Genomic DNA, 144,179 nt, shown 5'->3' with positions numbered 1-144,179 from the left:
TTAAGAAACAGGAAGGATCTCGAATAAAAAACCTAACATTGCACCTGAAGCAATTAGAGAAAGAAGAACAAAATACCCCAAAGTTAGCAGAAGGAAAGAAATCATAAAAATCAGGTCAGAAATAATTGAAAAAGAAATGAATGAAATGATAGCAAAGATCAATAAAACTAAAAGCTGGTTCTTAGAGAAGATAAACAAAATTGAGAAACTATTAGCCAGACTCATCAAGAAAAAAAAAGGGAGAGGACTCAAATCAATAGAATTAGAAATGAAAAAGGAGAAGTAATAACTGACACTGCTGAAATACAGAAGATCATGAGAGATTACCGCAAGCAACTCTATGCCAATAAAATGGACACCCTGGAAGAAATGGACAAATTCTTAGAAATGCACAACCTGCCAAGACTGAATCAGGAAGAAATAGAAAATATGAACAGACCAATCACAAGCACTGAAATTGAAACTGCAATTAAAAATCTTTGAACAAACAAAAACCCAGGACCAGAGGGCTTCACAGGCGAATTCTATCAAACATTTAGAGAAGAGCTAACACCTATCCTTCTCAAACGCTACTGATATATAGCAGAGGGAGGAACACTCCCAAACTCATTCTACAAGGCCACCATCACCTTGATACAAAAACCAAACAAGGATGTCACAATGAAAGGAAACTACAGGCCAATATCACTGATGAACATAGGTGCAAAAATCCTCAACAAAATACTAGCAAACAGAATCCAACAGCACATTAAAGGATCATACACCATCATCAAGTCGGTTTTATTCAAGGAAGGCAAGGATTCTTCAATATACGCAAATCAATGAATATGATAAACCATATTAATAAATTGAAGGACAAACACCATATCATCACCTCAATAAATGTAGAGAAAGCGTTTGAAAAATTCAAAACCCATTTTTGATAAAAAACCTGCAGAATGTAGGCATAGTGGGAACTTTCCTCAATATAATACAGGCCACATATGACAAACCCACAGCCAACATCGTCTTCAATGCTGAAAACTGAAAGCATTTCCACTAAGATCAGGAAGAAGACAAGGTTGCCCACTCTCACCACTCTTATTCAACATAGTTTTGGAAGTTTTAGCCACAGCAATCAGAGAAGAAAAGGAAATAAAAGGAATCCAAATCGGAAAAGAGGTAAAGTTGTCACTGTTTGCAGATGACATGATACTATACATAGAGGATCCTAAAGATGCTACCAGAAAACTACTAGAGCTAATCAATGAATGTGGTAAAGTAGTAGGATACAAAATTAATGCACAGAAATCTCTTGCATTCCTATACACTAATGATGAAAAATCTGAAAGTGAAATCAGGAAAACACTCCCATTTACCATTGCAACAATAATAGTAAAATGTCTATGAATAAACCTACCTAAGGAGACAAAAGACCTGTATGCAGAAAATTATAAGACACTGATTAAAGAAATTAAAGATGATACAAATAGATGGAGAGATATACCATGTTCTTGGATTGGAAAAGTCTACAATGTGAAAATTATTCTACTACCCAAAGCAATCTATAGATTCAATGCAATCCTTATCAAACTACCACTGGCATTTTTCACAGAACTAGAACAAAAAATTTCACAATTTGTATGGAAACACAAAATACCCCGACTAACCAAAACAATCTTGAGAACGAAAAACGGAGCTGGAGGAATCAGCTCCCTGACTTCAGACTATACTACAAAGCTACAGTAATCAAGACAGTATGGTACTGGCACAAAAACAGAAAAATAGATCAATGGAACAGGATAGAAAGCCCAGAGATAAACCCACGCACATATGGTCACCTTATCTTTGATAAAGGAGGCAGGAATGTACAGTGGAGAATGGACAGCCTCTTCAATAAGTGGTGCTTGGAAAACTGGACAGGTACATGTAAAAGTATGAGATTAGATCACTCCTTATATCCTACACAAAAATAAGCTCAAAATGTATTAAAGACCTAAATGTAAGGCCAGAAACTATCAAACTCTTAGAGGAAAACACAGGTGGAACACTCTATTACATAAGTCACAGCAAGATCCATTTTGACCCACCTCCTAGAGAAATGGAAATAAAAACAAAAATAAACAAATGCGACGTAATGAAACTTCAAAGCTTTTGCACAGCAAAGGAAACCATAAACAAGACCAAAAGACAACCCTCAGAATGGGAGAAAATATTTGCAAATGGAGCAACTGACAAAGATTAATCTCCAAAATTTACAAGCAGATCATGCAGCTCAATAACAAAGAAACAAACAACCCAATCCAAAAATGGGCAGAAAACCTAAATAAACATTTCTCCAAAGAAGGTATAAAGACTGCCAACAAACACATGAAAGAATGCTCAACATCATTAATCATTAGAGAAATGCAAATCAAAACTGCAATGAGATATCATCTCACACCAGTTAGAATGGCCATCAACAAAAAATCTAGAAACAATAAATGCTGGAGAGGGTGTGGAGAAAAGGGAACACTCTTGCACTGCTGGTGGGAATGTGAATTGGTACAGCTACTATGGAGAACAGTATGGAGGTTCCTTAAAAAGCTACAAATAGAACTACCATATGACCCAGCAATCCCACTACTAAGCCTATACCCTGGGAAAACCATAATTCAAAAAGATTCATGTACCAAAATGTTCATTGCAGCTCTATTTACAATAGCTAGGAGATGGAAACAACATAAGTGTCCATCATCAGATGAATGGATAAAGAAGATGTGGCACATATATACAATGGAATATTACTCAGCCATAAGAAGAAATGAAAGTGAGCTATTTGTAATGAGGTGGATAGTCCTAAGTCTGTCATGCAGAGTGAAGTAAATCAGAAAGAGAAAGACAAATACCATATGCTAACACATATATATGGAATTTAAGAAAAAAAATGTCATGCAAAACCTAGGGGTAAGACAGGAATAAAGACACAGACCCACTAGAGAATGGACTTGAGGATATGGGGAGGGGAAGAGTAAGCTGTGACAAAGCGAGAGAGAGGCATGGACATATATACACTACCAAATGTAAGGTAGATAGCTAGTGGGAAGCAGCCCCATAGCACAGGGAGATCAGCTCGGTGCTTTGTGGCTGCCTGGAGGGGTGGGATAGGGAGGTTGGGAAGGAGGGAGACATAAGAGGGAAGAGATATGGGAACATATGTACATGTATGACTGATTCACTTTGTTATAAAGCAGAAACTAACAACAACAACAACAAAAAAGACTTTGTAGCAACAGAGTTTTTGTAAGAAAAAACGAGTTTTGTTGATCATAAAAAAAAGTAATCCATTTGTGTGTGTGTGTCTGTGATATATGTGTGTGTGTGTGTATATATATATATATATATATACACACACACACACATATATCACATTTTATTTATCCATGCATCCACTGATGGACACTTTGGTTGCTTCCACCTTTTGTCTATTGTAAATAATACTGCCATGAACACAGGTATACAAAATATATCTTTGAGACCGTGCTTTGAATATATTCATATATATACCCAGAAGTGGCCTTGCTGGATCATAGGTAATTGTATTTTAAAATTTTAGTGAGATCACCATACTATTTTCCCTAGCATAGTGAAATTCCCTTCAACATTGCACAAGTCTTCCAAATTCTCCACTTCCCTCCCATCACTTATTTTGTGTTTGTTTGGGTTTTGTGACAGCAGCCTTCCTGATGGGTGTGATGTGATATCTAATTGCAGTTTTGATTTGCGTTTCTCTTATGATTAGTCATGTTGAGTATCTTTTCAAATGATTGCTGGTCTTTCATATTAATTTATATTCTCTTTCTATATTTTCTGTTTTGTTTTTAAATTTCTTCCAGATATAGTCTCCAACTGTTGATTATATTAATTAAGATTTTGTTTTTACATTTACAACTAGTTTATTTTTGAGGACACAAAATTTACATGGTTCAAAGTGAAATATTCTATAGGTGGTTCACTGAATTACTTTATGAATAAATTAGGCATCTAGTTAAACAAGTTTTAAAACTTTTTACATCTTAGAGTATTGAGACCATGTTCTATATAAGATTCCTAACTTTTCCAGTATGAATATACCTATTATTTTATTTTTCTTAGTGTGGAATTATTTTTGAAAAATACAAATACTTTCAAGAATAAGATAAAACACCAATACTTCCAGAGAATAACAAATTTCACATAGTCCATGAAGGAAAAATGTTAACATTTTCTCAAATTTGTATTATTTTAAAGCAACATAAATATGACATTATTATGCACATATAATTGACAATTGCTTGGCACCTTCCTCCAGCCTTATTTTCTTCCTCCACAAATGTAAATGTTAGGCTGAAAGTTTTAGCTTTTGATTCACATTTTTATATTTTAACTATATAAGTTAACATTCACACACAAAATATTCCTTTATGTTTTAAAAATCATTTTTACTACACAAACATTTTACATTATGATATTCTGTGGAATATATCATTCTGTGGCCTTTTATTCTTTTGTTTTGTTTTTAATGTTGAGTGACATATTTTTAATATTTTTTTAATTTTTTATTTTATATTGGCAATAGTTGATTAACAGTGTTGTGTTAGTTTCAGGTGTACAGAGTGATTCAGTTATACATATAAATGTTTCTATTCTTTTTCAAATCCTTTTACCAATTAGGTTGTTACATAATACTGAGAAGTGTTCCCTGTGCTATACAGTAAGCCCTTTTTGGTTATCCATTTTAAATATAGCAGTGTGTACATGTCAATCATAAATTCCCTAACTCTCCCTCCTCCCCATCCTTATACTGTGGTACATGGAAATCTAATTCAATCATGTAAACTGCTATCAATTTTTCCATTATGTGAATATATTATAATTTACTTGTTTATTTGCCTGCTGAAACATAAATGATATGCAACAAACCTTCTTTTTTTATGATTTTAAAGAAACTTTATTTTAAGAAGGCATACAAATCTCTAGTGATGTGAAAAATATAGTTAAATTACTGGTAACATCCAATACAAATGTTATTTTTTTAAAAAAGATAAGAAAAACACATTATAGTGTCACCTTAGAAAGCCTCCTTAATATACTGGAACTCTAAAAAACTTGGGTTATCATATCTTCTGGTTCTTGCTTCTTCCTGAAATAATGCCATTTTCAGTAACATGGATGGACCTAGAAATTGTCATACTGAGTGAAGTCAGACAGGGAAAGACAAATATAATACGATATCGCTTATATATCGAATCTTAAAAAAGGCTACACATGAACTTATCTACAAAACAGAAATAGAGTTACAGATGTAGAAAACAAACTTATGGTTACTGGGAGGTAAGCGGGGGGGTGATAAGTTGGAAGATTGGGATTGACACATACACACTACCATATATAAAGTAGATAAGTAATAAGGAAGTACTGTACATCACAGGGAACTCTACTTGATACTCTGTAATGGCCTGTATGGGAAAGGAAGGTAAAAAAGAGTGGATATATGTATACGTATATCAGATTCATTTTGCTGTACACCTGAAACTAACACAACATTGTAAATCAACTATACCCCAATGAAAATTTAAATTTTTTTTAATATAAAAAAAGAAAAATTCCCTTTGGAAGATAATTTCTTCATTATCTTCAGAGGCTCTGGAATCTGTTAGATTCAGAACTCAAATTTGAGTGACTTAAGGGAATAAAACCTTTACAACTTTTCTTTCTAAATTGTGTAATATTGAAGGCTGAATGCCCCCTTTGAAGTAATTTATTATTATAGCATCTCTCACTCTATATAACACATTCAGAAATTAATGATTTTTCAACAAATTTAACTTATTACATTAAAAAAAATCCAGTCTCCCTATGTTTCTTAGTGCATTTAAAAATATTTTTATTGTAATAAAATGCATATAATATAAAATTTATCATGCTAACCGTTTTTAAGTGTACAGTTCAGTGGTATTTAGTACATTCACATTGTTGTGCAAACATCACCATTATTGATCTCTAAAAAATTTTCTTCCTCACAAACTGAAATTCCATACAAATTGAGCAATAACTCTCCACTACCCCTTGCTGAAACTCCTGGCAACCAGTCTTTTGCTTTAGGTCTTTATGACTTTGACTATCCTAGGTAACTCATATAAGGGGAACCATCCAATATTTCCTCTTTTGTCACTGTTTTCTGTCAAAAAAGCTTACATTGTTGCCAACATGTGTTATATTCTTCCTTTTATTTCTTTTATTTTTAGTAAGAGCTATCCCAGTGAATGTGAGATGGTATATCATTGTGGTTTTGATTTGCATTTCCTTAATAATTAGTGACACTGAGTATCTTTGTATTTGCTTATTGACCATTTGTATATCTTTGGAAAAATGTCTATCCATGTCCTTTCCTTATTTCTTACTCAGGTTTTTTTGGTTTTCATTGTTGAGTTGTAGGAGTTCTTTACACATTCTGGATATTAACTCTTTATTATATATATGATATGCAATTATTTTGACTCACTCTGTGGGATGATTATTCACTCTGCTGATAGTGTCCTTTGATATACAGATGTTTTAAAATTTGATTAAGTTCAATCTATTTTTTCTTTTGGCATCACTGCTTTTGATTTCGTATCTGAGAAATAATTTCTAAGTCCAATGTCCTGAAGCTTTTTCTGCCATGTTTTCTTCAAAGAGTTCCATAGTTTTATCACTTAGGTTTAAGTCTTTGATGCATTTTGAATTAATTTTGTGTATGGTGTGAGGTAAGGATCCAATTTCATTTTTGCATGTCAATATAGAGTTTTCCAAACACCATTTGTTCAAGACTGCTCTTTCCCCATTGTGTAATCTTGGCACTCTTGTCAAAAATCATTTGACCATATATGTGAGGTTTATTTCTAGGCTCTCAATTCTATTCCATTGGTCTATATGTCTTTTGCCAGTGCCACCTGTTTTGTTTACTGCAGTTTTGTAGTAAGTTTGATATCAGGAAGACTTAGACTTCTTTGCTCTTCTTTATCAAGATCGTTTTGGTGACTAGCTCTCCTTTATGATTCTGTATGAATTTTATGATGGATTTTTCCCTTTCTGAAAAGACCGTCACTAAGATTTTGATAAAAGATTGCACTGAATCTGTAGCTTGCTTTGAGTCATATTGCCATCTTAACAATATTAAGTTTTCCAATCCATGAACACAGGATGCTTTTCCATTTATTGGTGTCTTTACTTTTTTTTCAGCAGTGTTTTTTTTTTAGTTTTGAGTCTACAACTCTTTCAGCACCATGATTAAATTTATCCCTAAATAGTTTATTCTTTTTGATGCTATCACAAATAGAATTATTTTAATTTTCTTTTCAGATTGTTCATTATCACTGTATGGAAATGCAACTGATTTTTGTTTGTTGATTTTGTATCACATGTCTTTGCTGAATTTATTTGTTCTAACAGGTTTTGTTGTGTGGAATCTTTAGTACTTTCTACACATAAGTTCATTTCAAATGCAGAGATAATTTTACTTCTTGCTTTCCAATTTAGATGCCTTTTACTTATGTTCTTACCTAAAGGCTCTAGTATGACTCCCAATGCTATGTTGAAAAGAAGTGGTTAAAGTGGGTATCCTTGCCTTGTTCCTTATCTTAGACAAAAGATTTGAGCCTCTGCTCATTTAATATAAGCTCTGGGGTTTTCATATATTTCCTTTATTATGTTAAATTATTTCTTTGTATCCTTAGATGACTGTTTTTATCATGAAAAGGTGTTGAATTTTGTCAAATACCTTTTCTGCATCAATTGAAGAAATCATATATATATTTTTTTCTGTTAATGTGATATATTGTATTGATTGACTTTTGCATGTCAAACCATGCTTGAACTCCAGGAAGAAACATCACTTGGTTATGGTGAATAATCCTTTTAATATGTTGTTGAATTTGGTTTGCTTGTATTTTGTTGAAGATTTTTCTTCAATACTGATATTGAATTTTCATCTGTAATTTCTTTTCTTGTACTATTTTTGAATAGCTTTGGTATCAGGGTAATGCAGGGCTCATAGGATTAGTTAAGAAGTCTCTGCCTCTTCAATTGTTTGGGAATAGTTTGAGAAAGATTGGTGTCAGTTCTTTAAATGTTTTGTACAATTTACCAATTAAGTCATCTAGTCCTAGAATTTTCATTGTTGGGATATTTTCAATCACTGCCTCCATCTCATTACTAGTTATAGATACATTCAGATTTTCTCTTCATGATTCAGTCCTGGTAGATTGTGGGTTTCCAATAATCTGTACGTATTATCTAGGTTATGCAATTTTTCACATACAATTGTTCATAGTACTCTCATATAACCATTTTTATTTCCATAAGCCTTTTTGTTTCTATAAATTTCATAGTAATGTCACCTCTTTCATTTCTGATTTTGTTTATTTGAGTTTTCTCTCTTTTACTGTTACGTTATCTAGATAAAGTTTTGTCAATTTTATATTTTCTTTTGAAGAACAAATTTTAGGGTTTGTTGATATTTTCTGTTCTTTTTCTATTGTCTACTTTATTTCTGCTCTAATCTTTGTTATTTCCTCTCTTTGCCACCTTTGGATTAAGTTATTTTTCTGGTTCCATAAAGTTGTTGATTTGACATGTTTCTCCTTTTTTAGTGTATTTACATATACATTTTCATTTTTATAAGGATATTTTCCTTGTCTTTACCATGAGGATTACATATAATACCCTAAAGTTATAGCCATCTATATTAAATTGTATTCATTTTAACTTCAATGTAACATAAAAACTCTACTCCTTTACCACTATGCTACCCTCACTTTATGCCATCAATATGATAAATTATGTATTTGTTTATTTTGTACCCATTAACATAGATTTATATTTTTATAAATTTGCCTTATATATTTTACAGAAAATAAATGTGGAGTTATGAACCAAAAGTACAAAATTACTGATTTTTATATTTGCCCATGTTATTAATTTTAGTGGAGATATTTATATCTTAATATGTTTTCAAGTTACTGTTTAGCATCTTTTCATTCATCCGGAAGGACTCCTTTTTGTATTTTTTGTATGGGTCATCTAGTGGTAATGAACTCCTTCAGCTTTTGCTTATATGGAAATGTCATACTTTCTTCCCCTTTTTTTTTTTTTTTTGCGGTACATGGGCCTCTCACTGCTGTGGCCTCTCCCGCTGCAGAGCAGAGGCTCCAGATGCGCATGCCCAGTGACCATGGTTCACGGGCCCAGCCTCTCCATGGCATGTAGGATCTTCCTGGACCGAGGCACGAACCCGTGTCCCCTGCATCGGCAGGTGGACTCCCAACCACTGCACCACCAGGGAAGCCCATCCCTCCCATTTTTGAATGACAATTTTTCCAGATGACAAATTCCCAGTTCACAGATTATTTTCTTCACTTAAAAATATTATCTCACTGCTCTTTGGCCTCCAGGCTTCTCCTGGGAAATATGCTGATAATCTTATTGAGGATTCTTCATATAGGTCAAGCCACATTTCCTTGCTGCTTTTAAGATTCTCTATGTTTGACTTTTGACATTTGATTATAATGCATGTTAATGTGGGTCTCTTTCTATGTATCCTACTCGGTCTTCTTGGATTTGTAGATCCATGTATTTCTTCAAATTTGAGAAGTTTTCAGCCATTGTTTCTTTAAATAATCTCTCAGGCCTTTTCTTCTCTTCTTCTGAGACACTCATATTGTGTGCCTGCTTAATGGTATCCCTTATGTTCCTGACGCTTTCTTCACTTTCCTAACTCATTTTTTTTTTCCCCTCAAACATGATAAATTCTTATGCTCTGTCTTCAGGTTCACAGATGCCTTTATCTGTCTATATAGTTCGCTTGTTGGACTCTCTAAATAATTTTTTGATTCAGTTATTATAGCTTTCAGTTTCAGAATTGTTTTTGCTTCCTTTTTATAAATCTATCTCTGTTGATATTCTCAGCTTATTCATAGATAATTTTCCTGATTTTTCCTTATGCCTTTGTCCGTGTTTTCCTTTAACTCTTTGAGAATATTTAAAATAGCTATTTTAAAATATTTGTCTAGTAATACTGATGCCAGCAATTCTTCAGGGGTGGTTTCTGGAGGTTTATTTTGCTCCTTTGAATGGGCCATGTTTTTCTATTGGTTTTATAAAATGGTAGGAAGACATATATCACTTTTTAGCCCAAACTGCCAATTTTTTCACCACAAATTTGTAAAGTATATCTTCCCTGCAGATATATATATATATATATATATATATATATATATATATATATATATCTTCCATTACTGTCTCTATTGGGGAGGGTGGCACAATTTAATTTTTCTTTTCTTTTTTTTCCAAAAGTTTTCCTGACAATACTAGTAGTCTTGAATTTCTGTAGTTTTGATATGAATATGGTAAAGCATGTGATGGTTGTTAGTTAAACTGATTAAGGAGAATAAAAGAGGGTTTAAACCCTGTCTGTGCTTCTTTGACTGCTTTAAAAAAAACAAAGCCATCAGAAACTATAGAAATATGCAAGAAGTCAGCGCTTAGAGGAAATTAAATTCTCATCTAAAACACCTTCTAAGGTATACTACTGTTGAATCAACATGACCACATAATTTTATCCTTTCCCTTTAAAAGGGAAACAAATCAACTTATACATACGACAAATTTTGTCACTAAATTTGATTCCTTTCTTCTTTAACATGTCAGTTAAGATTAATAGACACAATGCAGTTTAAGTAGATGGTTAAACATGACAATTAGTGAAATTCCCACTGGGACAAATGCTGAGGCCATTCCCAAGAAGATTGGGACCCAGTGAATTACTGTTATAATAAAATATTTATTATTATTCTCATTGTTAAATTTTTTATCTGGTGAGTATATATCACTTTTTGATATTATATTTTTCTTATTTGAAAATTAGTACATGATTATGGATGAAAATTTTGAAACTAAAAAATGCCAAACATAAAAATGAAAACGAATCAATGTTAGCTTTTGATTTATATTTTTCAGAATTTTCATGTGCATAAAGTTCTTATTAGTATTTTATATCAAAAATCTAAAAATGATTGTCATTTTTGTCACCAAATATCTGATCCATATCCTCACTGCACATATCATATAAATGGAATTGTATATGTGGCCTTTGTGACCACTGGCTTCTTTTACTTAATATTTTCAAAGTCTATCGTGTTGTAGCATTCCATTTTTTATGGCCAACTGATATAACACATTTTGTTCCTTCAACCATCTGTTGATGGACAGTGGGCTATTTACACTTTTTTTGGATATTATGAATAACATTGAGGTGAAAATTCATGTACAACATTTTGAGTGGACACAGGTTTTAATTACTCTTGGTTATATACCTAGAGTAGAATATGGAATTGCTGGGTCATATGGAAACTTTATATTTAACAATTAGAAGAACTGTGAAAGTGTTTTACAAAGTAGCTGCAACATTTTACATTTCCACAAGCAATGTGTAAATGTTTGCATTTATACACATTCTTGGCAATACTTGTTATTATCTGTATTTTTGATTACAATCATCCTTGTGGGTATGCAGTGGTATCTCATATTCATTTTGTTTTACATTTCCAAAATGACTAATGATGTTGAATATCTTTTCATGTGCTTATTGGTAATTTTTATATCTATTTTGGAGAAATCTCTATTGATGTTTTTGCCTGTTTATAATTAAGTTGTCTTTTTATTATTGAGTTGTAAGAGTCCTTCATAGCAGCTAGACACAGTTCTCTTATCAGACTTATGATTTAAAAATATTTCTTCCATGCTCTGTAAGGAACTTCATGATCTGAGCTTTATTCTAAAATGGCTGTCAAAGAACGAGATAAGCATCTTTACACAAATTGATGTAGATCTATGTGAGTGGGACAGGCAAAAACAATTTACCATGAACTAGTTTCCAATGGATTACTGGGGGAAATTAGTCCTTTAGAGAAACTGAAATAACACATATAGATATAGATACAGATATATATATATATATATATATATATAATATATATAGTAACATATACATTAGAACGTTACATAATATATATATTAATATAACATACATATTAGCATTTTACTTACACACAAAGAATAGATGTTATTAGGGTTCATGTGGAGTCATAGGTCAAGAAAACAGCTAGTTAAGGTTAAGTCAGAAGGAGCAGGATAAGACAACATACTTACCTTGTGATGGCACCCTAACTGCATTAACTTTCATTACAAATAAAACTTGAAATTTGGTAAAAGCACCACCATTTCAAAAGTGAAATATGCAGCTTCCCTGGTGGCACAGTGGTTGAGGGTCCACCTGCCGGTGCAGGGGACACGGGTTCATGCCCTGGTCTGGGAAGATCCCACATGCCGTGGAGCAGCTAGGCCCATGAGCCATGGTCGCTGAGCCTGCACGTCCAGAGCCTGTGCTCCACAACAGGAGAGGCCACAGCAGTGAGAGGTCTGCATACCAAAAAAAAAAAAAAGTGAAATATGCTAATGTGCCTGAAACACTAATACCTCAAGATATTTCTCACTGGAAAAACTTACTGGTCACAATACAATGACAGTGCTTTAATTCTATCATCTCAGATCCAGAAAGCTATTACACATCATTTCAGGGAGGTGATGAGCTAAGGGTTTTGAAAATAAGCAGATTTCATTTCACAATGTAGCTGAAACTTTGAGTCAGCACAACCCTACAATATCTGGATGCCCTTTTCATTCTTGGTGGCCCTTTAACATGTCTTAACCTTAATTCCTTAACTGTTGGTAAAACTGGATATGGAAAAGGTAAAGCCAATGAGAGAAAGTTGACTGCTCTATATTAAGTTATTTTGATTGTAAAAGAAACTAACATTTTCTATACTATTTTAACTGATTTATTAGCAAATATATTATCAAGTAAACATTAGTAAATGGTACTTTAATGGATGTAATTATAATGCAAATTACACAAACACAATGCATACCTTCAAGGAGTTTACTTACTAAAAGAGACATTGACATAGAAATACATATAAATGTATAAAGTGCATATAATTGTCTTTATATATTTTTAAGTATTAAGGTTAATGGTAATATAACAAAAGCACTAGTCAAGCTTTCTTTCTACAATATACAAGTTCATAATTTTTTACTAACACAGTATCCATTATTTTATTTTGAGAGAGAGTCATTATATATTGCTCAAGTATGACAATGTTAACTGAGGAAACAACTATTTCTACAATACTTTATACTCATAACTTAAATGTAGCTGCTTCTTGAGTTGTTTATATTTATTTCAGAATTTATCTCTTTGTTCCAAGAAACTATTTTTTAACTCAAGCTTATCTCTTAAAATGCATGCAAGAGATATAGTTCAGTTCTTATGCACTTTAAAGCTTTAATTATGTAATTATATGACAGATTAACTTTAAACTAAATATAAAGGCAATATTATACATAGATTAGGGCAATCATAATATATATATTTTAGAATTTAAAAATTTTTTTATAATATTCTTCTAGCAGATCTAACTTGAATAAACCCTAATTTGTGATCTTTGCAAAATGATGTTAATGATATATCACCAACATCCAAATACAGTATATCAACTATTAGTAGAAAATTTAATATAATTTGAAATGCCAATTACAGATTATGTCTATTAGACTCATACATTTCAGTCTGAATATTTAATTGCCGGATTATGAAGACATCTTAAAGAAGGAATGATAATAAATGCATATTAACAAGAAAAGGATGCCCAATTTTGCCATATCTATTCAACAAAGGACTGGAAGTCAACCAGAGCAATTAGGCAAGAAAAATTTTAAAAAGCTTCCAAATTAGAAAGCAAGAAATAAAATTATCTGTTTGTTGAAAACATGGTCATATAAGTAGAAAATGCTAAAGATTCCACAAAAAATGTTAGAACTAATAAATCACCCAAAGTTGCAAGCTAGAAAATCAATCCACAAAATTAGTTTCTATTCTATGAACTAACAATGATAAATATGGAAAGGAAATTAAAACAACAATTGCATTTACAATAACATCTAAAAGAATAAACTGCTTAGGAATAAAACTTAATCAAGGAAGTGAAAAACTTGCACAATCAAAAGTAAAAAATCATTGCTGAAAGAAATGAAAAAAAAACACTAATAAATAGAAGGACATCCTGTGTTCATGAACTGGAAGGCAATGTTGTTAAGATGTCAATACAACCCAAAGCAATCTACAGACTCAATGCAGTTCTTATCAAATCCTAAAAACATTTTTACTGAAATAGAAAAATATATCCTAAAATTCACATGGAATTTCAAGAGACCCCAAATGGAAAAAAAAAAAAAAACATGAAAAAGAAAAGAATTGGAGGGCTTACACTGCCGCGCGTCAAAACTTACTACAAAGCTATAGAAATCACAACAGTGTGATACTGGCTTAAAGGCAGACATGGAATAGAACAATGGAATGGAACTGAGAACCCATAACTATGCCCTTGCATATACATTCAAATCATTCTTATAACTATAAATGGGGTATAATCTTTAATCTTTAAAAATTGTGAATCACTATGTAATCCTAATTAATAATTAAAATTGGGCTAAATATTATTATTTCTGGTTTACAAATGAAGAAAGTCAGGCACAGAGAAAAGTAAGCAAACTGCTGATTTAAACACCAAAAACAGTGTGACGAACTGTAGCCCTTTCATTAACCATAAGATAGCTGCTGTTTTACTTCTTTTCCGAATAGAAAAATTGAGGTATTGAGAGTTTAAGTAACTTGCCCTAAATTATATGTGTTCAGAAACTATTCACATACATATTTGATTCTGAACCTGAATCTCAAATTCTCAGCAATTCTTTAACTCTCCAACTTACAATTTACTCCTCATATGTCCAGAAAATAAACTCAGGAATCATAGATTCAGTTTTAGTCAGAACACTGATCCCTCCCAATGAAAAACACAGAAGAAAATTAAAAAAAAAATAAATGTGGAACTGACAAATAAATAAAAGAACTTATACTTTTAAACTGTACAATAAAATAGATCTTTCACAAAGTAGCTTAAAAAACTGAAAAAAGAGAAATGCATAAATACACAACATTAAAATCATGAATGGAGATAAACATAGATAAAAAGGACATAAAAATACTGAGAGAATAATTTATTCAAGTCCATAAAAATAAAATCAAAGATCTAGATAAAATACCTGGTTTTGGGGGCTTCCCTGGTGGCGCAGTGGTTGAGAGTCCGCCTGCCGATGCAGGGGACACGGGTTCGTGCCCCGGCCTGGGAAGATCCCACATGCCGCGGAGCGGCTGGGCCCGTGAGCCATGGCCGCTGGGCCTGCGCGTCCGGAGCCTGTGCTCTGCAACGGGAGAGGCCGCAACGGTGAGAGGCCTGCGTACCGCAAAAAAAAAAAAAAAAAAAAAAAAAAAAAACCTGGTTTTGTAGGAAATATAAAATAACAAAGTTCCTTTAAGAGCTAGAAAATCTAAACAGACAAGCTACCTTTGGATAAAGAATATTAGAGAACATCATCCAATAACTGCTACTAAAAACCACCAGTCACAAAATGTTTTCTTAGGTGAATTATTATTTTAAATCTGGAGAGAGCAGATAAGTGCAATACTTTTTAAATGATTCTTTTTACCGGTCGAATTATTACCCCATCATGACAAATTTATATGTTGAAACCCTAACACTCAGGACCTCAGAATGTGACTGTGTTTTGAGATAGGGCCATTAAAGATATGATTAAAATAATGCCCTTATGGTGGTCCTAATACAATCTGACTGATGTGCTTATAAGAAGAAATTTGGACACACAGAGAGACACCAAGAGTGACGTGTATACACTAATATGTATAAAATAGATAACTAATAAGAACATGCTGTATAAAAAATATAAATTAATTAAGTTAAATTTTAAAAAATGAGTGCATGTGCACAGAGGGAAGACCACGTGAGGACACAGCAAGAAGGTGGACACCTGCAAGCCAAGCAAAGAGATCTCACAAGAAATCTGACTGTAGATACCTTCATCTTGGACATATAACCTCTAGAACTGTAAGAAATACATTTCTCTATCTTAAGTCACCCAGACTGTCCTGTTTTGTTATGGCAACCCTATTAAACTAATACAGTTCCAGAACACAGGGTAAAATTTCCAAATTCCTGTTTATAGGCCCACGTAACAGTGATACCAATTCTGACAAAGTACACAGATAAAAAGAAAATCAGAGAACAATTTCAGGCAGAAACGTTGATGCAAAACCTTAAATAAAATATTAGGTAGGAAAAGTTTAATCTTAGGTAGATATTTGACATAATTAATCATACTATTAAAATGTCAGTGGAATTAAAAACATACAATGATTTTAATAAATGCCTGATGATATTTGACAAAAGTCAACATTACAACATAAATTCTTGATTAAAAAATTATTAATAAAATATCGGTAGCTGGATATTCCTTTAGGAGCTCTAGCTATAATTATAGATATATAGATATACATATATCAAAACAAAAAACAGCATCATTTTTATTGAAATATCATTGATGTATAACATTGCATAAGTTTGAGGTATACAATGTGTTGATTTGATATATTTACATATTGAAATATGATTACCCCATGAGTTAACACTTCTATCAGGTCACATAATTATCATTTCTGTGGTGGGGAAAATTAAGATGTACTCTCTTAGCAACTTTGAAGTTTACAATACAGTATTATTGACTATAATCACTATGCTGTGCATTAGGCTACTTGGACTTATCTACTACTTGCCAGTTTGTACCCTTAAAAACATATCCCCAGTTCCCGCACCTGATAGTCCTTAGTAATCATCATTCTACTCTGTTTTTACAAGTTTAACTTTTTTAGATTCTCCATTGAAGTGATATCCTACAGTACTTGTCTTTCTCCAACTTATCTCACTCAGCATAAGGCACTCAAGGTCCATCCATGTTGTTGCAAATGGCAGGATTTCCTTCTTTCTCATGGCTGAATAATATTCCATTGCACATATATAACACATACATAGCATCTTCTTTACCCAGTTATCCATTGATGGGCACTTAGATTGTTTCCATATCTTGGCTATTGTGAATAATGCTTCAATAAACATGGGAGTGCGTATCTCTGAGAACTCTTGTTTCTTTCTCCTTTCAATATATACCCAGAAGTGAAATTGCTGGATCATACGTTAGTTCTATATTTAAGTTTTTGAGGAAACTCCATAGTGTTTTCCACAGTGGGTGAGACAATTTACATACCTATCAACAGTGTACAAGGGTTCCCTTATCACCATATCGTAGCCAGCATTTGTTATCTCTTGTTTTCCGGATGATAGCCATTCCAACCGGTGTGAGGTGATATCTCATTGTGATTTTGATTTGCATTTCCTTGACAGATCAGTTTTATTAGCAAAACTTTAGCTATAAAGTAAGAAAGGATGCACATCACCACTACTACCACTATGCTCTTCTGGCTACACTAGATAATAAAATTGGATAAAGAAAAGAAATAAGGGGTCTTCCCTGGTGGTGAAGTGGTTGAGAGTCCACCTGCCGATGCAGGGGACACAGGTTCGTGCCCCGGTCCAGGAAGATCCCACATGCCGTGGAGTGGCTGGGCCTGTGAACCATGGCCACTGAGCCTGCACGTCCGGAGCCTGTGCTCCGCAACGGGAGAGGCCACAGCAGTGAGAGGCCTGCATACCACAAAAAAAAAAAAAAAAAAAAAAAAAGAAATAAGGTATAAACACATACAAATAATAATGTTTTATGTAGATTATATGATTATATTTTTAAAAATAATCTCTGCACACAGCAATTAAAATCAATAGTAGAATTCAGTAAGGTAGCTGGTTACAACACTCATATACAAAGCTTAATAGATTTTCAATACATACAAAATAATTAATTAGAATATAATGGGAGAAAATACATCATTTGCATCAGCAAGAGAAATGAAACACTTAGAAACAAATTTAACAAATTGAATGTGTGACTTTTAAAACTATCCTAGAACTTCCCTGGTGGCACAGCAGTTGAGAGTCTGCCTGCCAATGCAGGGGACACAGGTTTGTGCCCCTGTCTGGGAGGATCCCACATGCTGCGGAGCGGCTGGGCCCGTGAGCCATGGCTGCTGAGCCTGCGCGTCCGGAGGCTGTGCTCCGCAATAGGAGAGGCCACAACAATGAGAGGCCCGCATACCGCAAAAAAACAAAACAAAACAACTATCCTAAAAAACTTGGGTAGAGTCAATGAGCAAATATTCTTTGTGTTTTTAGATAGAAATGACCCAATGTCATAATGATAATCACGGTTCCCTAAACTAATATCAAGATTCAATATGATTTAAATTAAAATAATAATATATTACAGATCTTGACAATTTTATATTAATATATACCTGGTAACTATCCAGAAGGTCTCTGGTAAAAGGAGAATAAGTAGTCATTAATCTTTCTTTCAGGTTTTAAAACAAGGTAGTAATTAACGAGATTGATATTCTTCCTTGAGTGCACTAACAAATAAAGAGCACATATATTTCAAACATACACTCAAAAATATATCAGGTTTTAAATATGATTCATGCCTAATTGAACAAGCTTTCTCCCTACAATTTCCAGGTTATTAGTTATTTTAAGGAAGGCACAAGACTCCCAAAACTATAAAAATCATCCTTCCATGTTTACATATTTGTTCAATCTGCAATTTATTTTAGTATCAAAAGGGTTATGTGAAATATAGAACCATTTAAATAGCACCAGTGAGGTAACATACTTCATCTGTCAAAGCAGTAAAGATTTAAAAATTTTATAATGCCTGCTCTTGAATAGAGTGTGGAAACTAATACCTTGACATTTGTAGGTGGGAATGTAACTTGATGACTTGGGGGAGGGGGTGGCGACTTGACAATATCTATCAGAATTTAAAGTACAAGTATTATTTGAAGTATTATATCATATCTAGGAATTTATTTTCAGATGTAATCATATAAGTTCCCAGAGCTTAATACACTATCTGTTATAGTGTGTGTTTGTGCATACATGTCTATCTATCTATCTATCTATCTATCTGTATAGCTTGTACATTCCTAATCCATTTCCTGATGGATGCATATACACAAAATCTGTTAACAGTATGTTTGTGGAGTGGAATTATTGTAGTCAGGGGATAAAAGCTTTTTCAGTATGTATGATTCCATATTTTTTTCATTTTTACCATGAGTATGTACTTTTAATCAGAAAAACTTTAACTAAAAATTAGTAGTTTATGTAAGTACCAATATGATATGCAATTAAACAATTTTAATTAAGATGTATTTTATTTATGTTATTATTTAAAAATACACATAAACATATGACTAATAGGATCATAAAATTGTATAAAAGTCAATTGCACCAGAAAAATAATGGATTTCAGTATCTTCCATTGTGGGAATATACCAAATATTGTGTACATTTTCCAAATATTTCTGGAGTATAACTCACACACACAGAGTGTGGGAAAAGCCTTTAGTTTCAGGCATCTAGAAATGAAATATATGTTCTATACTTCAACACATGAATATTCAAGATAAGCATGTGAAAACCTGGGGAAAATTAAATATAGATGTAGATACAGTAATATACCTTTATGTGTATCTATCTATATCTGTCTAATATTTTATATATATATATATATTCACCACTTTTAAACATTTTTTTCTCTCAAAACCATAAAAATACATCCGACTTAGGCTTCTTTGGAAATAATAAATCATTTAGTCAACATGATCCTCGTGATATGATTTTTATATTCTACTACAAAAGTTCATATAGCATTGGTCTAAAAATATGCTATCCAAACAGCATATACAAGGGTACATTATTTGACACATGAATTGACTCTTTCTTTAGAAAAGTGAATGCAAACCATAAGTGTTCACTCATTGTTTACCAAACTTCTCCAAACTGGAAAATGCTGTTGGGAATGTTACATGATTCAGTGCTTTATAGTTCTTGATTTAAGGCCCAGAAAATAACATGGAAATATGATTATATAAATATTGAACTTTTGTTTCCTTTTAACGATTTTTAAAGTTTTTAGTTTGTACCAAGAAATACTTTAGAAATATATAAGTGCTTTCAGGGAACAATACTTACCTTTTCCATGAATTCTATAAATCTTCTTAACAAATTTATTTGGAAAGACAGCATGTCTCCAGTGCTTTTCAGACTACTCCAGTTCATGTTGGTTACCATGCAACAGAAGAGCTTTTTAGATAGACCAGAGTTGTCATGAATATATATTGTCTCAGAATAGTATTCTAATCACTGGCACTAAAGATATTTTTAACAAATGTTATTTAAATATTTTCCTAGATATGTAACTACCATTTGGAAGATGAGGAGTTTAGTTCAAAGTGCGTCCTTATGGTATCTGTGTGGGTATTTTACAGCCAAATTTTGAAATGAGCTATTTTTTTTATATTGGTGTTCCATACAAAGTTCCAAAAAAGAAATAAAGGACCATTTTCAATCCATTAAAATATCAACAACACACATTTTAAAAAGTGATAGTGGTACCTGAAAAAAGAAGAGAATAATAAAATGAAATCAGTTAGAAGTAATTCATGACACATAGGTATTATAAAATTGATTTTTCTTTTTTTTAATTGAAGTATAGTTAATTTACAATATTATCAGGTGTACAGCATAGTGATTCAGTTTTTTTCTGATTTCACCTGATTTTTATAAATTATATATATATAGCATAATGAGTCACCATTACATAAATATTCTGTTTCCCTTGAACTTCTGAAGTCAGAACTAACAATCAGACTAGTTCAGAAGGCAAATGAATCTTCCTGATAGGTAGATAGTTGCACAAATTTGCAAACTGGACAGCTGGCAAACCAATTAAAAGAAACATTTTATGAAATAAGCACATGCAGAAACCATTAGAATTTGTATACACGTTATGAAATCAGAACAAATAACTTTACAAAAATTCACCAGCTTGAAGCAGTTATGAAATTAGTCAGTTAGATATTGGAGGAGGAGGACAGAGTCAATGTTAACTTGCTTGTGTGCATTCTTTTTTTTTTTGAGGCACGCGGGCCTCTCACTGTTGTGGCCTCTCCCGTTGTGGAGCACAGTCTCCGGACATGCAGGCTCAGCGGCCATGGCTCACGGGCCCAGCCACTCCATGGCATGTGGGATCTTCTGGGACCGGGGCATGAACCCGTGTCCCCTGCATCAGCAGGCGGACTCTCAACCAGTGCACCACCAGGGAAGCCCGTGCATTCATTTTTAAACTAATGTCAGAAGAGAGTAGAGAAAATAGAAGTCATAAGATGAAGTAAATGCTTTAGTAACAATGAGAAAACATTGCAGTTACAACGGAAAAACATTGTAGTTCCAGAAAAATGAAACCAATCCAGTAAGTGCCTTAAGCTAGTCAGACAGAGGTCTTGTTAGACACAGTTTTCATATTTTAACAAATGGGAAAAGATGCTTCAAAGTAATCAAATGAGTAGGCAGTGAATATATTTTAAAGTATACATGAACCTATATTTCTCAAGATATAAGAATGTTGCCGTTCATATAATGAAAAGCACAGCAGATTAGAGCTGCAAGATAAAATGAGGGCTGCCCAATTAAGTTTGAATCTCAAATTAACAATGAGAAATTTTCTAAGTTTCTTTTCTACTAAAAATTATTCATATTTTATATAACATTCAAATTTAGCTGAGTATCATGTATTTTTATTTGCTATTTCTGGCAACCGTGCAGCTGCAAGGATTCACAAATCCTTTCATTCTCCTTCAACTGTACTAATACTTTCCTCTGTTATATATACTCTACTATGTACATCTTAATACTTACTACTTAATATCAATTATTATACTTTTTAGTTTTAGAATTTCCATTTGATTTTTGTTATAGATTTCATATCTCTAATATAATTGTCTTTTAATCCATTTCCTTGAAAAATATTAGTTATAACTTTTTAAGTTTGTGTCTGATAACTTCAACATTCTATTTCTCTTTTTATTTCTATTGGTTTTCAGTCATCTGTCCTTACTTTCTGACATTTGTTAATGCTGGATACAGTGTTATGTGTGTGTATGTAATTTCGTATGTGTATGAAAACTCATTAAGGCTTTGGTTGATTTTGGTTGGTGATGTTATTTCACTCCACAAAGATTTGTATTTCTCCTAACTGGCACATAAAGTCAGAACAGATAGCTTTGATTCATAGAATGCTGGTCTTTATATGGTTTGACTCTATATTTAGGATAAAGCTCTTCCTGGACTTAAAAAGGAATAAGGCCCTTAATTCCAATTCTGCTTTTCCCAGATCACACAGTTGCTGAATTCTTCCTAAACATTTTGAGTCTTAAAAGCTAATTTCTTCATTTCTTATCTGCTTCTAACCTAGGTATGTGTACAACACCAACATAGGAGCTGTGAAATGTCTCAAGAAATTCTATGCACGAAATCAGGCTCAGTTTTCTGAAATTCTCTATTATCTGGGATTTTGGCCCTCTATGTCCACACTATGTGGTAGCCCTGAACTCCAATCTTATCTCTTTAACCCAGTGAGACTTCTGTAACATATAGGCTGCCACATCTGTTCAGTTTCTATACATTTAATGGGGAATTGATAAATGTACCAAAGGTAAATCAACAATGCAGACCTTGCCTTAGTGTGTTTCCACATGTGTCTGTGATCTCTGGCTCCTCAACTCCTGGCTGCCTTGATTGTTCCCTGATGCTTTTAATCAGTCAACTTTTAAAAGTGTATCCATTCTGACAAAGGTGTGGGTAATAACTAAGGGTGTGGAATTGTAACTAGAACATATAAAGAATACTCACAACTGAACAGTAAAAATACCAGTGACCCAATTTAAAAATGGGCAACAGATCTAAATAGATAATTCTCCAAGAAGATATAAAAATGACCAATAAGCACATGTCCAACACCATTAATAATCAGGTAAATGCAAATCAAAACCATAATGAGGAACAACTTCAGATCCATTAGAATGGCTATAATCAAAAAGTCATATAATAACAAATATTGTTGAGGATGTGGATAAATTGAAACCCTTATACATGGCTGGTAGGATTGAAAAATAGTGCAGCCAACCTTGGAAAACACTCTGGCAGTTCCTCAAATGGTTAAAGTTACCATATTTTCCAGCAATTATTCCTCTCCTATGTAACTACCCAATAGAGGTGAAAACTTATGTCTAGACACAAACTTGCACAGGAATACTTACAGCAACGTTATTCATAATAGACAAAATGAGGTGGAAACAATGCAAATGTCCATCAACTGATAAGTGGAAAAATTGTGGTATATTATTCAGCAGTAAAAAGTAATGAAGTACTGTTACATGATTAAAAATAATGGATGAATCTTGAAAACATGCTAAGTGAAAGGAGTCAGTCACAAAACCCACATATTATATGATTCCATTTATATGAAATGTCAAGAATAGGTGATTCTATGGAGAAGAAAGTATATTAGTGTTTGCCTAGGGTTGGAGGAAATGGGGAAGATAGAGGGTAATAGCTAAATAGTGCAGGATTTATTTTTGAGGTAATGAAAATATTCTAAAATTGACTATACTCAAGGTTGCACACATCGGTAAGTATATATACTAAACATATATTTACTTATACACATTAAAAGGCTGAATTGTATTATATGTGAACTATATCTCAATAAATCTCTTATAAAAACAAAAAGTAAATCCAGGTTTTATCACTGTTCTTAGCAGAAGGATTAGGCTGATGCCAGCTACTCTGCCATAGTCTAAAGCAGAAGTCAGCCTCTACTGTGTTTGCTGGAGATAACAATGTAAAGGAGTTATTTCAGATGAGCATGCTGAAGAACTAGAGACTTAAGAAGCCATTTTCTTTATTAAGGAACTTTGTTTCTTTAGCTTTTTCACTGGATTTTGGACCATTGGTCAACTGAAAGAGGAAAGGGTCTTCCAGGAGTTACAGGATCTAGGCAACAAATACAAGAACTAGGAGGGTACATGAGGTTGCTGGATCAAGAGGCACATAACTTGAGGTTGGACAAGGTAAAGTCATTCCATATAAGAGACCTCTACTTTGATATAGGATTTAACACTGTTGTAAGAACCTCAAGAGACAGTGTTAAACCCACTGCTCAGGTGACTCTTGCAAGCCTGGAGAAAGAAATGGCCCACAGTAGGTGAAGTTGAAATGCTAGAACTGTAATGGCAAATAGTGGGAAAAGAGATCAAATGGTTAAGCGAAGTGGGCTTACTAGAGTGGATATATTTTACAAGACTGGTAATTCCACAATATAATTGTGTTCTTTAGGACAACCTAGAGAACTCCTACATCTATCAGTGCAATAAGGATGCACTGCTGAAGGGGGCCTTAGCATCACTGAGAAACTAAAATATGGCCATTCTCAGTAGGGCAAAGCTGATTGTAGGCGATGCTATTACAGAACTGAGCTCACTGACAGCAATAGAGATGACCCTATCCTCAAATAACAGAAAACAGGTAATAGTGCTTAAGTGCCAGAAGCAAGATAGGAAAAATTATAATGAGATGCAAGGTCAAAATGGCAGCCAGAGGGTCGTGATCCTTAGAGAGAGATGGAGATGGTTAAGATAATATGGTGTCATCAATGGCAAGATGGATGGGAAGCCAACAAGTACATCAACCTGTACAAATAAAAGAAATCAAGGATATACATGGTCAGGAGGCTAAAGACAGCTGCTTCAAAGTCACAGTTCCTCACCCAGTTTCTGAACCTAAGTGAATGTTCAGACCTGGACTGGAACCCAGTGACTAAAGGAAAGGCCAGGCCCCAGGAGGATGAAAACTACAACATAATGACAGGTGTATACGTTAGTAATTTCCCCAGTCCTTTCTTAAGGGACCAAGGGCCCAAACATTTCAGGGACTATCTGATTCAGGATTCAAATTGATATCCAGACATTTAAAACATAGTAATGGCCCTGATGTTACAGTTGTAGTGTATAGCAAACAAAAAGTAAATAGAGTACCATCCCGGGTAAGGCTTACAGTGGGTCCACTGGGTCCATCGATCCACTCAGTGGTCATTTCTTCAGTCCCCAAATATATCATTGGAAATCTCATACTTAGTAAGGGACACATTCCAAATATTGGTTCTTTGCTCTGTGAGATAAGAACTATCATCCTTAGTTAGGAAGATCAATGAGAAGTATCTGAAACTTACCTGCCTACACACTACAAACAAGACAGTAAATCAAAAACAGTATTGTATCATGGTGAAATGACCAGCATTAGTGCCACTCTTAAGGACCTAAAGCATGCAGGGTCACTGGTCCTGGCCTCTAAGAAAATAGGCATGTTTTGGAGGATGACAGCAGAATACCACAAACTCAATCCATTAGTAGTCCCACTTCCAGCTGCAATACATGTGGTATCTTTGATAAAGTAAATTAAAACGTCTCAGGTACATATTAAGCGACCATTGATCTGTAAAATGTTGCTTTGCATTCTGTTCAGAAAGGTTGATTTAAAATAGTTTACATTTGCCAGGAATATAAAATAGTATACATTTATGGTACAGTTAACTCTCCTACTCTTTATCATAGTATATTTTGAAAAGACCTTGACGTTCTGAATATTCAGCAGAACATCACACTGACTTACTATACCAATGGCTTCTTATTAATTAGCCTAGATAAGTGAGAAAGAGCAAGCATGTCACAATCCTCTCTAAAATACAGATATACAACTGTGCTGTGCCAAGATTTATTACAGCCTAAGGCAAAGGAAAAAATAAATAATATTGATCCTATCTTTATTTAAACACTTGATCATTTGTTCATCATGGAATTTTTGGATAATTTCACTTTTTACAACATTGCATTAAATATTATTTATCTTGATTGCTGTGTTTTTTGCTGCCCTCTTAATTCCTGTGGTGGGTCCCTCATTTGCTTCACCCTAATCCCAACTCTGCAGAGGCTCAAGAAATTAGTGAAGATGTTGAGGGTCCAGTGACCTGCAACAGATTGGGACATTTTATCCAAAGTAAAGAAAAGTTATTGCATCTCTCACCACCTCTAAGGGGAAGCACAACATCTAGGAGGCCTTTATGGAAATTGGAGGTTGCACATTCCATACTTAGGAATACTGCTCCCTCCTCTATACCAGATGATATGAAAGGCTGTTATCTTTCAGTGAAACTCAGAGCAAGAAAGGGCTCTGCAGCATGTCTGGGCTGCAATGCTTGGGTCCTGTGATACAGCAGACCCTATTGTATTGGAGTATCACTGGTGGGAACAGACATCATGAAAAATTGATGATAACCCTAATAGGAAAACCACAACATGAACCCCAGTGTTCTAGAAAGGGTCATGCTGTCTGTAATATATAATAACTTGAAAAATAGCTCCAGAAATGCTGCTGGGTCCCAATAAAGACCTAGTAACTGATAATGTATATCAATTGCCCATAATAACATGAGTTCTGTCAGACTCACAAAGATATGGTCAGGCAGGTCCAGCAGCAATCCATCATAATGCAATTGATACAACAGGGATCAAGTCTTACCTAAGTAAGATTAGATGCCATATGTAAGCTGCCTGAGCATGTATCCAAGATTCTATTTTTTTTTTTTTTTTTTGCAGTACACGGGCCTCTCACTGTTGTGGCCTCTCCCATTGTGGAGCACAGGCTCCGGACGCACAGGCTCAGCAGCCATGGCTCACGGGCCTAGCCACTCCGCGGCATGTGGGATCTTCCCGCACCAGGGCACGAACCCGTGTCCCCTGCATCGGCAGGCGGACTCTCAACCACTGCGCCACCAGGGAAGTCCCCAAGATTCTTATATCATCTACTATGGTTGCATCTATACCTCTCTCTCATTCCATAACTTGACTTTCTCCAACTTGACTTTAACCTCAGCCATGTGCCTGGTTTTAGTCAATGAGATGTTAACAGAGGTGCAAGAAGCAGAGGCTTTAAATTTATTTGTGTGGTTGGGCAGGTTGTTTGTACATCTGCCATTGCTGTGAGTAGACTATGTGGCTAAGCTGCTGATCTCAAGAGGGGAGTGAGCGACATGGAAAACAAAACTATGCAGTCATCATAGCCTAAACCAAATTCACCTCAGTGGACCTGTAAAATTGTGAGTAAAAATAAATGCCTATTACAACATGCCACTGAGATTTCCTGGTTGTTTTGCACACAGCAGTACTGCACTAATATATAAAACAATAATTGCAAGACTAAATTAAAACTTCAGAAATAAAAGTAGAACTCAACTAAACATTTTCTTCAAAGAAAAGGAAAAACAATAAAAGGATAAGATTGTATCTACCAGGGAAATACTAACCAAAAATGAAAAAAAGTGGTATAGTTACATTAATACCCAGCAAATAAGACAAGAAGTATTATTAGAGGTAGAATCATTTTATATTGATAAAAGACTCAGTTCAATAAGAATATATACAGTTCTAAATTTTTATCTAATAACATAGCTTCAAAACATACAAAACAAAATTAGCAATACTCAAAATAAAACCAGACAAATGCACAATTATAGTTGGAGATTTTTACAAAACTTAATAGCTGAGTGAACAATGAAATCAGTAAGGATATTTGAGATTTGAACAATGAGGTTTACAAAGTTGACCTAATTGTCATATATACAATATAACATCCAACAAATACAAAATAGAGATTCTTTCAAGTGCACACAGAAACTTTACACAAAATTGACTGTATTAGTCCACAAAGTAATTCTCAACAAATGTTGAAGGGATACAATCATGTAGAGCATACTGTCTGTCTGACTAAAACTAAGCTAAAAATGAATAAGAAGAGGCTTTGAAGAAATACAAATATTTAGAAATTGAGCAATACAATTTTCATAACTCATGGGTCAGAAAAGAAATCCAAAAGGAAATTAAAAATACTTTGAACCAGAAGGTAATGAAATACAACATATCAAAACTTGCAGGACATAGCTAATCAAGACATAGATTTTAATAGTTTTAAATGAAATTTTTGGAAAATAAAAAAGCTAAAGATTCATAATCTAAACAAACACCTCAACTGGCTAGAAATTACAGCAAGTTAGACCAAAAGAAAATGTAAGCAAGGAAATAATGAAGATAAGAACAGAGATCAATAAAAAATAATACAATACCACCATAACAAAATCAATAAAATTTATAAAACAGTACTGTTTTTTTTTCCTTTGGAAGAACAAATAATATTGAATAACATTAAAAATAAGAGAGGTGGTCCTAATTACCTATATCAAGACATCATTACATATTAGATAGATAACATAGGTTATTACGAATTATTTTATACCCACACATTTAAAACTTTGGATTAAATGGACAAATTTATTTTAAAAAGCCAACTATGAACAATGACAGAAAAGATAGAGCAATCTTAGTTTTTCTCTAGTTATTAAACAAATTGAATCCATAAGTGAAAACCCTTCTCATAAAGAAATTTCCAGATCCAGATATCTTGACCAGTGAACACTTCTTAATATATATGGAGGAAATAACATCAGTGTTTCACAAACTTTTCCACTGAATAATAAAAGAGAGAGTCAACTTTTTCATTTGTTTTATGAAACCAGTATAACCTTGGTAAGAAACAAAAATAACATTTCTTTACCATTACAAATAGAAGTGCAAAAGTTCGAAACAAAATATTACCAACTCATATACTGTGATATACGAAATCTATAGAAAATGCATTATTCCATCATTAGATTTATTTCAGGCAGGCAGGGTTAGTTTAACATTTGCATATTAATCAGGATAATTCATCAAATTAATGGAGTAAAGGAGAAAAATTATATGATCATGTCAAGAGACACAGGAAAAAAATCAATAAAATTCAATGAGTCATTCATGTTAAAAGCTTTTAGTCCATCAAAAATATCAACAAAAACCCTATAGTAAATATGATGCTTAATGGTAAAATAGTGAAAACTTTCCTGTTGAAATTAGGAATGAGACAAATATATTATTATAACATTTATTCAATGCTATACTGGAGTTTCTTGCTACTGCAAGAAGGCAAAAAAATAAATAAAAGGTATAAAGCTTAGGAAAAAGGAAATAAAACTGTCATTATTCACATTGACATCAATGACATGTACTGTCATTGATGAGTACAGAGCATGTCCAAAAACTCTACACATAAACTAGTAGAGATAATAAAGTGAATTTAGTAAAGTCACAGGATATAGTCAGTATACAAAATCAAATGTTTTACTATATGCTAGCAATACGCAATTAGAGAATGAGGTTGTTAAAAATAAATCATTTACACTAGCATAAAAGAACCTCCCAAACATCTGGAAACAAATCTAGCAAAAATAGCCAACATTGCCACATAAAATACTGAATAAACCTTGCTGTAAGGAATTAAAGAAGTGTCAAGTAAACAGATACGTGGATTGGAAGATTTAATTATATTATAAAGCTGTCATTTCTTCCTAAATTGAGATGTATAATCAGTGCAATCTCAATCAAAACCCAGTAGGATTTTCTTTGCTTTTCTTCTTCTGAAGAAGAAATTATCATTATGATTCCAAAAATATATGGAAATGAAAAGGCCCAAGAAGAGCCATAAAAATCATGAATAAGAATAACCATATTGGAGGATTTAAACTACCAGATATTGAGTTATAAAAGTACATTATTTAGAGCACCATATCAATCTATATTGTATCAATAGTTATTTGGGTATTTATTTTTTGTAAAAGATAGATTACATAAATTATGATACATTTATAGGATGTAAAGCTCTGCAGCTATTAAAATGTATGAAGTTCCATTTTACTGATTTTGATATTGAATTTATAAAAGTCTATTTTATTTATTTTACTGATACTACTAATTTAAACATGGTTTATGAGATTCCACTTATTTAAAATGGCATTTTGTACACATAATAGAATATCAGGAAGGATGTTTACAAATGTGAGTAGTGATTATCTCTGGATAGTGTGATTTGAATGGTGAAGTTTATTTTTCTGTAAACTTTTGGTGAAGTTATCATCATATAAATATTTATGTTTGAAAAAACACACACACTAGAATGCCTCATTGGGATGAGAGAAGAAAGAGAAAATCTCTCCTACTCGACCCATTTGTTATTGAAGCAACCACTTTAGACTTAATCTCGGAGCCTGAGCCAACAACTTTTCCCAGGTACATGTCTGAATATTTTCTTGCATGTCAAAAACTCACATGGCAATAGTAAAAGGAAATATTTACAGCCATGACTTCACTAGCTAAAAAATACCTCTTATTAATATTTAACAGGAAGAGGGAAAAGAAAAGAGAAGTAGAGTTGGGAAAGAATATATGTACGTTATATATTTAAAAACTTCCTATTCCATGTTTATGATTACCCATTGCACATCAAAGTAGAAAATTGATAAGTGTGTTAAGTTTTTATGATTAGTATCTGGGTGAAACCAAAGTTAACTTTAGTTGAGATAAGCACCCACATGTTCATATATTTAACTGAGAATGATTAACTCTTCTGTCACTCTGTCTCTGTCTCTCTGTCTTTGTCCCTTTCTCCCTCCTCCTCTCTCTCTTTCCTCTCCCTTCTGAAATTTAGGTGAGAGGTTTTAGCTATGAAAGTCTGTCAAAAGTGATTGCTGTTAAGTTTTTCTATGTATGCCTGGAAATCCTATAAAAGTTACTCATTTTCTGACGTGTTTTAACAATCTCTGCTTTTCACCTAATGTGAGAAAAATGATGTCCAAAGATAAATCAAACATAGAATACAGAATACTTACTCAAAATTTTTTTCATGAAAAAGAGAAGCATTATAGAATTAAATATTTTACTTTTTCAGTTAGCGAGGTAGTGTATTTATAGAAACAGTGCTTAAAAATATAATGCATTAATTTTTATTCTTTAGGTACAATTGACTGATTTCTGAATGAAAAATGTAGAATCTTATAACTAATATTTTCATATAATAAAATGTATAACTTAATTTTAATTATTATTCAACATTCAAAAAGGAAATGAGAATTTTACATTGGTCTAAAAATGCTTTGTTTTAAGCTCAGAATATATGAGTTTAACAGCATAAGGTTAAACATCATTAATGTAATTTAGGATTTAAATAAAATAAAATAATATTTCAAGCAAATCTACAGCTTTAGAAAGAAAAGAAATGCAAGTCTTTCTTAAGCTGAAAACAGTAGTATTGAATCAAATCTGAGATATCCCCTTTTGAAGAATGATGAAATGTTTTTCTTTGACAATGGCTCAAAACACTGTAGGATTGCAATATTGATAGAAAAAGTTCATTGTCATGCTGTTTTTAGAACTTTTAGTTTCTAAGTATAAAATTCAAAGAGACAAACCATTTGTAAGCTGTAGTCTTGATTAAAATTTCAAGGTCTAGGACTTAGGAACAAGTTCTGAATGGCTTTCTGGGCTCTGACAAGAAACTAAGATCTGCACATCACCCGGTTCTACCTTCTGCTCATTTCTGAATAGTGAGTAATGCTACTCAGACTTCTCAGGAAACTGAAGAAAAAATAATAAATTGTTATTATTGTAATGAATTTTGATTATTGTAAATATAGAAAAATGTTCCAAAGAATATTTATATCCTTGCATGAACCCCATATCTTTCCCTAATTTTTGAATAATTACCTTAAAATAAAATCAACATGCACTGAAACTCTTAGAAAAAATATCACAAGAAAGAAAAAAAAATCCAATGTAAAGATTTCCCCAAGAGTCTGATATTGAATGAATATTTTAAACAATATATGTTTAACTTCACTGTCTTTTGGTTAATTGAATATGATTAATCACCACCCAAACTCCTCCCATACATTCACACAAACACACCCCACTACCTGGTTCTTTGCCTCTGGAAAGAAATATCAGTAATTAATTGAGACAAGATCTAATACACAAATGCAAACTTGAATGCAAATAAAATAATGTCAATTTTCATTGATAGTTATTGCTTTGTCAATAAAGGCAAATGCTTAAAAAAATTCAAAATGCAACACAAACTTTATATTGAGGCTATTCCTTTTATTATTCCAAGGGACTCAGGAGATTTTTCCTTTCTGGCCCTTTGGGATAGGAGCCTTTGACTTTCAGGAGAGGAAGGAACAATATTAAATTAAGCAGTAGGTAAGTTTTGTCTTCAGAGCTGCTCATTTTCCCTTTCGATGTCATTTTTACCCTTTTTGGCCCCATCCACTGCTACCTCTCATCAATGTACTTTCTCCCTCCCAGATTCCTTAGCTTCTTATCTGCCCAGGATTCTGCTGTCAGGACAAAAGAGGATTTCATTATCACTGACAACTTGGTTTGAATATGTTTAACGGACTATTCTTCCCTGATGGGAAATTAACCTAAAGAAAGAATACCTAGAACTGGAATTTCAGAAAATGTAAAACAGAGGGAACTCTGAAACTCCTACAGGTTCTAGCACATGTGCAACTGTGCAAGTCATGTGCCTTTCAGGCTCCTGTTTTCTAAAACAAGGGAATCAGGGAGGCGCTGAATTGGAGAACAGGGTAACAATTTTAGCTGCTGCTACTTCAGTTCATACTCAGAGGACAAGGAAAAGCAGCATAGAAGCAGCACTAGATAGCCTAGTCTCATAGTCTCTGTCTCTGTCTCTTTCTCTCTCAAGGAATCAAATCTTGTCACCCGTTTTAGCAGCCATTGGCCCAGAACTATCCAAAGACTTTCAGCTCGGGGGTTTTTACCTTGGTGCTAAAGGCAAAGAACTGACAGACTGCTTCTTATTTTCTCCTGAAAGCCAGCAAATGTTTCAGCTGGAAACCTTCCCTGAATGACAGAATACCAGGTTTGAAAGAAACATTTTCATGAATTATGTCTCCCCTTGGGATGGATCTGGTTTGCACATTAAGACATGGCTGCCTGCACCCATAAGCACTAGCTCATTTCCTCCCTTAACTCACTTTCCATCATATAGATGTGTGGTCTTAATATTGGGGAACATAAATGTGTTTTCCATACTCGTGAGTTATTATATCCTTTTTAGCTCCTTTCCACTTTTCGGTATGGTACAGGCTAAGAAAATAGAAACCAAATACAAATTAACACAGAAAAATAGTGAAATTAAGTGGAAAGGCCACTTATTGCCTTATATTTCGTACATAAAGTCATGTATCTTTTCTGTTTTATGATTCAGTTTGTCTTCATACTATAACACGATCTACAACACCCAACATAATTTTATATTAAATAAGATGTAGTAGAGATTTGAGTTTAGTGTTATGACTTAGAACAGCTACAGTTCAAGTGGTATAATTTAGTTTAAAGCAATATAGTTGTTTCTGTTGATACTCTAGGTACTCAAACTGACTTAGTTCAAATTATGGGCTATTTGATCTCTTTGCTTCAGCTGCCTAATTTGTCAAGTTACCAAAATTTTTTTTTCTCAGTGAGATAGTGTAGGCTATCTACTGTCTATCTAAAGTTTCTCTATAGCCCATTGTATCAAACACAAACTACTAATATTCTCATAATCTTGTTGGGAAGTCTGACATTTGATATAGTATGAGATGCAGCTACTATTTCATCTTAATCAACTCCTAGTAGCAATTTGGAACAGCATTGCATTTTATTTTTGATGTTGAATTTCCCACAAACTGAAGTAGAATAGTCTTGAGAGGAGGTTGGCTTAGAAAGCCCTGTCATCAAAGCATATCTGTTTCAGTTCCAAGAAAGAGAGGTAAAATGGTTCTGTGAAGAGGCAGATAAACTGCTTTGCTTTTGAAACGTATAATCTAACTCTTCCATATGCAAATTATAACTTTTATTTTTTCCCTTTCTTCAAAAGAGGGTTTCTTCTGCATACATAAAAATGTCCAAACATCCTAGGTATTCTTATGCCTGATTCAAACATTTGAGGAAAGAAAAATGATAATGTGGTACCGTAACTGTCCTTTGTATGGAACCTTAAAGTTTGAAGTTTGAAAACCTGCTCCTATACATTGTGTATTTAATCATTTCAACAAATATATGAGTGATATCATTATTTCCATTTGTATATATGAAGAAAGTGATGCTCAGAGAATCTAAGTAATTGTTCAAGGCTACCTATTAAATAAATGGATAGTCTATAAACACAACATCTGTGTCTCTAGCCAACCACGTTGTATCAATATATCACACTGCATCTTTCCAAATCAAATCAGTCAGTGCAGCACTTGATTTCATTTATTCTATTTTCCTTAATCATTAGGGTCATTATTAGAAACAAAATGATAGTCTGGTTGGACCATGGGTCTAAAGCTGCATGGTGAGTTGTCTATTTTTTTCTCTTTATGTATGAGGACAAGGGACACTGGTAACTAGGAAAATAAATGACAAGAAAACAAAAGTACAATGTTAAATTAAGAACTCTCTGTACTATGGTATTACTTTTCCCTTTGCATATGTAATCATATATTTTATTCTTTCTTCTCAACTAAATTAATATATAACTTCAGAAGTATATAACTCTAATCCTGGCCTGGTCTCAAGAATGCCAGTTATAGTAGGGTGGCCATGTTTCTCAGGCTTCCTCAAACCTTAAAGCATAGATCCATATCCATGATGGGTTGCTAATAAACTAAAAATGTCCTAATGTTATGATGAGTAATATAAAGCAGGCATTATAATTTTATCTGGAAAAGGGAATTTTAGATGCACCTACCTCTTTCTTGAGAGAGAAATTATACTCTTCTACCTTCAAATTATATATTTTAGATAAACTTTCTCCTCCATGTTAAGGATTATATGAACTATGAGATTAGTGAAGAGCTTTGAATCTAAACAAATTTAATGCTAATAGCTTTCAAAAATAATATTATTGAATTTATTGTGTATTATTAGCATACTATGAATTTTACTCTCATACTAAACTCAACTTTGGAGGATTACACTGTTGTTTAAAATACACAAAATACGGGAGTTCCCTGGTGGCCTAGTGGTTAGCATTCTGGGCTTTCACTGCTGCGGTCCAGGTTTAATCCCTAGTTGGGAAACTTAGATCCTGCAAGCCACACGGCACAGCAAAAAAAAAAAAAAACACACACACACACAAAGATAACTCACCTTTTAAGTTTTAACTTTGTACCACATAACAAAAGTCTACTCTTATTTATTAAATTGAATACATTGTTTTTTTATACTTAAAAGTACCAGAAAGAGTATTAACATTCATTGTGGCAGGATTTCAAGTACCACATGTTAGTAACATGACAGTTGCAGCATTAATTAATGCCACTTAATAAGAATTAGAATTAGTTTCCTTAAGTAATATACTTCAAAAACATACGAATTTTGCACTCATTGATATTCAGCTCTTTGCTTCCTCATCCAGCAGAGTTAAAATTAGACTTTTTTGACTAAGCATAATCCTAGCTAAAATAATTATTTGATTGCCTTATTCCATGCTTCAGAAAGAATTAGGTTTACATAGCAAATCAGTTATATGAATATAACTCAATATGGCATAATTTCTCATTAAATTAATGAAGAGAAGATATTTTAAAAGGTGTCTTCACCACATACTTAGCTAGGAAAATTTTCTCATATCAAAAGTTGCAATAGTAGAGTGAAAGAATTATGAATCAAAATTTCATAGCCCATGGGCTTCCCTGGTGGCACAGTGGTTAAGAATCCGCCTGCCAATGCAGGGGACACGGGTTTGACCCCTGGTCCAGGAAGATCCCACATGCTGTGGAGTAACTAAGCTCATGCACTACAACTAATGAGCTTGTGCTCTAGAGCCCATGAGCCACAAATACTGAGCCCTTGTGCCACAACTACTGAAGCCTGCACACCTAGAGCCTGTGCTCTGCAACAAGAGAAGCCACCACAATGAGAAGCCTGCACACTGCAACAAAGAGTAGCCCCCGCTCGCTGCAACTAGAGAAAGCCCTCTGGCAGCAACGAAGACTCAAGCAGCCATAAATAAATAAATAAATTTAAAAAACAACAACAAAATTTCATTGCCCAGAAATATTAATATCTGACTAAAATATGAGTAGGAAAGCTCATGATTTTACTGTAATTTTCTAAAAATCAGATTTTCCAACACATCATATCACTAAAACACTTCTGTTCAATATTTTTGGTAGGAAAACAAAGATGGTGGCTCCCTTTCTTTTCATATGAAGTAAATAGCTAGTATCCTTGTTGATATATTTATTACACCTTGGAGCAGAGGTCATAAATACAAATGTCTATAGAACTCAGCCCACGAATAAAAAAAAAAATGAGTACATCAAGGCAGTGTAAAATAGTGGGTAATGGCAAGGATTCTGAACAATCCCAGCTCTAACACATATTATTTTCGAGAGGATAAGTAAATTACAATATAGTCCTGAACCTCCGTTTTTTAATTTGTTAAAATGTTAATAATAATAACCCCCTTGTATAGTTACTGTAAGGATTAAGATACATAATGTGTTTAGTGATCCTAGCACCAGTGAATGACCTGTAAAAAGAGTCTAATATATAGTGAGAACATATGTCCTAGTTTTCCTGGGATAGTCTCAGTTTTTAATTCTCAAAAGTGTTCAGATTTTTAGATATACAAATATAACATATTATTATTCCATTTTAATACTAATAGTGAAATGGAAGGGGAAAAAGATACCTGTTGAGCGTTTTCCACTAATGCTACCAGGCACGTATTTTCCCAATTTTCTTCTATCTTCATGTTCCATAAGATTTTAGGGTAATATTTTCTAACTAATGGAGTGTTTGAGTCTTTATACAAAAATACTGTTCTGACCTAAAGTTTCCCCCAAATTTCTGCTTAGATGGGTTGCAGAGAACCTTGCCTCTCTACCCACCTGCTTCATGCATCTCTTTCTTTTAGTGATACTGGAAAATCTAAATCAAACTAGGATTTGAATGAACAAACTAGAAACTTGTGTTACCTTGAGCCAGAATTTGTCTCAAGGTTTTTTGGACCAGGAGTCTAAGATCAAAGGAATCAAAGGAATATACTTCTGGAAGTTCTCTGATTTCCTTAGAAATAGCCCTATTCTGGTTAATACCCAAAATATATAAATGGCTCATACAACTCAAATAAAAAATAAAACAACCTGACTAAAAAATGGGCAGAAGACCTGAATAGACATTTTTCCAAAGAGGAAAAGCAGATGGCCAACAGGCACATGAAAGATGCTCAACATTGCTAATCATCAGGGAAATGCAAATCAAAACCACAATGAGATATTACCTCACACCTGTCAGAAGGGCTATCACCAAAAAGGACACAAATAACACATGTTGCCAAAGATGTGGAGTAAAGGGAACCATCTACACTGTTGGTGGGAATGTAAATAGGTGCAGACACTGTGGAAAAGAGTATGGAGGTTTCTCAAAAAACTAAAAATAGGATTTACACATGACCCAGCAATTCCACTCCTGGGTATATATCCAAAAACAACAAAAACACTAATTTGAAAAGATACATGCACCCCAATGTTCATAGCAGCATTATTTATAATTACCAAGATATGGAAGCAACCTAAGTGTACACCAACAGAAGAATGGTTAAAGAAGAGGTGCCATACACACACACACACATATGCTACAGAATATTACTCAGCCATCAAAAATAATGAAATTTTGCCATTTGCAACAACATAGATGGACTTGGAGGGTATTATGCTAAGTGAAATAAGTCAGACAAAGACAAATACTGTATGATATCACTTACATGAGGAATCTAAAAAATACAAAACACTAGCAAATATAACAAAAAAGAAGCAGATTCACAGAAATTGAGAACAGATTAGTGGTTTCCAGTGGAGGGGAGAGGCAATATGGGGTGGGGAATTAAGAAATACACACTATTATGTATAAAATAAGCTACAAGGATATATTGTACAACACAGGAAATACAGCCAATATTTTATAATTACTATAAATGGAGTATAACCTTTAAAATTGTGAATCACTATATTGTACACCTGAAACATATAATATTGTACATCAACTATACTTAAATAAAACAAAATATAAGAGAATACAAAAAAGAAAAGAAATACCCCTATTTCAACTACATGACAAGGTAAACAGCAAGTCAATGGATAGTTCTATTTCAGATAGTTTAAATAAATCTGTACAAAAATAAGATACAACTTTGTGAAACTATTCACATCTCTATGTAGATGTGAATCATCACCTTTATGTATATGTCAGCTTAAGTTTGGTATGTGTACAAAGTCAACATTCAAAACAGAAATTGTATATAATATTCTAGTTCCAACTACTAATCTAGTTTTAACAGAAATGTTGTTGATATTGATTACTATTAAATATTAAACAATAAACATTATTCAGTCTGTCAACTAATTTCTCTCTAACTTAGGCTTCTGATATGTAGAGCTATCATAATACTCTTGAAGCAATAGGAATGTAGACCAGGTTACCAAATACCAGAATCTATGCTCATTGATAGTTCTCTTCATTAATGTGGTGAATTATTTTATAAAATTATATGTTTCTGAGAGAATATAGCATGCACTATTCTAAATTCAAAGAACACTATGATGATTTAATTTATAATAGTTTCCTAAGTCTTTTTCACAGGCCATTGTATTTCAGTTCTCATCTTATTACTGTCAGGTAGATTGATGACATGCTGAAATATAGTTTGCTAAAATAAATCTCCAGAAAAAAAACTGTGCTCATGAAATCTCTAAATTATTAGTTAAAGTTACATGTTTAAAACAATGCATTCATGGACTTCCCTAGTGGCATGGTGGTTAAGGATCCACCTGCCAATGCAGGGGACACTAGTTTGGTCCCTGGTCCGGGAGGATCCCACATGCTGTAGAGCAACTAAGCCCATGCACTGCAACTACTGAGCCTGAGCTCTAGAGCCTGCAAGCCACAACTATTGAGCTCACGTGCTGCAACTACTGAAGCCCGTGCACCTGGAATCCCATGCTCCACAACAAGAGAAGCCACCACAATGAGAAACCCGTGCACACCCCATTCGCTACAACTAGAGAAAGCCCACACGCAGCAATGAAGACCCAACACAGCTAAAAGAATAAATAAACATATTTTTTAAAATGCATGCAGTTTTGTTTCTCTATCTTTCTACTTGTATAAAACTCAGTTTAGTATTATTAGAGAAGGAAAGTCCTTGAAAATTTACAATCATTAATGCAGTAATATACATATCATATATGGTATAATCTATTAGAGTCAAAATTTTTCAGGTCCACTTCACTACTAATGAAATGAAATTACACTACTACTACAATTATGCACTACTACTAATGTAGCAAAATTACTAATGTAATTTCATCTCCATGATTTTCTTCAAATAGAATAGTAATGATTTTCAATTTTTTAAGATTTGGTTTAAAGTTTTTAATAAACAAAAATCTTAAAACATCATTTTAAAGAGCAAGGCTTCAATTAATATATGTTCAAAGGAATTGGAGATGTACTAAAGAATATGGCCACTAAATGATTAAGTTCTTTCCCTGCCTACAGATTCCTGACATCTCTGGCCAGTCTTTTGAGCATCACCCACTCTGTGAGTGATATTTAATATGGTGGGAACCCTTTGATCATTGTGACTCCCCTAAAATAACACAAGCATAGAAAAAAAGAGAGCGCTCTAGGAGCTGAAACTTGTTCATAAAGTAATGCTTAAACTTTAAGAAATAATTATCTTCTTGTTTGTTTGAAGCCAGGTTAGAGGTATGCATGGGGAGGCTCTTGTCAAACATTTGGATATGTTTATCTTTGGTAAAAAGCCTGCAGGAAATGTATAAATCCCCTTCCCTGAGGCAGTCCTACCTCCTTTTTATAGTCACCAACATCAGATACTGGCCTATAGGTTGGAAGAGTCTCTGATATATACTGACTCAGAATAACAGAGTGTTCTTCATGATCTGCTGTGCTGTAAATACTGCACTACCTTTTAGTTTTCCACAATTCTAAGATTTTTTTAACCTGTTATACATAGAGGGTTTAATGCACTATTCTTTCTCTTTGTAGTGTTCTTCCTGATATAATGATTCATAAGAATATATTTTATAATTTAATTTTTATTTTCTTTTCCATGTATAGTCTTCCATGACCTCCCGTATTGTCATGAAAAGCTGAGACAACAGCAGTAATTGCAAGTAGACAGGTTCTTCTTCTTTATCTGTTTATTTTCCTTGCTAACTGAAATTTAGGAAAGCTAGTGGAAGAAGGCATAGACTTCAATTTTTAGGTAATTCTACATCTGAAACATTTTTTAAGATTATAAGCACAATATTCTCTGGTGGAGATTTCCAATAGAGAAACTACATTATTTGTCACAAGGTTTTATTTATTTATTTATTTTTGGCTGTGTTGGGTCTTCGTTTCTGTGAGAGGGCTTTCTCTAGTTGCAGCAAGCGGGGACCACTCTTCATCGCAGTGCACGGGCCTTTCACTATCGCGGCCTCTCGTTGCATAGCACAGGCTCCAGACGTGCAGGCTCAGTAGTTGTGGCTCATGGGCCCAGTTGCTCCGTGGCACATGGGATCTTCCCAGACCAGGGCTTGAACCCGTGTCCCCTGCATTAGCAGGCAGACTCTCAACCACTGTGCCACCAGGGAAGCCCTGTCACAACGTTTTGTAAACTTTTATTTTCAAATAAATTAAAACTTAACAAAAACGCTGCAAAAATTCCCAGGGATGCAAGGATTCTTCAATATACACAAATCAATCAATGTGATACACCATATTAACAAACTGAAGAATAAAAAGCATCATTTTAATAGATGCTTTGAAAAAAGCATAGAAAAAGCTTTGGACAAAATTCAACACCCATTTATGATAAAAACTCTCCAGAAAGTGGGCATAGAGGGAACCTACCTCAACATAATAAAAGGCATAGATGAAAAGCCCACAGCTAACATCATACTCAGTGGTGAAAAACTAAAAGCATTTCCTCTAAGATCAGGGACAAGACACGGATGTCCACTTGCACCACTATTATTCAACATAGTTTTGGAAGTCCTAGCCATGGCAATCAGAGAAGAAAAAGAAATAAAAGGAATTCAAATTGGAAAAGAAGAAGTTAAACTGTCACTGTATGCAGATGACAAGATACTATACATAGAAAATCCTAAAGATATCACCAGCAAACTTCTAGAACTAATCAATGACTTTAGTAAATTCACAGGATACAAAATTAATACACAGAAATCCCTTGCATTCCTATATATTAAGAATGAAAGATCAGAAGGAGAAATTAAAGAAACATTCCCATTTACTATCACGTCAAAAAGAATAAAATGCTTATGAATAAACCTACCTAAGGAGGTAAAAGACCTGTACTGCAAAAACTGTAAGACACTGCTGAAAGAAATTGAAGATGACAAAAATGGAGATGACACACAGATGGAGAGATATACCATGATCTTGGATTGGAAGAATCAATATTGTCAAAATGACTATACTACCCAAGGGAATCTACAGATTCAATGCAATCCCTATCAAATTATAAATGGCATTTTTAACAGAACTAGAACAAAAAATCTTAAAATTTGTATGGAGACAAAAAAGTCCCTGAATAGTGAAAGCAATCTTGAGAAAGAAAAATGGAGCTGGAGGAATCAGGCTTCCTGACTTCAGATTATACTACAAAGCTACAATCATCAAAACAGTATGGTACTGGCACAAAAACAGATATAGATCAATGGAACAGGATAGGAAGCCCAGAAATAAACCCACATACCTATGGTCACCTAATCTATAAAAAAGGAGGCAAGAATATACAATGGAGAAAAGACAGTCTCTTCAATAAGTGGTGCTGGGAAAGCTGTACAACTACATGTAAAAGAATGAAATTAGAACATAGAACATACTATAACACCATACACAAAAATAAACTCAAAATGGATTAAAGACCTAAACATAAGACCAGATACTATAATTCTTAGAGTAAAATGTAGGCAGAACACTCTAACATAAACTGTACCAAGATCTTTTTTGATGCACGTCCTAGAATAATGGAAATTAAAAAATAATAATAAACAAATGGGACCTAATTAAATTCAAAGCTTTTGCACAGCAAAGGAAACCATAAACGAAACAAAAAGACAATCCACAGAATGGAAGAAAATAGTTGCAAATGAAGCAACTGACAAAGGATTAATCTCCAAAATTTACAAACAGCTCATGCAGCTCAATATCAAAAATACAAACAACTCAATAAAAAATGGACAGAAGACCTAAATAGACATTTCCCCAAAGAAGACATACAGATGGCAAAGAGGTATGTGTAAAGATGCTTAACGTCACTAATTATTGGAAAAATGCAAATCAAAACTACAATGAGATATCACCTCACACCAGTCAGAATGGCCATCATCAAAATATATACAAACAGTAAATTCTTGAGAGGGTGTGGAGAAAAGGGAACCTTCCTACACTGTTGGTGGAAATGTAAGTTGGTACAGCCACTATGGAGAACAATATGCAGGTTCCTTAAAAATATTAGAAATAAAGTTCACCATATGATCCAGCAATCCCACTCCTAGGCATATATCCAGAGAAAATCATAATTTAAAAAGATGCATTCACCCCAATGTTCCTTGCAGCACTATTTACAATAGCCAAGACATGGAAGCAACCTAAATGTCCCTCAACAGAGGAGTGGATAAAGATTGGTAAACATATACAATGGAATATTACTCATCCATATAAAAGAATGAAATAATGTCATTGCAGCAACATGGATGGACCTGGAGATTATCACACCAAATGATGTAAGTCAGACAGAGAAAAACAAATGTCACGTGATATCACTTTTATTTGGTAACTAAACAAAATGCTATAAATGAACTTATTTACAAAGCAGGAACAAACTCATAGATTTAGAGAACGAACTTATGGTTGCCAGGGTGAAAGGGGGAGGAGGGACAGATTGGGAGTTTTGGATTGACATGTACACACTGCTGTATTTCAAAGAGATAACCAACAGAGACCTATTGCATAGCACAGGGAACTCTACTCAGTGTTCTATAATAACCTAAATGGGAAAAGAATTTGAAAAAGAATAGATACATATATACGTATAACTGAATCAACTTTGCTGTACACCTGAAATCAACACATCATTATTAATCAACTATACTCAAATATAAAATAAAAATTAAAACAAAAACAAGCAAATGAAAACAAACAAACAAAAAGTCTTACTGTATGTTTGGAAAATTTCCAGAGACAAAATCTGTATAATTTGATTTCTTCAAAAATAAACAGATATAAAACCTGGTATATTAAGAATGTAGTGGATAGGGCACTTTGACAAGAAATATGAACTCCAAATCTGATTTGGTCCAAGGCATCATCATCTCACACCTTCCAGACTGGTCTCCTCTTTCCAGACTCTACCACTTCCAACAAGTCCTTGGCATGGCTTCAAGTGATTCTTTTAGAATACAGAACTCACTGTTTACATTGCTATCACATTTGATACTTCTCTTTTTTCTTCACTGATCACAGAAGAAAAAATATTTTACTGTGGCATTTTAAGAAATGTATGATATGCTAACCCTCCAACATTCTTTTCCAGACCTCACCTTGAACAATCCACCCTTTCCACTCAATGCCCAGTATTCTTCTGGCACACTATAATTTGTCCTATTCCCTGAACATTCCATGCATATACTTTTATACCTCTGTACTTTCCTTAATAAAGTACCTCAGCCAAGAATAGCCTTCTCATTTACACTTCTTAAAATTTAACTCATTACTAAAAACCCAACTTAACTGATACCTTTAATGATTTTTTTCATTATCTTCACAATTAGTATGAATCTATACTCTGTTCTCAGTGTTTTATGAACTGCACACTGATGCTTCTTTTTCAAGAGAATTTCAGAATTTATCAGTGAATTTTACCAGCTTTAAGGAAGAATTCTCTATGACTGAATACCTCCAAAGTCATAACTTAAATTAATAGAAAAATTATTCATAACTGTATTTTCATTAACTGCCATTTCTCAGAGATTCAGAGAATAGAGAATATTATAAAGATTTCCCCCAAAGTTCTAATAATTAAATGTTACATTTGTTTCATCAGAGGATAGTTGCTACTTGAAAATTTGCTCTCAGAACAGCTGTAAGACCATTGTACACTTCAGTGAAAAGAGCTCTTGATCAAGAATCAATGTCCACAATACCATCAGTTTGGGAAGGTAAGAGTACTTCATACTTATAAACACTGGACCTATTTACCAACATATTTCCTCTAATTTTCAAACTGTTGAAATTCTAATACAAATGAAAAATACATTATTTTTAAGTTCACTATGATGATATCCAGCTCTCATTCAGGATAGGCTTGATATAAGATCCAAGATCAACATTGTTTAAAGATAGACAAGAAGTAATGAGCTGTGTGCTGTGGAAGTTAGAAGCTATATCCTACTCATCTTTGTATGTACCACATACTAACACAGTGCTATGCATCGAGCAGGTAGCTAATAATCATTCATATGAAGGAAAAGAGAGGAGTAGGGGAGGGAAACTATAATAATAGTGCCTACCATTTATTAATAGATTATTCTGTACCAGGAAGTATGCTATTTACTTCACTTTCATTTCTTATGTATTGCTCACAATAATCCTGAGAAAGACAAAAGGAAGAATAGAAGAATAGAGAATAAAAAACATTTGTTTATGAGATGAAATAATATTTTATCAGCTAGAACCATGCTACTAGCCTGCATCAGACATTAAATAAGGGTAAGGGATTAAGAGACACAAACTACTATGGATAAAATAAATAAGAAACAAGGGTATATTGTACAGCACAGGGAAATACAGCCATTATTTATACTCCATAACTTCATACTCCATAACTTTAAATGGAGTATAATCTATAATAATATTGAATCATTATGTATTATACCTGAAAATAATATATTATAAATCAAAAATATATCAATTTTTTTAAATTTATAAATAAAAATAAATACAATTTATACATTTAACTTGATTTTAAAAAAAGCAATAATGAGAAAAAAATCAGAAAGCTGAGTGAAAGACAGTTTAGTGGAATATTCTTTTCAATCTAGATAATCTTAAATATTCTTACAATTTTGGGGTAGTTTATTAATGAGTTAATATTTGTGCATAGGAGACCAAATTTATACCAACAATAATAAGCTAAAAAGTACAAAATATAATTATTCTGCTTATCTTTCCTCAAATCTTGTTTTTCAGAAGAATATATTATTGATCACAATATAATCCATGGAAAATCTTTCTATGAGGTAACGTCGTTCTAATAAAATAGAACTCTAGTAGCACCAAAGCCAGGGTGGTATAATGTTCCCACTATATACATACCCCCTTCAAATATAGACACTCAACTTATTCAAATAGAGTAACAATGATAGCTGATGCCAAATGGGGTTTCCTTTCTAAAGAAGTTTGGATAGCCTATCTTAAAGTCCTCTGAAGCTACTAGTGAAACTTTAGCTTTCATAAAATATATGCTGGTACATATTAAAATGCACTAGCACTGAGTTTCAGAGAACAGGCCATATTTTCCAAAGAACATCAAGGTTTTCTTTAAAAAAAAAAAAAAAGAGTTCAATAACCTCCTGAGGTTTGGCCATCATATCTCAATGCAAGGCACACCTATTTAAATTAGTATCTATTTGATTAACATGTTTGAATCATCTAGTTAAGTCATTGGAATGCATTAGATGAAAACTTAGTTTTATGGTATATGCAAACGAATGTCTGTATTGATTTCATTTTCTAATTGTATGAGCATTTCCACTTGCAACTTTTAATCAATTTACCGATTAACATAAATCTTTGATTTAATATCATTTGCACCCTAGCAATACAATTGTATTAGCAAATATCAGTTATCTAAGTTAAATTCTTGGGTTAGAAAAGTGGAATATAAAAATAATTCACTTTAGCTTACTCATATGTAGCTGTGATGTTCAATAATTAGACATTTTATGCTTTCATGATTCAAAAGAATAAAAATATTTTGCCAGACAAATCCTTTAAATTCTTTAAATTTAATAGTAATTTTTCATAAACACGTTTGATAGGACAAACTAATGTAAGTTGATGATTTTGCCTTTTTTTTAACATCTTTATTGGAATATAATTGCTTTATAATGGTGTGTTAGTTTCTGCTGTATAACAAAGTAAATCAGCTATACATATACATATATCCCCATATCTCCTCCCTCTTGCATCTCCCTCCCACCCTCCCAATCCCACCCCTCTAGGTGGTCACAAAGCACCTAGCTGATCTCCCTGTGCTATGTGGCTGCTTCCCACTATCTATTTTACATTTGGTAGTGTATATATGTCCATGCCACTCTCTCATTTCATCCCAGCTTACCCTTGTGCCTCCCTGTGTCCTCAACTCCATTTTCTACACCTGCATCTTAATTTCTGTCTTGCCCCTAGGTTCTTTTATTTTATTATTTTTTTTTGTTGTATGTTGGCCTCTCACTGTTCTGGCCTCCCCCATTGCGGAGCACAGGCTCCGGACGTGCAGACTCAGTGGCCATGGCTCACGGGCCCAGCCACTCCACGGCATGTGGGATCTTCCCGGACTGGGGCATGAACCCATGTCCTCTGCATTGGCAGGCGGACTCTCAACCACTGCGCCACCAGGGAAGCCCGCCCCTAGGTTCTTGAGAGGCTTTTTTTTTTTTTTTAAGATTCCACATATATTTGTTAGCATATGGTATTTGTTTTTCTCTTTCTGACTTAATTCACTATGAATGACAGACTCCAGGTCAATCCACCTCACTACAAATAACTCAGTTTCGTTTCTTTTTATGCCTGAATAATATCCCATTGTATATATGTGCCACATCTTCTTTATCCATTCATCTGTTGATGGACACTTAGGTTGCTTCCATGCCCTGGGTATTATAAACAGAGCTGCAATGAATATTGTGGTACATGATACTTTTTGAATTATGGTTTTCTCAGGGTATATGCCCAGTAGTGGGATTTCAGGGTCGTATGGTAGTTCTATTTGTATTTGTGTGTGTGTGTGTGTGTGTGTGTGTGTGTACCATTTTTAAAGACTTTATTGAATTTGTTAAAATATTGCTTCTGTTTTTTTTTTTTAACACCTTTATTGGGGTATAATTGCTTTACAATGGTGTGTTAGTTTCTGCTTTATAACAAAGTGAACTATTTGTAGTTTATTAAGGAACCTCCATACTGTTCTCCATAGTGGCTATATCAATTTTACATTCCCACCAACAGTGCAAGAGGGTTCCCTTTTCTCTGTACCCTCTCCAGCATTTATTGTTTGCAGATATTTTGATGATGGCCATTCTGACTGGTGTGAGGTGATACCTCACTGTAGTTTTGATTTGCATTTCTCTAGTGATTAGTGATGTTGAGCATCCTTTCATGTTTTTGTTGACAATCTGTAGATCTTTGGAGAAATGTCTATTTAGGTCTTCTACCCATTTATGGATTGGATTGTTTGTTGTTTTGATATTGAGCTGCATGAGCTGCTTGTAAATTTTGGTGATTAATACTTTGTCAGTTGCTTCAGTGGGATGTTAAAGTCCTCTACTATGATTGTATTACTGTCATTTTCCCCTTTTATGGCTGTTAGCATTTGCCTTATGTATTGAGGTGATCCTATATTGGGTGCATAAATATTTACAATTGTTATATCTTCTTCTTGGATTGATCCCTTGGTCATTATGGAGTGTCATTCTTTGTCTCCTATAGCAGTCTTTATTTTAAAGTCTATTTTGTCTGATATTAGTATTCTTACTCCAGCTTTCTTTTGATTTCCATTTGTATGGGATATATTTTTCCATCCCCTCACTTTCAGTCTGTATGTGTCCCTAGGTCTGAAGTGAGTCTCTTATAGACAGCATATATATGGGTCTTGTTTTTGTATCCATTCAGCCAGTCTATGTCTTTTGGTTGGGGCATTTAATCCATTTATATTTAAGGTAATTATTGATATGTATGTTCCTATTACCATTTTCTTAATTGTTTTGGGTTTGTTATTGTAGGCCTTTTCCTTTTCTTGTGTTTCCTGCCTAGAGAAGTTCCTTTAGCATTTGTTGTAAAGCTGGTTTGGTGGTGCTGAAGTCTCTTAGCTTTTACTTGTCTATAAACGTTTTGATATTTCCGTCAAATCTGAATGATATCCTTGTTGGATAGTGTAATATTGGTTGTAGGTTTTTCCCTTTCCTCACTTTAAATATGTCCTGCCACTCCCTTCTGGCTTGCAGAGTTTCTGCTGAAAGATCAGCTGCTTACCTTATGGGTATTCCCTTGTATGTTATTTTTTGCTTTTCCCTTGCTGCTTTTAATATTTTTTCTTTGTATTTAACTTTTGATAGTTTGATTAATATGTCTCTTGGCATGTTTCTCCTTGGATTTATCCTGATGGGACCATCTGAGCTTCCTGAACTTGACTGACTATTTTGTTTCCCATATTAGGGTAGTTTTCAACTATAATCTCTTCAATTATTTTGTCAGTCCCTTTCTTTTTCTCTTTTTCACCTGGGACGCATATAATTCGAATGTTGGTGCATATAATGTTGTTCCAGAGGTCTCTGAGCCTGTTCTTAATTCTTTTCATTCTTTATTCTTTATTCTGCTCTGTGGTAGTTATTTCCACTCTTTTATCTTCCAGGTCACTTATCCATTATTCAGCCACAGTTATTCTGCTTTTGATTCCTTCTAGAGAATTTTAAATTTCATTTATTGTGTTGTTCATCATTGCTTGTTTGCTCTTTAGTTTTTCTAGGTCCTTGTTAAACGTTTCTTGTTTTTGTCTATTCTATTTCCTAGATTTTGTATCATCTTTACTATCATTACTCTGAATTCATTTTCAGATAGACTGCCTATTTCCTCTTCATTTGTTTGGTCTGGTGGCTTTCTACCTTGCTTCTTCATCTGCTGTATATTTCTCTGTCTTCTCATTTTGCTTAACTTACTATGTTTGGGGTCTACTTTTCGCAGGCTGCAGGTTCGGAGATCCCATTGTTTTTGGTGTCTGCCCTCAGCGCCTAAGGTTGGATCAGTGGGTTATAATCACTCTTTCTTTCAGATAGCTCAAAGCTTTGTAATGCTCTGGTTGCTGGCTGACAGCATAGTGGCAGTGCCTCATCTGCTTCTCCTCCTCAGCTACTACACTGTTTGGTGCTCCATCTTCTGGGTCTCCCCGTGAACACACTGGGCAACTGCTACAAGCAGGGTAGGGGCAAGGGGTGCGGGGGCCAGCAGGAGAGAGTGGGAGGCTAATCCAAAGCTTTCCACTCTTCACACAAGCCCTCCACAGCTACTGAGCATGCCCAGCAGCCCAGCTTCACCCTAGGAGGACTTTCCAAGTGTGCACGCAGCAGTTCTGGGTTTTCATGGCCAATGTTTTTGCCTTTTAACACAATTTTGAGAATCCAAAAAGGCATTTCTCCCATTATTTTAAAACTCAATTCTTCAAACAACTGAGTGCAAATTTAAAACTGATAAAATTTGAATGATCTTGAAATTGTTTAGTATGGATATTTAACAGTGAGAATAGAGAATATTGTCTTTTTTAAACATAGGAGATCACTAAATTTTCTCCTCCTCTCCAAACTCATAGTCTACAAAATATTTCCAAACATGTGGCCCACAAAGTCTCTGTACATCTAAATATATTTATGTATGGGGAGCTGAAGATGTTTACAATAAGGTAGTATATGAACCTGACACATTAGCAATCAAACAGGAAAATTCTGCTTGGTAAAAATAAAAAATATATATCTGACTCCAGAGGCCAGAATTAAATTGTGAGTTCATGTACATCATTAAATGTACTCATATTGTTTTTTGTTTTTTTACATCTTTATTGGAGTAAAATTGCTTTACAATGGTGTGTTAGTTTCTGCTTCATAACAGAGTGAATCAGTTATACATATATATTTTCCCATAACTCTTCCCTCTTGCGTCCCCCTCCCTCCCACTCTCCCTATCTCACCCCTCTAGGTGGTCACAAAGCACCGAGCTGGTCTCCCTATGCTATGTGGCTGCTTCCCACTAGCTATCTATTTTATATTTGGTAGTGTATATATGTCCATGCCACTCTCTCGCTTTGTCACAGCTTACCCCTCCCCCTCCCCATATCCTCAAGTCCATTCTCTGGTAGGTCTGTATCTTTATTCCTGTCTTACCCCTAGGTTCTGCATGACAGTTTTTTTTTTTAATTCCATATATATGTGTTAGCGTATGGTATTTGTCTTTCACTTTCTGACTTACTTCACTGTGTATAACACACTCTAGGTCCATCCACCTCATTACAAATAGGTCAAATTGGTTTCTTTTTATGGCTGAGTAATATTCCATTGTATATATGTGCCACATCTTCTTTATCCATTCATCTGATGATGGACACTTAGGTTGTTTCCATCTCCTGGCTATTGTAAATAGGCCTGCAATGAACATTTTGGTATATGACTCTTTTTGAATTGTGGTTTTCTCAGGGTATATGCCCCGTAGTGGGATTGCTGGGTCATATGGTAGTTCTACTTGTAGATTTTTAAGGAACCTCCATACTGTTCTCCATAGTGGCTGTGCAAATTCACATTCCCACCAGCAGTGCAAGAGTGTTCCCTTTTCTCCACACCCTCTCCAGCATTTATTGTTTCTAGATTTTTTGATGATGGCCATTCTGACTGGTGTGAGATGATATCTCATTGTAGTTTTGATTTGCATTTCTCTAATGATTAATGATGTCGAGCATTCTTTCATGTGTTTGTTGGCAGTCTGTATATCTTCTTTGGAGAAATGTCTATTTAGGTCTTCTGCCCATTTTTGGATTGGGTTGTTTGTTTTTTTGTTATTGAGCTGCATGAGCTGGTTATAAATGTTGGAGATTAATCCTTTCTCAGTTGCTTCATTTGCAAATATTTTCTCGCATTCTGAGAGTTGTCTTTTGGTCTTGTCATGGTATCCTTTGTTGTGCAAAAGCTTTGAAGTTTAATTAGGTCCCTTTTGTTTATATTTGTTTTTATTTCCATTTCTCTAGGAGGTGGGTCAAAAAGGATCTTGCTGTGATTTATGTCATAAAGTGTTCTGCCTATGTTTTCCTCTAAGAGTTTGATAGTTTCTGGCCTTACATTTAGGTCTTTAATCCATTTTGAGCTTATTTTTGTGAATGGTGTTAGGGAGTGATTCAATTTCATACTTTTACATATACCTGTGCAGTTTTCCCAGCACCACTTATTGAAGAGGCTGTCCTTTCTCCACTGTACATTCCTGCCTCCTTTATCAAAGATAAGGTGACCACATGTGTGTGGTTTTATCTCTGGGCTTTCTATCCTGTTTCATTGTTCTATCTTTCTGTTTTTGTACCAGTACCATACTGTCTTGATTACTGTAGTTTTGTAGTATAGTCTGAAGTCAGGGAGCCTGATTCCTCCAGCTCTGTTTTTCACTCTCAAGATTGCTTTGGCTATTCAGGGTCTTTTGTGTTTCCATACAAATTGTGAAATTTTTTGTTCTAGGTCTGTGAAAAATGCCAGTGGTAGTTTGATACGGATTGCATTGAATCTGTAGATTGCTTTGGGTAGTAGAGTCATTACACAATGTTGATTCTTCCAATCCAAAAACATGGTATATCTCTCCATCAACTTGTATCATCTTTAATTTCTTTCATCAGTTTCTTATAATTTTCTACATACAGCTCTTTTGTCTCCTTAGGTAGGTTTATTCCTCGATATTGTATTCTTTTTGTTGCAGTGGGAAATGGGAGAGTTTTCTTGATTTCACTTTCAGATTTTTCATCATTAGTGTATAGGAATGTCAGAGATTTCTGTGCCTGAATTTTGTAACCTGTTAACTTACCAAATTCATTGATTAGCTCTAGTAGTTTGCTGGTAGCATTTTCAGGATTCTCTATGTATAGTATCACGTCATCTGCAAACAGTGACAGCTTTACTTCTTCTTTTCCGATTTGGATTCCTTTCATTTCCTTTTCTTCACTGATTGCTGTGGCTAAAACTACCAAAGCTATGTTGAATAAGAATGGTGAGAGTGGGAAACCTTGTCGTGCTCCTTACCTTAGTGGAAATGCTTTCTGTTTTTCACCATTGAGGACGATGTTGGCGGTGGGTTTGTCATATATGGCCTTTATTGTGTTGAGGAAAGTTCCCTCTATGCCTCCTTTCTGCAGGGTTTTTATCATAATCGGGTGTTGAATTTTGTCAAAAGCATTCTCTGCATCTATTGAGATGAGCATATGGTTTTTCTTCTTCAGTTTGTTAATATGGTGTATCACGTTGACTGATTTGCATATACTGAAGAATCCTTGCATTCCTGGAATAAACCCCATTGATCATGGTGTATGATCCTTTTAATGTGCTGTTGGATTCTGTGTGCTAGTATTTTGTTGAGGAATTTTGCATCTATGTTCATCAGTGATATTTGCCTGTAGTTTTCTTTCTTTGTGACATCCTTGTCTGACTTTGGTGTCAAGGTGATGGGGCCCCGTAGAATGAGTTTGCGAGTGTTCCTCCCTCTGTTGTATTTTGGAAGAGTTTGAGAAGGATAGGTGTTAGCTCTTCTGTAAATGTTTCAAAAATTTGCCTGTGATGCCATCTCATCCCGAGCTTTGGTTTTTTGGAGAATTTTAAATTGCAGTTTCAATTTCAGTGCTTGTGATTGGTCTGTTCATATTTTTATTTCTTCCTGCTTCAGTCTTGGCATGTTGTGCATTTCGAAGTATTTTCCCAATTCTCCCAGGTTGTCCATTTTATTGGCATGGATTTGCTTGTAGTAATCCCTCATGATCTCTTGTATTTCTGCAGCCACAGTTGTTACTTCTCCTTTTTCATTTCTAATTCTATTGATTTGAGTCTTCTCCCTTTTTTTCTTGATGAGTCTGGCTAATAGTTTACCAATTTTGTTTATCTTCTCAAAGAACCAGCTTTTAGTTTTATTAATCTTTGCTATCATTTCCTTCATTTCTTTTTCATTTATTTCTGATCTTATATTTATGATTTCTTTCCTTCTGATAACTTTGGGGTTCTTTTGTTCTTCTTTCTTTAATTGCTTTAGGTGCAACATTAGATTGTTTATTCGAGATGTTTCCTGTTTCTTAAGGTAGGATTGTATTGCTATAAAATTCTCTCTTAGAACTACTTTTGCGGCATCCATAGGTTTTGGGTCGTCTTGTCTCCATTGTCACTTGTTTCTAGGTATTTTTTGATTTTCTCTTTGATTTCTTCAGTGATCACTTCGTTATTAAGTAGTGCATTATTTTGCCTCCATGTTTTTGTATTTTTTACACATCTTTACCTGTAATTGATAACTAGTCTCATACCATTGTTGTTGGAAAAGTTACTTGATACAATTTCAATTTTCTTCAATTTACCAAGGCTTGATTTGTGACCCAAGGTATGATCTATCATGGAGAATGTTCCATGAGCACTTGAGAAAAATGTGTATTCTCTTGTTTTTGGATGGAATGTCCTATAAATATCAATTAAGTCCAGCTTTTTAAATGTATTATTTAAAGTTTGTGTTTCCTTATTTATTTTCATTTTGGATGATCTGTCCCTTGGTGAAAGTGGATGGTTAAAGTCCCCTACTATGAATGTGTTACTGTCGATTTCCCCTTTTATGGCTGTTAGTATTTTCCTTATGTATTGAGGCGCTCCTATGTTGGGTGCATAAATATTTACAATTGTTATATCTTCTTCTTGAATCGATCCCTTGATCATTATGTAGTGTCCTTCTTTGTGTCTTCTAATAGTCTTTATTTTAATGTCTATTTTGTCTGATATGAGAATTGCTACTCCAGCATTCTTTTGGTTTCTATTTGCATGGACTATCTTTTTCCATTCCCTTACTTTCAGTCTGTATGTGTCTCTAGGTCTGAAGTGGGTCTCTCGTAGCCAACATATATATTGGTCTTGTTTTTTATCCATTCAGCCAATCTGTGTCTTTTGGTGGGAGCATTTAGTCGATTAAATTTAAGTTAATTATCAATATGTATATTCCTTTTCCAATTTTCTCAATTGTTTTGGGTTTGTTATTGTAGGTCTTTTCCTTCTCTTGTGTTTCTTGCCTAGAGAAGTCCCTTTAGCATTTGTTGTAAAGCTGGTTTGGTGGTGCTGAAATCTCTCAGCTTTTGCTTGTCTCTAAAGATTTTAATTTCTCCATCAAATCTGAATGAAATCTTTGCTGGGTAGAGTAATTTTGGTTGCTGGTTTTTCTCCTTCATCACTTTAAATATGTCCTGCCAGTCCCTTCTGGCTTGTAGAATTTGTGCTGAAAGATAAGCTGTTAACCTTATGGGGATTCCCTTGTGTGTTATTTGTTGTTTTTCCCTTGCTGCTTTTAATATGTTTTCTTTGTATTATTTTTTGACAGTTTGATTAATATGTGTCATGGCATATTTCTCTTTGGATTTATCCTGTATGGGAGTCCCTGTGCCTCCTGGACTTGATTGACTACATCATTTCCCATATTAGGGAAGTTTTCAACTAAAATCTCTTCAAATATTTCCTCAGTCCCTTTATTTTTCTCTTTTTCTGGAACCCCTATAATTCAAATGTTGGTGTGTTTAATGTTGTCCCAGATGTCTTTGAGACTGTCCTCAGTTCTTTTCATTCTTTTTTTCTTTATTCTGCTCTGCAGTCGTTATTTCCACTATTTTATCTTCCAGGTCACTTATCCCTTCTTCTGCCTCAGTTATTCTGCTATTGATCCCATCTAGTGTATTTTTAATGTCATTTATTGTGTTGTTCATCGTTGCTTGTTTCTTCTTTAGTTCTTCTAGATCCTTGTTAAATGTTTATTGCATTTTGTCTATTTTGTTTCCAAGATTTTGGATCATTTTACTATCATTATTCTGAATTCTTTTTCATGTAGACTTCCTATTTCCTCTTCATGTGTTAGGTCTGCTGGGTTTTTATCTTGCTCCTTCATCTGTGGTGTGTTTTTCTGTCTTCTCATTTTGCTTATGTTACTGTGTTTGGGGTCTCCTTTTTGCAGGCTTCAGGTTCATAGTTCCCGTTGTTTTTGGTATCTGTCCCCAGTGGCTAAATTTGGTTCAGTGGGTTGTGTAGGCTTCCTGGTGGATGGGACAAGTGCCTGCATTCTGGTGGATGAGGCGGTATCTTGTCTGTCTTTTGGGCATGTCCACGTCCAGTGGTGTGTTTTGAGGTGTATGTGGACTTATTATGATTTTACACAGCCTCTCTTCTAATGGGTGGGGTTGTGTTCCTGTCTTGCTGTTGTTTGGCATAGGTTGTCCAGCACTGTAGCTTGCTGGTCGTTGAGTGAAGCTGTGTTCTGGTGTTGAGATGGAGCTCTCTGGGAGATTCCTGCCATTTGATGATATGTGGAGCTGGGAGGTCTCTTGTTGACCAGTGTCCTGAAGTTGGCTCTCCCACCTCAGATGCACAGCACTGACTCCTGGCTGCAGAACCAATAGCCTTTCATCCACACAACTCAGAATAAAAGGGAGAAAAATTATTAAGAAAGAAAGAAAGAAAGAAAGACAGAAAGAAAGAAAGAAAGAAAGAATGAAAGAAAGAAAGAAAGAAAGAAGGAAGGAAGGAAAGAAAGAAAGAAAGAAAGAAAGAAAGAAAGGAAGGAAGGAAGGAGAGAGGGAGGGACGGAGGTAGGAAGGATAGAAGGAAGGTAGGAGGGAAGGAAGGAAATAAGGAAATAAACGAAGGAAGGAAGGAAGAAAGCCAGGAGGGAAGATGGGAGGGAGGCAGGGAGGGAAGAAGGATAGAAGGAAGCAAGGAGGGAAGGAAGGAAATAAAGAAAGAAGGAAGATAAAATAAAATGAAATAAGTAAGATAAAATAAAATAACATTATTAAAATAAAAAATAATTATTAAGAAAAAAATTTTTCAAGGAAAAAAAAAAAAAGACGGATGCAACCCTAGGACTAATGGTGGAAGCAATGCTATACAGATGAAATCTCACACAGAATCATACACATACACACTCACAAAAAGAGGAAAAGGGGAAAAAAATCATAAACTTGCTCTCAAAATCCACCTCCTCAATTTGGGATGATTCGTGGTCTATTCATGTATTCCACAGATGCAAGGTACATCAAGTTGTTTGTGGAGCTTTAATCCACTCCTTCTGAGGCTGCTGGGAGGGATTTCCCTTTCTCTTCTTTGTTATCACAGCTCCAGGGGCTCAGCTTTGGATTTGGCCTCACCTCTGCCTTTAGGTCACCGGAAGGTGTCTGTTCTTCACTCAGACAATACAGGGTTAAAGGAGTAGCTGCTTTGGGGACTCTGGCTCACTCAGGCCAGGGCGAGGGACGGGTACGGAGTGCAGGGTGAGCCTGGGGTGGCAGAGGCAAGCGTGACTTTGCATCAGCCTGAGGTGCGCCGTGCGTTCTCCCAGGGAATTTGTCCCTGGATCCCGGGACCCTGGCATTGGTGGGCTGCACAGTCTCCCTGGAAGAGCAGTGTGGATAGTGCCCTGTGCTCGCACATAGGCTTCTTGGTGGTGGCAGCAACAGCCTTAGCGTCTCATGCCCACCTCTGGCGTCCACACTTTTAGCAGCAGCTCACGCCTGTCTCTGGAGCTCCTTTAAGCAGAGCTCTTAATCCCTTCTCCTCGGGCACCAGGAAACAAATAGGGAAGAAAAAGTCTCTTGCCTCTTTGGCAGGTCCAGAATTTTCCCCAGACTCCCTTCCGGCTAGCCCTGGTGCACTAACTCCCTGCAGGCTGTGTTCATGCTGCCAACCCCAGTCCTCTCCCTGCACTCCGACCAAAGCCAGAGCCTCAGCTCCCAGCCCCGCCCACCCCAGTGAGTGAGCAGACAAACCTCTCGGGCTGGTGAGTGCTGGTCGGCACCGATCCTCTGTGCGGGAATCTCTCTGCTTTGCCCTCTGCACCCCTGTTGCTGTGCTCTCCTCTGTGGCTCCGAAGCTTTCCCCCTCCGCCACCCTCAGTCTCCGCCCGTGAAGGGGCTTCCTAGTGTCTGGAAACCTTTCCTCCTTCACAGCTCCCTCCCACTGGTGCAGGTCCCATCCCTATCATTTTGTCTCTGTTTATTCTTTTTTCTTTTGCCCTACCCAGGTATGTGGGGACTTTCTTGCCTTTTGGGAGATCTGAGGTCTTCTGCCAGTGTTCAGTAGGTGTTCTGCAGGAATTGTTCCACGTGTAGTTGTATTTCTGGTGTATCTGTGGGGAGGAAGGTGATCTTCATGTCTTACTCTTCTGCCATCTTCCTCTCATCTCTTACTCATAGTTTTTAAGTTTCATAAGATATGGGATTCTTGGAATTCTAATGGAGCAATATAATTAAAGACCTTGATGCTACCTTTAAAGTACATTTAATATTCTTAGGCTCTGGATGTTAGTAATAATTTAAAAGAGTTAATATATTTCTATTTTTTTTTTCATCCCACATCTTTCCAAAACAGATATGAAGCAGCTTACACTAAAAGATTTAAATAAAGTTTAAAAAAATGTATTTTGTGTTGACTTGTCTATTTCTTGATTTTAGCACAGTAAGAATTAAGTTTTCTAACAAATGTTACAACAGTTTTGTTTTTGTTTTTGTTTTTGTTTTTTGCGGTACGTGGGCCTCTCACTTTTGTGGCCTCTCCCATTGTGGAGCACATGCTCCGGACGCGCAGGCTCAGCGGCCATGGCTCACAGGCCCAGCTGCTCCACGGCATGTGGGATCTTCCCGGACCAGAGCACGAACCCACACCCCCTGCATCGGCAGGCGGACTCTCAACAACTGCGCCACCAGGGAAGCCCTATAACAGTTTTGAAAAGCATTATTTTGCTCTATATCACTTATAATTCTTTATAATGTATTTTTAAAGTTTAAAAATATAATGCTAATTTAACAGTAAATGAAGTAGTTACTTCTTTAACACTAATTTTCTTTTTTAATTTTTATTTTAATATTTGTATATGTGGGTTTTTATTTTAGGTATTGGTCTCAATATTTCAACATGAAGTTAAACAATTCATAGGTCTCTTCAGAATCTCTTACACAAGTTATGGAGCATATGAACCTATCAAAATCTGGCAGATCCCATTAGACAATGATTCATATTTGTTGTTCTCACCTATTAGAATGTAAATTCCATCAAAGCAGGGGTTTGATGTTTGAGTGCATTGCTGGATGCCTAATGCATAGAAAAGTGAACAAGTGTTTCTAGTTCCTCATCCATTACTATATTATCAATAATAGAGCAGCCAGAGTTATCCTTTTAAAACGTAAATCATATCATGTACCAAAAATAATTCTAGTGATGTCCCAGTTCACTCAGAGTAAAATACAAGGCTTTTTAATGGGACAAGGCACAATACAGATTGCTTCCCTCAACCCTTACCTCCCTAATCTCAAGTTCCACTGGTTTTCCTCTTGCTCACTCTTCTCCAGCCATACAGAATTTATTGTTTCTTAGATCACAATAGGCACACTACTTCCTCAGCGATTTTGAACTTCTTGTTTCCACAGTTCAGAACACTCTTCCCCCAATACATTCATTTCTTCCCTCTCACATTCTTTAAGCCTTAGATCAAAAGTCACCTTGTGAGTAAAGCTTTCCCTCACTACCCAATCTAAAACTGCATTACTCGAGCATCCCCACTCCTTCACCTTCTACTGGTGCTCTATATCCCCCTCCCTAGCTTTATTTTTCTCCATCATGATCTGTTAGACATTTAATTTATTTATTTATTGTCTTTCTTCTCCATTATAATGTAATTTCCACGAGGGCAGGGCTTTTGTCTGTGTTGTTCACTGCTGTATGTCTAGTTATTGAGAACAGTGTATGGTATATAGTAGGCACTTAATACAATAACTGTTGAATCAATAAATGAGTGAAAAATTAACCAACACCCAGGGAGTTTCCTATTTTTACATCTTCTAGGCTTATAGTAACACTTATTTTTCAAGTATAGCATTTTGATATGGGAAAAAGCTGTGAAATCATAGCTTGGTTGGTAACAATGCCAAATTTTTCCAATTAAAAGTCATAGGAAGTTGGGAAAGTCACAAAACCTATTTGTTCTTCAGTGTGCTCATTTATAAAGCAATAATAATAACTACCTCAGAGGTAGATGTGAGATTTAAATAAAGATATGTGTGTTTGCTTGTCAGTGTGCATGTGTGTGTGTGTGTGTGTGTGTGTATGTCTATGTGGTATGTGTGTAGAATGATTGGCATTGTACTCAGCAACTATAACCTGTTCTTAATGAATATATTTATCATTATTATTTTAAAACAAGTTTTCATGTTTTTGTGCAGTTCAAATCTACATCTTTTGTTATGTATTTTATTCATCTTTCATCCAGTGAGCTACACTGCCATCTCTTTATAGTATCAAGACTGATGAATGACAGAGAATGCTGTCTTTCTGTGAACAATTGTGCAAAGATCAAAATATTTATTAACTCTTTTGCTGCTCAGATTGTCTCTTTTTCCTATTGCCAATGCCACTTATTTATGCAATGCTGGTACTTAAAAAGGTGACATACCTCCCGTCTGATGGGCATTACAGTTACCTGGAAATAGATGTTTTTGATAGCTTTTCCATGACTAAATTCATGCTATTATAATTAAAACAAAAGGGAGAGCATGTAGAAACTGGTCATCACAGAGGCCATTAAATGTAGAAACTGAAGTTTTACTTCCAAATTAGCAAAAATAAAGAATTATAGATCTTCTCATTCCGGTGCACACAGACCTGTGCCTGTGGGCATGCACTAACACACACACACATGCATACACACACAGTAATCATCAGGGGCTTACGTGAAAAATATATACAATTTGTTTGCAAACAATTTCCTTTCCAAAATTAATATAATCTATTAAATTAAGTCTAAATTACAGTTCTTGATGTTATTTTCCACTGGCATCACAAAAAGGTGACCATTTTTTTCACACCATTGAACTGGGCTCCTATACAGATAATAACCAAATTAATACCATTTATCCCTAAAGGAACTTGGCAGTACAAAACAGTCACAGATTTCAATGTTAGTTAAACATTAAATTACTTTCAAATGCCTCAAATATTGAAAAGAAATTCTACTAAAGATAATCAGCAAAGGACTATATTTAGAAAACTGATTTTCATGTTCACCTTGCTATAATATAAAAGGAACAAAATATGCCTATGACTACCTAACACACATATTACATAATTTTCAAATGCCCACTCAATTTTGTAATTGATATATTTAGTAACATGACAAATTTAGAGAGGTTCACATGAAATATGCACCATGTAGAATTTGATTCAATGTAATTATCATTTTTCTAATCATAGTTAAAATTAGTTTTAACTCATAATATGGAAAAAATAAAGAAAGTTACATACTACTAAGTAAAATACTGATCCAGTAAAATATTTTTGATTATAATTTATTATAAAAAAGACATTATTGCAAAAAGGCACACAAGCTCATTTATCATATTAAATTTTATCTGAATTTATCATCTTCAACTTGAAGAATTATTCAAAGAAAGAATTAATTAAAATCATATAAATCATTTTAGTTACAATTAATATGAGGCTATACAAATATCATCTGAAACTGTATGGAATACACACTTTTATTATAAAATTTATTCTGAAATCCTTTTTAGACAGAAAAAGAAGAAAAATGTGTTGTCTTCTTGTAGGTCAGATGCATTCTTCAACATAAGTTCACTATAAGAAAAAAATTCAAAAAAGTGCCGTGACAATTAGCTCTAGAAGCAACTGAAATTATTTAAAATATGTAGACTTAATGGAGTGATCTCTCTGAGGAGTAATACTGCCTCTGAGTAATGAATTATAACATGAAAGAGTCCAGTTGTTTGCCTACTATGCAGTACAATAATTTGACTTAAACTGTCAAATAGCATGAAGTTCAGGTACACACCAGTTTAAAAAAAAATGCTTAAAACAGATTTACACTCTACTCAAATGAGGAGTCTTCATTCAATTAAGAATTTCACTATAGAACCCATTGAAATAGTAAGATATCTTGATGCATTAAAATGGGGTGCAGTGAAGGGAAAACTTTCTAGTCAATATTTCAAGAACATTTCTTTTTCTGTACATTTTTTTTTGAGGTATGCGGGCCTCTCACTGTTGTGGCCTCTCCCGTTGCAGAGCACAGGCTCTGGACGTGCAGGCTCAGCGGCCATGGCTCACGGGCCCAGCTGCTCCGCGGCATGTGGTATCTTCCCGGACCAGGGCACAAACCCGTGTCCCCTGCATCGGCAGGCAGACTCTCAACCACTGCGCCACCAGGAAAGTCCTTTCTGTACATTTTAAAATTGTTACCCAACAAGGTTTTAAGACAATTCTGATTCTTTTATACTGTAGGCAAAGAAATCAGATCAGAGCCTTTCTCTTTTTTTGCTTCCTGACTCATAGTTCTTGTTTGTCTCACATAGCTGTATAAGAGTAAATTCCACAAATAATGAATTTGAGTAAAATTATTGATGTTGTCATCAATTTAAATTTTATTGTTTTTCTGTTTAGCATTTTTCTTTAATTTTTTTAAAATTCCAGTGCCTCATTCTTATTAATCATAAATAATTCCCCATCAATAAAGCAAGCTAATGTTGCCAGGTTCCAGTGGAGAAAAATATGCCCAATCGATAGGAAGTCTGCTTCAAACTCTAATGGACAAACCTCTACCACCCCGCGCAAGTAAACTTATACAACTATACACAACACAAAAAATAGCTACCTAACAACACTAGAGAGTGAATAAAAGCAGACAAAATCTGGTAGGAAGGTTACATTCGCTCAGAGTAGCTGAGTTGAATAAGTATACAAGCAGTTTCCTCTTGTCTACTTGGCATGGAATGGAGAGCATGGGGAAAATTTTCAATCTTTCTTGCCTATGTAATGAGAAAACTAAATCTTAGAAATAGTGAACACTGAAGAGAATGGAGAATCTTGAATGGGTAAAAGCCAGAGAAAGGATTTCCAAACCATCCACAAGAATCTCTGACTCCCATTTCAATGATGCATGCACAAAAGAAACTCTACCCAGCACAGCTAAAAACAAAAAAAATCTAAACATAGCTGGGCATACTGCACAGAAACAGAAATTACATTTCAAGCACAGTGCCCTCCCACCCAAATATATATTAAAACCAAAAGGAACAGCACTCATTTGAGAAAAATAATATACTCCATAATCTCTGCAATTTAACACTGATAGTGTTCAGGATAATATACAAAATTATCCAAAATGTGATGAATAAAGAAAATGGAATGCATTCTGAGATAAAAAAGACATTTTAGCTAGCAGACAGAGATTTTATCTTTCTGGTAGGTTGATTCCTTTATCATTATGTAATGTCCCTCTTTGTCTCTAGTAATTTCCTTTGCTCTTATGTCCACTCCTGATTTTTTTTTGGATTAATGTTTGCATGGTATATCTTTCCCATTCTTTAATTTTAAACTTACCTATGTCATTGTGTTTGAAGTGAGTTTCTTGTAGATAGCATGCAGTTGGATCAAGTTCATTTGTATTTTCTTTATTTATTTATTTTTATTTTTTACTATTAACAAAATTATAGAATTTATTTAGATTTGACAAGTTTGTACACAAATCTCCTTTTCCTGTTTCAGTATCCAATCCAGGATCCCTCCTGGGGCATTTCCTGAGACTTTCCTTGTTTTTCATGACCTTGATTCTTTTGAAGAGTACTGTAAATTGTTCTGTAGAATATTCCTCAATATGGGTTTGTTTCTGGTGATTACAGTAAAATGTGCATTATTGGGAAGCATAACACAGAGTTATAGACCCTTCTCAGTGCATGATATCAGAGGGTACATTGTGTCAATATGTATAATTGGTGATGTTAACTTTGATCACTTGGCTAGAGTGGTGTCTGCCAGGATTCTACACTGCAAACTTACTCTCTCCCCCACTTTATTAGATTTTGAGTATGCCCATCATTTTTTTTTTAATAGTTTCTCTTACAGGGTTAGATATTTCTTCATCTGGAGGTAAGTTCATCATCTCATGGGTGGAGTTTCCTAAAATATTGGGACATAGAGGGCATCTATGCTAGCACTGAGGTTGCAAACTATGACAGAGTGTGGTGGCTCTGAAAGGACCTATTAGCAGGGAAAACATCTTTGGTTAGTATTAATCTCTCCCCCAGACTCAGAAATTCTTGCCTCTCGGGCTGGTGAGTGCCGTTCCACACCAAACCTCTGTGCGGGAATCTCTCCGCTTTACCCTCCGCACCCCTGTTGCTGTGCTCTCCTCCACGGCTCTGAAGCTTTCCCCCTTTGCCACCCAAAGTCTCCACCCATGAAGTGGCTTCCTAGCGTGTGGAAACCTTTCCTCCTTCACAGCTCCCTCCCACTGGTGTAGGTCCCGTCCCTATCATTTTGTCTCTGTTTATTCTTTTTTCTTTTGCCCTACCCAAGTACTTGGGGAGTTTCTTGCCTTTTGGGAGGTCTGAGGTCTTCTGCCAGCGTTCAGTAGGTGTTCTGTAGGAGTTGTTCCATGTGTAGATGTATTTCTGGTGTATCTGTGGGGAGGAATTTGATCTCCGCGTCTTACTCTTCCGCCATCTTCCCCTCATCCCCGTTGGTATTTTTAAAACCATCTTTTCATTCTCTGTTTTTTATTGGAATATTTAGACCATTTACATTAAAATATTTAGACCATCAATATGTTAGGGCTTAAGTCTGAATTTTTTTTTCTGTTTGTTCCCTCTGCTTCTCCTTCCTTCATTTTTGTTTTCCTGACTGCCTGTAGGTTACCTGATTATATTTAGGATTATATGTGGTTTAATTTATACTGTTTTTGAGTATGTCACTTTATTTTCTTAGAAGTTGCTCCTGATATTACAATATGCATATGTATCTTATCACAGACTACTGGCATTGACACTTTATCACTTCCAGTGAAGTGTAAAACTTATACTTCCATTTAGGTTCCTTTACCATCCCACGTTTTAAAACATAATTCTGTTAGGTATTTCCTCTACCTACATTGGACCACCTTAGACAGCATTATATTTTCTTCAACTAACAAATATGACTTAAAAAACTCAAAAGAAGGACTTTATTCATGATAATAAAGGTTATTATATGTATCTCTATTTTTACACATTTTGATATTCTTACATTCTTGAATTCTCAAACTTTCTTCTGTTTCTATTTCCTTTCTGTTTAGAGAAATTTTAGTCATTCTTTAAATGTAGAAATGTCTTTTTTGCCCTTTTTATTCCTGTGGGGTTTTGCCATATATAAAATTTGAAGTTAACTGCCAATTTGAAATGGTGTTCTTTTATAAGTAATGTATAATTACTTTGTCTTCTTCCAAGTTTTTCCATTGTGTTTTGTTTTCAGAAGTTTAATTATGACTTTTCTTGGTGTAGATTTCTTTGGTTTTACTCTATTTAAGTTTCACTTAGCTTCTTGAATTTGTAGGCTTATGGCAGATTTTGCAAATTTGGGACTCTTTCAGCCCTTATTTCCTCAAATGTTTTTCCAGTTTCACTCTCTTGTCCCTCTTCTTGGATTCCAGTTACACAGATGTTGGGTCTTTTGTTATTGTCCCACAGGTCAGGACATTATGAGAACAGTCCAGTTCCTGCTAATAAAGTTCAAAAGAAGCAAGTTAAAAAAAAAAGCTCTGTTCATTTTATTTTTATAAGTCTGTTTTCTCACTTGTTTAGATTGGGTATATTCCATTGATCAGTCATCAGGTTCACTAACTCTGTCCTCTGTCACTTCCACATTATTATTAAGACCATTCAGCAAGGGACTTCTACAGTGGCACAGTGGTTAAGAATCCACCTGCCAATGCAGGGGACATGGGTTCAATCTCTTGTCTGAGAAGATCCCACATGATGCGGAGCAACTAAGCCCATGAGCCACAACTAATGAGTCTGTGCTCTAGAGCCCATGAGCCACAACTACTGAGCCCACGTGCCACGACTACTGAAGCCCGTGTGCCTAGGCTGTGCTTCACAACAAGAGAAGCCACCACAATGAGAAGCCTTTGCATCACAACAAAGAGTAGCCCCTGCTCAACACTAGAGAAAGCCTGTGCGCAGCAATGAAGACCCATCACAACCAACAAATTAATTAATTATTTTTTAAAAAAGATCATTCAGCAAGTTTTTCTTTCAGTTATTATGTTTTTCAGATCTCTAAATTCCATTTAGTTCTTTTTTATAACCTCATTTCTTCCTGAGATTTTCTAATTTTTCATTTGTTTTGATCAAATTCATAACTGCTTTTTGCAGCATTTTATGATGGCTTTTTTATAATCCTTGTTAAGTAATTCCAATATATGATTCATATTGGTATTGATATCTATTATGGACTGAACTGTGCCCCACCCCCCAAATTTATATGTTGAAGTCCTTACCCCTGGGACCTTAAAATGTGACTGTATTTGGAGATTGGTCTTTAAGGAAATAATTGTTAAAATTAGGCAATTAGGGTGGGCATTAATCCAATCCAGGTGGTGTCCTCAAGAGGAGGAGATTTGACGCTCAGAATGAGAAAACCAGGGATACACTCACACAGAAAAAAAGACCATTTAGAACACAGCTAGAAGGTGGTCACCTGCAAGCTAAGGACAGAAACCTCAGGAAAAAAAACAAACTTGTTGACACCTCGATCTTGGACTTCTAGCCTCCAGAACTGTGAGAAATAACTTTTCTTGTTTAAGCCATCCACCCTGTAGTATTTTGTTATGGCAGCCCTAGCAAACTAATACAGTTTTTGTTTATTGCCTTTTCTTATTTAAGTTGTGATTTTCTTGGTTTTTGATATGGTGAGTGCATTTCAATTGTATTTTGACATCTTGGATATTTTATGAGAATTTATATCTTATTTATCCCTTTTTTAAAGAGGCAGTTCCCCTCTTGATGTATATAACACTGCCTCATTGCAAATGGGTGACATGGAAATTCAGATACCACCTTGGCCTGCTGACATCTTCCTGGTGAAAGTGAGACACTGACTTGCACTGTCTCATGGTTTCCAAATGAGGTGTAAGATCAATTCCCTACTGGGCCTTGCAGCCACCAGGGTAGTGAAAGGAGAGGATTGACACATGCACTGCTTTGTTGCTTCAAGTTAGGGGCAGAAGCTCAGTTCCCCCCTGACTTCATGGGGAGAGGGAGAAGTGGAGTACCAGCTATCTCAGTTTCCTATCACCTTACTCAACCTCTTTGATGCCTGGTGGGAGTGGATTTGAAGATTCCCACTGGGCCCTGCTAAAACCTGGGGTGGTAGAAATGAGAGTAATGACTAATACCCCTTGCACTACATTTGTCAGTCCTGTTCAAGTGTGGAATATGTAGAAGGAAACTCAACAATCTGTTGGCAGGAGCGATTTTAAAACAATTATGATTATCCTCAATGAAATGAAACAAAACATATTTTCAATGCATGAAAACCTCAGAGAAGGAACTTCTCAATAAAGAAGTCGAAACAATAAAAAAGAACTGGGTGAAAATTCTGGAACTCAAAGATACAATTTCTGAAATGAAAAAAGAGTTTTGATAAATTTATAGCAAAATGGACATGCCAGATGCAAGAGTAAGTTAGAGTGAAAATCTAGCTATTGAAATGATCTAAGCTGAAGAGCAAAGAGAAATAATACTATGAAATAAAGCTCAGAGAAATTTTAAATGATATCAAAGGGTCAAATACATGTGAAATGGGAATATCAAAATACCAGAGAGAGAGGAGAGAGAGAGAATGAGGATAAAAAATAGTTGAAAAAAATAAAGGCTGAAAATTTCCCAAATTTGATAAAAGACAGAAATTTTCAGACACAAGATATTATGAACACCAAGCAATATCATGCAAAAAAGTCCATGAATAGTGGCAGAGTATTCAAACTATGAAGTCGAAGAGCAAATCTTGAAAATAGCAAGATTAAAACAGCATACTACACAGGGGAGTAAAAATGTTACAATTAATGGCTGATTTATTATCAGAAACAATAGAGGCAAGAAGAGAGTAGAATAAAAAAAAAAATTAAGTACTGGAAATAAAACAGCTGTCAACCCAGAATCCTCTATGCAACAAAAATATCATTCAAGAATTAAAGTGAAATAAAGACATTTTAAAATAAATTAAAACTAAGAGAATTCATCATCTTCTAACTTGTAGTACAAGAAATTGTCAAAAAATATTTAGGCTAAAGGGAAACGATAATTGGTAGAAACTCAGATTCTCAGAGAAAAATGAAGCAAGTGAACCAGAAACAGTATATACATGGGTAAATACTAAAGATGGTTGTTTTTATCATTTCCTTTCAGATTCTTTAAAATCACATAATTGCTTAAAAACTAGTATTTTAGCATTGTTCTATGGGGATTTAATACACATAGATGTGTTACACATAGCAATTATAACATTAAGGACAGAGTTGAAGATATGGGTGTATAAGGATGAAAGATTTCAATATTTTATTCTGAAAATATTCAAATGATACAAAAAAAGGACAGGGTCAATAGAGGAATAAAATACAAGGGAGACAGGTAAAAACCAAAAAAATGAAACAGGAGACCCACATATAACCACATCAATAATTACATAAAATATTTATGGCATACATAAATGAAAAGAAGATAAGACTCAATTGTATGCTGTCTTAAAAAGATACACTTTAAATATAAAGATAGAAAAGATAAAGATATAAAGATAGAAAAGTAAATCAGTCGTATATATACATATGTCCACTCTTTTTTAGATTTCCTTCCCATTTAGCTCACCACAGAGCATTGAGTAGGGTTGCCCATGCTATACTGTAGGTTCCCATTAGTTATCTATCTTATACATAGTAGTGTATATATGTCAGTCCCAATCTCCCAATTCATCCCACCCCATTTTCCCCCTTTTTAACCATAAGTTTTTTCTCTACATCTGTGACTCTATTTCTGCTTTGCAAATAAGTTCATCTCTACCATTTTTCTAGATTCCACATATAAGCAATATTTGTTTTTCTCTTTCTGACTTACCATTGTAAAGCAACTATACTCCAATAAAAATTAATTTAAAAAAACACAGATTTGATGTAGGAAGTCTTCAGAAAATACATTAATAAAAATGGGTTATATCATTCTTTTCACATAAAAAATAAAGATGGATGTATTGAAAGTATATGGATGAAAAATAATTTACCATGCAAATCATTAGCATATAAAAACTGAAGTAATTATATTTTATCAGATAAAATATGTTTCAATAAACACTTATCATTAGGGTCAATTCAATAGGAAGACATCAAAATCATCAATGTGTCTGTTCCCAAAAAAAGACCTTCAAAATATATAAAGCAAAAATTTGCAAAATTAAAGAAAATATAACTCAAAAATAAGAGTTGGAGAATTTAAAGTTCTCTCAAAGCAACTGCTGGAACTAGATTAAAAAAAATCAGCAAAGATGTGAATTAAAATAACACTAGTAAGTCCCTTGATCTGATTGGTATTTATACCAATACTCAACAATAGCAGAATACACATTCTTTCCAAGGGCATTTACAGGATAGACCACACTCTGAGTCATAAAGAAGTCCATTAAGTTCAAGAATATTGAAATCAGACAGATATGTTTTCTCATCACAATGTAATTCAGTTAAAAATAAATAAATATAATCAAGAAAATCCCCCATATTTGAAAATAAATTATTTATTTCTGAATAAACATTTCGTTCAAGTACAAGTCATAGGAAAAATAAGTAATTATATTGGATGAATGATAATGAAAATACAATATACCAAAATTGATGTGATATAATTAAAACAGGACTTAGAGAGATATGTATACCTTTTAATGCCTATTAATAAAAAATAAAGTTCTTAACATATGACCTAAGCAGTTTCTTTAGGAAACCGAATAGAAGAATGATTTAAACCTAAATCAAGCAGAAGAAAGGAAATAATCGAGAGAAGAAATCAATTTGATTGAAAACAGAAACAGAGAAAATTAATAAAACCAAAACCTGATTCCTTGAAAAATCAACAAAAGTGATAAAATTTTGCCCTTATGTTTAAGAAAAATAAACAGAAAACTAATTAACCAATATAAAGAATTAAAGATAGGATAACACCACACATTTCAGAGAGTAAAAGGAAAAGGAATTATTATAAGCAACTTCATGCAAATGAGTTTGACAACTTAGATGAATAGGAAAAATTCAGAGAGGAAGAAAGTTACCCTAACTTTCTCAACTTGTAAGACATATCAATTAATAAAATCAAATTCTTAATTTTAAACATTTCCAATAAGAAATGTCCTGATGGCTTCACTGGTGAATTTTATCAAAGTTTTTTAAAGGCATAATACCAATCTTAGACAAGTTCTTTCAGCAAATAGAGAAGCAAGGAACACTTCCCAACTCATTTTATGAGGCCAGAGTTACCCTGATTCCAAAACCAGATGAAGACACTGCAAGAAAACTATAGACAAATATCACTCATAAATGTGGATACAAAAATAATTATCTAAATAATATCAAATCAAATAAAAAATATTTTTAATGACATTACATCATGGTCACATGGAGTTTATCTAGAGAATATGAGGTTTGTTTCACATTTAATAATCAACCATTGTCAGATACCATTTTAATACAGTTGAGGACAAAAATCATATCACCATTTCAAAAGATGCACAAAAAGTATTTGACAAAATTCATGCCCTTTCATGATAAAAACACTCTCAGCCAACTAGGAATAGTAGGGAAGTCCTTCATATTGACTACTGATATTTATGAGAAATCTACAGACAACATCACTCTTAATAGTGAAAGGATCAATGCTTTCTGCATACTTTGAACAACATAGCAAAGATATCCTCTTTCAATACTCTTTTTAATATTATACTCAGTATTTTGGCAGGAGAAAGAAATAAAGTGTATGTTGACTAGGTAAGGGATAGTAAAACTGTCCTTATTTGCAAGCAATTTGATTGTATGGAATTAACAGAAATCTACTGGAAATAATAAAAAGTCAATATAAAAATCAATTCCATATGTATACATTAACAGTAAACAACTAGAAAATGAAACATAAAACTCTATTCAAAATGGCATCAAAAATGAAGCAATTAGGAATAAATTTAATTTAAAAAGTCCACAGCAAACCACAAAACGTTGAAAAGGGAAATTAAAGAACACCTAAATAACGGCAGAGATATATTTATAGATTGGAAAATGTAGTCTTGTTAAAATGGGAATCTTCCCCAAATTGATCTATAGTGACATTTTAAAATGAATCAAAGCCCTAACAGGCTTTTTTCAAATAAATTGAGCAAGGAACACTTGCTCAATCAACCTTGCAACTTTCCCTCCCCAACAACCTCCTCCATTTCTTACACACAGAGTTATTTTCTGAAAAGGGTAAAACAGAGTTTCTCAATGCAGGAATACAAAGCAGAGTAGAAGAAAGTAGTTTCATTCTGAAAACAGATGGGTTAAGTGAAAATTCACATATTAAAATTATATATTCTTCAACTTTTTCCCCCACTCAGTTCCTGGAAACCTGGTGTTCAGGGATATGTCATGCTGGCAGAATTGGGTGATAGTCTTCTCTGGGAAAACTGACTACTCCAAGAGAAAAATATGCAAATATATTGATATAATGGGTTCCTCAAGGAAACAGCCTGACAGATCACTGAAAAGTGAAAACTAAAGTGAACAAACCCAACTTGTGTGTACAGAACTTTCACGTAGATTTTTAGTGCCCCACTTTTAATAAGAAGGAAGTTGTATATCACCAGATATTTGGGAAACTATTTATAAAAGACCAAAGTAAAAACAGAGAAAAGTAGTATATAGGACAAAAATATGCAAGGAAAAAAATTAAAACTACAAATAATATTCTCAAAGTGATAAGAATACATTATTTTTATTAAACAAAAATAGAATGCTCTAACAATAACGTTCAGAGAACCCAATATTATTCTTGGTAATTAGAAAAGTGATAGTAGAAATGTAAAACTCAATGGAAGATTTGAAAGATAGAAATAATTCTATCTTTCAGGAAGTAGAATAAAAAGATGAAAATAGTAGTTAAAAGATAATAAAATTAGAGAGAAATTCAATAATTACAACATTGAATTTTAAGAGTTACAAGAGTGAAGAGAGGAATGTAAGAGAGGAAATCAAAGGAAATATTAACAAAATGTCACAGGGCTGAAATTCATAGCTTGCATATTCCCAAAGATCATCAAATGCCTGGAGATGGGATAAAAATCAATCTATATCAAGGCAAATCATTATAAAGTTTCTGAATACTGTCCAAAAATATATTAACCTACAAACTTCTATAAAAGAGAGAAAAAAGGAAAGGCTTCAAGCAAAGATCAAGTAGAATGGCTTCTCAAAAAAGACACAGATGCTGTAAAATAGTTAAGCAATGCTTTCAGCTGTGAATGAAAATGCTTTCCCACTTAGGAATCTTTGCTCAAATAGTTTTATTACTCGTGTATGAAAGGAGAATTTAAACACTTTTAGACCAATAGGCTTAAAATAAGTCACATGCCATGGAACCTTTCTCAAAAAAGGTCCTGGAGAATATGTTCCACTAAACAAGTGAGTAAAATCCTGGGAAGAGGAAGACATGGGATCCTGAACAGCAACCAACAAAACAGAAGAGCAAAATAATCTCCAGGATGTTCATGAAGGGCAGTTCCAAAATGATAGCCAAGCATTCAATTTTACAGTAGGTCATAAGGCTCCAGGAGGAGTCTCTTCAGGGAGATGAAATTGATAGAATGCCTAATGTATTTGAATGTATTAAAAATAGAGGTTTACACTTGGAGAGTGTGGAGTTCAATTAATAAAGTACATAGAAACAAACCAATGAGGAGGGAGACCAAGACTATACTTAATTCTATGATGAATAAAATATTGTACAAGAGAAAGAAAAAGAAATAATAATGGTTAAGCAATTGATTTTACACAGTTATAATATAAGAACTGATTACTGTTCTAACTAGAATTACAATTATATAACTCTTGGGAAAATGAGAGGGATGGAAAGTTGTGTGTGTGTGTGTGTGTGTGTGTGTGTGTGTGTGTGTATGTTTAACAGGGTGGGGAAACTATAAAAGAAGACCGAATTTAAAGTCAATTCCTAAAATGTGTAAATCAACAAGTAGCAAAGTAAAAATGCGACTATCTTCGAAATATGAAATTAAACCAAAATAATGAGCTAAAGATGTTGGAAATAGATGTCTATGGAGAATAGGAAATGAGAATAGAACAAGGTCCTGCTTTCTTTTTCATACCAAGACTTATAGACTCTTGAAACTTGTCCGTATATGACTGGGGGGGGGCTTTATTTCCAATACACATGTGTTAGATAGATATGTTGCTATCTTAAATTTGGGATATATCATTTAGATTGTATAAATATATTAAGTCTTTCTGCTCTCAAATAACTTATTTTACAGGTAATGAAGAGCCTATAAATAAGGCATATAGATTGACCAGCTGCACATTTGTAAAAACAACAAAGCTCAACTATAGTTTTTAAAGGAAAATTGAAGGCAAATATATGGAAAACCTTTGAGCTTGTGCATTTGCTCCTTTACCACTCCCCAGACCCTTCCCAGACAAGCTTATAGCTTCTTATTTGGAAATCAATGTCCCTCTTACATTTAAGATATGAGTTAAAAATTAGTTCATCTTAAAAGCCTTCCCTGATTCATCCCACTCCACACTAAACACTTGTTCCTTTATGTTCTTTTAGCACATATGTTGTGTATTCAGCATTATTTCCCACTTGTTAATGTATTACTTCACTCTTAGCTCAAGGTATTGCTTGCATTTATAGCTTGTCTTCTCTAGGTAGACAATCAACTTTTTGAGAATAGGGCTGTATCTCATTTCCTATTATACTTACTAGTCTTGTGATAGGTTATAAAATAGATAACTAATAAGAACCTGCTGTATAAAAAATAAAATAAAATTCAAAAATAAAATAATTTATTATGGGAAACACATTAGGGAAATTTAGTAATTTCATCTTCAAAGCTGATGTCAGATTACAAGCAAGCCTTCCCACAACATGTGTCAGATCCACTATTCCTTCATTCAGTAAAATGTCTTAATTATTGTCTTTGTGTTCAATGCTGTGCCAAATGCTGAAAATACAAAAATATTTGAAGTTCAATACAGCTCTTCGTTCTGCCTCCCACAAAAATATGAGTCTCAAGTAGAGGATGGATATCGGGTTCGGATTGGGGACAACAATAAATGAGCTAAACATGGTCAACAGGGTAGCAGTCTAGTGAAGTAAATATAAGGTTATAATGTGATAAGAGAAAGACAGGATGCAAGGAAGGAACTTTGTGGCACAGGATGAGGCAAAAGATGTAGATTCTGTTCCATATAATCATGATCAAATTACATGATCGTTGAGCCTAAATCCACATCTCTCCCTTTATTCTACCTTATTTTGCACTGCACACTTCCTTACTCTCTCCATTTTAGTCACACCGGCCTTCATCCACATTCTCCCTATGGGCCATTGCACTGTGCATCGCTCTTCACTGGAACACTTTTCCAACATTATTCATCTAGGTATCCTCTAGTTATCCTTTAGATTTCAGCTTAAGTGTCACTTCCTCAGATATTTCTTCCTGACTTTCTTAAATTATATACCCCAATTGTGTACCTTGTACTTCTCAGAAACTCTTGTCACAGCTGCAATTTTGCCATGTATTTATGTGAATGATGTCTGTTTCCCAAACTATACACTAAGCTCCTCCAGGAGAGCAGGTGTGTTGCTCATCACCACTTACCTCAATGCTTGAAATAAAATAGGTACTCAATATAGTGCAGTTGAAAAAAATTGAACAAATAATGTGATAAGAAAATAAAGAAATAAAAAAGCACTTTGGGAGATAAACAAAAAGATGACAATAGCATGTTACTATCTTTATTAATCAGGGCCCATTGGATTCCTCCAGGTCATCAAAAAGCAAAAACTAAAAAAAAAAAAAGCAAAACCTGCTCAAGTTATGGAATTACCACAAGAAGACTAGATAAATAACATGAAGACAATTCATATAGGGTTAGATATTTCTTCATCTGGAGGTAAGTTCATCATCTCATGGGTGGAGTTTCCTAAAATATTGGGATATAGAGGGCATCTATGCTAGCACTGAGGTTGCAAACTATGACAGAGTGTGGCTCTGAAAGGACCTATTAGCAGGGAAAACACATTTGATTAGTATTAATCTCTCCCCCAGACTCGGAAATTCTTGCTCTCAGACTAGGAACATATACCTTAGTATCTCACTCTTTTCACAGTTAACTGAAATTTCAGCACTACACAGATTTTCTTAGTTTAAATGATTTTTAGGGAATAAGGGCTGAGTTAGAGAATTAGTTAACTAAAGTATTTTGTTGACTACTAGGAGGTATATTTTAAGCACTCTACTCAAGGAGCTACAATTACAAATGACTAGTACATTTGCTAGAGTTTAGTTGCAGGAAAGACCAAAATGGGCTGGGATGGACAGGGAAATTTTCATGGAAGATGAAAAGTACAAAAGAGACGAGAAGATATTTCAGGAGAGTAATGGTATAAACAAAGACCTAATTCTATTTAGAGCTCATGATACCCATAGTTTAAATAATAATGTTAGTTTTTTCCATGTTTATCCCATTTTCCACATATTATTTCTGATTCTAGTCACTCAAAGAGAAAGCAGGGAAATAATTATATTTCTTCTACAACAAAGGAGTGTTCTGAAGAGTTAAATATCCGATCCAACTCTAACATAATGGATATGGGCTCAGAAATGAGAAATAAACATACCATTTTCCTTCCACAAAACATCAGAAAGTGATATATAAAATCAATGTCTTTTTGTCAATGTCTAAGAACCAAACTTTTTTGTTGTAGTTGCTACCATGGAATTTACTATATTTTATTAAACTATATTAACAACTCATCCAGAATGTACAATCCAAGAAGAAATATGTTCCTGCTGATAACTTCCTTTTTATATGGAAAATATTATTTCACTGTAACCTAACTTTTCTGTTGGACTATCTCCAGCCCTGTATTACTCTTACTACTATGATGCAATTAACATAGCTCCCCGTTTATATCTCCAATGACTTTTTAAACTAATCCTTACATAACACAAAACTTAATTTGGCACAACCATAAAAGTTATATAAAATGGAATTATACTTTGAAAAGCTTAAGAGTACTAACAATATAAAATTAAGATTTTTTAATTTAAATATAAGATGCCAATTTAATTATAAGGCTCTAGTGCTCATTTACTTTTTAAATTAATCTAAATATCTGAACAAAAGTTAATTTAAATATTATCTAATTAAGTCTAAAAGATGTTTATATTTGCTCTTTATAAAATTAAAGTTATTAAATATTTCTTAATAATATAAAGACTAATATTATCTTAATTTTCTCAAAAATTGTCCACTTAAAGGTAGATAAATTAAGATCCTAATTTCTTTTCCCATATGTATCTGAGATACTTTTGTGATCCTGTTATTACTTTGTGTGTAGATAGCCTTTTATGCATAGATTGCACTTAAGATTCTGCAAAATTTATTTTATGACATTATTAGTAGAGCTTTTGAAACAGTTTGTCAAAAGTGAGCGGTATGGGAATTTTGTGTAGAAATATGGATTTTAAAGAAAATACATTATTTATTTTGGTGCTCTCTATCAATAGGTCAGCGCTTCCTAAATTAAAAAAAAAAATTCATTTGCCTGTACATTTGTGGAGCACCTATTATACGCCAGGCATGGATGTGGTGGATGTTCAGGAGGAATGACCCAGTACTTATATGGTCTTCTCTCAGGGTCACGAGCGTTGTGGGGGCCATTAGAACCCTGCATACATCTTTTAATTTGGACGTCTGGCAACACCTTACCTTACTTAGCTTTAGTAGTTTCACTTGTGATATACCTGATTTGATTTTGATAATAACTACTTTCAAATATATTAATGATATCTGCTAAGATAGGTATCAGTTTGCCCAAGAGTCTCTCAATTTTAGCAATTACAGCCCCACCTCCTGGAAAACCCTTCCCAGGATGATTGGTCATTCTCTGTGTACCACCCAAGATTAAAAGCATTTGCTAGCATATGAGGGTATATGTATCCATAAAATTAAGTTGTAGTCACCTTTACTGGTAACAAAATATCTGGGAGATAATAAAATAACCTAAATAAATAACAAAACAGTAACGAGTGTCACTTCTCCAAAATTTACAGAAAGTGATTGATCTTTGCTATGAAGTCAACCTTTAAATCTTTAATTATGATAGAAATGGGAGTCATTAAAGAGCCAATTTGATATTGCACAGGTTAAAAATGTTGGCAGGTTAGTTTGTTAATGAAAACCAAAAAGTAAAATGAGGAAAATGGCTTGCAACTATGTTGTTCATTTACGTATCAGCACTCATATGCTTTATAATGGTTTGATTTGTGTTGCTAAACATAAGAAGGCAATTATCTCACTATTGTTGCTCATTCAGTTAAATATCTACCTCTTTTATTGACAGCAAAATCCTATTACATGTATTTTTCTGCACAGGTAAAACATTACAGGCCATACAACTAAACAAGTAAAAAAAAAACAGGGGTGAATTGATATTCAACTTACAAGGGTTTATCATGCTCCAGCCTTTAAAACATGATACATGGAGGTGAAAAAATATTTCCTTATATACTGTCAAAAGAATAAGAAGCAAAAAAATTGTTGCCTTAAAAAAATGTCAAAATATATTTTACTTCCCATTTTTTCTTTCTATAACATACTAGAGAGCTTCTTTTCTGATGGACTTTCTTGGAAACATTTGCAAGCACCTCATACACTCCGGGCACCTTGGATAATTTTCTTCTTCATCTCCATACCTACAGATTATTGTAAACAACTTCTAACTTGGTCTTCTCATCTTCCCTTGCTTAAAAAGTTCCTCCATAAAAACTGTCTCTTGAAATCAACCTGCTACTGAGGGTATTTTAATTGGTGCATTAAGCTACTGTTTGAAACTATCCTCAATTAAACTTTGTCTAATATTAAAAATAATTGATTTTATTTAACCTCTTACATGTATTAGAAAATCAATATTGATAGTGATAATGGAAACTTACTACTTAACTTTGCTGATGAGAAGTTTAAAATTAAGGTCATTCATTGCCACAACTAGAAAAAAGCTGGGCAATAACAATTAATAAAATAAATGTGTTATTTACTGATGCTCTTATAGTAAAGAAATAATTTTGTATTCAATTTATGCCAAATTGTTAAAAGTGACTTTTACAACATAGGAAATCATACACTGCTAAAAAATTGTAAGACATGGTACTGATGCAACAGCCATATATAAGAGCGAATTTTGTAATTATTAATATATACATAATATGTAATCATAATATTTTAGTAAGATGTGTAATTACAGTATAGTTATGTTATGAGATTAAAATGGCTTTTTAGATTACAAAGCATTTTAATCTTCTCCCTTATTTGTTTTGAGTGATAAATTACTCTGTTCTAGCTTCCTAAAATATTGGAAGCTAAGATTACTTGCAGTTTTTAAAATGTATATTGTATGTCTTTGTAAATTCTGTTTCTGTCATTCCCTTAGCATCATGGTCCCAGGCTACATAACCTCCATGGGGAGTTGAAAAGGTACATAAATTAGCAATCTTATCAGACAACAAATAACTACAAAGAGTTTTACCTACATGTAGAGAGTTAAAACTATAAGAGGATGAAACTTACAGTTTCCAGCTATTAATATGCATTAATATGAATTTCAGTGGTTATCAATATCACCTTGTTTCCACTGTTTCTCAAAGCTAAGGGAACTCCTTCAGAAGCCTTATCTCATTTTGTATTCACCTGCCAATTTTCATCTTATCTAAGCAGAAAATAATTTTCAAAATGATTACATGGAAAATAATATTGCTTTAATATATGAAATGCATGCAAAGAATGAAGTCAGTGAACAGGAGAGGTGAGGAAACAGTATGAGAAGAAAGATATCAGCCTGAGAATTTGAAAACTAACAAATTAAAATGTCAATTGATTCTCCACTATATTCTCTGTCTCTCACTTTGTTCTTTCTCTAAACCTTACTCGTGAACTGTGCAAGCCTATGGGAATCAAAGTGAATTACACTCTGTATGACAGACTCTAGGGCCATTCACCTCATTACAAATAGCTCAATTTCGTTTCTTTTTATGGCTGAGCAATGTTCCATTGTATATATTTGCCACATCTTCTTTATCCATTCATCCGATGATGGACAGAGTGAAGTAAGTCAGAAAGAGAAAGACAAATACCGTATGCTAACACATATATATGGAATTTAAGAAAAAATAAAGGTCATGAAGAACCTAGGGGTAAGACAGGAATAAAGATACAAACCTACTAGAGAATGGACTTGAGGATATGCGGAGGGGGAAGGGTAAGCTGTGACAAAGTGAGAGAGTGGCATGGACATATATACACTACCAAATGTAAAATAGATAGCTAGTGGGAAGCAGCAACATAGCACAGGATCAGCTCAGTGCTTTGTGTCCACCTAGAGGGGTGGGATAGGGAAGGTGGGAGGGAGGGAGATGCAAGAGGGAAGAAATATGGGAACATATGTATATGTATAACTGATTCACTTTGTTATAAAGCAGAAACTAACACACCATTGTAAAGCAATTATACTCCAATAAGAATGTAAAAAAATAAAAAGTGAATTACAAGGTGGCTGCTATTCTGCCCTTACCACAGCCCTTACATGGTTTATAAAGAACTTTCATATATATTGTCTCATCTCATCCTCACAACATTCCTTTGAAGCAAATAATATTCCACTGAAATAATATTTCATTTTAGAATCATTGTGTAGTTTTGCATAATTGTGTAGTATATTAGTGTATATTTTTATTCTAAATTTACTGAGGAAGAAGCTGAGGTTGGCAATCCCAAATTCAATGCTCTTTTCAACACAAAATGGGTCATTGTTATTTTATACTAAAAATGTTCAATACATTTGTTCTAGAGTTTAAGGTGATAGAAACATCAATATATAGCATAAGTAGTAATTTCTGTCAAAAGAATACAATAATAACAGAAAAAGAGGAATCTGCTTAATTAATATTCATTTTGTGATTGTAAATTGTCTGGTGAGCTCTTTAAGTCTCATGAGCTGAAAAACCATCAATATGCTGACTACTCACAAATTTGTATATCCTGCCTGGACCTCATCCATAAGATGAATACTTATATTCGAATCACCTGTACTTCTCCACTTAGACACCTAAGAATCATCTCAAATTTAATGGTCAAAAACAATCAACTGATTCCCTCTCCTCCCCCCAATCCCTTGATTTTCCTGCTTTATTCCCTATAACCAGGGTGACTATACAACTCATCATTCAAACATGGGTACTTTTGAGAGTGAAAGGGGGAAGGTTAATAATCTATCTCAATAAAAGGTAACTGTTTTTATCCATTTCCAAAACTTAAAACCTTGGAATCATTTTTGTGAACTTTTAATCTTATTTCCTGTATTCAATCTGTCAGCAAATACTGTCAGTTCTGCATGAGAATTAGACGACTTTTCACTACCTCCAGAGTTACACATGCTATTCCATTATTCCTTATCTGGACTATTGCAGCAACCTTCTCTATGATTGCCTCGCCTTCACGCTTGTCCCTCTAAAATCTATTTTAAACACAGCATTTGACATAATCCTTTTAAAATATAAATCATATCATGCCACTCAAAATACTCTGATGGTGTCCCATAATATCCAGAATAGAAGCATGTTTCATAAAATGGACATGATCCTACATTAGCTGCTCCACTTTCAACCCATCTTCTCTCTGACCTCAGTTGCTGCTACTCTTCTACTTCGTTTCACTTCAGTCATACTGCCTTCTTGCTCCCCTTTGAACATTCCAGGCATACTCCTGTCTCAGGTTCCCTGTGCTGACTGTTTCCTCTCTCTAGAACTTTCACCCCTCAGATATCTACATGGCTCAGTTTCTCATCTCACTCAAATCTGTGTTCCAATGAGGCTTTCTAATTGTCCCTGGAGTTCCCTGTTTAAAATTGCATTTGTGACCATCAAGCATATTACATATTTTACTCACTTATCAGTATACTGTCTGCAACCAAGTACTACAATGGTAACTCCATAAAGATGTGGATTTTTGTCTGTTTTCCCTCTCTATTTCCAGGAGCTAGAACAATGCTTGCAGTCACAAAATACATTTTTAAGGAATTAATTAATGAATTAATTAAGAAGTCATAATTAGATACAAATAATATCTGTACCAGCAACTAAGTGTGGATTAAAGATTATAGATATGGAGTTGAATTTTAATATAATTTTATTTTTATGTTAGTAAGTGATGAACACAGTATCTACACTGTGTCATGTGGCTATTTTCCTCTTCTGCCTGGTGAAATGGAAAATTTCTCATTTTCAGTAATAAAAATATCCATCCATATACTTTTTTTTTTTTTTTTTGCGGTACGCGGGCCTCTCACTGTTGTGGCCTCTCCCGTTGTGGAGCACAGGCTCCGGACGTGCAGGCTCAGCGGCCATGGCTCACGGGCCCAGCCGCTCCGCGGCATGTGGGATCTTCCTGGACCGGGGCACAAACCATGTCCCCTGCATCGGCAGGCAGACTCTCAACCACTGCGCCACCAGGGAAGCCCCATCCATATACATTTTAAAAAAATTTATTGGAGTATAGTTGATTTACAATGTTGTGTTACTTTCTCCTTTACAGTAAAGTGAGTCAGTTATACATAAACATATATCCACTCTGTTTTTAGATTCCTTTCCCATATAGGCCATTACAGAGTATTGAGTAGATTTCCCTGTGCTGTATAGTAGGTTCTTATTAGTTATTTATTTTATATATAGTAGTGTGTATATATCAATCCCAATCTCCCAATTTATCCTTCCCCACCCCCATCCCCTGGTAATCATAAGTTTGTTTTCTACATCTGTGACTCTACTTCTGTTTTGTAAATAAGTTCATTTGTACCCTTTTTTTTAGATTCCACATATAAGCAATATCGTATGATATTTGTCTTTCTGTGTCTGACTTACTTCAATCAGTATGATAATCTCTAGGTCCATCCATGTTGCTGCAAATGGCATTATTTTCTTCTTTTTTGTGGATGAGTAATATTCCATTGTATATATGTGCCACATCTTCTTTATCCATTCCTCTGTTGATGGACATTTATGTTGCTTCCATGTCCTGGTTATTGTAAATACTGCTGCAATGAACATTGAGGTGCATGTATTTTTTGAATTATGGTGTTCTCTGGGTATATGACTAGGATTAGAAGTGCTGCATCATATGGTAGTTCTATTTTTAGTTTTTTTAAGGAACCTCCATACTGTTCTCCATAGCAGCTCTACCAATTTACATTCCCACCGACAGTGTAGGAGGGTTCCCTTTTCTCCACACCCTCTACAACATTTATTGTTTGTAGATTTTTTGATGATAGCCATTCTGACCGGTGTGAGGTGATACCTCACTGTCATTTTGATTTGCTTTTCTCTAATAATTAGTGATGTTGAACATCTTTTAATGTGCTTTTTGGCCCTCTGTATGCCATCCTTGGAAAAAATGTCCATTTAAATCTTCTGCCCATGTTTTGACTGGGTTATTTGTTTTTTTGATTTTGAGCTGCATGAACTGTTTGTATATTTTGGAGATTAATCCCTTGCCAGTTTCTTTGTTTGCAAATCTTTTCTCCCATTCTGAGGGATGTCTTTTTGTTTTGTTTATGGTTTCCTTCATATACGATTTTAAACTCAATTTTGTACCATGAGTAAGTTCTGCTATGTAAATGATATAAAATACCAATATAAATTTAATTACTTTCTCTTTTGTAATTTTTTCCTATTTAAAAAAACTATATAATATGTATGTGTGGCTTTGTTTCAACATCCATTTATTTTGAATTTATAAATCAAGAAACTCACTAACCACTGCAACATTATGATTTAACTGAATTTAAGTATGAGTTAATCTGTAAATATAGTATTACCATGATAAGGAATTTCTAGCCATTTCATAACAAATGTGTATATGTTAGTGTCTTCTGAACTTGGCCTAATATATAAAACTTGCATTACAGTAAACAAAAGTTTCTTAGATGGTTTTCAAATAGGACAACAAATTCCCTCTGACTTAAAGTTTTTTCAATAAAATTTTTTTAAATGGGCATTGAAGAAGGAGACTTATTGTAAAGACTGTAAAATGATCTGCTAATATTGTAATCCTTGCTGCTTAAATGAAATATACCTTTGATTTCTTAAAAAATTAAAGTACCCCAAAGAATTCTCACTTCAGAAGGTATAAAAGCAAGTAATGAATCAAAGAAAGCATTGTGGCAGGCTTGCTGTAGGGAATTAGAAACATTGGCCCCAAACCAGTGCTTCTACTCATGGGTGGAACATGTGATTTGTATTTTTAACAGAAAATAATGGCATCATATTTAAAAAATATATATTTGAAGTAAAAATCACACATGAATGTTATAATGGCAATAATATTATTAAGGAATCACTTTAAAGCTAAAGTGAGAAAAATACAAAAAAATTCACTATTCCCAATGTAAATATGTTATAAATTAGCATTGAGTGATGAAAAACAATATTGAGGCAAGAAGATAAAAACAGTACTATGTTCCTTATTGTTTCCCCTAAATATTGTATTCATGTAAAGACTCTTAATAGTTAATCTCTTACAATATATGTTTAAGAAATGTGGGTTAATATTTTACCCACTTTGTGTTTGATAAAATCTTAACACATGTGGAATTTTCATTGATTTCCTAAGAAGGAACCAGGTATCCACACTCAAAACAAGAGATATTATTCTTGGAAAGAAAGATCTCACAACTCATTTAGTTTCTATTGCCAAAGAATTTCAAGAACTCATTTGTCTGGGCAGAGTCTCATCTCTCCAAGATTGGCTTAGGTGTGGTCTAAAAGTGAAGTTCAGCTGAACTCTCAAGGTCACTTCCAGATTTATGAGCTTGTGAAATTCCTTAAAGACATTTCTTTTCCAAGCTAACATACACTGTTTCCACTTTCCTGACAGAGATGAAAAAAGCCGTTGTTCATGCTCAAAGGAAAGCAGATCACTGAATACTGTTTTTTCAGTGAACAACTCTTGATTAATGCATAAGTGCTAAGAGTTGTCCTCCCCAATGTCTTACTATGATATTCAAACCATACTACATGCTGCTGAAAGGTTCCTGTCTAAATGCCATAGGATGGGTTGAAGTATGTTTACCCCAGGCAATTCTTCCAGGAACAATTAAGGCCTACTGTGATTCCAAAAAAACAGCTTTGCTTATTTCTTCCTCTGAATTGCATTGGTCTAAAGGGTAAGCTTCTATAATTTTAGCCTATAAAGATAGGTAGACTTGTTTTCCTCTGCAAATATTTGAACAGTGAGAGCTACGTCTCAGGGGAATACATGGCTACTCTAATCACAAAGTAACATCAGGTTTCTAGGTTTCTGACCCCTGAACTATTATCATTAAAAGAAACTTGCTCTTAAAAATTCCTAGTAGACTGAGATGGAAGCACCCTTACATTTTTTTTTTTGATGAAGATATCAACTGTGGCCTGCTTATACAATCTACTAACCTATTTCAGAAATAGTGTGAAATTTCATCATAAAAAAATCATTCACATATGTTATTGGCAAACAACACTCTTCCATCTCTGTAGTATATATTTAATTTCATGGAAACATATAGTGTTACCAATAAACTACTACAATAAAACAGTGATGTAATTTCTATGAAAAAGCTCAAAATTATCATTGCTTAGTTTAAAATATACTACATTAAAAATATAAAACACTGTCTCTTTTAAGCAAATGCCAAATGAATTCAAAGTAACTGTATTCCAACAATCCTAGAAACCTGCTTAAAGTTTATGGTCTTATATAACACTTTATATGTGGAATCTAAATACAACACAAATAAACGTATCTATGAAACAGACTTGTGGTAGTCAAGGCGGGGGGGTGGGGTGGGGGAGGGAAGGGCTAGGAGTTTGAGATTTGCAGATGCAAACTAGTATATATAAGATGGATAAGCAACAAGGTCCTACTGTATAGCACAGGGAAGTATATCCAATCTCCTGGGATAAGCCATAATGGAAAAGAATATTGAAAAAAGAATGTATATATGTGTAAAACTGAGTCACTTTTCTGTACAGCAGAGATTGGCACAACATTGTAAATCAACTATACTTCAATTTAAAAAAAAGTACACCACTGGTACAAATATAAGGTGATAAGAAGGAAAATCTCACTAAAATTTTATAATTGTCAACTTCCTCACTTCACTCTTTGACAAAATTGTTTATAATCTGTATAGTTCAAATTTGATAAAATCACAAGGAAATATCTCTTACTAACTCACCTATTACATTGTAGATCAACTATACTTCAATAAAGTTTAAGAAAAAGTAAAGTTTACAGTTTTAATCTGTATTTTCTTGCCTTCAGAAAGGTTATTATTACAGAAACAGATGGATATATGTATAGTTAGCAGTTTTAATTAGATAAACTTAGACCAGGGGTTTATATAAATGTATTTAAGAGTGGCAGAACAAAAATGCCTTTAAAAAGTTAGTTCATTATTAAAGTTCTTTTGTCTTTAATAATTTTGTAACATTCTGTATGATTTATTTTCAAATATTTGACTCAAATAGGAAAGACCATACCTGAGTTTGCTCCCAGCTATGTTCAGCCTACAGTAGCTCTTCTTGTGTTTTCAGTTTTTCCAATATTTTCAGCAACCTTAATATTTATTTTTATTAGATATATATATATATTTTTTATTGTGGTAAAAAAATAGTCGCATTAAATTTTTCATCTTAACCATTTGTAAGTGTACAGATCAGTAGTGTTAAGTATATTCACATTGTTGTGCAACAGAACTCCAGGACTTCATCTTGCAAAACTGTTTTACAACTATTTTTTATCCCATGATTATTTTTCACTACAAAAGGGAAATGCTTTATTTCCTTTTTATTTTATTTTTTTAGTAATTAAAATTATGCTATTCAACTATCAGTTATATGTTAATCTAATCTCCCCTTAGCACAAAATCATATATTCATATAATGGCATCAATTAATCCAAAATACCTTGTCTCCAATTGCTGAGGAGGCTAAATATAAAGACTACCCTTCCCTTTGAGTTAGTCCTATAATGATCTTCTTAGAGCCTGCAAAATAAGTTAAAATGTTTTCATGGCTGAACTCCTCCTAAGCATTAAATTACACCAGAACTTCACATAAGAGTAGATATAACCTCACTGCCCAGGCCACATTCCAAATTAACTATTTTCTTTCTATGGATATAATTTCCCCCTTGCTTATTTGGCTTGGTAATAGTCCACGCTTCATCCATCTATTCTTTTGTGAAGCATGTTTGAGAAGCAAAGTTTACCATAAAGTTCACAAAAAAAAGACTTCCACTCTTTGCTTCATTTACTTAAATTCTTTGTTTAATCATGTTTATTTTTTGTCTTAAATTGAAATATTTCAATATGTGTTGATATCTCCTGTTTAATATCTTTCTATTGCCCTCTCTATGCATTAATTTGTACAATAAACCATTTTCTAAACCTTTACACTCTTAATTTCGACACACTTTCCCATTCTGCTGGTTTAAACACAAATGAGAGCTAGTGTGCCCAACTCCAACCCTTCTCATTTTGGTGGCTTCCTTTACTCTCCTTACATTGAAGTCTTAAGGCAAATTAAAAAATAGATTAAAACTGACTTTAATGCCCCTTTAAATCCATCCCAGAAAAAAAGCAATCAGTCAGAAAACTATTTTTTATCATAAGCATTCTTATCTTAATAATGGAATAACTCATTTTCTAGGCAGAATGACTCTAACACTTAAAACTAGTCAAAACAGTGAACATTATAAATTTCCAGATGTTGACATAATACCACTGTGGGTTTGAACAGTCATGTCTGGTCATCTCCAACTGATGAACTAAGTCAGACACTGGAACAGCTGTTGAAGGAGTGGCAGAAACTTAAGAGAGTTTGCCTCAATTGCTGACTCTTGCTTTTGCTGAGCCCATTCTTAAATGGTCATATTCTATCTGCATGTATTATATAAAATCATGTCCAACCCCACTAAGTAAGCAGCACTGATCTGCATAGAGGGGATTTAGTTTAAAAGTTTCAGCATTACTATTCCAACAAGCTTGTCATGTTAATAACATAGTGAACAAAGCACTCATGGAGGGATTTCTGATTTCTGAGTTAGGTAAATTTCAATCTCCCCAAATCATCGATTATATTTCATAAAGCAAATGCTGAATTCAGATTCAGTTTAAGGATCTTGAATATTTATAAAATGATCACGATGGTAGAAGATGGGAGAAAAAATATAAATATAATACAAGGACACTTTTATCAAGGTTATAAAAGACATGTATAGAAACAAGCATAATTATTTAAAATAATATGTGTCCTAGAATGCAGTATTTCATTCAGTGCTAGAATGTGAAGTTCATAATAAAAGCACTAGTGAAATTAAGAAATACGCAGAGTTATGAAGATACCACAGAAAAGCTGGGCAAAGGAGGGAAAATGTATTCTGAAACAAATTAAGAATTTGGTTAATAACAATTATATTTTGTCTGACTAGAGCAAAGGATTTTCACTGGTCATAGTGAGAGATGGGATGGGTAGGTCAGTAAATCAAAAGCCTTGAATACTAGACTTAGGAGTAGGTCTTAATATGATAAGCAATGAAGCAAGAATCTCACAGCAGAGATGGTGTGATATTATCATGAAAGGCACATTTTGTACTCACTGAACAAGAATGCTTAATTAAAAAGTTGTACTGCTCCTTCCAAGTCAGTTCATAAATATTTAAAATCTTCTGTTCTGATTAATGCCCTTGTTCTTCCTAAATGGTTTTAAAATGGTACAATGTACAAAGTAATGTTTCTTTCTCATTGGGGAAGAAGTTCTTTCTGTACAGAGTGATAGGATACTCTTCCTAGGTCAATGTAAAAGGAGCTCAAAGGTCAGGCCTGTTTGTGTTCCTTAAAAATTCCAAAGTGATTAAAGAATTTATATAAAGTCATACTCTTCACAGAATTATTTTAGATTGCAAAATAATGTGTGTTTGAAGGAATTTTCTAAGTTGCTAAAACCATATGTTTGTTTTAGATGTCAAAGAGTCTTGTGGTTAAAAGCTGGCACATAATGTCAGGGGATCTGACCTATGTTCTTGATTAAACACTGTGTGTTTAGGAAGTCATTTCTGCTGGTTTCCACGCTTGTCTGTGTCACATGGAAAACTCTCTAGATTCAAGATCTATAAAACCAATTATCTTGGCTTATTTAAATCTCTGTCTGATACACAATTTCATATCCTTCTCCATGTTATTTTAGTCTGTCTTTTTATTACACCTGTGAAAATAAATTATAATAGAGAGTTATTATAATACCTGCCTCTCACCACCTTGCAATCCTGTATAAGAACAAATACCATAGCAGAACTAAGGTTGACAGCTCTTCTGAATGAAGTGTATTTGTATGTCAGAAAGATGCCTGCAGAAATGAACACACAACAAAATCTCAGCTGGCAATTCTCTCTATAAAATATTTGCCTTACACATATAAATATTTTAAAATAAAACTTAATGACTACTAACTGCATAGGTAAATCTATCATATGGGCCTCTCCAGTATTTTTCAAAAAGTCCAATTAACTGTTATTAAAATAGCTCTCTCTCTCTCTCTCTCTCTCTCTGTGTGTGTGTGTGTGTGTGTGTCCACACACATACATATATGCATGTACTCAACTATACATTTATGCCACCTTTTTCAAATCCACTTAGTACCCAATAGCTATCAAGTAATTTGTCATAGAGACTTCATTTTGCTGACTCATAAAGGGCATTTTCTCTCCACTGTTCTCTTTCTTTTAAAATTTGCTATTTAGGCAAATTTTATTTAGTTATAAAGTAAAATTTATTTGACTAAGTTCCTAAATTTAATTTTGTTATAACAAAAATTCTGTCAACTGATCCAGATCATTCTGGCAACAAAGTATCTTTTCCTTTCAGTTTTTTTTTTTAAATAAAAAAATGCAAAGAAAGCATTTCCTTGAGTATTAATCTATTTAAGTTAAAATTGACTTAATTTCTGAAATTCTCAGCTATTATATTGTATAATTTACTTAAGACAATACAGATATAATATTTTATCTCAGGACAGGTGATATGAAAAATAAAGTGTAGAAACGTACAAGGAAGGACTTTGTTAAAATGTTACCCAAGTCTATAGACAAACTATGACATTTATCACTTGACCACAAATTGTTTTTTTGCACTTCACACATTGTGTATGTGGATCTTCTAATCTGTTACTTTTTTTTTGTACTTTTGAATAAAAATCTTATGAATTACAATTTTCTCACTATGGAACTTTGATCTTACTTACCCTGTAACATATGACAAGCAAACAACTATTTAGTTTATCTTTGTGTCAAAGAGTGGTAGACTTCTAAAAACAAAAGTGAAAATTACATGTTTTCTACCTCTCAAACGTATTGTTTAAGCTAAGCTTTCTCCATTTTTCTCTTAAGTTGTTCTGGCTTTGGGATAGATACGTAGTAAGTGAATTTAAAAATAATGCAGAGCATAATATGCAATGTGAGAAGATGCCTTTTCAATCCCCCCCACCTCCTGTGGCAGTCTACCCATCATCACAGGTTAAATGTATGACCCTTGTAAAACACTAAAAAACACTCCTCTAACTAAAGATATCTATTCCATGGCCCAGAATTTTAACAACTTACTCACTCCTCTTGTATAAGACATCAAAGGTTTAGGCTGGAAAGGTAGTGTTATTTGCATACTAACTAGCCAAGACACCCCCACTGGATTCTAAGAGCAAAGGGAAGAGGAAAAGAGAAATAAAGGAATGGACATGGAGGTTGCCTATGAAAATAGGTTTTGATAGGTAACAAGGATAGGTAGTGAGGAGAAAAGTGTAGAATGGAAGAAAGTTAGAGAAGAAAAAGAAAGGAGGATAAAGGGAAAAAAGAATATTATCCTATCTCACAATTTTGCATAAGAGTATCTCCTGTTTTTAGCACAAGCCCAAAAACCCATATTAATTTTCACTCTATTTACATTTTTCAAAATTCTTGTGTTTAACTAGAAAAAGGTCAAACTAAATCATATTTGACAATCAAGCCATGAGTTTATTTAGTTAATAGAGGTTTCTATTGTCAGAGAAGAACTAAATTCAGGTTATTAATTTGGACTCCACGTTGTTCTTTTTTGTTTCTTTGTTTTTTTTAGGTATAGAATAGTCTTCTTTATGAAATAATACACATAGAAAGTAATAGTTACCTATGGTTCGATTGTATGCTTTTAATTTCCTTCTAAAACTCTTTTTGTAAATCTTAAACTATGTTCAGTGCATCTATAATATATATTTTTTTTACATCTTAATTGGAGTATAATTGCTTTACAATGGTGTGTTAGTTTCTGCTTTATAACAAAGTAAACCAGTTATAAATATATATATGTTCCCATATCTCCTCCCTCTTGTGTCTCCCTCCTGCCCATCTTCCCTATCCCACCCCTCTAGGTGGTCACAAAGCACCAAGTTGATCTCCCTGTGCTATGCGGCTGCTTCCCACTAGCTATCTATTTTACGTTTGGTAGTGTATGTTATATATCCATGCCACTCTCTCACTTTGTCACAGCTTACCCTTCACCCTCCGCATATCCTCAAGTCCATTCTCTAGTAGGTCTGTGTCTTTATTCCCGTCTTACCGCTAGTTTCATCATGACATTTTTTTTTCTTAGATTCCATATATATGTGTTAGCATACGGTATTTGTCTTTCTCTTCTGACTTACTTCACTCTGTATGACAGACTCTAGGTCTATCCACCTCACTAAAAATAGCTCAATTTTGTTTCTTTTTATGGCTCAGTAATATTCCATTGTATATATGTGCCACATCTTCTTTATCCATTCATCCGATGATGGACACATAGGTTGTTTCCATCTCCTGGCTATTGTAAATAGAGCTGAAATGAACATTTTGGTAAATGACTCTTTCTGAATTATGGTTTTCTCAGGGTATATGCCCAGTAGTGGGATTGCTGGGTCATATGGTAGTTCTATTTGTAGTTTTTTAAGGAACGCCCATACTGTTCTCCATAGTGGCTGTAACAATTTACAATCCCACCAACAGTGCAAGAGTGTTCCCTTTCCTCCACACCCTCTCCAGAATTTATTGTTTCTAGATATTGTGATGATGGCCATTCTGACTAGTGTGAGATGATATCTCATTTTAGTATTGATTTGCATCTCTCTAATGATTAATGATGTTGCGCATTCTCTCATTTGTTTGTTGGCAGTCTGTATGTCTTCTTTGGAGAAATGTCTATTTAGGTCTTCTGCCCATTTTTGAATTGGGTTCTTTGCTTTTTAGGTATTGAGCTGCATGAGCTGCTTGTAAATTTTGGAGATTATTCCTTTGTCAGTTGCTACATTTGCAAATATTTTCTCCCATTCACACGGTTGCCTTTTGGTCTTCTTTATGGCTTCCTTTGCTGTGCAAAATGTTTGAAGTTTCATTAGGTCCCATTTGTTTATTTTTGTTTTTATTTCCACTTCTCTAGGAGGTGGGTCAAAAAGGATCTTGCTGTGATTTATGTCATAGAATGTTCTGCCTATGTTCTCCTCTAAGAGGTTGATAGTTTCTGGCCTTACATTTAGGTCTTTAATCCATTTTCAGCTTATTTTTGTGTATGGTGTTGGGGAGTGTTCTAATCTCATACTTTTAGATGTACCTCTCCAGTTTTCCCAGCACCAGTTATTGAAGAGGCTGTCCTTTCTCCACTGTACATTCCTTCCTCCTTTATCAAAGATAAGGTGACCATTTGTGCGTGAGTTTATCTCTGAGCTTCCTATCCTGTCCCATTCATCTATATTTCTGTTTTTGTGCTAGTACCATACTGCCTTGATTACTGTAGCTTTGTAGTATAGTCTGAAGTCAGAGAGCCTGATTCCTCCAGCTTCGTTTTTCGTTCTCAAGATTGCTTTGGTTATTTGGGGTCTTTTGTGTTTACATACACAATGTGAAATGTTTTGTTCTAGTTCGGTGAAAAACGCCAGTGGTAGTTTGATAGGGATTGCATTGAATCTCTAGATTGCTTTGGGTATTAGAGTCATTTTCACAATGTTGATTCTTCCTATCCAAGAACATGGTATATCTCTCCATCTATTTGTATCATTTTTAATTTATTTCATCTGTGTCTTATAATTTTATGCATACAGGTCTTCTGACTTCTTAGGTAGGTTTATTCTTAGATATTTTATTTTTTATTGTTTCAATGGTAAATAGGAGTGTTTTCTTGATTTCACTTTCAGATTTTTCATCATTAGTTATAGGAATGACAGAGATTTCTGTGCATTAATTTTTTATCCTGCTACTTTACCAAATTCATTGCTTAGCTCTAGTAATTTACTGGTAACATCTTTGGGATTCTCTATGTATCGTATCATGTCTTCTGAAAACAGTGACAGCTTTACTTCTTCTTTTCCAATTTGGATTCCTTTTATTTCCTTTTCTTCTCTGATCACTGTGGCTAAAACTTCCAAAAATATGTTGAATAAGAGTGGTGAGAGTGGGCACAATTGTCTTGTTCCTGATCTTGGTGGAAATGCTTTCAGTTTTTCACCATTGAGGATGATGTTGGCTGTGGGTTTGTCATATATGGCCTTTATTATGTTGAGGAAAGTTCCCTCTATGCCTACTTTCTGCAGGGTTTTTATCATAAATAGGTGTTGAATTTTGTTGAAAGCTTTCTCTGCATCTATTGTGATGACCATATGGTTTTTCTCCTTCAGTTTGTTAATATGGTGTATCACATTGATTGCCTTGCATATACTGAAGAATCCTTGCATTCCTGGAATAAACATCATTTGATCATGGTGTATGATCCTCTTAATGTGCCTTTGGATTCTGCTTACTAGTATTTTGTTGAGGGTTGTTTCATCTATGTTCATCAGTGATATTGGCCTGTAGTTTTCTTTCTTTGTGACATCTTTTTCTGGGTTTGGTATCAGGGTGATTGTGGCCTGGTAGAATGAGTTTGGGAGTGTTCCCCCCTCTGATATATTTTGGAAGAGTTTGAGAAGGATAAGTGTTAGCTTTTTTCTAAATGTTTGATAGAATTCGCCTGTGAAGCCACCTGGTCCTGGGCTTTTATTTGTTGGAAGATTTTTAATCACAGTCTCAATTTCAGTGCTTGTGATTATTATGTTCATATTTTCTCGTTCTTCCTGGTTTAGTATTGGCATGTTGTGCATTTCTAAGAATTTGTCAATTTCTTCCAGGTTGTCAATTTTATCGGCATAAAGTTGCTTGTAGTAATCTCTCCTGATCCTTTGTATTTCTGCCTGTCAGTTGTTACTTCTCCGTTTTCATTTCTAATTCTATTGATTTGAGTCTTCTCCCTTTTTTTCTTGATGAGTCTGGCTAATGGTTTATCAATTTTGTTTATCTTCTCAAAGAACAAGCTTTTAGTTTTATTGATCTTTGCTATTGTTTCCTTCATTTCTTTTTCATTTATTTCTTTTCTGATCTTTATGATTTCTTTCCTTCTGCTAACTTTGGGCGTTTATTTGTAGTTTTTTCGCTAATTGCTTTACATGTAAGGATAGGTTGTTTATTCGAGATGTTTCCTGTTTCTTAAGGTAGAATTGTATTGCTATAAACTTCCCTCTTCGAACTGATTTTGCTGAATACCATAGGTTTTGGGTCATCGTGTCTCCATTGTCATTTGTTTCTACGTATTTTTTGATTTCCTCTTTGATTTCTTCAGTGATCACTTCGTTATTAAGTAGTGTATTGTTTAACCTCCATGTCTTTGTATTTTTTATAGATCTTTTCCTGTAATTGATATCTAGTCTCATAGCATTGTGGTCAGAAAAGATACTTGATACAATTTCAATTTTCTTAAATTTACCAAGGCTTGATTTGTGACCCAAGATATCATCTATCCTGGAGAATGTTCCATGAGCACTTGAGAAAAATGTGTATTCTCTTGTTTTTGGATGAAATGTCCTATAAATATCAATTAAGTCCAGCTTGTTTAATGTATCATTGAAAGCTTGTGTTTCCTTATTTATTTTCATTTTGGATTATCTGTCCACTGGCGAAAGTGTAGTGTTAATGTCCCCTACTATGTATGTGTTACTGTCGATTTCTCCTTTTATGGCTGTTAGTATGAGCCTTATGTATTGAGGTGCTTCTATGTTGGGTGCATAAATATTTACAATTGTTATATATTCTTCTTGGATCAATCCCTTGATCATTATGTAGCGTCCTTCTTTGTCTCTTCTAATAGTCTTTATTTTAAAGTCTATTTTGTCTGATATGATAATTGCTACTCTAGCTTTCTTTTGCCTTCCATTTGCATGGAATACCTTTTTTCTGTCCCCACATTTTCAGTCTGTATGTTTCTCTAGGTCTGAAGTGGGTCTCTTGTACACAGCATATATATGGGTCGTGTTTTTGTATCCATTCATTCAGCCTGTGTCTTCTGGTGGGAACATTTAATCCATTTATATTTAAGGTAATTATTAATATGTCTGTTCCTATTCCAATTTTCTTAATTGTTTTATGTTTGTTATTGTAGGTCTTTTCCTGCTATTGTGTTTCTTGCCTAGAGAAGATCCTTTAGCATTTGTTGGAAAGCTGGTTTGGTGGTGCTGAACTCTCTCAGCTTTTGCTTGTCTGTAAATGTTTTAATTTCTCCATCAAATCTGAATGAGATCCTTGCTGGGTAGAGTAATCTTGGTTGTAGGTTCTGCTCCTTCATCAGTTTAAATATGTCTTGCCAGTCCCTTCTGGCTTGCAGAGTTTCTGCTGAAAGATGAGCTGTTAACCTTATGGGGATTCACTTGTGTTTTATTTGTTGTTTTTCCCTTGCTGATTTTAATATGTGTTCTTTGTATTCAATTTTTGATAGTTTGATTAATATGTATCTTGGCGTGTTTCTCCTTGGATTTATCCTTTATGGGACTATCTGTGCTTCCTGGACTTGATTAACTATTTCCTTTCCCATATTAGGGACCTTTTCAACTATAATCTCTTCAAATATTTTCTCAGTACCTTTCTTTTTCTCTTCTGCTTCTGGAATCCCTATAATTCGAATGTTGGTATGTTTAGTGTTGTCCCAGATGTCTCTGAGACTGTCCTCAGCTCTTTTCATTCTGTTTTCTTTATTCTGCTCTTCAGTAATTATTTCCACTATTTTATCTTCCAGGTCACTTATCCGTTCTTCTGCCTCAGTTATTCTGCTATTGATACCTTCTAGAGTATTTTTAATTTCATTTATTGTGTTGTTCATCATTGCTTGTTTCATCTTAATTCTTCTAGGTACTTGTAAAATGTTTATTGCATTTTCTCTATTCTATTTCAAAGATTTTGGACCATTTTTACTATCATTATTCTGAATTCTTTTTCAGGTAGACTGCCTATTTTCTCTTCATTTGTTAGGTCTGGTGGTTTTTATCTTGCTCCTTCATCTGCTATGTGTTTTTCTGTCTTCTCATTTTGCTTATCTTACTGTGATGTGGTCTCATTTTTGCAGGCTGCATGTTCATAGTTCCTGTTGTTTTCAATGTCTGTCCCCAGTGGCTAAGGTTGGTTCAGTGGGTTGTGTACACTTCCTGGTGGAGGGGCCTAGTGCCTGTGTTCTGGTGGATGAGGCTGGATCTTGTCTCTCTTTTGGGCAAGTCCACGTCTTGTGGTGTGTTTTGGGGTGTCTGTAGACTTATTATGATTTTAGGCAGCCTCTCTGCTAATGAGTGGTGTTGTGTTTCTGTCTTGCTACTTGTTTGGCATAGGTTGTCCAGCACTGTAGCTTGCTGGTCGTTGAGTGAAGCTGGGTGTTGGTGTTGAGATGGAGATCTCTGGGAGATTTTCACCATTTGATATTACATGGAGCTGGGAGGTCTCTTGTGGACCAGTGTCCTGAAGTTGGCTCTCCCACTTCAGAGGCACAGCACTGACGCCCGGCTGTAGCACCATTAGCCTTTCATCCACACAGGTTAGAATAAAAGGGAGAAAAAGTAGAAAGAATGAAAGAGGATAAAAACAAATAATATAATGTAAGATAAAATAAAGTTATTAAAATGAAAAAGAATTATTAAGAAAAACCTTTTTTGAAAAGTAAATTAAAAAAAAAGAAAAAACGGATGGATAGAACCCTAGGACAAATGATGAAAGGAAAGCTATACAGACAAAATCACCCAGGAGCATACACATACACATTCACAAAAAGAGGAAAAGGGGAAAAAAATAATAAATCTTGCTCTCAAAGTCCACTGCCTCAATTTGGGATGATACGTTGTCTATTCAGGTATTCCACAGATTCAGGGTACATCAAGTTGATTGTGGAGATTTAATCCGCTGCTCCTGAGGCTGCAGGGAGAGATTTCCCTTTCTCTTCTCTGTTCTCACAGCTCTCGGAGTTCAGCTTTGGATTTGGCCCCACCTCTGCTTGTAGGTCGCCAGAGGGCGTCTGTTCTTTGCTCAGACAGGACGTGGTTAAAGGATCTGCTGATTCGGGGGCTCTGGCTCACTCAGGCCGGGGAGAGGAAGGGGCATGATGTGGGGCGAGCCTGCGGTGGCAGAGGCCAGTGTGACGTTGCACCAGTCTGAGTCATGCAGTGCATTCTCCTTGGGAAGTTGTCCCTGGATCCCGGGCCCCTGGCAGTGGCGGGCTGCACAGGGTCCCCGGAAGGGAGGTGTGGATAGTGACCTGTGCTCACACACAGGCTTCTTGGTGGCAGCAGCAGCAGCCTTAGCATCTCATGCCCGTCTCTGGGGTCTGGGCTGTTAGCCGCTGCTCATGCCCATCTCTGGAGCTCCTTTAAGCAGCACTCTTAATCCCCTCTCCTTGCGCACCAGGAAACAAAGGGGGAAGAAAAAGTCTCTTGCCTCTTTGGCAAGCCCAGACTTTTCCCAGGACTCCCTCCTGGCTAGGCGTGATGCACTAACGCCTTCAGGCTCTGTTCACGCCACCAACCCCAGTCCTCTCCCTGCGCTCCAACCAAAGCCCGAGCCTCAGCTCCCAGCCCCACCCGCCCTGGAGGGTGAGCAGACAAGCCTCTCGGCCTGGTGAGTGCCGGTCGGCCCTGATCCTCTGTGCGGGAATCTCACCGCTTTTCCCTCCGCACCCCTGTTGCTGTGCTCTCCTCCGCGGCTCCGAAGCCTTCCCCCTCCACCACCCGCAGTCTCCGCCTGCGAAGGGGCTCCCTAGTGTGTGGAAAGCTTTCCTCCTTCACAGCTCCCTCCCACTGGTGCAGGTCCCGTCCCTATCCTTTTGTCTTTGTTTATTCTTTTTTCTTTTGCCTTACCCAGGTACGTGGGGAGTTTCTTGCCTTTTAGGAGGTCTGAGGTCTTCTGCCAATGTTCAGTAGGTTTTCTGTAGGAGTTGTTCCACGTGTAGATGTATTTCTGATGTATCTGTGGGGAGGAAGTTGATCTCCGCATCTTACTCTTCCGCCATCTTCCCCTGCCACTCTTCCCCAGCCCCACGGTGTTTTAAAAAATCCCTAGAATTTGAATACCTTTACATGGTGCATGTAAATTTCATCACCACTCTCTAATATTTTATAACCTGCCAGGTTTACTCATTTACCTGTCTCAAGCCTGAAATAATTTGTCTTTCTTACCGTGATTTATTGCTTCTGATTTGTGTTATTGTTCCAGCCCCAGAATGTGATACGCTGGAGCCTAGAGAGAAAGATATTAAATCTCTCCTCTGTGAGCAATGCTTTCTTCAAAGAGCCTCCTCCCCTGTCAAGTACTCTTGGAACTCTGAAATCCTGTGTAGCACAATCAGAAAACGTGCTTATATTTCTTGTGCAGCTGGCTCTCTGATCTCTCCCTTGACCCAGTTTGTACCCACTAAGTAAGCATCTAAAATCACTGCAAATTGCATTATGGGAAATACTGCTTTTAGGTCACAGGATGTTGAGCAACCTCTCCCTGCATCTCAAAGTGACAAAATGATGACTAATTCCAAATGCCTCAGTGTTAGATGCCCTTTCCAATGATTTTCTTATTACTGCCTAGAAATCCCTGTTACACCTATGGCTCTGGGACTCAAATTATTCTAGCAATTTAAATTAACACATGCTCCATGTTTTGTTTTGCTTTTTACATATTTGGTAAATAAATATGATTTTTCATGTAATAATAGTATGTTCCTTTCAGAATCTATAGTTTAAATATTTTCTGAAGACAAATTTTTATAAATAGTAAAATAATAATAAATTTACTACTAATAGTAATTACAAGATGATGGTGTCTACAGTGGTGATTGTAGCAGAACAGAGAATAAACTTCTGATCATTACTTGCCTAAATGGCAGCTCTGTAATATTTCAGATTGGAAATGATACATGCTCTGTAGCCTTGAGAAGTCCAGCAGTAAAAACATATTTTCATGAGCATGACTTATTGGACTAAAATATTAATTTTCAGTAACATATATATATATATATATATCACTTTGGGAAATATATTGATCAATGACATTCTTTCTTATATAAACATAGGATATTTATGCTTTGAATCATGTAATTGTTAGAACTGTAAAGGAAACTTAGAACCTATTTAGCACAAGTCTTTCATTTTACAGATAAGGAAACTAATGTCCAAAGCAAAACCTTGTTAATTGTTTAGTTTGCTTAACCTTTATGCCTGACATCATGCTTAGCACTTTACAAACATTATGTCAAATGACACTTAGAAGAATTACATGTGGTAGAGATGATGATGATGATGATGATTATACTCACTTCATAAAAGGGGAAGCTGAAGCTTAGAGTGGTTGTTACTTGTTCAAAACTAATAAGTAACAAAGCCAGGTTTTAAACCAAGACTGTTTAGATTTGTGGCATAGATTCTTTGTTTTTTAACAGTTTGCATGAGATATAATTCACATACCATACATTTCACCCATTTAAAATGGACAGTTCAATCACTTTTAGCACATTCACAGAATATGATCCATCATCACTATCAAATTTAAATTATTTCTTCACCCTAAAAAGACACCCTATACCCATTAGTGGTTACTCCCTGTATTGTATTTGTGTGTGTATGTAACTCTCTGTATATTATGATCTTTTGACATCTTAATAAATCTTTTATGTCTAGGGAGATACTGCCCCTCCCTGGGTTAGCCAATTCTTAGAGATAACAAAGGGCCCAGACCCCAGTTGTGAGCATGCTTTTGATATGCAAACTAACCAATTCAGGGACATACCTCCTCTAGCTGGCCTCTGTACCCCAGGAGGCAGCATACCTCTGCCTTACTCATTCTGGGACTAGGTACCAGGCAAGTTGCCCAAAACCCATGGAAGTTATTCAGACTAACAAATCCTAATCTCTTCACTCTGCACCACCTTGACTTTCTGGGAAACTCCCCTCACCTCTGCCTCCTGACCACACTGGTGTCTATCTCATGTGGCTCTGCCTGGCATATCATACCTCCTGTCTCTAGAACCTGTGAGTATGATAAGCTATGCTTTATCTTGAGCCTCTCTTCTGTCTCTTCTTATGGCCATGTTTAACTATCTCATAAAAGAATACCAAACACTGCCAAATGCCTCCACCCAACCGCCAGCCCTAGGCAACTACTAATCTACTTTATAACCCTAAATATTTGCCTATTCTATACCATTCATGTAAATGGAATTAGTAGTCCTTTATGACCAGCTTCTTTCACTTAACATAATGATTTCGAGGTTCATCCATGTTGTAGCATGTATAAGTGTTCTATTTCTTTTTATTGTCAAATATTATTCTATTATATGGATATGTATTTTATTTATCATATTCATATATCACATTTTATTTATCAGTTGATGGACGTTTATATTGTTTCCACCTTTTGGCTACTAATAATAGTGCTGCTAAGAATGTTCATGTACAACTTTTTGTGTGGATATATGTTTTAAATTCTCTAGGTGTGGAATTGCTAGATCATATGGTAACACTATGTTTAATCAATTGACTGCCAGATTGTAATCCAAAGCAGCAGTATATGAGGGTTCTGATTTCTCCACATCCTCGCATGCAGTTTTTATTATCTGACTTTTTGGTTGTAGCCATGATAGTGTAAGTGAAGTGGTACATTATTTTTTATTTGATTTTAATTTCATTGATGGATAATGGTATTGAGTATCTTTTCATGTGCTTATTAGTCACTTACCTATCTTCTTTGCAGAAATGTTTCTTCAAGTCCTTTGTCAATTTTTTAATTGGTTTGTCTTTTTGTTGTTAAGCTTTAAGGGTTTTTAAAAAATATATTCTATATACAACTCCATTATCAGATACATATTTTGCAAAATTTTTCTACCACTCTGTGAGTTGTTTTTTCAGTTTCTTGATGGTGTCCTCTGAAACACAATTTTTAAAAAGTTTTTGATGTACAGGTTTATTTTTTCCTCTATAGTGTCTGCAACTATGTTTTCTTCTAAGAGTATTATAGTTTTTGCCCTTAAATTTATGTCTTTGATTGGATCCATTTTGAGTTAATTTTTGTCTATGGTGTGAAGTAGGAATCTAACTGCTTCTTTTGTATGTGTATATACAGTTGTCTCAGAACCATTTTTTGAAGAATTTACTCTATCCCATGTATATGCCTTGGCTCTGTGAAATACGTTCTGAAACTCTGCACTACTTGTTCCCAATTACAGTTAGTTTAGTAGCAGCCTTGAGAATAGAAACTGATCTCCCATACTTAAGAGAAATATATATTGATCTATATTCTATTAAGTACATCATTAGTTGTTTTAATAAGACCTTACTCCTTACAAAATACATGTACAATCACCATCTCTTTTGACCCTCATAGCAACCTAATGACATTTATGAATGTCCTAAATTTTAGAAGTAAGGGAAACAGAAACTTAAAAAAAGACAAGTGTCTTGCCAAGGACATAAAATTAGTGGTACCAGAGTTGATACCTTCTCTTCTAAAGTCAATGTTAAACCACAAGACTTAATCTTCAAGATATACAAACAGCTCATACAACTTAACAACAAAAAAAAATCAAAAAATGGGCAGAAGACCTTAATAGGCATTTATCCAAAGAAGACATACAGATGGCCAATAGACACGTGAAAATATGCTCAACATCACTAATTATTAGAGAAACACAAATCAAAACCACAATGAGGTATCATCTCACCTGGTCAGAATGGCCGTCATCAAAAAGTCTACAAAAAATAAATTCTGGAAAGGATGTGGAGAAAAGGTAACACTTTTATGCTGTTGGTGGTAATGTAAGTTGGTGCAGCCACTATAGAGAACAGTATGGAGGTTCCTAAGAAAACTAAAAATAGAATTAACATAAGATCCAGCAATCCCACTCATGGGCATATATCTGGACAAAACTATAATTCAAAAAGATGCACGCACACCTATGTTCATAGCAGCACTATTCACAATAGCCAAGATGTGGAAACAACCTAAATGTCCATCAACAGATGAATGGATAAAGAAGATGTACTATATATACATATATATATATATACACAATGGAATACTACTCAGCCATAACAAAGAAAAAAATAATGCCATTTGCAGCAACATGGATGCAACTAGAGATTATCATACTAAGTGAAGTAAGTCAGAAAGAGAAAGACAAATACCATATGATATCACTTATATGCAGAATCTAAAATATGGCACAAATGAATCTACCTACAAAACAGAAAAAAACCTCATAGATATAGAGATCAGACTTGTGGTTGCCGGTGGGGTGGGAGGGTGGGGGTAGAGGGGTGGCCTGGGAATTTAGGGTTGGTAGATGTTAACTATTACATTTAGAATGGATAAACAACAAGGTCCTACTGTATAGCACAGAGAAGTATATCCAATCTCCTGGGGTAAACCATAATATAAAAGAATATTGAAAAAAGAGTGTATATATATATATATATATATATATATATATATATGTAAGACTGAGTCACTTTGCTGTACAGTAGAGATTGGCACAACATTGTAAATTAACTATACTTCAATAAAGAAACAAAATAAAGTACATCTCTGGTACAAATATAAGGTGATAAGAAGGAAAATCTCACTAAAATTTCATAATTGCCAACTTCCTCACTTCACTCTTTGCCAAAATTGTTTATAGCCTGTATAATTAAAACTTGATAAAATCACAAGGAAATGTCTCTTATTAACTCACCAATTATAATCTTTTAAAGATATTATTATTTTAAATGTATTTCAAACAGCAGTTATGATCTATAGCTAAAAAAAATCACAGCAACCTGAAGAAAGAAGTAATACTAATAATTAATCATTAATGAGTTCTTATACTGTGCCTGTTACTGTTCTTAGTCCTTTACATTGAATATCTCATTTAATCTTCACAAAAACTCTTTACGGTATTATCAATATTTAGATTTTATAAAGGATGTCAAATGTAATATGTTGGCTAGTATGAATAGTAGTAACCATATTACTCAACAAAATACTTGAGAATAAATAGAAAGGAGCTATTTAAATAAAGATTACTTGACCATGACAGAACATGTTGATATAAAAAGTTTTAAAATGAACTATATATCACTTCAAAAGTTAAAAAACAGATAAGCTTATGTCATTATTTAAACCCAATTCCAAAGCCCTTCCCAGCATTCTCATTTAGTGATCAAATCTTTGTGATACAGTAATTATTATCCCCACAGATGAGCAGACTGAGGTTGAGAGAGTTTAAGTGACTTGAACTAGGTCAAAGAACTTCTCTCTAACATGTTAACTTCCATTTTTAATATATTCTCATGTTCTATTTTATTAGTCCATTATTTCTCTTCTAGTTCTATTCTCAGCCATTCAGAGTCATATTTCAATATTTCCCACCCATTTACTCTTTTCACCTTTATGATGAATCTGTCCACTTATGAGTCAGAGTTCAACAAAATGTACCACTAATAGCATTTCTCATAATATCATTTCTAATCACATACGAGATTTGGAGGACATATTACAAAATATTTTGTGCCACACAGAGTAAGAAATATAGGTCAGAACTCATAGGTTAAATATGCTGCTATAACTTTTATCTATTTTCCAGTTGGGAGAAAAAACAATTAAATATTATATACAATTCAATGGTCTTCAAACACATCCTGAGAGCCAAAAAGTAAAAGAACTAATATTAAATGCCTGACAACTGTAAAAAGTCATCATACTATGTATAAGCCTTTGGAGCATGAAATAAAGGAGCACGTTGAAAATGGGGGAAAAAACGAGGTGTATCATACATACAATAATGATAGTGGTTTTTCCCACAGGATTTGAATATGAAGTTTGATTTCTAGCTGTTTTAAAGGTTTTCAGTAGCTGATTTAATTGTCTCTAAGAGACAAACTAATGCTCTAATTGAATCAGAATTATTTTAGCCTAATACTGACTCTACCTCTTAATGTTTCATCTTAATTTGCTAAATCAAATGATTAAGCTTAAAGGAAATTTAACTATAAGGGGAGGAGAGTAAAATTAGAAACTACTGGTGAAGACATGCTGACTTACTGGTCCAGCATACTTAAACACATACACTCATACTTTTAGGCTTGAGTATTGGCCAAATGAAATGTTATGAACTCTAGAAATAATAGCCACTAATTCTAAGGATATTGTACTTACTAAATATAGTCTTTAAATCAATGGTACCCTTGTGTCCAGTAAATGGGCCTGGTTGTTTAAATATTGGTTCATAAGCCAATTGGCTCATGTGTCACTAGATCATGAAACTAATTTCCTCAGTAAAGACTTCTCAAAATAGATTTAACTAATTTCTCACAAGGTTAATATCTACAATGATTTTTTAAAAAATCATTGTATGTATATAGTACCATTCAAATAAAAAAGCTCTAAGTACTTCTTAGACACCATTTAATTTGCTTTCACAATTTCTCAGGGGAAAATGTGATCTGTGCTGAACTGAGTGTGGGACTATAATGTTCACTGGTTTTACCCCTTCTTCCTTATATTTAGCCTATTAGAGAGCAAGGTCATATGAAATTGGGGAGCTAGATTTTTTTCATTATTAATTTATGCTTGCATTCAACAATTCATCTTGAATAGAAATATGTACAAAACAGTGTCTTTTGTATTCTGATAGACACCAAAGAGAATTAGACACAAATAAGAATATTTTTAAATGATAACATGTTACAGAATATGCTAAAACAAAATTCAGAGGTAAGCTCAAAAGTAGGGCAACAGTGATGTATAATGCAAGGCTTGGATTTAAACCTGGACTCTGCCACTTAACTGTGTGAATTTAGGTTTGTTTTTAATTTTAACTTCTCTGGTCCTCAGTTTTAAATTATGTAAAAGAGACAACAATGCCTCCTTAAATGATTTATGTGGATGTTAAAATATATACTATATGGAAATACCTAACAGTGCCTGGCACAGAGAAGGGGCTTAATAAATACAGATGAATCTGAGGGAGACATCATATTCAGTAGATGAAATCAGCATTTAGAAAAATATCATCTGAATGATAGATAAGATTTTTTTCAGGGTGAGTTAAGAGAATATCGTTCTGCATTAAGAGAAGAGCATGTGGAATGGTGTAAAACTATAAAAACACAGTCTTTTTAGGATTTTTGAGAGGCTTGAATAAAGGCTATGAATAAGAGACTGGGAAAATAAATTGAAGAGTTGGATTGAAGTTAGATCATGAAGTTTGGACCTAATTTGTTAAAGAGAAGATTTGAATGTTTGTAAACATGGAAGAATAATAAAGAGAGCTGGATTGGTTATGGGGAGGTGTTGAACAAGGTATGACTGATAATCAGGCTAATAAAATATTTGAAGTATGAAGGATTAAGGGCCTGGAACAGGAAGCTTGAAATGTGAGAATAAAAAGTGATCAAGACTAAAGATAATGATTAGTGAGTTATCTTCATATAGATTCAAAGCACAAGATGGCCTGGCCCTGCCTATCTCGCTAGGCATAGCTTCTGCCCCTCCACTGTTCCTCGTAATGCTCCAATAAGCATAAGCTCTCTTCAGCAGTTTAAATACCTTTTGCTCATCTACATGCTCTATTCTCGTTCTGAAATAGTTTTCATCCATTTATCCAACTGAAAATCCTCATCCATTCTTCAAACATCAGTTCATACATCAGATCCTCTGAAAAATCTTCCCTAGCCTACCTACACAGAGTTCATTCTTCTTCTAGTTCTTACCCTTCTATACCATTTTTTAATACTTATGATATTGCCTTCATTACACTCTTCTTAATTTCTTTCTTTACACTGACTATTACAGTGGTTATCACATAGTAGTACCCTAATAATATTTGTTGAAGCCATAGGACTATATATTAATAACAGCATATAATTTACTATGTTTCAACACATTACTTTAAGCACTTTACAGGTACTAATTCATATAATGTTAACTTTAAACAACTCTTTAAGCTAGTAATAATTGTCTCCAGTTAACACTTGGTATAAAACAGGTAGAGAGAAAACAAGTAACTAAAGCAATATTTCAGGCATAGAAAACAATGAAACCAAGCATTCAAGCTCAAACACTTTCGATCCAAAGCCTCTTCTGTTAACCAGTATAAAATATTTACTTTCCGAGATGAAACGGTGAAACATAGAACATATCAAGAAGATAAATTGTTCAAATTAAATCCTTGTTAATAATTATAGTTAGAATGCAGAAGAACTAGACATCAAAGTAGAAATAATCAGCAAAGTGGGAGGAAAACCAGGCTAGTATAATGTTGTGGAGCCAAAGGAAATGTTTCTAAAAAAAAAAAAAAATCAGTACCTGAGAGAGATTAACGGTACCAGAAAAACAGTTGTTAATTAGTAAAGCAGGTCCAGAAAAAAATGGAAAGGAAGAGGAACAAGACCACAGAATCAGTGTTCTAAATGTAGGTGGCCAATCATTCCTCAGACACAGGGAAGGTGGAAAAATAAGAGTATTATGGGAAAATTCTCAGAAATATTGTAATGGAGGAGTGTCAAGTAGACTCATGTACAAAGGTCTTGATTATGTCAGAAAAGTTGTAGGAAAGATCATCTGCTAATATAGTCACCAAACACAAGTTCTTGTGCATGACACACAGTGAGGCCAAACAAACTGAAATGTTGAAGTTTGGAGCAGAGAAATGTTTATTGCAGGGCCATGCAAAAAGACACATGGCTAGTGCCCCCAAAACCCCGAACTCCTCAAAGGGTTTTAGCAAAGCACTTTTAAAGGCAAGGTGAAGGAGCAGCGTGGTTAGTTGTTTCAGACTTCTTGGTGTCGGAATCCTTTGTTTTTGTAGATGTCCATGTAGGTCAGGTCACGATGTTCCTGTAAACCTCCAATAAAACAAATGTTATTCTCTGCTCTGAAAATTTTATCTCTATATGAATGGATTCTTAAAGGTCAGAGCCCTGAGGATAAACTGTCTTGTATATTTCAGGTTATAGGCAACATTCTTTTACGAAAGGTGCAGAGCCATCATGACTAAGCACATGAACAGAACAGACCTAATATGGAGTCAGATTTGTCCTTCCTTATTACAAAAATGATGGAGACTGTTTAGATTGGAAATTTTTTAAAACAGGAAAAGCTTTGGGAAAATCTCTATGGGGAATGGAACAAGAAAAGCCATAAAGTTAGTGATGTATTAGAAGAATTTTTTTTAATTGTTAAAGAAAAGAGGTGCTGAATGGTACAAAATCTAAGTAGTAGCTCTATTTGAATAATTGGAACATAAAATAGAAAAGAAGTATGTGGTAAAAATGTTATTGGGATCGTGCACATGATATGTTGTAGTACTCAAGGATAATAGCATGGGGAGGGATAAAGTAAGAACATAGAAAGAATTCTGAAGTCACTAAAGAAATAGAAGAATACACAGCAGACTGTTGAGTTATGGTAGCAAAATTAAGAGAAGATAGCATAGGTGCATTTCATAGGCTCTAAATAATTAGGCTCTGGGCTTCAGCTGTACAAGATGAGCCTGAAATGCCTTGTCATTCCAGAAAATACAAAATTTATCAAAAGCTACTAGGTTGATATCAAAAAAGAACTTAAAAGTCAGCCTGAAAAAAGTCCAATTGGGCAAAAATGAGGAGCTCATTTAAGTATCAATAAGAGTAATAACTACAAAAGATTTAAATATGTCAAATATTGTCATGTTTATAATTATATTTAAAAAACAAGTAAAAACCTCATTGATAACTTGTGGAGGACGCTAAGCACCACTGCATTATTTTGAAATCCTGATTCCTGGTAAATAAATAAAGACATTTATTCTGCCTTTTCTATACACCCTCCATCATCTCGGTATTACCAAATATGAGTTGAGGAATCTGTGTATATTTAACGCTCCTATGAAGTAGTCTTGCCCCTCCCCTGAAGAAAAAAGCTACATATGATATATGCATATGTATATATATATATATATATATATATATATATATATACACACACATAATTTACAGGAAAAAGACTATAATAATAAACACATGAAACAATATTATGAGGAGGCTAAATCCAGACATTGGGAAACTGAACAGCAAAAACAACCTGGTTACTTCAGCAAAACAATAAAGAGAAAAAGAAAGAGGGATGGAGTGAAGGAAAGAGCAAGAAAAAGATATGGTAAGAGAACCTATATATTTTTTGAAAACAAAATATATACCACCAGTCAAAATGGGATGAACTTATTTGAACATGAACTAAAAAGCAACCTTTAAAATATTAAAATTCAATGAGATAAATGAGCAGAAGGACTGGATTATGTTAATATTTAGAAGTTATTGTTAATGTTTCAGGTGTGGTAACACTACATTTTGATTATTTATTTTAACAATCCTTTTATTTTAGAGATACATATTGAGATAATTACAGATGAAATGATATGGCATCTGAGGTATACTTCAGAATAATCTGGCAGAGAGCAGGGAATAGATGTTCAGGTTAAATGCCTCACCTGAAGTCATACATCCAGTGTAAACCTGAGAATTTAATCAATAGAGTCAAATAATAAGTATACCTCTATACAGTGACATAGTGCAAACTAGAGATACTTTCTCCGAATGCAGAGGAAGATAATGAAAATTACAAGAGATAATATGACAATGAAAATTACAAGAGAAAATATGACAAAAAGCAGAGATCCAGTCTATGGATAATTAGTGTCCTTGAGGGAAATAAGCCAAAACAAATATTGCAGAAGTGACAAGCAAGTATAATCTATTAAGTTTTTCTAACAGTTACAAACTTGATATAAATTAAGCTGACAAAAATATAGCCAATAAAATGGACTTCAGAAATTTGAACAACATGGAAAAATATCCAATATAATATGTGAAATCTCCAAGCTGTGATACCAAAGGTATCATATCAGTTTATAATCAGAATAATATTATTTTGTTTTGTAATGTCTGCTAAAAATGTTTTTAAAATTTTATGGCAGTACTGAGGAGGTAAAATACCTCTGCTGATGCATGTATTAATATTTCATCCAATATTTGATAATCAACTTTACTAAACTAGTAAATTATTTTTTTTTAGATTTTAGGTTAAATTAATACATATCTGGCAGTAAGTATGAATATAGAAATACAAGAAAATCTCCAGAATACTTTCCTTCCTTCATATAACTCTTTGTTAAACCAACTCTTTCCTTTCTTCAGTCTAACTAAATGAATATGTTTTATTTCTGAATTAAAATAAATACTTAAACTGAAGTTTCATTTGAAACCTAATTATGAATAAAAGTAATATCAAGGTGACTCTGTTCTATTTCCAATACTCATAAATATCCTTTGCATATAATTTTGTTATTGGCTCAATCAACTACAAAAGGTTACTTTTGAAAAGTTATTAAATAAAATGTGAAGTTTCTTTTGAAAATCAAGCATTATGTAAGCTAATGCACATTCTTCTCAGACAGAAAATTTTCATTAAATATCAAGTCATTCTGAAGTGACTAAAGTCCAGCACTTATGTCCTTATAAAGGCAGGAAGAATTATTAGCCGAAAAAACGTACCCACTTAAATTTTCTTCTTTTTTCTGTGACAGCAGGTAGCTTCTCCCAAGGAGGAGTAAAAAGAAAAAAAGGCAGTTGGCATAAGCTGCAGGTGGTTGATGAGGGGGAGGTGTCATCTGGGAAGCACAGTAGGTGGCTTGGACTCCAGAGAAAGAGGCGAGAGTTGGAGACAGCAGCAGGTGTTTGCTATGAGGGAGAAAGACCTCTCACTAGAGTTGTCAATGATTGTCTTTGAACATTTTCACTGCAAAAATCTGGTGTTTGGCATTTTAATTGACAGCACCAGATATGCCTGAAAATACTTATGAAGCCTAACTTTTTGCAGGCTGAAAAAATTACAAAGACATTATTTATTCTAATGATTGAGTCTGAATCTCAACAATTGGAAATGTTAAAGACAGATTTATATTTTATATTTTCAGTTGAAAATTTTCTAAAAATTCAAGTTTCTGAATATTTTAAGTAGAATGAAATTTGAGACTGTGAAAGATGCTGATATAATCATATATTTAATCAATAATTAGGAGCAGTAAAAAGAGAGTTCTTACTCGAATTGGTTATTAATGAACAAATTCCAAGCCACCGAGATTATTTTTATGGTGCATAAATTAGCTATTCCAAGTCTTATCTATCCATTATTTAAAAATAGAATTTAAAAGAGGTGGCTTAATTGTAGTTAAAACATAAGAGTCTGAATTATCATAATTTTGTTTAACATCTTTATTGGAGTATAATTGCTTTACATTGTTTAGTTGCTGCTGTATAACAAAGTGAATCAGCTATACGTATACATATATCCCTGTATCCTCTCCCTCTTGCGTCTCCCTCCCACCCTCCTTATCCCAACCCTCTAGGTAGTCACAAAGCACCAAGTTCTGAACTCCCTGTGGTATGTAGCTGCTTCCCACTAGCTATCTATTTTACATTTGGTAGTATATAACAGCCCATGCCACTCTATCACTTCGTTCCAGCTTATCCTTCCCTCTCCCCGTGTCCTCAAGTCCATTTTCTACATCTGCGTCTTTATTCCTGTACTGCCCCTAGGTTCCTCAGAACCATTTTTTGTTTGCTTTTTTAGATTCCTTATATATGGGTTAGCATATGGTATTTGATTTTCTCATTCTGACTTACTTCACTCTGTATGACAGACTCTAGGTCCATCCACCTCACTACAAATAACTCAATTTTGTTTCTTTTTGGGGCTGAGTAATATTCCATTGTATATATGTGCCAGATCTTCTTTATCTATTCATCTGTCGATGGACACTTAGGTTGCTTCCATGTCATGGCTATTGTAAATAGTGCTGCGATGAAAAATGTGGTACATAACAATTTTCGAGTTATGGTTTCCTAAAGGTATATGCCCAGTAGTGGGATTGCTGGGTCATATGGTAGCTCTATTTTTAGTTTTTTAAGGAACCTCCAAAATGTTCTCCATAGTGGCTGTATCAATTTACATTCCCACCAACAGTGTAGGAGGGTTCCTTTTTCCCCACACCCACTCCAGCATTTATTGTTTGTAGATTTTTAGATGATGGCCATTCTGACCAGTGTGAGGTGATACCTCATTGTAGATTTGATTTGCATTTCTCTAATGATTAGTGATGTTGAGCATCCTTTCATGTGTTTGTTGGCAATCTGTATATACTCTTTGCAGAAATGTCTATTTAGGTCTTCTGCCCATTCTTAGATTGGGTTGTTATTTTCATATTAAGCTGCATGAACTGCTTGTATATTTTGGAGATTAATCCTTTGTCAGTTTCTTCATTTGTAAATATTTTCTCCCATTCTGAGGGTTCTCTTTTGGTCTTGTCTAAGGTTTCCCTTGCTGTGCAAAAGCTATTAACTTTCATTAGGTCCCATTTGTTTATTTTGGTTTTCATTTCCATTTCTCTAGGGGGTGGGCCAAAAGGATGTTGCTGTGATTTATGTCAATGAGTGTTCTTCCTAGGTTTTCCTCTAAGAGTTATATAGTATCTGGCCTTACAGTTTGGTCTTCAATCCATTTTGAGTTTATTTTTGTGTATGGTGGCAGGGAGTGTTCTAATTTCATTCTTTTACATGTAGTTCTCCAGTTCCAACACCACTTATTGAAGAGACAGTCTCATCTTGATTATAAATTCTTGCCTCCTTAAAAATAAGGTGACCATAGGTGCGTGGGTTTATCTCTGGGATTTCTATCCTGTTCCATTGACCTATACTTCTGTTTTTGTGCCAGTACCAGACCGTCTTGATTACTGTAGCTTTGTAGTACACTCCAAAGTCCGGAAGCCTGATTCCTCCAGCTTCTTTTTTCTATATCAAGATTGCTTTGGCTATTCGGGGTCTTTTGTATTTACTGGGAAATATTTTTGTATTTACTGGGAAATTGTGAAATATTTTGTTCTACTTCTGTGAAAAGTGCCATTGGTAGTTTGATAGGGAATGCATTGAATCTGTAGATTGCTTTGGGTAGTATATTCATTTTCACAATGTTGATTCTTCCAATACAAGAACATGGTATATCTCTCCATCTATTTGTATCATCTTTAATTTCTTTCATCAGTGTCTTATAATTTTCTGCATACAGGTCTTTTGTCTCCTTAGGTAGGTTTATTCCTAGATATTTTAGTCTTTTTATTTTGCAGTGGTAAATGGGAGTGTTTCCTTAATTTCTCTTTCAAATTTTTCATCATTAGTGTATAGGAAAGCAAGAAATTTCTTTGCATTAATTTTTTATCCTGCTACTTTACCAAATTCATTGACTAGTCCTAGTAGATGCCTGGAAACATCTTTAGAATTCTCTCTATATAATATCATGTCATCTGCAAACAGTGAAAATTTTACTTTTTCTTTTCCAATTTGGATTCTGTTATTTCTTTTTCTTCTCTGATTGCTGTGGCTAAAACTTTGAAAACTATGTTGAATAATCCTGGTGAGAATGGGCCACCCTGTTTTGTTCCAATCTTAGTGGAAATAATTTCAGTTTTTCACCATTGAGAACGATGTTGGCTGTGGGTTTGTCATATACGGCCTTTATTATGTCGAGGTAAGTTCCCTCTTTGCCTACTTTCTGGAGGGTTTTTATCATAAATGGGTGTTGAATTTTGTCAAAAGCTTTTTCTGTATGTATTAAGATGATCATATATTTCTTATCCTTCAGTTTTTTAATATGGTGTATCACATTGATTGTTTTGTGTATATTGAAGAATCATTGCATTCTGGGATAAACACCACTTGAACATAGTGTATGATCTCTTTAATGTGCTGCTGGATTCTGCTTGCTAGTGTTTGGTTGAAGAATTTTGCGTCTCTGTCCATCATTGAATTTGGCCTTTAGTTTTCTGTTTTTGTAACATCTTTGTCTGGTTTGGGTATCAGGGTAATGGTGGCCTCGTAGAATGAGTTTGAGTATGTTCCTCCTTCTGCTATATTATCGAAGAGTTTGAAGAGGATAGGTGTTAGCTCTTCACTAAATGTTTGATAGAATTAGCCTGTGAAGCCATCTGGTCCTGGGCTTTTGTTGGTTGGCAGATTTTTAATCACAGTTTCAGTTTCAATGCTTGTGATTGTTCTGTTCATATTTTCTATTTCTTCCTGGTTCAGCCTCAGAAGGTTGTGCTTTTCTACGAATTTGTTGATTTCTTCCAGGTTGTCCATTTTATTGGCATATAGTTGCTTGTAGTAATCTCTCATGATCCTTTGTATTTCTGAAGTGTCATTTGTTACTTTTCCTTTTTCATTTCTAATTTTGTTGATTTGAGTCTTCTCCCTTTATTCCTCATGAGTGTGGCTAATGGTTTATCAATTTTGTTTATCTTCTCAAAGAACCAGCTTTTAGTTTTATTGATGTTTGCTATTGTTTCCTTCATTTCTTTTTCATTTATTTCTGATCTGATCTTTATGATGTCTTACTTTCTGCTAGCTTTGGGGTCTTTTGTTCTTGTTTCTCTAATTGCTTTAGGTGTAAGGTTAGTTTTTTTTTTTATTTTACATTATCTTGTTTCTTGATGTAAGATTGCGTTGCTATAAACTTCCCTCTTAGAACTGCTTTCTCTGCACCCCATAGGTTTTGGGTCATCATAGGTTTTTTTGTTTGTTTTTGTTTTTGGCGGTACACGGGCCTCTCACTGTTGTGGCCTCTCCCATTGCGGAGCAACAGGCTCCGGATGCGCAGGCTCAGTGGCCATGGCTCATGGGCCCAGCCGCTCCGTGGCATGTGGGATCTTCCCGGACCGGGGCACGAACCCGTGTCCCCTGCATCAGCAGGCAGACTTTCAACCACTGCACCACTAGGGAAGCCCAGGTTTTGGGTCATCATGTTTTCATTGTCACTTTTATCTAAGTATTTTTTGATATCCTCTTTGATTTCTACAGTGATATCTTCGTTATTTAGTAGCATATTGTTTAGCCTCCATGTGTTTGTATTTTTTACATTTTTTACCTGTAATTGATATCTAGTCTCATAGCATTGTGGTGGGAAAAGATACTTGATATGATTTCAATTTTCTTAAATTTATCAAGGCTTGATTTGTGACCCAAGCTATGACTGATCCTGGAGAATGTTTCATGAGCACTTGAGAAGAAAGTATATTCTGTTGTTTTTTGATGGAATGTCCTTTAAATATCAATTAAGTCCATCTTGTTTAATGTGTCACTTAAAGCTTCTCTTCCCATATTTGTTTTCATTATGGATGATCTGTCCATTGGTGAAAGTGGCATGTTAAAGTCCCCTACCAGATTGTGTTACCATCAATTTTCCCTTTCATGGTTGTTAGCATTTGCCTTATGTATTGAGGTGCTCCTTTGTTGGGTGCATAAATATTTACAACTGTTATATCTTCTTCTTGGTTGATCCGTTGATCATTATGTGTTGGCTTCATTGGCTCTTGTAATAATCTTTATTTTAAAGTCTATTTTGTCTGATATGAGAATTGTTGCTCCAGCTTTCTTTTGATTTCCATTTGCATGGAATATATATTTCCATCTCCTCACTTTCAGTCTGTATGTGTCCCTAGGTCTGAAGTGGATCTCTTGTAGTCAGCATATAAATGGGTCTTGTTTTTGTGTCCATTCAGCCAGTCTTTGTCTGTTGATTAGAGCATTTAATCTGTTTACATTTAAGGTAATTATTGATATGTATGTTTCTATTACCATTTTCTTAATTCTTTTGGATTTGTTATTATAGGTCTTTTCCTTCTCTTGTGTTTCCTGCCTAGAGAAGTTCCTTTAACATTTGTTGTAAAGCTGGTTTGGTGGTGCTGAATTCTCTTAGCTTTTCTTGTCTGTAAAACTTTTAATTTCTCCATCAAATCTGAGTGAGATCCTTGCTGGGTAGAGTAATCTTGGTTGCAGGCTCTTCCCTTTCATTAGTTTAATTATGTCCTGCCACTCCCTTCTGGCTTGCAGAGCTTCTGCTGAAAGATCTGCTGGTAACCTTATCGGGATTCCCTTGTATGTTATTTGTTGCTTTTCCCTTGCTGCTTTTAATATTTTTTCTTTGTATTTAACTTTATAATTTGATTAATATGTGTCTTGACGTGTTTCTTCTTGGATTTATCCTATATGGGACTCTCTGCACTTCCTGGACTTGACTGACTATTTCCTTTCCCATATTAGGAAATTTTCAACTATAATCTCTTCAAATATTTTCTCAGTCTCTTTCTTTTTCTCTTCTTCTCAGACCCCTATAATTCACATGTTTGTGAGTTTAATGTTGTTCCAGAGACCTCTGAGGCTCTCATTTCTTTTCATTCTTTTTTTCTTTTCTGCTGTTCGGTATTTATTTCCACTATTTTATCTTCCAGGACACATCCCTTCTTCTGCCTCAGTCATTCTGCTATTGATTCCTTCTATAAAATTTTTACGTTCATTGTGTTGTTCATCATTGTTTGTTTGTTCTTCTAGTTCCTAGTTAACCCTTTCTTTTATTTTCTCCATTCTATATCCAAGAATTTGTATGATGTTTACTATCATTACTCTGAATTCTTTTTCAGGTAGACTGCCTATTTTCTCTTCATTTGTTTGGTCTGGTGGGTTTTTACCTTTCTCCTTCATCTGCTGTATGCTTCTCTGTCTTCTCATTTTGCTTAATTACTGTCTTTGTGGTCTCCTTTTCACAGGCTGCTGGTGTGTTGTTCCCTTTTTTCTGGTTTCTGCCCCCAATGTGTAAAGTTTATTCAGTGGGTTGTGTATGCTTCCTAGTAGAGGGGACTGTTGCCTGTGTTCTGATGGATGATACTGGATCTTGTCTTTCTGGTGAGCAGGAATGCATCCGGTGGTGTGTCTGTGAACTTACTATGATTTTAGGCAGCTCTCTGTTAATGGGTGGGGTTGTGTTCCTGTCTTGCTACTTGGTTGGCATGGGGTGACCAGCACTGTAGCTTGCTGGTCGTTGAGTGGAGCTGGGTCTTAGTGTTGAGCTGAAGATCTCTGGGAGAGCTATCACCAATTGATATTATGTGCGGTCAGAAGGTCTCTTGTTGTCCAATGTCCTGAACTTGGCTCTCCCACATCAGAGGCCAGGCCTGTCCACCAGGCGCATCATCAATTCCATGTCAGCCACATGGCTCAGAAGAAAAGGTAGAAAAAACAGAAAGAAAGAAAAATATATAATTAAATAATAGTTATTAAAATAAAATTTTTTTAAATATTATTAAAAAGTGATAAAAAATGAAGAGAGCAAGCAAACCAATAAACAAATTCACCAATGATAACAAGCACTAAAAAGTAAACTAAGATAACTATGTGAAACAGAAACTAGGCAGTTCCATACAGCAAACCCAAAGTCTACAGTTCCTCCCAAATTCCACCACCTCAAGTTTGGGATGATTCATTGTCTATTTAGGTATTCCACAGATGCAGGGTACATCAAGTTGATTCTGGAGATTTAATCTGCTGCTTCTGGAGTGGATTAAATGGAGAAATTTCACTTTTTCTCCTTTGTTCCCACAGCTCCTGGGGTTCAGCTTTGGATTTGGCCCTGCCTCTGCATGTAGGTCACCCTCTGGCATCTGTTATTCACCAAGACAGGAGGAGGGTAAGATAGTGGCTGATTAGGGGGCTCTGGCTCTCTAAGGCTGGGGCAGGGAGAGGTACAGAGTGTGGGGTGAATTTGCAGCGGCAGAGACCAGCATGAAGTTGCAACAGCCTGAGGCATGCCATGTGTTCTCCCAGAGAAGTTGTCCCTGGATCTCAGGACCCTGGCACTGGGGGGCTGCACAGACTCCTAGGAGGGGAGGGGAGGATAGTGACTTGTGCTTGCACACAGGCTTCTTGTTGGCTGCAGCAGCGTTAGCTTTTCAAGCCCTTCTCTGCTTCCCACACTTATAGCTGTGGCTCATGCTTGTCTCTAAAGCTTGTTTAGGTGGTGCTCTGAATTCCCTCTCCTTGTGCACCCCTAAACAATGGTCTCTTGACTCTTAGGCAATTCCAGACTTTTTCCCAGATTCCCTCCCAGTTAGCTGTGGCACACTAGTCCCCTTCAGGCTGTGTTCGTGCAGCCAACCCCAGTCCTCTCCCTGGGGTCTGACCACTGAAGGCTGAGCCTCAGCTCTCAGCACCCACCTGCCCTGGTGGGTGAGCAGACAAGACTCTCAGGCTGGTGAGTACTGGTCAGCACTGATCCTCTGTGCAGGAATCTCTCTGCTTTGCCCTCTTCACCCCTTTTGCTGTGCTCTCCTCCATGGCTCCAAAGCTTCCCCCTATGCCCACCCCCATCTCCACCAGTGTAAGGGCTTCCTAGGGTGTGGAAACATTTCCTCTTTTACAGCTACCTCCCAGACATGCAGGTCACATCCCTATTATTTTGTCTCTGTTTCTTTTGCCCTACCCAGGTACATGGGGAGTTTCTTGACTTTTAGGAAATCTAAGGTCTTCTGCCATCGTTCAGTAGGTGTTCTGTAAGAGTCATTCCACAGGTAAATGTATTTGTGATGTATTTGTGGGGAGGAAGGTGATCTCCACATTTTACTCCTCTGTTATCTTGAAGGGTTCTTATCAGACGTTTTATTTGAGAATGATTAGGACAATTGAAGTAGCTTCCATAAGCAATGCTGGGAGTTTTAGGGGACCTAAAGTTTGAAAGGTAAGTAGCATAAAGTTGACATTAGCAATATCCTATTTTTAGGTTCTAATAATTTTTTAAAAAAATATGTAGAAGTTTCAGATTGATCAACATTCAAATGTATATAAAATAATGTGGGTATGTTCCATAAATATGGAACTCATTTCTGGACAATTATTTATTCTACCAAGTTTGTATTCATTTTGCAGCTCTGGTCTGCAAATAAAATTGGCAAATATCAATGGGAACAAACTAGTGCAACCAGCAAAAGAAGCCCTGTCAGTTATCCTCTTTAGCATGTTCCATAAGTAGAGACCCCATTCAGAAATGCCAGCATGTAGAGGCAAATGTCGAGGTATGATGTGTATAAATACTTTTTTTCTGTTATTACTAAATACAAGGCAGCGCCATTTTGAAATTTTCATTTAAGAAACTGACAACACTTCTAATTAACAATTATTAGCAACAGAGTGTGTAACTATGCATTAGTTTATATACAATAAATACAGAAACTGAAGGAAATAAAATCATGATAAAAGGAAAGTGAGGAACAAACAAGGAGCATGATGATAAAATAAGATTTTTTGATGTTTTTATTATTCATTATTTCCAAATAAGTTGTTTTTTAAAAAGTGCCCTAATGAGATTGATCAACATGGCAGAATAAGAGAATGTGGAGCTCACCTTTCCCCATGAACGCATAAAAAATACATTTATATGTAGAACCATTCTTACTGAAAACTACCTAGGACCTGGCAGAAAGACTCCTGTACAACCAAGGCTGTAAGGAAGAGACACATAATCTGGTAGGAATGGAAGAAAATCGATAAGGTCAGGACCTGTGTTCATGGGTGGAACTCAAAAGAAAAGGGAAAATACACAGGCAGACATCCACCCTGGCAATTTACTTGTGAGAGCCAGATTTGGTGCCCAGTCTTAGGGTTCTATGTGGAGGAGATGAGCCCAGTTGGCTGGTTGGAGGACAACTGGGACTAAATGGAGGGCTGTGGGAAGCCTAGACTCCACTTGTGAGGATCATGCATACTGCTGAGCCCCCAAGGCAGGGAAGAGAGAGGTCTGCTCTAAGGGCAGCCAGGTTTCCTGCCATTGCCTCAGATTCTACCCCAGCCTGAACAGAGCAAATGCTCCAGCCCTGCTCACTCCACCTCACAGCATGGCACTAGATCTAGGGTTGCCAAAACCAGGGAGAAAATTGACTGTGTGACACAGAGGTGACCTGGTCCTGGGGTGGAACCTGGGTGGGTTGGCTGCAGCCATTGTTGAAACTTACTCAAGCAGCACATCAGAAGTAACCCAGATGGGTAACTGTAGCTGCTCCACAAAAGATCACCTCCTGATACACACCAAGAGCCCACAGGAGTCCCCCAGCCCTGCAGTGTGGCTCTACAGTAAGGTGAGAGCAGCAGAGGCTGGGGATGGTGATCAGTTGTGAGGGTAAAAAGGGTACTCACACTCAAAGTTGTGTCTGAGTGGAAAGAGGAAATGTGGGCACCTGCCACAGCAATGCATCAGAGAGGGCTAATACTCTTTTTGTAGCCAAATAGAGCCAAGACCCCACACAGGCTCCATTTGCTTTGGCACTACCCCCCCATTTGGGGCATAAGTCCCTCTGCAGGGACAGAGGAAAACACACACTTAAAAGTAACACAGTGAGCTCATACCCAACCTTCAGGGTTTCAGCTACAAGCTGCATGGTATTAGATACCAACTCTAAAAGGGCCTTGATAGCCACTGAGCAGAGGGCAAGTCCCACATCACATCCAGCTCAAGCCGAGCACCTCCATTTCCAACTGCACTCCCTATCAAGGTGCTAACTGCCAGAAAACCCTGAGAAAAGACACGATTTGCATTCACATCAAATTTATCTCACCCATGCAGTCTCTATGGGGACACTCCCACATAAGAACACTCTTTCAAGACTGCAAAAGGTAACTCTTTCACCTAAATTCATAGAGGCAGAGAAAGTTAATCACAATGTAAAAGCAGTCCTCTCTCAATTGAAAGAGCAAGAGGAAAAATCTGAAAAACTAAATAATGAAACAAATAAGCTCTTTACCAGATAAAGAATTCAAAGTATTGGTGATTAAAATGTTAACTAAATTAAGAGAAACATAGATCTACACTATGATAATTTTAACAAGGAATGAAAAAAATATAAGAAAGACCCAATCAGAAATGAATAATTCAATAGCTGAAATACACACACTGGAAGGAATGAATAGCAGACTAAGAGATACAGAAGAATGCATAAGTGACTTGGAATATAGAATAATGGATATCACCCAATCAGAACAGCAAAAAGAAAAGCAAATTTAAAAATGATAAATGGATCAGTGAATGATAAAGGAATCAATACGAGAAGAGGATATTATACTCATTAGCATATTTGCACCCAATATGGGAGTAACAAAGTATATAAAGCAAATACTAACAGACATCAAAGGAGAAATTGACAATAATACAGTAATACTAGGGGACTCTAAAACCCCACTTTCATCAGTGCTCAGATCATCCAGACATAAATCAGTAAGGCAGCAGTGGTCTGAAACAGCACAATAAAACAGTTGGACATAATTGATATCTATAGCACATCACATCCAAAAACAACAGAATATGTATTCTTTTCAATTTCACAAGAAACTCCAGGATAGATCACATACTAGGTCACAAAACAAATCTCAACAAATTTAAGAAGATAGAAATTATATCAAGCATTATTTCAAACAAAATGGTATGAAACTAGAAATCAACTGTAGAAAGTAAAATGGGAAAAGAACAAACATATGGAGACTAAACAATATCCTACTAAAAAAGCAATGGGTCAATGAACAAATCAAAGAGAAAATCAGAAAATACCTCTAGACTGATGAAAAGGGGAAAATGACACACTAAAATCTATGGGATACAGCCAGAGCAGTTCTAAAAGTGTAGTTTATAGTTATACAGGCCTTCCTCAAGAAACAAGGAAAACCTCAAATAAACAACCAAACCTACCATCTAAAGGAATTAGAAAAACAATAAACAAAGCCCAAAGTCATCAAAAGGACAAAAATAGTAAAGATCAGAAAGGAAGTAAACAAAATAGAAACCAAAAACAACAGAAAAGATCAATGAAACCAAGAGCTATTTTTTGAAAAGAAAACCAAAATTGATAAATCGTTAGCCAGGCTCATCAAGAAGAAAAGTGAGAGGACCCAAATAAGAAATGAAAGAGGAGAAATAACAACTGATACCATAGAGAAACAAACAAACAAAAAAATCAGAAGAGTACATTATGAACAGTTACATGCCAACAAATTGGTCGAGATAGAAGAAATGGACACATTTCTAGAAACATATAACCTGAAAAAACTGAATCAAGGAGAAACAGGCAATTAGAACAAATGATCACTAGTAGTGAAATTGAATTTGTAATAATTAAAAAAAAAACCCTCTCACCAAACAAAAGTCCAGGACTGGATGGTTTCACAGGGGAATTCTACCAAACATATAATGAAGACCTAATACTTATCCTTCTCAAAGTATTCCAAAAAATTGAAGAGGAATGAAACACTCCCAAATTCATTTTACAAGGTCACCAAATACCCAAACCAAAGAAACTACAAGAAAAGAAAATTGCCAGCCAGAATCTTTGATGAATGTACATACAAAAATTCTCAACAAAATATTATCAAACAGAATCCAACAATATATACAAGGGATCATGCAACATGATTGTATTTATTACATTTATTCTAGGGATGCAAAGATGGTTTAATATTCACAAATTTAGCAATAAAATACATCATATTAAGAAGAGGAAGGATAAAAATCAAATGACCATCTCAAAAGAAATTGAAAAAGCATTTGACAAAGTTCATCACCCAGCTATGATAAAATCTCTTTTTAAAGTGGGTATAGAGGGAACATATGTCAACATCATAAAGGACATTATGACAAACCCACAGCTAACATCATACTCAATGGTGAAAAGATGAAAGTCTTTCCTCTAAATTCAGCAATAAGACAAGGGTGCCCATCTTCACCACTTCTATATAACATATTATTGGAAATCTTGGCCACAGCACTCAGAAAATAAAAAGAAATAAAAGGCATCCAAATTGGAAGGGAAAATGTGAAACTGTAACTATTTGCATATGACATGATACTTTTATTAGAAAACCCAGAAAGCTTCTACCTAAATCTATTTGAACTAATAAATGAATTCAGTTAAGTTGCTGGATACAAGATTCATATACAGAAATATGTTGCTTTTCTATACACTAATAATAAACTATCAGATAGAGAAAGTCAAATTGTATCTGATTAAAAATGCGTCAGAAAGAATAAAATACCTAGGAATAAATTTAACCAAGGAGCTGCAAGGCCTACACTATGAAACCATGAAATACTAATGAAGAAAACTGGAAATGATACATGGAAAGAAGATATACTGTGTTCTTGTATTGGAAGAGTTAATATTGTAAAAATGGCCATTCTAAACAAATAAAGCAATCTAAAGATTTAATGCAATTCCTGTCAAAATACACATTTTTCACAGAACTAGAATAAATAATCATAAAATTCATATGAAACCAAAAGAGACCCCAAATTGCCAAAGCAATCTTGGGAAAAATGAACAAAGCTGGAGGTATCACACTCCCAGATTTCAGATTATACTATAAAGCTACAAAAATCTGGAACAAGATAAGGATGCCTACTCTCACCTCTTCTATTCAATATAGCACTGGGAGTCCTAGTCCCAGCAATCATACAAGAAAAAGAAATAAAAGGTATCCAAATTGGAAGGAAAGAGGAAAAATTGTCATTATATGCAGATGATATGATGCTATATAGAAAACCCTAAAGACTTCATACAAAAACTACTAAAACTGATAAAAGAATTCAGCAAGGTAGCAGGATACAAGATTAACATAGAGAAATTGGTGCCATTTCTTTTCACCAACAGTGAAGCATCAGAAAGAGAATGGAAAACACAATACTGTTTAAAATTACACCACAAAAAATAAAATACTTAGGAAAAAACCTGACCAAGGAGGTGAAAGACTTATACACTGAAAACCATAAAACATTAATAAAAGAAATTGAAGATGATTCAAAGAAAAGGAAAGATATCTCATGCTCTTAGGTTGGAAGAATTAATATTGTTAAAATGGCCATAGTACCCAAAGCAATCTACTGATTTAATGCAATCCCTATCAAATTACCCATGACATTTTTCACAGAAGTAGAACAAATGATCCTAAAATTCATATGAACCATAAAAGATCCAGAATTGCCAAAGTAGGGTTTCCCTGGTGGTGCAGTGGTTGAGAGTCCGCCTGCTGATGCAGGGGACACGGGTTTGTGCCCCGGCCCGGGAAGATCCCATGTGCTGCAGAGCGGCTGGGCCCATGAGCCATGGCCACTGAGCCTGCATGTCTGGAGCCTGTGCTCCACAACAGGAGAGGCCGCAACATTGAGAGGCCCGCGTACCACAAAAAAAAAAAAACAAAAAAAAACAGAATTGCCAAAGTAATCCTGAAAAAGAATGAAGCAAGAGGCATAACCCTCCCAGACTTCAGACAATAATACAAAGCTGCAGTAATCAAAACAATGTGGTATTGGCACAAAAATATACATATGGATCAATGGAACAGAATAGAGAGCCCAGAAATAAACCCACCCACCTAGGGTCAATTAATCATTGACAAAGGAGGCAAGAATATACAATGGGAAAAAGACAGTGTCTTCAGCAAGTGGTGTTGGGAAAGTTGGACAGCCACAAGTAAATTGATGAAGTTAGAACACACCCTCTCAACACAGACAAAAATAAACTCAAAATGGCTTAAAGATTTAAACATAAGATACGACACCATAAAACTCCTAAGAGAGAACAAAGACCAAACATCCTCTGACATAAATGTTTTCTTAGGTCAATCTCCCTAAACAATAGAAACAAGAACAAAAATAAATGAATGTGACCTAATCAAACTTACAAGATTTTACACAGCAAAGGAAACCATAAACAAAATGAAAAGACAACCTACAGAATGGGAGAAAATATTTGCAAATTATGCAACTGACAAGAGATTAATTTAAAAAATATATAAATAGCCCATACAACTCAACAACAATGAAACAAAGAACACTATCCAAAAATGGGCAGAACAACTAAATAGACATTTCTCCAAAGAAGACATACAGATGGCCAATAGGTACATGAAAAGATGCTCAACATCACTAATTATTAGAGAAATGCAAATCAAAACTACCTTGAGGTACCACCTCACACAAATCAGAATGGCCATCATTAAAAATACTACAGATAACAAATGTTGGAGAGGAGGTGGAGAAAAGGGAACCCTCCTACACTGTCAGTGGGAATGTAAGTTGTTGCAGCCACTGTGGAAAACAGTATGGAGGTTCCTCAGAAAACTAAAAATAGAATTAACATATGACCCAGCAATCTCACTACTGGGCATAAATCCAGACAAAATTATAATTCAAAAACATACATGCACACATATGTTCATAGCAGCACTATTCACAATAGCCAAGACATGAAAACAACCTAAACGTCCATCAACAGATGAATGGATAAAGAAGATGTGGTGTATATATATACAATGGAATACTACTCAGCCATAACAAAGAACAAAATAATGCTATTTGCAGCAACATGGATGCAACTGGAGATGATCATACTAAGTGAAGTAAGTCAGAAAGAGAAAGACAAATACCATATGATATCACTTATATGTGGAATCTGAAATATGACACAAATAAACCTATCTATGAAACAGAAACAAAATCACAGACATAGAGAACAGACTCTCATTTGCCAAGGGGGAGGGGATTGGAGTAGGGATAGAGTGGGAGTTTCAGTTTAGATGATGTAAGCTTTTATATATAGAATGGATAAACAGCAAGGCCCTACTCTATAACACAGAGAACTATATTCAATAACCTATAATAAACCTTAATGGAAAAGAATATTTTAAAAAGTATATATAGGTATAACTGAATCACTTTGATGTACAGTGGTAATTAACACAACATTGTAAATCAACTATACTTTAATAAAAGCTAATAAAGAAAAAATTTAAACAGTATACTATAAAGCTATAGTATACAAAACAGCATGGGGAGAGGGATAAATTGGGAGATTGGGATTGATATATACACATCACTATATATAAAATGGATAAATGATAAGAACCTAGTGTATAGCACAGGGAACTCTACTCAGTACTCTGTAATGTCCTATATGAGAAAAGAATCTAAAAAAAGACTGGATATATCTATATGTGTAACTGATTCACTTTGCTGTACACCTGAAACTAACACATAAATCAAATATACTCCAATAAAAAATAAAAAAAAACAGCATGGTGACACAAAAACAGACACACAGGTCAATGGAACTGAATAGAGAGCCCAGAAATAAACCCACACACTTATGATCAATTTATCTATGACAAAGGAGGCAAGATTATTCAACAAAGAGTGGACAGTCTCTTCAGTAAGTGGTGCTGAGAAAACTGAACAGCTACATGTAAACCAATGAGATTAGAACATTTCCTCATATATTATACAAAAAAAAAAAAAACTCAAAATGGATTAACGATCTAAATATAAGACCTGAAACCATAAATCTCCTAGAAGAAAACATTGGCATATCATTCTTTGACATAAATTGTAGCAATATTTTTGCGTCTGTCTCCCAATGCAAAAGAAATAAGAGCAAAAATAAATAAATGGGACCTAATTAAACTTAAAAGCATTTGCACAGTAAAGGAAATCACTAACAAAACAAAAAGACAACCTAGAGAATGGGAGAAAATATTTGCCAAAGATATGACTGACAAGAGTTTAATAATATTCATACAGCTCAATATCGAAAAAAGAAATAATCCAATCAAAAAATGGACAGAAACCCTGTATAGATATTTTTCCTAAGAATATGGAAACAGGCACAAGAAAAGTTGCTCAATATTGCTAATTATTAGAGAAATGCAAATCAAGACCACAATGAGATATCACCTCACACCAGTCAGAATGGCTATCAACAAAAAGTCTACAAATACAAATGTTAGAGAGGATGTGGAGAAAAGGGAACCCTTGTGCACTGTTTGTGTGAATGTATATTGGTTCAACAACTATGGAAAACACTATATAGGTTCTTTAAAAAACTGAAAATAGAATTGATCCATCAATTCCACTCCTGGTTATATATCTGGAACAAACAAAAACCTACTTCAAAAAGATACATGAACTGCAATATTCATAGCAGCACTATTTACAAGAGCCAAGACATGGAAGTGAGCTAAGCACACAGCAGCAGACAATTGGATTAAGAAAATGTGATAGATAGATATATATTAGTCAGCCATTAAAAAATGAAATACTGACATTTGCAGAAACATGGATGGACCTACCTAACAATTAATATGCTTAGTGAAATAAGTCAGACACAGAAAGACAAATACTACATAGTATCACTTATATGTGGAATCTAAAAAACAACACGAATGTATATGCAAAACAGAAACAGACTCACAGATAAAGAGAACAAACTAGTGGTTACGAATGGTGAGGGAGAATGGAGGAGGGACAAATTAGGTGTATGGGATTAACAGACACAAACTACTATATATTAAAAATAAGGAAAAAGGATATACTGTATAGCACAGGGAATTATAGCCATTGTCTTATAATAACCTATAATGGAATATAATCTGAAAAAATACTGACTCAATATGCTGTACACCTGAAACTAACATAATATTGTAAATCAACTATACTTAAAACTAAAAATGAAAGGGAGTAAAATGGAGGTAGAAAAACAAACAGACACTAAGCAAGATTAAGGCTTTCCTTGAAGCTGAGGACTTTTAATCCACTTCAAGCTTTTTCAGGCTGATTATTCAAGTACAAGCGAGTTCCAAATATTCCCAGTCTTCAAAATAGAGTTTAAGTAATAAAATCTCTACTTCATATCTGTGAAGTCCATTAACTGCCATATGCAGCTTTCTCAAAAAAAAACAACCACCACAACTACACACTGTGAAGTAGGCACTCATTTTACAGATGGCAAAACTGAAGACCAGTAATAAAGCCAGAACTAATACTGACATTTATAGACTCTTGGATTCAGACTACTTACACTAGGGCAGAGGAGTTTCTTAAGTATGAGACTGCAAGGAGCTTGGGGGGAAGAGGCCAGGCCCAGGATGACAAACAGGGGTTAGCCTGAAAATCTAAAAAACTAAAATAAAATTTAAAATATTAAAAGATGCCTAAGCTATAGAGTTGAGCTCAAACAGTCTAAAACATCAAATATAATTAAGTAAAATATAAGTAACAAAGAAGACATTTGTTTTTAACTGTGATATGGATGTAGATGCTATGTGTGCTGTGTTTATTGTTAAAACAGGGAAGGAGAAAGACATCACATGTGATGTATAATTATTACTTTTTCTAAAAGCTCTTAGAATGTTATTTATTTTCCCAGAAGGCAAACACTTACAATGAAAACTGTAGACATTTAAAGTCTTTTATAGAAAATTAAAGGTGACTTGAAAAGAAATGAAATATATTTTGGTGCATTACATCTACTGGGAGATTGCTTAAAGCAATAGGAAGAAATACTATTCCTGAGGTTCTGCTCTTAGAAGATGAAGAGCTTTAAGTGAACATTTCATTTGGTTTACTCTGAGGGCTTCTCCTCCTCAGTGTGATTAATGCTCTCTCCACTTGAGTAGAAATTCTCCCGGAAGAAGCCTTTGATAACTTAACTATGGCTTGTAAACTTGTCATGCAGAGAATGGAATATGTGTTATCTAACTTGAATTGAGCATACTTGTAAGCATACCAATTGCTTCCCTTTCACTAGAACAAAATGATATCCACACTAGCATAGCGAAATATATTCCAAAGAAACTAGTACCACTATAGAAAGCCCTACAATGCATGACATGCTAATAACTTACTGGTTCCAAATGATTCCAAATAAAGACACAAACCTTGACCAATGACTAAGATTTAAAGTACAAAGCATTTATTATTAAAACAAATAATTGTGTCATGATGAGGTCAGTTTAATTATTTCAGCATGTTATAGCTAATAAAGATATTAATATTTACCAATAAGTGAAGCAGGTGTAGACAATCAATTCCTTAGACACATTAGTGATGGGAAAGAGTCTGGGTAAAATGGAATGTTTAGTCTATAAAAAACAATGGACACCCCCAAATTAAGTAGAGTTATTTGGTAACATGATTAAAAATTCAGATTTTTAATAATTAGGGGAAAAAGACGGTGTGTCCCCCAAAAACTCAATTCACTTGCAACAAAAGACATGGATCTAATTTAAATATGTATCTTAATTTTTAAAGATTTTTCTTACATATTAATTTTTCATATATTAGCTAAGTAATCTTGATTAAATTACATAACCTTTTTGCACTTCAGTTTACTTACCTGTGAAATGGGGATATTAGTGTCTAAATCATAAAGTTACTGTGAGGGTTCAATGAGGCATTATACATAAAAATGTTAGTGCCTGTAAGAAGGTAAGTACTTGATACTTATAACTGTTATTTTGTACAAGATGGAATTATCGTTAAAGAGTCAAAGTGCAAAGAAAACAGTGGGACTTACAGTAAAATCATATTGTTATACAACATTTTGTTATATATATGATCAGTTCACATGCTAGTATATAAAAATAACAGTTTGATTTCTATAAAAGTTTAAGTTGGGCTTCCCTGGTGGTGCAGTGATTGAGAGTCCACCTGCCGATGCAGGGGACACGGGTTCCTGCCCCAGTCCGGGAAGATCCCACATGCCATGGAGTGGCTGGGCCCGTGAGCCATGGCCACTGAGCCTGCGTGTCCGGAGCCTGTGCTCTGCAACGGGAGAGGCCACAACAGTGAGAGGCCAGCATAAAAAAAAAAAAGTTTAAAGTTGTTCTAAAATTTCATAATCTTTGTATTTAGCTGTGTAATCCTTTAAGAAATAATTTAAAGGGAAAATGTTTGCCTTTCATTAGATGATATAAATATGGAATTTAATTCAAGTTAGTCTTTCAGCTAGGATAGCTTTAGATATATAATCAACTAATTTATGTTCATATGATTTACCTTGGTCTTACTTCTTATTTGTTGATTCAAATATTGTTTTAACCATACATAACAGAGTGTCTACTGCACAGCTAATAAGTTAGAGTGTCACAAATAATTAATTCTGAGTTTTGGGGTTATTTTCCCATTTCAAATCTACAATGTTAGTTGTTAATAGTGCCACTTGTCTCATTTTACAAAATGAAAATTTAAATTGAGGGTAATTATATGAACTCTTTTAGCCCTTTTAAAATGATTTCTAATAATGTGACAAGATTAAAAATATATAATTATGAATCAATCCATGTTTTTCTTCAGACAATTGTGTTCATGTTTGACTAGACATACAGAACAGAGATACTTTGATATTAGAATCAGAATTTTTTCAAGTGAAGCTGTTAGATCAGCTCTTACTCTAAGCTTGTTTGGTGCTTAGTTAAGAGATAAGTACAGTAGCCTCAGTAATGCAGTAATGCCCAGAAAATGTGAGTCAGTGGGAGCAGCCAAAGCTCCGAAGAGCCAGCTTCTCCTCATCAGCTCTGACCTTACTGCACCATTTCTCACTCACAAACACATTTTAGAGTAGTGTGTATTTTTGATTTCTTTACATATTTGCTTCAAGACATGAACTATTTATATCTCTGATTAATGGCAGTCCCCTTCATTTCCTTTGATCCCTTAATTTCCCAAATGGATAGCTCAAAAGAAATTTCAATCCTCTTTTTAATTCAGGATTTAATTGCTACTGAAGAAAACACGTGGATGAAAAGCCTATGATTTATGAGGTAAAATATTTATATCCATTAATTTATCATGTATTTAACTAGTATTACTCCAAGTAAGAAAACCAAAAGTACATAATGGGGAAAATCTGATGTCTCTATAGGCCACCCTAGCATTCTTCTTACCACTATCTACTAAATTCCATCTTTGGGATTAAAAGGAGCAGAGAGTTATTTAGGATGGTTATCAAAGAAAGATGATATTTGTACAATGCAGTTTCAATATTTAATGTATTTGATAACCTTGAAATCATTTAGAAAATTAGCAATCTAATAACACTGATAAATCATAAACAGTAGACAAAGAGACAGTCTAAGGATATTAAACCTTAACCAAGCAGAATTTGGCTTTTTAAATATCTGAACAATATTAGATCATCTTCTTGGCAATTGTGTCAAAGCAAAGGTGTCTATGCATAGGTAGAATAACCAGCTGTCACTCAAGATAACTTGATGGATTCTTAGTTCTTTTCACCAGATATATCCTTCATGCTAGTCTCTCTGCAATGAAGTTTAAAATTACATTAAAATCACATTGCAGATACACTAATGATGAAAAATCTGAAAATGAAATTAAGAAAACATTTACCGTCTACCATTGAAACAAAAATAATAAAATAATTAGGAATAAACTTACCTAAGGGACAAAAGACCTGTAGGCAGAAAATTATAAGACACTGATGAAAGAAATTAAAGATGATACAAATAGATGGAGAGATATACCATGTTCTTGGATTGGAAGAATCAACATTGTGAAAAAGACTCTACTACCCAAAACAATCTACAGATTCAATGCAATGCCTATCAAACTACCACTGGCATTTTTCACAAAACGAGAACAAAAAATTTCACAATTTGTATAGAAACACAAAAGACCCCGAATAGCCTAAGTGATCCTGAGAACGAAAAATGGAGCTGGAGGAATCAGGCTCCCTGAATTGAGAATATACTACAAAGCTACAGTAATCAAGACAGTATGGTACTGGCACAAAAGCAGAAATATAGATCAATGGAACAGGATAGAAAGCCCAGAGATAAACCCACACACTTATGGTCACCTTATCTTTGATAAAGGAGGCAAGAATATACACTGGAGAAAAGACAGTCTCTTCAATAAGTGGTGCTGGGAAAACTGGACAGGTACATGTAAAAGTATAATATTAGAACACTCCCTAACACCATACACAAAAATAAACTCATAATGGATTAAAGACCTAAATGTAAGGCCAGACACTACCAAACTCTTAAAGGAAAACATAGGCAGAACACTCTATGACATAAATCACATCAAGATCCTTTTTGACCCACCTCCTAGAGAAATGGAAATAAAAACAAAAATAAACAAATGGGACCTAATGAAACTTAAAAGCTTTTGTACAGCGAAGGAAACCATAAACAAGACCAAAAGACAACCCTCAGAATGGGAGAAAATATTTGCAAATGAAGCAACTGACAAAGGCTTAATCTCCAAAATTTACAAGCAGCTCATGCAGCTTAATAACAAAACAAAAAACAAACAACACAATCCAAAAATGGGCAGAAGACCTAAATAGACATTTCTCCAAAGAAGATATACAGATTGCCAACAAACACATGAAAGAATGCTCAGCATCATTAATCATTAGAAAAATGCAAATCAAAACTACAATGAGATATCATCTCACCCCAGTCAGAATGGCCATCATCAAAAAATCTAGAAACAATAAATGCTGGAGAGGGTGTGGAGGAAAGTGAACACTCTTGCACTGTTGGTGGGAATGTAAATTGTTACAGCTACTATGGAGAACAGTATGGAGGTTCCTTAAAAAGCTACAAATAGAACTGCCATATGACCCAGCAATCCCACTACTGGGCATATACCCTGAGAAAACCATAATTCAAAAAGAGTTATGTACCAAAATGTTCATTGAAGCTCTATTTACAATAGCCAGGACATGGAAGCAACCTAAGTGTCCATCAACAGATGATTGGATAAAGAAGATGTGGCACATATATACAAAGGAATATTCCTCAGCCATAAAAAGAAAGGAAATTGAGTTATTTGTGGTGAGGTGGATGGACCTAGAATGTGTCATGCAGAGCGAAGTAAGTCAGAAAGAGAAAAACAAATACCATATGCCAACACATATATATGGAATCTAAGAAAAAAAAAAGAAAAGGTCATGAAGAACCTAGGGGTAAGACAGGAATAAAGACATAGACCTACTATAGCATGGACTTGAGGATATGGGGAGGGAGAGGGGTAGACTGTGACGAGGTGATAGAGTGGCATGGACATATATACACTACGAAGCATAAAGTGGATAGCTAGTGGGAAGCAGCTGCATAGCACAGGGAGATCAGCTAGGTGGTTTGTGACTGCCTAGATAGGTAGGATACGGAGGGTGGGTGGGAGGGAGATGCAGTAGGGAAGAGATGTGGAAACATGTGTATATGTGTAACTGATTCACTTTGTTATAAAGCAGAAACTAACACACCATTGTAAAGCAATTATACTCCAATAAAGATGTTAAAAAATCATATTCCAGGGTTAAAGGGCATTATTTCCATAATGCACTGTATATGTTTACCTCTAAATATTAACCAGGGAGCAATATCACACCATATGTTTTTTAAAGGATAAGCTGACATCTAGCATAAAATGCAGCCGTAAGTAACTAAAACATTGGTTCTATGCATTTTATTTGTGGTAGGGGTATGCAGTAAGAGAAATATCCAGATTCTGTATCTGCTAGAAGGAGACAAAAAGACTTAGAGACAGTTATAATGGAAGAAATAAGACAAATAAAGCTTTCATTCAAGAAATTTCTTCAGGTGTTTTGTTTTTATTTATAAATAAATGTATACGTTTGACCCCCTTCCCTCTCCCCAGTGCTAGCCACTAATTTGTTCTCTATATCTTTGAGTCGGCTTCATTTTTGTTATGTTAAATAGTGTGTTGTATTTTTAAGATTCCATATATAAGTGATATCATACAGTATTTGTCTTTCTCTGTCTGACATTTCACTTAGCATAATTCCCTCCAAGTCCACACATGTTGCTGCTAATGGCAAAATTTCATTCATTTTTCGGGTTGAATAGTATTACATTGTGTATATATGTACCACATGTTCCTTATCCATCCATCTGTTGATGGACACTTAGGTTGCTTCAAAATCTTGGCAATTATAAATAATGCTGCTATTAACATTGGGGTGCATACATATCTGGTTTCCACAGTGGCTGCACCAGTTTACATTCCCACCAACAGTGTAAGAGGGTTCCCTTTTCTCCACATCCTCAGAAACATTTGTTATTTGTGTTTATTTTGATGATAGCCATTCTGACAGGTGTGAAGTGATATCTCATTGTGGTTTTGATTTTCATTTTCCTGATGGTTAGCAATGTTGAGCATCTTTTCATGTGCTTCTTGGCCATCTGCATTTCTTCTTTGGAAAAATGTCTATCAGGTCTTCTTCCCATTTTTTAATTGCCAATACTATCTTCAGAAAGAAGAGATGAGCTGGAAAAGTCACACTCCCTGACTTCAGACTATACTACAAAGCTACAGTAATCAAAACATTATGATACTCACATGAAAACAGACACATAGATCAATGGAACAGATTGAGAGCCCAGAAATAAACCCACGCACTTGTGGTCAATTAACATACAACAAATAAGACAAGAATATACAGTGAAGATAAGACAGTCTCTTCGATTAGTGGTACTGGAAAACTGGACAGCTACATGTAAAACAATGAGATTAGAACATTTCCTCACACAATATACAAAAAATAAACTCCAAATGGATTAAATACCTAAATATAAGACCTGAAACCATAAGATTCCTGGTAGAGAATGCAGAACACTCTTTGACATAGACCTTTTTTCAATAGCTCTCTTAAAGTAAAGGAAACAAAAGCAAAAATAAACAAATGGGACCTAGTTAAACAAAGATTTTGCACAACAAAAGAAACCACTGACAAAATGAAAAAAACAACCTATGGAATGGGAGAAAATGTTTGCAAATGATATGACCAATAAGGGGTTAACATCCAACATATAAAACCAGTTGGTACTACTAAACATCAAAATACCAAACTCTCCAGGTGTTTTTTAATTCACATTTGCTTAAATAATTGTGAAAAACTAAGTATAAATTTGACAGCTATTTCAATGCATCAACCATTACATCTATCCAGATGACTCAGCTTTGCTCAGGATAATTCACTTCAATTTGGGTAAAACGTCCACAGACACTAAGGTAACAAAGTTCATTAACTTTCCCTTGTTAAAAACAAAAACGAAAACAAAAACTACCACAACTTTATAACCTATTTTTGTCAAAACCACTCAATGTTAATGTGAGTCAAAACCATATAATCATAATGTACGATTTCTTCTCCTTTACTCCCTATGTCCAATAAAATACAAAGTCCTACTAATTCATCTTTTGTATCTCTCTTGAATCTGGTACTTTATCTTTACTTCATTTCTGTTCTATTCATGGCTATTATCAAGATTTTTTTTTAATCTTTCTTGGAGTATAATAGCTTTCCAATGGTGGGTTAGTTTCTGTGGTATAACAAAGAGAATCAGGTATACGTATACATATATCCCCAAATCCCCTTCTGCTTGTGTCTCCCTCCCACCCTCCCTATCCCACCCTTTTGTTACCACCCCTGTGGTAACAAAGCACTGAACTGATCTCCCTGTGCTTTGTGGCTGCTTCCCACTAGCTATCTATTTTACATTTGGCAGTGTATATATGTCAGTGCTACTATCTCACTTTGTCCCAGCTTACACTTACCCCTCCCCATGTCCTCAAGTCCATTCTCTACATATGCGTATTTATTCCTGTCTGGCCCCTAGGGTCTTCAGAAGCTTTTTTTTCTTTTTTTAGATTCCATGTATATGTATTAGCATACAGTATTTGTTTTTCTATTTCTGACTTACTTCACTCTGTATGACAGTCTCTAGGTACATCCACCTCACTACAAATAACTCAATTTTATTTCTTTTTAAAACTCAGTAATATTCCACTGTATATATTTGCCACATGTATGTTTTTGTTTTTGTTTTTGTTTTTCAGTACGTGGGCTTCTCACTGCTGTGGCCTCTCAAATTGTGGAGCACAGGCTCCAGACCCTCAGGCTCAGCGGCCATGGCTCACAGGCCATCTGCTCCATGGCATGTGGGATCTTCCTGGACCGGGGCACGAACCCGTGTCCCCTGCATCGGCAGGCAGACTCTCAACCACTGCACCACCAGGGAAGCCCTGCCATATCTTCTTTATTCATTCATCTGTTGATGGACACAGGTTGCTTCCCTGTCCTGACTATTGTAAACAGAGCTACAATGAACATTATGGTACATGATTATTTTTGAATTAGGGTTTTCTCTGGGTATACGGCCAGTAGTGGGATTGCAGAGTTGTATGGTAGTTCTATTGTTAGTTTTTTAAGGAACCTCCATATTGTTCTCCATAGTGGCTATTTCAATTTACATTCCCACCAACAGTGCAAGTGGGTTCCCTTTTCTCCACACTCTTTCCAGCATTTATTGTTTGTAGATTTTTTGATGATGGCCATTCTGACTGGTGTGAGGTGATACCTCAATGTAGTTTTGATTTGCATTTCTCTAATGATTAGTGATGTTGAGCATCCTTTCATGAGTGTGCTGGGCATCTGTATATCTTCTCTGGGGAAATGTCTATTTAGGTCTTCTGCCCACCTTTGGATTGGAATGTTTGTTTTTTTGATATTGAGCTGCATGAGCTGCTTGTAAATTTTGGAGATTAATCCTTTGTCAGTTGTTTCATTTACAAATATTTTCTCCCATTCTCAGGGTTGTCTTTTCATCTTGTTTATGAATCCCTTCGCTGTGCAAAAGCTTTTAACTATCATTAGGTCCCATTTCTTTATTTTTGTTTTCATTTCCATTTCTCTAGGAGGTGGGTCAAAAAGGATCTTGATGTGATGTATGTCATAGAGTGTTCTTCCTATGCTTTCCTCTAAGTGTTTTATAGTGTCTGGCCTTACATTAGGTCTTTAATACATTTTGAATTTATTATTGTGTATGGTGTTAGGGAGTGTTCTAATTTCATTCTTTCACATGTAGCTCTCCAGTTTTCCCAGGGACACCTATTGAAGAGGCTGTCTTTTATCCATTGTATATTCTTGCCTCATTTATCAAAGATAATATGACCATAAGTGCGTGAGTTTATCTCTGGGCTTTCTATCCTGTTGTATTGATCTCTCTTTCTGTTTTTGTGCCAGTACTATACTGTCTTGATTACTGTAGCTTTGCAATATAGTCTGAAGTCCAGGAGCCTGGACCTCTGTTTTACTTTTTCAACATTGCTATGGTTATTCGGGGTCTTTTGTGTTTCCATACAGATTGTGAATTTTTTTGTTCTAGTTCTGTGAAAAATGCCATTGGTAATTTGTTAGGGATTGTATTGAATTTGCAGTTACTTTAGGTAGTATAGTCATTTTCACAATGTTGATTCTTACAATCCAAGAATATGGTATATCTCTCCATCTGTTTGTATCATCTTTAATTTCTTTCAAGAGTGTCTTATAGTTTTCTGCATATAGGTGCTTTGTCCCCTTAGGTAGGTTTATTCCTAGGTATTTTATTCTTTTTGTTGCAGTGGTAAATAGAAGTGGTTTCTTAATTTCTGTTTCAGATTTTTCATCATTAGTGTATTAGGAATGCAAGAGATTTCTGTGCACTAATTTTGTAACCTGCTACTTCACCAAATTCATTGATTAGCTCTAATAGTTTCTGGTAGCATCTTTAGGATTATCTATGTATAGTATCATGTCATCTGCAAACAGTGACCGTTTTACTTCTTTTTTTCTGATATGGATAATTTTATTTCTTTTTCTTCTCTTACTTCTGTGGTTAAAACTTCCAAAACTATGTTGAATAATAAAGGTGAGAGGGGGAAAACTTGTATTGTTCCTGATCTTAGTGGAAATGGTTTCAGTTTTTCACCATTGAGAACAATGTTGGCTGTGGGTTTGTCATATATGGCCTTTATTATGTTAAGGGAAGTTCCCTCTATGCCTACTTTATGGAGGGTTTTTATCATAACTGGGTGTTGAGTTTTGTCAAAATATTTTTCTGCATCTATTCAGATGATCATATGTGTTTTATCAATCAATTTGTTAATGTGGTTTATCACATTGATTTGCTTATCTTGAAGAATCCTTGCATTCCTGGGATAAACCCAGTTTGATCATGATGTATGATCCTTTTATTGTTTTGTGGGATTCTGTTTGCCAGTATTTTGTTGAGGATTTTTGCATCTATGTTTATCAATGATATTGGCCTGTAGTGTTCTTTCTTTGTGTCATCTTTGCCTGTTTTAAGTATCAGGGAGATGGTTGCCGTGTAGAATGAGTTTGGGAGTGTTACTCTTTTTGCTATATTTTGGAAGAATTTGAGAAGGATATGTGTTAGCTCTTCTCTAAATATTTGATAGAATTTGCAAGTGAGGCCATCTGGTCCTGGGCTTTTGTCTGTTGGAAGATTTTTAATCACAGTTTCAATTTCAGTGCTTGTGATTGGTCTGTTTATATCTTCTATTTCTCCCTGGTTCTGTCTCAGAAGGTTGTGCTTTTCTAATAATTTGTCCATTTCTTCCAGGTTGTCCATTTTATTGGCACAGAGTTGCTTGTAGTAGTCTCTCATGATCCTTTGTATTTCTGCAGTGTCAGTTATTACCTCTCCTTTTTCATGTCTAATTCTATTGATTAGACTATTCTCCCTTTTCTTCTTAATGAGCCTGGATAAAGGTTTATCAGTTTTGTTTATCTCTTCAAAGAAAGAGTTTTTAGTTTTACTGATCTTTGCTATCATTTCCTTTATTTCTTTTTCATTTATTTCTGATCTGATTTTTATTATTTCTTTCCTTCTGCTAACTTTGGTGGGTTTTTTTGTTCTTATTTCTCTAATTGCTTTAAGTGTAAGGTTAGGCTGTTAATTTGAGATTTTTCTTGTTTCTTGAGGTAGGATTGTATTGCTATAAACTTCCCTCTTAGAACTGCTTTTCCTGCATCCCATAGGTCTTGGGTCATTGTGTTTTCAATGTCATTTGTTTCTCGGTATTTTTTGTTTTCCTTTTGCTTTTTCAGTGATCTCTTGGTTATTTAGTAGTGTATTATTTAGCCTTCATTGTTTGTATTTTTTACAGATTTTTTTTCCTGTAATTGATATCTAGTCTCATAGCATCGTGCTCAGAAAATGTACTTGATATGATTTCAGTTTTCTTAAATCTACCAAGGCTTGATTTGTGACCGAGGATATGATTGATCCTGGAGAATATTCCATGCTCACTTGAGCGTAAAGTGTATTCTGTTGTTTTTGGATGGATTGTCCTATAAATATCAATTAAGTCCATCTTGTTTAATGTATCATTTAAAGTTTGTGTTTCCTTATTTATTTTCATTTTCGATGATCTGTCCATTGGTGAAAGTGGGGTGTTAAAATTCCCTACTATGATTGTGTTACTGTCAATTTCCCCTTCTATGGCTGTTAGTATTTGTTTTGTTTATTGAGTTGCCCCTAAATTGGGTGCATAAATGTTTACAGTTGTTATATCTTCATCTTGGATTGATCCCTCAGTCATTATGTTGTGTTCTTCTTTGTCTCTTTGAAGAGTCTTTATTGTAAAGTCTATTTTGTCTGTCATGAGAATTGCTACTCCAGCTTTCTTTTGATTTCCATTTGCATGGAATATCTTTCCATCCCCTCACTTTCAGTCTGTATGTGTCCTTAGGTCTGAAATGGGTTTCTTGTAGACAACACATATGACAATCTCAGCATTGTAACCATTCAGCCAGTCTGTGTCTTTTGGTTGGAGCATTTAATCCATTTACATTTAAGGTAATTATTGATATGTATGTTCCTATTCCCATTTTCTAAATTGTTTTGGGTTTGTTATTATAGGTCTTTTCCTTCTCCTGTGTTTCCTGCCTAGAAAAGTTCCTTTAGCATTTGTTTTAAAGCTGGTTTTGTGGTGCTGAATTCTGTTAGCTTTTGTTTGTCTGTAAAGCTTTTAATTTCTCTGTCAAATCTGAATGAGATCCTTGTTGTGTAGAGTAATCTTTCTTGTAGGTTTTTCCCTTTCATCACTTTCAATATGTCCTGACACACCCTTCTGGCTTGTAGAATTTCTGCTGAAAGATCAGCTATTAACCTTATGGGGATTCCTTTGAATGTTATTTGTTGCTTTTCCCTTGCTGCTTTTAATATTTGATCTTTGTGTTTAATTTTAAATAGTTTGATTAATATGTGTCTTGGCATGTTTTTCGTTCAATTTATCCTGTATGGGACTCTCTGCACTTCCTGGACTTGACTGACTATTTCCTTTATCATATCAGATAAGTTTTCAACTATAATCTCTTCAAATATTTTCACAGTCCCTTTCTTTTCCTCTTCTTTTTCTGGGGCTCCATAATTCGAATGTTGGTGCATTTAATGTTGTTCAGCTGGTCTCTGAGACTGTCCTTAATTCTTTTAATTCTTTTTTTCTTTAATCTGCTCTGCAGTAGTTATTTCCCGTATTTTATCTTTGAGGTCACATATCCGTTCTTCTCCCTCAGTTATTCTGCTACTGATTCCTTCTAGAGAATTTTAAATTTCATTTATTGTGTTGTTCATCATTTTTTTGCTGTTTAGTTATCCTAGGTCCTTGTTAAATGTTTCTTGTATTTTCTCCATCCTATTTCCAAGATTTTGAATCATCTTTACTATCATTACTCTGAATTCTTTTTTAGATAGACTGCCTATTTCCTCTTCATTTCTTTGGCCTTGTGGATTTTTACCTGCCTCCTTCATCTCCTGTATGTTTGTCTGTCATCTCATTTTGCTTAACTTGCTGTGTTTGGGGTCTTCTTTTAGCACAGGTTGCAGTTTCATAGTTTCCATTGTTCTTGGTGTCTGTCCCCAGTGGGTAAGGTTGGTTCAGTGGGTTGTGTAGGCTTCCTGTTGGAGAGGACTGGTGCTTGTGTTGTGGTGGATGAGGCTAGATCTTTTCTTTCCAGTGGGCAGGACCATGTCCAGTGGTGTTTTTGGGGTGTCTGTGAACTTATTATGATTTTAGGCAGCCCCTCTGCTAATGAGTGGGGTTGTGTTCCTGTGTTGCTAGTTGTTTGGCATTAGGTATCCAGCACTGGAGCTTCCTGGTCATTGAGTGGAGCTGGGTCTTATCATTGAAGTGGAGATCTTTGGGAGAGCTCTAGCCGATTGATATTACGTGAGGCCGGGAAGTCTCTGGTGGACCAGTGTCCTGAACTCGGCTCTCCAACCTCAGAGGCTCAGGCCTGACACTCGACCAGAGCACCAAAACCCTGTCAGACACAAGGCTCTGAAGAAAATGGAAAAAAAGAAAGAAAGAAAGAAAAAATAAATAAAATGAAATAATATAAAGTTATTAAAATAAAAAGTAAAAAAGATTATTAAGATAAAAAAATAATAAGTGATTTAAAGAAAAGAAGCGAGCAACCAAACAAATTAAGAAATCCACCAATGAATGCAATTACTAAGAACTATACAAAAAAAGAAAAAAAAAAAACAACGGAGAGACAGAACCCTAGGGCAAATGGTAAAAGCAAACCTATACAGACAAAATTACACAAAGAAGCAAGACATACACACTCAGAAAAAGAGAAAAATGAAAAAAAATACTTTTTTTAAAAAAAGGAAGAGAGCATCCAAATCAATAAACAAATCTACCTGTGATAATAAGCTCTAAATACTAAACTAAGAAAAACATAAAACCAGAAACAAATTAGACGCAGAAAGCAAACCCCAAGACTACAGTTTCTCCCAAAGTTAACTGCCTCAATTTTGTGATGATTTGTTGTCTATTCAGGTATTCCAAAGTTTCAGGGTACAGCAAGTTGATTGTTGAGATTTAATCTGCTTCTCCTGTGGCTGCATGGGGAAATTTCCTTTTCTCTTCTTTGTTTGCACAACTCCTGGGGCTCAGCTTTAGATTTGGTCCCACCTCTGCATGTACATAACCCGCTGGCATTTTTTCTTCCCCCAGACAGGAGGGGGTTAAAGGAGCGGCTGATTAGGGGGCTCTGGCACACTGAAGCCAGGGAGAGGGAGGGGAATGGAATGTAGGGCAAGCCTGTGGCAGCAGAGGCTCTTATGATGTTTCAACACCCTGAGGTGCACCGTGTGTTCTTCTGCAGATGTTGTCCTGGATCACGGGATCCTGGCAGTGGCAGACTGTGCAGACTCCCAGGAGGAGACGTATGGATAGTGACCTGTGCTTGCACACAGGCCTCTTGGCGGCGGCTGCAGCAGCCTTAGCATTTCATGCCCATCTCTGTTGTCCATGCTGATAGCCGTGGCTTACTCCCTTCTCTGGAGTTTGTTTAGGCAGTGCTCTGAATTCACTCTCCTCGTGCACCCTGAAACAACTGTCTCTTGTCTCTTAGGCAGTTCCAGACTTTTCCCGGACTCCCTCCCAGCTAGCTGTGGTGCACTAGCCCCCTTCAGGCTGTGTTCACACAGCCAACCCCAGTTCTCTCCCTAGGATCTGACCTCCAAAGTCTGAGCCTCAGCTCCCAGCCCCCAACACCCCTCCGGCGGGTGAGCAGACAAGCCTCTCATGCTGGTGAGTGCTGGTTGGCACTGATCCTTTGTGCGGGAATCTCTCTGCTTTGCCCTCTGCACCCCTGTTGCTGCACTCTCCTCCATGGCTCTGAAGCTTCCCTCCTTCGCCACCCGCAGTCTCCATCTGCAAAAGGGCTTCTAGTGTGTCAAAACCTTTCCTCCTTCACAGCTCCCTCCCAAAGGTGCAGGTCCTGTCCCTATTTTTTTTTTATTTTTTTTCTTTATTTTTGGGGTATGTGGGCCTCTCACTGTTGTGGCCTCTCCCATTGCAGAGCACAGGCTCTGGACTCACAGGCTGAGCAGTCATGGCTCATGGGCCCAGCCACCCTGTGGCATGTGGGATCCTCCCAGACCGGGACACAAACCCATGTCCCCTGCATCAGCAGGCAGACTCTCAACCACTATGCCAACAGGGAAGCCTCCCTATTATTTTGTCTCTGTTTTTCCTTTTTCTTTTTCCCTACCCAGGTACATGGGGAGTTTCTTGCCTTTTGGGAAGTCTGAGGTCTTCTGCCAGCATTCATTTGGTGTTCTCTAGGAGTTGTTTCACATGTAGATGTATTTTTGATATGTTTGTGGGGAGGAAGGTTATCTCCACGTCTTACTCCTCCACCATCTTGAAGTGCCCCCCATCAAGGCTCTTGCTGCCTATTCTTCAACAATTCTTTGCAGTCTTTCCTCCTGTATCTATACTGAAGTCACTTCCATCATCATCTCTCTAAAATTATACTGCTAAATGCTAACTTTTAGTAGGCACTTACTCTACATTGAACATTATGCTGAAGGGTGTACAAATTTGATGTTTAATTTTCACAACAGCCTTAGACAAAAATTATTATTATCTCCATTTTATTGGTAAAACTTGGAGCCTTAGAAAGATGGAGTCACATAAACAGTGGAGTTAATATTTGAAGGAAAGATGTTTGATTCCAGAAGATTTTGTTATCAACTATGTTACACTGTTTGTCCAAATACTACCTTAGACTTGTTAGTACATGATCCGGAAATGGTACCTGATAGATTACACATAGGTAATAGAGTTAACATTCATTGAGTGCCAGTCCATGTTAATCAATTTACCTGTATTATTTTATTTAAACTTTACAATGGCCATAATTTGCAATTATTTCCATTTTACAGGGTGAGAAACTGAGGTTCAGGAACTTGCTGAATGTCATACTGCTAGTAAGTGGCGGACCTGGGATTGAATCCCAGGTCTACTTGACTTCATAGTGCTCATTGTGATTTACTATGTCATACTTCCAGCTACAAGAGAATGGATTTCAAACCTTTGAAGACCTGTCACTCAAGTCTCTCTAGTTCATGGGAGGTAGACAACCATTTTACATCTCAAATCAAACTATTTAGAGAGGAAAGCAGCCTCCAATATAAATAGAATTTGATATCATATATTTTGAAAGTTGAAATCTCAACTAACTAAAACGTCCTTAATGCTTAACTTTCCTGGACTAATATTATGAGTCCTTTATAAATCTAAATAATTTACTCTATGAATACTGTAACCTCTTTAAAAGTTATGTTAGTATCAGCCTTTTGAAATAATCTTTTTGAAGATAGTTAATATATAAGTATGAAGTGTATCCTTTATCTCTCCAATTGAGTATTATGGGATCTACTCTCCCTTTTCTGAGCAACACGAGGTATCTTCTCTCTCCACTGCTGACCACAATGCAATTATTGAAAGTCAGGCTGTGTACAAGTATGAAAGAGAGTCTGTAATTTTGATGAGTTAAGAAACTAGGGTATGATAGTCTCCATATTTAGTCTGGTGAATAATCTTTGCTTTCCTTGTTATGAAGTTTATGTAAACAGCCAAGTATTTTCTTTGTTTCCCTGAGAATAATCAATCATTTTTATGTATTTATTTATTTATTCTAACAAATTTATTGAGACATAATTCACATACCATATTTTTTTCTTTTTTTTAATATTGATTTTGTATTGGAGCATAGCTGATTAACAATGACACATTAGTTTCAGGTGTACAGCGAAGTTATTCATATATATATATATATACATACATACATACATCTATTCATTTTCAAATTCTTTCCCCATTTAGGTTATTACAGAATATTGAAGAGCATTCTTGTGCTTTACAGTAGGTCCTTGTTGCTTATGTATTTAAATATAGCTGTGTGTACATGTCAATCTGAAACTCCCAATCTATACCTCCACCCTTACCCTTCCCGCCTGGTAACCATAAGTTCTTTCTCTAAGTCTGTGAGTCTGTTTCTCTTTTGTAAATAAGTTAATTTGTATATGTTTTTAAGACTCTGCATATAAGCTATATCATATGATATTTGTCTTTCTCTGTCTGACTTCACTTATAATAATCTCCAGGTCTATCCATGTTGCTGCAAATGGAGTTATTTCATTCTTTTTTATGGCTGAATAATATTCTATTGTATATATGTACCACATTTTCTTTATTCATTCATCTCTTGATGGACATTTAGGCTTCTTCCATGTCTTGGCTATTGTAAACAGCACTGCAATGAACATTGTGGTGCATGTATTCTTTGGAACCATCGTATTCTCTAATATATGCTCATGAGTGTGATTGCTGGATAATATGGTAGCCGTATTTTTTAGTTTTTTAAGGAATCTCCATACTGTTCTCCATAGTGGCCGTACCAATTTACATTCCCACCAACAGTGTAGGAGGGTTCCCTTTTCTCCACACCCTCTCCAGTATTTATTGCTTGTAGATTTTTTGATGATGACCATTCTGACCAGTCTGAGGTGATTCCTCATTGTAGTTTTTATTTGCATTTCTCTATTAATTAGCAAGATTGAGCAACAATACATTAAAATAATCATACACCATGATCAAGTGGGATTAATCCCAGAGATGTAAGGATTTTTCAATAGCTTCAAGTCAATCAGTGTCACTGCATCAACAAATTGAAGAATTAAAAATCATATGATCATCTCAATAGATGCAGAAAAAGTTTTGACAAAGTTCAACATCCATTTATGATAAAAACTCTCCATAAAGTGGACATAGAGGGAACATACCTCAACATAATAAAGGCCACATGTGACAAACCTACAGCTAACATCATACTCAACAGTGGAAAGTTGAAAGCATTTCCTCTAAGATCAGGAACAACACAATGGTGTCCAGTCTTGCCACTTTTATTCAACATTGTTTTGGAAGTCCTATCCACAGCAATCAGAGAAGAAAAAGAAATAGAAGGAATACAAAATGGAAAAGAAGTAGTAAAACTGTTAGTGTTTGAAGATGGCATGATACTATGCATAGAAAATCCTAAAGATGCTACCAGAAAACTACTAGAGGTCATCAAAGAATTTGGTAAAATTGAAGGATACAAAAGTAATACATAGAAATCTGTTGCATATTTGTACACTACCAACAAAAGATCAAAAAGAGGAATTAAAGAAACAATCCCATTCACCATCACATCAAAAAGAGTAAAATACCTAGGAATAAACCTACCTAAGGAGGCAAAAGACCTGTGCTCCAAAAACTATAAAATGATCGTGAAAGAAATTGAAGATGACACAAACATATGGAAAGATATACCATGTTCTTTGATTGGAAGGATCAATATTCTTAAAATGAACATAATACCTAAGGCAATCTACAGATTCAATGCAATCTCTATCAAATTACCAATGGCCTTTTTCACAGAACTAGAACAAAAAATCTTAAAATTTGTAGAGAGACACAAAAGACCCCAAATAGCCAAAAGAGTCTTGAGAAAGGAGGACAAAGCTGGAGGAATCATGCTCCCTGACTTCAGAGTATACTACAAAGCTACAGTCATCAAAACAGTATGGTACTTGAAGAAAAACAGAAATATAGATCAATGGAACAGAATAGAAAGCTGAGAAATAAACCCATGCACCTATAGTTGATTAATCTATGACAAAGGAGGTAAGACTATACAATGGAGGAAAGACAGTTTTTTCAGTAAATGGTGCTGGGAAAGCTGGACAACCACTTGTAAAAAAGTGAAATTATATGTTTTCCCATTTAACATATTTAAAATAAAAATAACTTTAAGTTATTTTGAAACATTTTCATCTCCTCAAAAAGAAACCACATACCCTTTAGTACTCACCCTATCCCATTTTCCCTACTGACCCCAGCCTTAAGCAACCACCATCTATTTATTATTTCTATAAATCTGCCTCTTCTGGACACTCCATATGAATTAAATAATACAATATATGCAGTCTTTTGTTACTGGGTTCCTTCAGTTAGCATGTTTTCAAGGTTCATCCATGTTGTAACAAGTGGAATATTATTAAAAGCAACCAAGTATTATTCTTAAATTCTGAGTTGGTGGTCTTTTTTATAGCAAGTTCCAACCATATTGTTTTAATAACATTCTCTCACACTAGACAGAGGTTGC

The sequence above is a fragment of the Delphinapterus leucas genome, chromosome X (assembly GCF_059928025.1).
Source record: "Delphinapterus leucas isolate spDelLeu-1000000601 "Yukka" chromosome X, BTC_Dleu_Yukka2, whole genome shotgun sequence".
NCBI classification, from domain to species: Eukaryota; Metazoa; Chordata; class Mammalia; order Artiodactyla; family Monodontidae; genus Delphinapterus; species Delphinapterus leucas.
The sequence above is the reverse complement of the archived record's forward strand: the minus strand, read 5'-3'. Positions refer to the sequence as shown.